The sequence below is a fragment of the Erinaceus europaeus genome, chromosome 11, assembly GCF_950295315.1.
Source record: "Erinaceus europaeus chromosome 11, mEriEur2.1, whole genome shotgun sequence".
Taxonomy (NCBI): domain Eukaryota; kingdom Metazoa; phylum Chordata; class Mammalia; order Eulipotyphla; family Erinaceidae; genus Erinaceus; species Erinaceus europaeus.
Genome location: NC_080172.1, coordinates 110,493,740 through 110,629,369, shown reverse-complemented (window position 1 = coordinate 110,629,369; position 135,630 = coordinate 110,493,740). Strand labels below are relative to the sequence as shown.

General features: G+C 40.3%; 2 protein-coding genes across 4 annotated transcripts; both read left to right on the top strand.

Moving 5' to 3' along the window:
- The first annotated feature begins 10,400 nt into the window (after positions 1–10,400).
- LOC103125868 (guanylate-binding protein 1-like) lies at positions 10,401–37,731 on the top strand. The gene is made up of 11 exons (XM_060202303.1): positions 10,401–10,567; positions 17,557–17,765; positions 19,324–19,451; positions 22,399–22,508; positions 24,383–24,579; positions 28,909–29,151; positions 30,220–30,500; positions 32,918–33,130; positions 34,558–34,660; positions 36,104–36,297; positions 37,237–37,731. The coding sequence occupies exons 2-11, from the start codon at positions 17,576–17,578 to the stop codon at positions 37,354–37,356; spliced, it is 1,779 nt and encodes a 592-aa protein (XP_060058286.1). The 5' UTR covers positions 10,401–10,567; positions 17,557–17,575; the 3' UTR covers positions 37,357–37,731.
- Positions 37,732–52,112: 14,381 nt separating this feature from the next.
- KYAT3 (kynurenine aminotransferase 3) lies at positions 52,113–118,783 on the top strand. 3 transcript variants are annotated; one of them, XM_060202295.1, is made up of 14 exons: positions 52,113–52,248; positions 66,645–66,744; positions 78,284–78,342; positions 79,396–79,540; positions 83,505–83,654; positions 94,076–94,162; positions 96,085–96,210; positions 96,308–96,428; positions 101,080–101,156; positions 103,582–103,671; positions 110,947–111,133; positions 115,354–115,427; positions 115,661–115,747; positions 118,549–118,783. In XM_060202295.1, the coding sequence occupies exons 2-14, from the start codon at positions 66,646–66,648 to the stop codon at positions 118,609–118,611; spliced, it is 1,365 nt and encodes a 454-aa protein (XP_060058278.1). In that variant the 5' UTR covers positions 52,113–52,248; position 66,645; the 3' UTR covers positions 118,612–118,783. The 3 variants fall into 3 exon arrangements, with proteins under 3 accessions (XP_060058278.1, XP_060058280.1, XP_060058279.1); XM_060202296.1 differs by having other exon boundaries at positions 52,177–52,252; XM_060202297.1 differs by lacking the exon at positions 83,505–83,654.
- The last annotated feature ends 16,847 nt before the right edge of the window (positions 118,784–135,630 follow it).

The window sequence follows — 135,630 nt, the reverse complement described above, 5'->3', positions numbered from 1 at the left end:
CAGCCGGTTAAGTGCACATGTCTGGAAGCACAAGGACCAGAGCAAGGATCTGGCTGGAGCCCCCAGCTCCCCACCTGCAAGGGAGGGTCACTTCGCAAGCTTTCTCTCCCCTTCTCTGTCTTCCCCTCCTATCAATTTCTCTCTGTCCTGTCCAACAACAACTACAGTAACAACAATCATACTAACAAGAATAACGATAATAAACAACAATAGCAACAAAAAAGGAAAAAAATAACCTCCAGGAGTAATGGATTTGCAGTGCAGGCACTGAGCTCCAGTGATAACCCTGGGGGGGGGGGGCGGTGGAAACAACTTAAAAGACAATGATTTATTCATGTGATTTTTTAATGTATTTTTTTATTATTTGAGAAGGGGGAGAGAGAGGGAGGGAGAGGGAGGGAGGAGAAGACAGAGGGAGGGAAGGAGGGGGAAAGGGAGGGGGAGAGGAGGGGGAGAGGGGACTACACTGATACATGCAGGGCCAAGTGCTGTGAACTAGAAACATTAGGCATGTTAGTGTGATGTTCTAAACACTTGCACTATCTTCTCAACCAGCAAAGAAAACATTCAAGCAAATGAAAAGAATTGATGAGATGAAGAGATATTTATAGTCTATATATTATGGGCAGGAAGATTGATTCTTTAAGCTATAAAGATCTTTTACAATCAGTTAGAAAAGAGCAACACAAAAAAGAAAAAAAAAATAAGAAAAGAGCAACACCACATATTCAGGTACAAAAATATAAAAAGAGAATACAAATATTCTACTTTACTTATTACAAACTATATGAATAATAATTTGTAATAAGACTTTAGAGTATACTATTAATTCATAGTCTGATAAATCACTAATCAATATGAGAGAGAAAAATAGATTGAATGTCTCAAACTTTTTAAACATAGAATTCAGTCCTGAATATATATTCTGTCAATCTAGGCACTTAAGTTTTCAAATTAGTGAACTGATTGAATTGTAACACTGGGATTAAATTATTAATGGCACAAAGGGCAAGGACCAGCAGAAGGATCCTGGTTCAAGCCCCCGGCTCCCCACCTGCAGGGGAGTTGCTCCACAGGCGGTGAAGCAGGTCTGCAGGTGTCTATCTTTCTCTCTCCCTCTCTGTCTTCACCTCCTTTCTCCATTTCTCTCTGTCCTATCTAACAACAACAACATCAATAGCAACAATAATAACTATAACAACAGTAAAAAGACAACAAAAGGGAAAATAAATAAATAAAACTTAAAAAAAAAAACCAATGTGCAAACCCCTGAGTTCACAGGGAAAGCTTCACAAGTGGTGAAGCAGGGCTGCAAGTGTATCTCTGTCTCTTTCCCTCTCTATCTCCCCCACCTCTCTCAATTTCTCTGTCTCTATCCAATAATAAATAAATAAATATAAATCAAACTTAAATATATATATATAGTTATTTGTAAATAGCATTAAGTGACACAAATCATGATAAGGTCTTGCATGGTACAGTAAATCCTAACCATGGGATTTTCAAAGTAAACCAAGTTCCCAAATATAGCAATAACTCTCTATTGCTTTCTTAAACTCTAATACAACAAAGAACCACCCTCATTCTTTATAAAACCCCTATTTTCCCAGTCCTGGAACTTTTAGGGCTTTGCTAGTCTTCCTTCACACTTCTCTCAATCCATACCATTAGATACAGCACCTGCTGATCTCAGCCAAATCAATACAACCAATGCCATCTTGATGTTTCCCTTCGGACTGTGTCCAGAGACTCCAGGCCTGGGATGTCAACCCTCCAGCTCCACTACACTGGTGAAACCTTTCCTAGCTCAAAGGACTCCTTAATCCCATTTCAGGTGGTGCACTTCCTAACAAAGCTACAGATAACAAAGATATAGACCAGGGCCCTTGAGATAGGGCATATGTACATGCATCCATAAGTTAGGGGAAAATACATACCTTCAAGTAAAAGTGCACAGTAGTTTGCAGTGACTCAATAAGTACAGCAAGAAGTAGAAAGAACTAAAAAGTGCCTTATTTACATGACAATCCCTCCTGACAGCACTGGGTACTAAGTGCCTGACACTGGTTGTTTCTGGGAATGTCAGAGCTGGCTCGCTCTCTCTCTTTCTCTCTCTCTCGCTCTCTTACAAAATTACTTGTCAACAGGGGTTTAAATTCACACCATTCCCGTCACCAGAGTTCTGAATCTTCAGTCTCCCCACTGCAATCCACTACAGTTACCCTAAGTTTGTAGGTATGGGCTAACCATCATCTCTACAACTATCTGTCTACATTTATACATAATTGCCCCCCTTTTTTTTCTCCTTATTTATTCTTCTCTTCCCCTCTAAGCCACTCATAGCATCATAACTACCTCCATATGTCCCTCTCCTTTTCCTTCTCTCTCTCTCTCTAGGTGCTGATGGAGCTGGAGTGCAGAGTCCTCTTATCTTCATCCTGTCACTTCTCCCCCTCAGGGAGTATGGATCATGGTTGTTTGGGGAGGAGCAGAAGGTAGGAGTTCTGGTTTCTGTAATTGCTTCTCTGCTGAGCATGGGCATTGACAGGTCAACCCATACCTCCAGCCTGATTTATTTTTATTTTTATTTATAAAATGGAAACACTGGAGAAGTAGGGCAGTAGCGCAGCAGGTTAAGTGCACATGGAATAAAGCGTAAGGATTCCGGTTCAGCCCCCATCTCCCCACCTATAGGGGAGTCGCTTCATGGGGAATGAAGCAGGTCTGCATGTGTCTTTCTTTCTCTCCCCCCCTCTGTCTTCCCCTCCTCTCTCCATTTCTCTCTGTCCTATCCAACAACGACGACATCAATAACTACAATAATAGAACAAGGACAACAAAAGGGAATAAATAAATAAAATAAATATTAAAAAAAAGAAAATAAAAAAAATGGAAACACTGACAAGACCATAGAATAAGAGGGGTACAATTCCACACAATTCTTGATATCAAAACTCTATATCCCACTCCCTTCTCTGATAGCTTCCCTATTCTTTATCGCTCTGGGAGTATGGACCCAGGGTCATTATGAGGTGCAGAAGGTGGAAGGTCTGGCTTCTGTAATTGCTTCCCCACTTAATATGGGTATTGACAGGTTGATCCATACTTCCAACATGTCTCTGTCTCTTTCCCTAGAACCCCCTAGCCTGCTTCTATCTTTCCCTAGTGGGCTAGAGCTCTGAAGGTTCGAGGATCCAGGACACACCAGTGAGGTCATCTACCCAGAGAAGTTGGGATGGGGTCTTGGTAGCATCTGTAACTTGGTGTCTGGAAGGTGGCATGATCTAAATTGAGACAAAATGATTAATGAATGGGATCCCAAAAAGTAGGATTAGAGTAGATGGCATTAAGGATTTTAGGGTAGAAGAAAGCTAGAAAACCCATTCTATGCATGTTCCTGAGCCAAACAACCATGGTAGTTTTGCTTGAGTTTGATAGCTAGCCTGAAGTTAGATAAGAATAATGTTTGAGGGAGTTGGGTGGTAGCACAGCTGGTTAAGCGCATGTGGCGCAGAGCACAAGGACCAGAGTAAGGATTCCGGTTCCAGTCCCCAGCTCCCCACCTGCAGGGGAGTCGCTTCACAGTCGGTGAAGCAGGTCTGCAGGTGTCTGTCTTTCTCTCCCCCTCTCTGTCTTCCCCTCCTCTCTCCATTTCTCTCTGTCCTATCCAACAATGACATCAATAACAACAATAATAACTACAACAATAAAGCAACAAGGGCAACAAAAAGTAATAAATAAATTTTTTTTTAAAAAAAGAATATTGTTTGAACCTGGGTCCACCTGCATATTAGACGTCAGGTTCAGACAAAAACTGGTAAAATCATGGGCCCTTGGAATATACTTAAAATATACCTACTAGCATTTTCCAAAATGGAGACCCCAAGTCTTCATCTGCAATATTCTGGCCTTTAGGTTCATGATTAGTCAACAATTTGTTCTGCTTTATGTCTTAACTCTTTTTCAGCCATCAGGTTCCAAATGCTACCGTGATGCCAACCTGACTTCCCTGGGCAGATGACCCTACCAATATGTCCTGGAACCCCACCTCCCCAGACCCCTGTCCCACTAGGGAGAAAGAGAGACAGACTAGGAGTATGGATCAACCTACCTATGACCATGTTCAGTGAGGAAGTAATTTACAGAAGCCAGACCTTCCACCTTCTGCACCTCATAATGATCCTGGGTCCATACTTGCAGAGGAATAAAGAATAGGAAAGCTTTCAGGGTGGGGGGGATGGGATAGGGAGTTCTGGTGGTGGAAACTGTGGAAATGTACCCCTCTTATCCTATGGTCTTGTCAATATTTCAATTTTATAAATAAAAATTATATAAATTAAAAAATAATATTCTCTGAGAGAACAGAGTCAGAGTAGAGATAAGGGCTAGAAAGTTGGATTTGGGCAGGGAGTAGCTCCTGTTCTTGAGGAAAAAAAAATCTGTGGCTAAAATTAACTATTTACCTTCATCAATCTGACCCAGGGCATATATATATATATATATATATATGTATATATATATATTTATAAATGTAAATATATATATATATATTTACATTTATATGTATACTTACACTTAGCACCAGAGCCTGTGTAACCTCTACATCCCTACTGATCTGAGCCTGCAGCTCAAGGTCACAGCTGGGAACATTGAAGGCTGCACTCATTTTCAGGAACAGTCTTTCTCAAGTGGCAGAGTAGGATACCCCAGCCACCCTTCAGAGACTGCAGCTATTCCTACCATCGCTGCTTTATGGTAAGGACAAGGTTATGGGAAGGGCCCACAAGATGCCATTCCTGATGGAAGTAACCAGTGGTGGTAGAGAGAGGGATCCCTTAGAGGTCTAGGCCCACTTGAATATGTATCACTTTGCTATCTAGCAGCAAATAGCTTATGACTCACATTATTTTAGTCTACTTGTTATTTACAAATAAATCCTTTTACTTTTCAGATCTGCCTTTTTTTTCTCAGTTTAAGAGGTCATTTTATTTTTTTTTAATTTCTTTATTGGGGATTTAATATTTTATATTTCAACAGTAAATACAATAGTTTGTACATGCATAACATTTCCCAGTTTTCCATATAACCAGATATGCCTTTTTAAAATTTCTTTATTGGGGGATTAATATTTTATAGTCGACAGTAAATATAATATTTTGTACATCCTCCACTGTCACCGTTACTCTTCAACATAGTATTGGAAGTTCTTGCCATAGCAATCAGGCAAGAGAAAGAAATCAAAGGAATACAGATTGGAAGGGAAGAAGTCAAGATATCATATTTGCAGATGATATGATATTATACACAGAAAAACCTAAAGAATCCAGCAGAAAACTACTGGAAGTTATAAGGCAATATAGCAAGGTATCAGGCTACAAAGTCAATGTACAAAAATCAGTGGCATTTCTTTATGTAAACACTAAATCTGAAGAAGAAGACATCCAGAAATCATTCCCATTTACTGTTTCAGCAAAATCAATCAAATACCTAGGAATCAAGTTGACCAAAGAAGTGAAAGACTTGTATACTTAAAACTATGAGTCACTACTCAAGGAAATAGAAACTTATACCAAGAAATGGAAAGATATCCCATGCTCATGGATTGAAAGAAAAAATATCATCAAAATGAATATTCTCCCCAGAGCAATATACAAATTTAATGCAATACCCATCAAAGTTCCACCAAGCTTCTTTAAGAGAATACAACAAACACTGCAATCATTTATCTGGAACCTGAAAACACCTAGAATTGCCAAAACCATCTTGAGGAAAAGAAACAGAAATGGAGGCATCACACTCCCAGACCTTAAACTATATTATAAAGTCATCATCATCAAAACAGTATGGTACTGGAACAAAAATAGGCACACAGACCAGTGGAACAGAATTGAAAGCCCAGAAATAAATCCCCACACCTATGGACATCTAATCTTTGATAAGGGGGCCCAAAGGATTAAATGGAAAAAGGAGGCTCTCTTCAATAAATGGTGCTGGGAAAACTGGGTTGTAACATGCTGAAGAATAAAATTGAACCACTTTATCTCACCAGAAACAAAAATCAACTCCAAATGGATCAAAGACCTAGATGTCAGACCAGAAACAATCAAATACTTAGAGGAAAACATTGGTAAAACAGTTTCCCACCTACACCTCAAGGACATCTTTGATGAATCAAACCCAATTGCAAGGAAGACTAAAGCAGAAACAAACCAATGGAACTATATCAAATTGGAAAGCTTCTGCACATCCAAAGAAACTATTAAACAAACAAAGAGACCCCTCACAGAATGGGAGAAGATCGTCACATGCCATACATCAGACAAGAAACTAATCACCAAAATATATAAAGAGCTCAGCAAACTTAGCACCAAAAAAGCAATGACCCCATCCAAAAACGGGCAGAGGATATGAACAAAACATTCACTACAGAGGAGATCCAAAAGGCTAACAAATATATGAAAAACTGCTCTAGGTCACTGATTGTCAGAGAAATGCAAATCAAGACAACACTAAGATACCACCTCACTCCTGTAAGAATGGCATACATCAAAAAGGACAGCTGTTGTATGCTTTACATTGGGTTGTTCTAGTTCTCCCCCACCAAGAGAATTGGATCAGTCCAGTTAGTTTCGCGGGCCCGCTTGGCCCCGCCCCTAGGAACCCCGCCAGAGTTCCAGAGTTTGGGGGTTGGAGAGGGTTCCTGAGTTCCAGAGTAAGAGACAGTGCTTGCGCCGCCACAAAGAGACAGCAGAGTTCTGTTTGATGATTAGTTTGGTTTAGTTTATGAATCGTTGTTCCTGAATTTTAACAACAAATGGCGCCCACGTGGACCTGACCTACGCATCTCTCAGATAAGTAAAGACAACTTGGCTACCTATGTACTATGGCCTTCTCTTCTGATTGTGAAGAGATCTCCAAAGACCTCTGCTCTTTCTTCACGAGACTGTTTTGCTGTTTCTGGAACATTTATCTCTGGACCACTCTGTGGTTTCCACTCGCTCGGGCGAACTCAGAACAGCCAGCGAGAATAGCCAGTGAGCGGGAGGCGAGGCACAGAGCTGCTGTTTCCACCTGGTTAAACAGCCAGCCACCCCACTGCGCCCAGACAACCCCGCGCACTGCGCCCGCAGCCCCACAGCCCGCAGGAGGCTGACGCCAGCACGCAAGAGCCCGATGCCACCACACAGGAGCCCAATGCCAGCACGCAGGAGCCCGATGCCAGCATGCAGGAGCCCGATGCCAGCACGCAGGAGCCCGATGCCACCACACAGGAGCCCGATGCCAACACGCAGGAGTCCAATGCCACCACGCAGGAGCCCAATGCCAGCACGTATGCCAGCCCACAGGAGCCGGCTCTCCACCGCGTGGTGCAGGGCACTGGACGCATGATCCCTCCATGCTGCTCGGCCACTGCGAGCCGGGCAGCAGACATGGCAGGGCCATGGAGCAGGGCCGAGGCAGCCTATCATGGCCGCCACCCCTGGGCACCTTGGCCCACGCCTTCTACAAAGCTGGCCCACCTGCCCTCTTGCTATAAATTCTGGAACCATCCCGGACCTCCCGGACCCCCGGGATCCCTACCGAAACTGGGGACACGAGATCTCCAGCTGCCGGTCCGGTCTGAAGGCAGACAAGCTGGAGTACGCAGAGATTCGTGCAGAGATCGCAACCTGCAATTCCTAGAAGTGAAGTTGCCCAAGAGACCACCACTGGACAACACACACCCCCCAACAACTAAGACAGTACAGATTTAAATTCGTGTTTAAAATGACATGTCTTCATAACAAAGGTTTCTCTCCTTGTGTATTAATGACCATGTTTATGTATATGTTTAAAGTTTGGTAAACAGTAACTTTAAGACTAAAATCTTACTAGTCAAAGTTAAATGAAAAAGGTTTTCAACGTAATTCTCATAAAGATAAAATTAACTTACATTTAAAGTCTGAGGTAAAAATTAGTTAACAATCAATATATTTTAACTAAGTTGGTCTAAACAAAAGGTTAAATAGACTTGTTGATATGTAAAACTCTCCATTACCTTCTCTATTAGAAATGGTAGATCGCACAATGGCTATGCTAATTATTCTCATGCCTGAACTTTCCTTTCCTGCGCACAACTCCATCTTGAATGGGTGTAACAAAGGTTAAAAGACGTTGTTGATATGTAAACAGACAGCAGCAACAAATGCTGGAGAGGTTGTGGGGACAGAGGAACCCTTTTACATTGCTGGTGGGAATGTAAATTGGTACAGCCTCTGTGGAGAGCAGTCTGGAAAACTCTCACAAGGCTAGACATGGACCTTCCATATGATCCTGTAATTCCTCTCCTGGGGTTATACCCCAAGGACTCCATAACACCCTACCAAAAAGAGGTGTGTACTCCTATGTACATAGCAGCACAATTCATAATAGCTAAAACCTGGAAGCAACCCAGGTGCCCAACAACAGATGAGTGGCTGAGAAAGCTGTGGTATATATCCACAATGGAATAATATGCAGCTATCAAGAACAATGAACCCACCTTCTCTGACCCATCTTGGACAGAGCTAGAAGGAATTATGTTAAGTGAGCTAAGTCAGAAAGATAAAGATGAGTATGGGATGATCCCACTCATCAACAGAAGTTGACTAAGAAGATCTGAAAGGGAAACTAAAAGCAGGACCTGACCAAATTGTAAGTAGGGCACCAAAGTAAAAGCCCTGTGGTGAGGGGTAGACATGCAGCTTCCTGGGACAGTGGGGGGTGGGAGTGGGTGGGAGGGATGGGTCACAGTCTTTTGGTGGTGGGAATGGTGTTTATGTACACTCCTAGTATAATGTAGTCATATAAATCACTAGTTAATAAGAGAGGGGGAAAATTAATTGTATGTCTCCAAGTCTTTCAAAACACAAACTGAATCTTTTTAATATTAGGCTGTGTAATTGATATGCAGACTCTCTCAAAAGCCTAGACCAAGTAGATCAGAAGCAACCAATAGCACAGCTACATACAAGATATTGGGTACTGTACAGCAAACCCTAACAAAAGGACTTTTCAAAGTTAACCCAATTACCAAATAATGTGATAATAACATTAACTATTGATTGTCTCTTTGAATCCTAAGACAGCAAGAACCTCACATCTCCACTATAAAACCTCTACTTCCCCTAGTCCTGGAACCCTTGGATATCGCCCACTTTCCCATATGCCTCTCCCAATCCATATCAAATAATATTGCATCTGCCGATCACAACCTAATCAACGCAACGATGGCCACCTCAACATGCTTCACTTCAGACTGTGTCCAGAGACTTCACGTGTGGAATGACAACCCTTCAGCTTCATTACTCAGGTGAGACCTTTCCTTTCCATCTCAGGTGGTTCACTTTCTAACAAAATCCCAAAACCTAGATATACACCAGTTTCTGTGAGAGAGAGCATATGTCCACACGTATCCATAAACTACTGCAAAATACATACCTGAAATCAGAAGTACACTAGAGTTTGCAGTGAGTATCCCCCTAACACTTCCCCTCCACTGTTCCAAGCTTTGGGTCCATGATTGCTCAACAATTTGTTTGGCTTTGTAAGCACTCTTTTCAGTCACCAGGTTCCAAATGTCATCAGGATGCTGGCCAGGCTTCCCTGGATTGAAGACCCCACCAATGTGTCCTGGAGCTCAGCTTCCCCAGAGACCCACCCTAATAGGGAAAGAGAGAGGCAGACTGGGAGTATGGACCAACCAGTCAATGCCCGTGTTCAGCGGGGAAGCAATTACAGAAACCAGACCTTCTACCTTCTACAACCCACAATGACCCTGGGTCCATGCTCCCAGAGGGATAGAGAGTGGAAAAGCTATCAGGGGAAGGGATGGGATATGGAGATTAGGTGGTGGGAATTGTGTGGAGTTGTACCCCTCCTACCCTATGGTTTTGTCAATTAATCCTTTCTTAAATAAAAAAAAATAGTTTGTACATGCATAACATTTCCCAGCTTTCCACATAACAATATAACCCTCACTAGGTCCTCTGTCATGGTGTTCCAGGACCTAGTGCTTTTTTGGTTTTTATTTTTACTTTACAATAGAATGCACAGTGATAAATGGTATACATATTTATTTTCTGTGCTTTGCTTTGAGACCTGGTATGTAGTCCAATTTTGCTCTTTAAAAAGTTATCATCTGTGCACTTAGTCACTCTTTTGAAAGATTTACAAAAAAAAGAAAGGAAAGTGGAAACAGTTCTGAAATAGAAAATAAATAAAGACAGAAAGTGATCCCTAAGACCTCCTTCAAAATGGCATGAAAAATCTCGATGAGAAATCATGTGAACTCCTTACACCTTCTTCTAGCACAGCTTCCAGAACTTCCTCTTATGGTTCTTGGTTTGTTGCTTTGTTCCCCGTGCTTTCAGTTTCAGTTTACTCTGGCTCAGTTAAAAAGTGGCTTGACTTCCAGTAATTTATTTAGTCTCTGTGGAAATCTCATAAGGGGAGGTGGAAGAGTTGGGAGAAATAAAAGCCCAGCCATCCAGTTAGAGGCAGAGGAGTAATAAAAGTCACTCAGCCTGAAGTGAGGAGAAAAACACAGGTAAGAACTTTCTCCTTTCTTGTCATAGAAACTTTCTCCTGAATTTAGAAGAATTAATCCTGCTCTGGGTAATGGAGCCCAAAGCAGTTAAGATTGGAGTATGGATGGGAAGAAATATTTAAATTAAATTAAATTACTAGCACCATGATGGACTGCTGCTTAGAGGAACAGAAGATCAAATAAATTATTGGTTTGATCCAGAGGTAACATCTTCCTAATTGCTGCCACTTTGTTTATGTGTAATTAGGTACCCAGAGATGTGTGGTCAACTGAGAGCTCTTTTCTCTTGCTGCATGGTCTGTGCTGATACATCGATTTTGGGGACTAGGTGGTGACTCACTCAGTAAAGTGTGCAGACCTGGGTTCAAATCCCCAGTCCCCACCTGGGAGTGTAGCAGAGAAGCTGCACAAGTGATGGAGGAGTACTACTGATGTCTTTCTCTCCCTTCCCCCTCTCTCTTTCACCTTCTATTAAAAAAAGGGGGAAAAATCTGGGAGTAGTGAAATTGTGATGTAGCCACCAAGCCTTATAGGTAATTCTGGTGGCTAAAAGATTTTTTTTAATGTGTGCATTTATTTTTATTTATTTATTTATTTATTTATTTTGCCTCCAAGGTTATTTGCTGGGGCTTGGTGCCTGCACTACGAATCCATTGTTCTTGAAGACCATTTTTCCCATCTTCTATGCCTTTGTCATTATTGTTATTGTTGTTGTTGTTGTTGGATAGGACAGAGAGAACTCGAGAGAGGAGGGCAAGACAGAGAGGGGGAGAGAAAGACAGTCGCCTGAAGGCTTGCTTCACTGCTTGTGAAGCAACTCCCCCCTGCAGATGGGAAGTGGGTCTTATGCTTTGTGCCATGTGTGCTTAACCCGCTGTGCTACCACCCAGCCCCCAAAATATTTTAAATAATAAGATAGGGGCTGAGAAGATAGCACTATGGTTATACAAAACAAAAAATCATGCCTGAGGCACCAAAGGTCCCAGGTTCAATCCCCAACACCATCATAAGCCAGAGCTAAGCACTGTCTGTTCAATAATAATCATAATAAATACCATTTCTTTGAAAGCACTTTTTTTTTTTTTACTATTTTATTGAAGAGTTGGTCATTTCTAATATGGTTGTTGACACTTATGGGTACAAGTTCGTATCTCTTCAAAAAGCTCTCACTCCCAACTTAGAGACTTTTTCACCCCAAGAACCCTTCCCCACCCTCCTTCCCCAGAGTCTTTTTTTTTGCTGCAGTACACCCTACCAAGTCCAAATTTTGCTTTGACTTCTCCTTTTCTGTCCTTTTTTTCATTTTTTTGTCCTTTTAAAATATTTTATTTATTTTATTTTAATGAGAGAGAAAGACACAAAGAGAAACACCAAAGCACTACTCAGTTCTGGCTTGTGGTGCTGGGGATTAAAACTGGAACCTTGGAGTCTCAGAAATGACAATTTTTTGCATAACCATTATGCTGTCTCCTGTCTCCCCAGTGCCATATCTGTGTTTGTGTGTGTGTGTGTTTAGTTAATAATAAGTCCCACCTATAAGTGAAATCATCTGGTATTTGTAAAAGAACCTATTAAATACCGATCTAACTACAGTAAAGAAAAAGAAAGATCTATGGATATAAAATAACAGTGAACAAGTTGCAGTGTATACAGACATCTGGGTACTTCAAATAAAAGAAGTGCCCCTTTTCCTTTCCTCCCCCTATGCCTCCCCTGATGCCTACACTCTTTCTCCTCTTCGTATTTTTTTTCTTCTCCTCTACTAAATATAAAACCAGAAAAAGCAAGAAAGGCAGGAAGGAAAGGAGGGAGGGGCTGGGAGGTATAGCATAATGGTTATCGAAAAGGCTTTGCTGGGGGTCGGGTGGTAGCGCAGCTGGTTAACACACGTGGCACAAAGCGCAAGGACCCCCATAGGAATCCCAGTTCCAGCCCCCGGCTCCCCACCTGCAGGAGAGTCGTTTCACAGGCGGTGAAGCAGGTCTGCAGGTGTCAGTGTTTCTCTCCCCCTCTCTGTCTTCCCCTCCTCTCTCCATTTCTCTCTGTCCTAACCAATAACAACAACAATAATAACTACAATAAGGGCAACAAAAGGGGATAAATAAATAAATATTTAATATATATATATATCTTTGTGTGTTAAAAAAAGAAGAAAAAAGCTTTGATCCCTAAAGTTCTGAGGTTTCAGGTCCAGTCCCTAGCATCATAAAAAACCAGTTAAGCAGTGCTCTAAAATAAATAAATAAATAAATAAATAAATAAATAAGAGGGCCAACAAAATAGTGTGCTGGATAATATACTGCTTTGAAATGTGTGCAGCGCAGGTCTGAGCCTAGCCCCACAACACTGAAAGGAAGCTTTGTGGCTGTGGTCTATCTCTCTCCATCTCTCTCTCTCTCTCTCTCTCTCTCTCCCCTCTCTTCTCTCTCTTTCTCTCTCACTCTCTCTTTCCCTTTACCTCCCTCCCTCCCTTCCTCTCTCCCTCTCTCCCTCTGAAAAAATCAGCTTCAGGGTGGTGGTGAGGAGAAAAGAGAGATGGGAAAGAAAGGGAAAAGGGAGGAGGGGGAAAGGAAGATGAAGAGACAAAGGAAGCCTAGAAGTGTGTGACTGGAAACAGAGATATTTCTTAGACTAATTCCCTCTCTCAAGCTCCTTTTTTTTCCCTCCCGCCAAGGATAACCTCACACAATTCCACTGTTCCCCCTGCTATTGCTTTTAATATTTGATAGAGGGTGAGAGATGTAGAAAGGGAGCGAGAAACAATGGGAGAGGCACTGCAGTACTGCTCAGCTACTCAGGAAGCCTTCCTTCTATGGGGATTCCAGTGTAGTTGTTTGAGCCCCGGTCCTCACACATGGTAATATATGCACTCTACCCAGTAAGCCACCATCCCCTCCATCAAGATCTTCTGATTTATTTTATTTATTTGTTTATTTATTTATTTGCCTCCAGGGTTTTTGCTGGGGCTCAGTGCCTACACTACAAATCTACTGCTCCTGGAGGCCATTTTTTGTCCTTGTTGTTTATCGTTGGTATTGTTGTCCTTGTTGCTGGATAGGACAGAAAGAATTCGAGAGAGGACAGGAAGACAGAGAGGGGGAGAGAAAGCCAGACACCCGCAGACCTGCTTCACCGCTTGTGAGACGATCTGCCCCCCTCCCCCGCATGTGGGTAGCCGGGTTCCAACCCAGATCCTTACACCTTGCGCATGTGTGCTTAACCCGCTACCACTGGGCCCCCCTGATTTTTTTTAATTATTATTTCATGATGTTTTTCTCCCTTTCTCACACACACACACACGCACATGCACACGCACGCGCTCGTATATATAAACATTATTTTTTAAACAATATTCAGTATGTTTGATTGTATGGACACGACCCCACTTATATAAGCAAATATATATATATTATATATTTGCTTATTATATATATAATTAGGTACCCGGAGATGTGTGGTCAACTGAGAGCTCTTTTCTCTTGCTGCATGGTCTGTGTTGATACACTGATTTTGGCATTTCTGGGGACTAGGTGGTGACTCACCTATATATATGCTAATATAATATGAAATTTGTGAAGCCTAAATTTCAGCCCATACCATGGCTTTGGAAAGGTGTCTAGTCATGTGTTTGGCATGGTCACATTTTTGTAAAATTTGCAAAATATCAGCCCTACTTCTGAAATGACTGAAAGGAATTAGGTGGATCCTTTCTCACTACAGGAAAATGAATATAACTTGTGAGGGGAAAACACATTTAAAATCTTTAGAAATTAGATGCTGGGGGTTGCAGAAGGTAGAAGGTCTGGCTTCCGTGATTGCTTCCCCGCTGAACATGGGCGTTGACTGGTCGGTCCATACTCCCAGTCTGCCTCTCTCTTTCCCTAGTAGGGTATGTCTCTGGGGAAGCTGAGCTCCAGGACACATTGGTGGGGTCTTCAATCCAGGGAAGCCTGGCCAGCATCCTGGTGGCATCTGGAACCTGGTGATTGAAAAGAGAGTTAACATACGAAGCCAAACAAATTGTTGAGCAATCATGGACCCAAAGCTTGGAACAGTGGAGAGGAAGTGTTAGGGAGGTACTCACTGCAAACTCTAGTGTACTTCTGATTTCAGGTATATATTTTGCAGTAGTTTATGGATACTGTGAACATAAGCTCTCTCTCACAGAAACTGGTGTATATCTAGGTTTTGGGACTTTGTTAGAAAGTGAACCACCTGAGATGAAATTAGAGTGTACTATAAAAGGAAAGGTCTCACCTGAGTAATGAAGCTGAAGGGTTGTCATTCCACACATGAAGTCTCTGGACACAGTCTGAGGTGAAGCATGTTGAGGTGGCAGTCTTGCGTTGGTTAGGTTGTGATCGGCGGATGCAATATTATTTGGTATGGATTGGGAGAGGCATACGGGAAAGTGGGCCCTATCCAAGGGTTCCAGGACTGGGGGAAGTAGGGGCTCTATAGTGGAGATGTGAGGTTCCTGCTGTCTTAGGGTTCAAAAAGACAATCGATAGTTAATGTTATCATCACATTATTTGGTAATTGGGTTAACTTTGAAAAGTCCTTTTGTTAGGGTTTGCTGTACAGTACCCAGTATCTTGTATATAGCTTTGCTATTGGATGCTTCAAATCTACTTGGTCTAGGCTTTTGAGAGAGTCCGCATATCAAATACACAGCCTATATATTTAAAAGATTCAGTTTGTGTTTTGAAAAACTTTGAGACATACAATTGATTTTCCCCCTCTCATATTAATTAACTACTGATTTATATAGAAAGCTATCAGGGGAGGGGGTGGGTTATGGAGATTGGGTGGTGGGAATTGTGTGGACTTGTACCCCTCCTACCCTATGGTTTTGTTAATTAATCCTTTCATAAATAAATAAAGAAAGAAAAGAAAAATAAGTAATTAGTAAAAAAAAAAAAGAAAGAAAGAAAGAAATTAGATGCTGGGCCGCAGCACACCTGGTAGGAAGCACTTGTCACCATGCACAAATACCCGGGTTCGAATCCCCAGTCCCAGGTGGGAAGCATCACAGATAGTGAGACAGCATTATAGGTGTCATTTCTCATTCTCTGTTCCCCCTTCCACTTTCTCTCTACATAAATAAAAATAAAAAGCCTCTGGAGCAATGTATTTCTAGTACAGGCACCAAGCCCCAGCAACAACCCTTGTGTCAATAAAAAAAATTAATAAAAAAAGTCTTGGAGGACAGGCAAGTTAAGCACACACATTACAGTGTGCAAGGACCTTGTTTCAAGCCCCTGGTCCCCCACCCAGGGGGAAAGCTTCACAAGTGCTGAAACAGGGTTGCCAGTGTCTCTCTGTCTCTCTCTCTCTCTCTCTACCTTCCCCCTCTCCCTTTCAATTTCTCTTTGTCTTTATCCAATAATAAATAAATAAATATTTTTAAAACTTGGAAAAAAAATAAAATCTCCAGAAATTGTACTAAGGATGCATTAACTGATGAAACATTTATTCATGAAAAGTTTTTACTTATAGTAAAAATTTAATAAATATTGACTTTCTCATATAAGTCTAGTCTATAGAATAAATCCTTAATCTATAGAATAAATTTTAATCCATTTTTTTTGCCTCCAGAGTTATTGCTGGGGCTCAGTGCTGACACTATGAATCAACTGCTTTTTGGCAGCCTTTTTTTCTCTCATTTTATTCAGTAGGACAGAGAAAAATTGAGAGGGGAGGAGAAGATAGAGAAGAAGAAAATAGACACCTGGGAGTCGGGCGGTAGCACAGCAGGTTAAGCGCATGTGACACAAAGCGCAAGGACTGGCAGAAGGATCCTGGTTCAAGCCTCCAGCTCCCCACTTGCAAGGGAGTAGCTTCACAGGCTGTGAAGCACGTCTACAGGTGTCTTTCTTTCCCTCTCTCTGTTTTCCTCTCCTCTCTCCATTTCTCTCTGTCCTATCCAACAAAGACATCAATAACAACAACAATAATAACTACAACAACAATAAAATGTCATGGGCATCAAAAGGGAAAATAAATTTTTTTTTAAAAGATAGACACCTACAAACCTGTTTCACCACTTGTGAAGCTTCCCGGCTGCAGGTAGGGAGCAGAGGCTTGAACCTGGATCTTTGTGCAGGTCCTTACATATAGTACTGCATGCATTTAACTGGCTATACCACCGCCGGGCCCCCAATTTTAATCCATTTAATATAAATGTTTTACCATTAATCCAAAAAGAGAGTTTTCCATGGTAAACTATGTGAAAGGTTTTGCTTTTGAGATTAGTTGAATCTGGTTGTCAATGTCATACCAATAATCTTTCTTTCTTTCTTCCTTCCTTCCTTTCTTTCTTTCTTCCTTTCTTTCTTTCTTTCTTTCATTACCATAGCACTGCTCATCTCTGGTTTATGGTGGTGCAGGGGATTGAACCTGGGACTTTGGAGCCTCAGGCATGAGAGTCTGTTTGCATAACCACTATGCTATCTACTTCTGCCCCCAATAATCTTTCTTTTTTTTTTAATTTTTTTTTTAATATTTTATTTTATTTATTTATTCCCTTTTGTTGTCCTTGTTGTTTTATTGTTATAGTTATTATTGTTGTTGTCGTTGTTGTTGGATAGGACAGAGAGAAATGGAGAGAGGAGGGGAAGATAGAGAGGGGGAGAGAAAGATAGACACCTGCAGACCTGCTTCACCGCCTGTGAAGCGACTCCCCTGCAGGTGGGGAGCCGGGGTTCGAACCGGGATCCTTATGCCGGTCCTTGTGCTTTGCGCCACCTGCGCTTAACCCGCTGCGCTACAGCCCGACTCCCCCCAATAATCTTTCTAACGTACTATTGTGATAATTCTGTAAATTTCTACAGTGATACAAATGTAACCCTCACCTACCTCACTAATGACAAAACCCTTTTTTGCTTTGTTGGGGAATTTTTATGTCTCCACCTTCTGGGTCCAAAATAACCTGACGAAAGTTCTCAATCTACACATACAGAAAAATTAATTCATTCTGTCTCTTATAGGCAAGAGAAAACACTGAACATGGACTCACAGATACACATGACAGGCCCTGTGTGTCTCATTGAGAACACTAATGGTGGCCTAGTGGTTAATCCAGAGGCTTTAAAGATCCTGTCCGCCAACACACAACCTCTTGTGGTAGTGGCCATTGTGGGTCTCTACCGCACAGGCAAATCCTACCTGATGAACAAGCTGGCTGGGAAGAACAAAGGTGAGTGAAACAAGTAAAGGTTTGTCCATTCCCTTCCTTGCACCACATGACTAGCATTGACCACGGAGATGTATGGAGACAAGTCGGCAGGAAGAGAAATGTTGAAAACTAAGTTTTCAACATAAATCTGGAGGCATAGACCAACTTGCCAATGCCTATGGCCAGTCGTGAAGCAATCCAGAAGCCAGACCTCCCACTTTTTGCACCGCAAAAAGAATGCTGAAGGGAGTCGGGTTGAGTGGGTTAAGCGAGCATGGTGCAAAGCGCAAGGACTGGCGTAAGGATCCCAGTTTGAGCCCTGGACTTTCCACCTGCAGGGGAGTCACTTCACAGGTGGTGAAGCAGGTCTGCAGGTGTCTGTCTTTCTCTCCCCCTCTCTGTCTTCCCCTCTTCTCTTCATTTCTCTCTGTCCTACCCAACAACAACGACAGCAATGACAACAACAGTAATAACTACAACAATAAAACAAGGGCAACAAAAAGGGAAAATAAATAAATAAATTTTTTAAAGAATTAAAAAGAAAGAAAGAGAAAGAAAAAGGAAGGAAGGGAGGGAGGGAGGAAGGAAGGAAGGAAGGAAGGAAGAAAGAAAGAAAGAAAGAAAGAAAGAAAGAAAGAAAGAAAGAAAGAAAGAAAGAAAGAAAGAAAGAAAGAGGCTGGGGGAAATGAATTGAACTGCCAATGCCCATGTCCAGAGGAGAAGCAACTAGAGAAGCCAGACTTCCCACTGTCTGCACCCCATAAAGATCTTTGGTCCATCATCTCAGAAAGATAAAGAATAGGGAAGCTTCCAATGGAGGGGATGGGTCACTGATGTCTGGTAGTGGGAAGTGTATGGAATTATACCTCTCTTATCCTACAATCTTGTTGATCATTGTTAAATCAGTAATAATTTAAAAAATTATAAATGTTCCAGAAGTGTAACTTCCTACCTCTTCAAATGTTACCACACCTTTCCCTCTCTAACCACTTCTCCCACCAAATACCACTCTACTCCACCAAAATCCACGGAAACCTAGCCAGTCCCTCCCACCACCATGCCCTCTAAACTTTCCCTCAATGTTTTATACCACTCTGTGGGTTACCATTCTCATTTTGTTGATAGTGTCCTCTGATAAAACTTCTCATTTTAATGAAATACAATGCATTCATTTTTTTGAAGTATATTTTTTGGGAGCCATGCCTATGAAATCATTGTCAATCCCAAAACAAGTAAGCCTTTCACCCATTGTGATAAATTTGGGAAACAGAAGAGCTTTTGTCTTTCACCACTGATTGTGATGTTGACTGTGGACTTTCCCTATATAACTTTAAGTCAATGCCCTTCTATTTCTAGTTTGTTGATGGGACTATAAAAAGGCATTAGCCTGATGTTGTTATTTGTTTGTTATTTCATACATTATTCTAATTTCAGTATTTCTCTGATTGCAAACAGTAAGGTTGATACTGTTTACATGGCAATTCTTTCTCCTAAGCCTCAATGTGAAAACTTTTATCTGAATTTGCAGATTCATCTCTAGTTAAATCCCACCCCATTTAATCACACTCCCCTTGTGCAGGTTTCTCTCTGGGATCCACAGTACAGTCTCACACCAAAGGAATCTGGATGTGGTGTGTGCCTCATCCGAAGAAGCCAAACCACAGCTTAGTGCTTCTTGACACTGAGGGCCTGGGAGATATAGAGAAGGTAAGTACTGAGGACTAGATTTTAGAATAAACCTCCCTCATGTCTGAATGTTCTCTACACCATTTAATTATTTTTTAAATAGCTGGTACTTAACCGTAATATTTTTCTATGTTTTTAAAAAATATTTTATTGGGAGTCGGGCGGTAGCACAGCAGGTTAAGTGCATGTGGCACAAAGCACAGGAACCGGCATAAGGATCCTGGTTCGAACCCCTGGCTTCCCACCTACAGGGGAGTCACTTCACAAGTGGTGAAGCAGGTCTTCAGGTGTCTGTATTTCTCTCCCCTTCTCTGTCTTCCCCTCCTCTCTCCATGTCTCTCTATCCTATTCAACAATAATGACATCTATAATAGCTACAACTATAAAACAACAAGGGCAACAAAAGGGAATTAATTATTTAATTAATTAATTAAAAACTATATTTATATTTTATTATTGCACCAAAGCATAAGACTCTGTGGTGAGAGGCCAGTGTTCAGGTCCTAGAACATGATGGTGGAAAAGGACCTGGTATCAGGGAGGTTAGATTGTTTTGTGGAAAACTGAGAAATGTTATACCGGTTCAGACTACTGTGTTTTACTGTTGACTATAAGCCATTAATCGCAATAAAACTTATTTATTTATTGAATAAATACATAGAAATCAATAGGGAGGGAGAGAGAGGGAAGGCCCAAAGATTCTCTTCAGCCTGTCCCTCTCTCTTCCTACCAGTCCTTCCCCAGAGTCCTTTGCTTTGATGCAACACATCTCCAGTTCATGTTTTACTTTGTGATCTCCCTCCGTCTCTATTTATTAAGTCACATCCATAAGTGAGATCATTCAGTGTTTGTCCTTCTCTGCTTATCTCAGTTAACATGATGTCTTCAAGTTCCATCCAGGATGAAAAAAAAAAAAAAACCATCATTTTTAATAGCAGAGTAATTTTTTCACACATTTTATTTCTAGCTACTAACCTGTCATTGGATATCTGTGTTGCTTCCAGGTTTTAGAACTTTTTTTTTTTTTTTTTTACTGGAACTCAGCTAAACTGGTACTGGGGCTTCATGAACCTGGAACTCTTGGTGCAAGAGATATGAAGGTCTTTCTGCATGTCCACTATGCTACCTCCTCAATCTCATTTGTTTGTTTGTTTGTTTGTTTGTTTGTTTTTGCCTCCAGGGTTATTGCTGGGCTTCAGTACCAGCACCACAAATCCGCTGCTCCTGTAGGCCATTTTTTTCCATGTTGTTGTTGTTATTTGCTGTTGTTGGATAGGACAGAGAGAAATTGAGAGAGGAGGAGGAGAAAAAGATAAGATACCTGCAGACCTGCTTCACCGCTTGTGAAGCGACCCCCCTGCAAGTGGGGAGCCAGGGGCTCAAACCAGGATCCTTGTGCTTCATACTGTGTGTGCTTAACCTGGTACACTACCGATGGCCCCCTCAGTTATCTTTTCTGATAGATGTCTCTGTTTCTGCTGGGTAAATTCCCAAGAGAGAAATTTCTGGGCTGTAGTGTAGGTCCATTTCTAAACTGTTTTCCACAAGGATTGGACCAATTTTACATTCCCACAGACGATGCAGAAATGTCCCTCCTCTCACCGCTCCCCTGCCCCCAGGCCCCACATCCTCTCCAACATCTGTTGTCATTGTCCTTCCTAATGTATCACATTCTCATTGGTGTAAAGTGGTATCTTATTGTTGTCTTTATTTGCATTTCTGATCATCAGTAACTTTGAGCACTTCCTCACATATCTTCACAGTGACTTCCTCACTGAATGTCTTCTTCAGTAAACTTTCATTTCCTTGTCCCATTTTAACATGAGGTTGTTTGGCTTATTGATGCTAAGTTGGCTGAGTTCTTTATGTATTTTGGTTATTAGTCCTTTTTCTGAAGTCTGTTGGATAAAGGTCTTCTTCCACTCTACAGTATGTCTTTCTGTTAGGGTGATGGTCCTCTTTGTGTATAGAGGATTTCCATTTGATGTAGTCCCAATAATTTTTTTATGCTGGATTTGAATCTTTGAAGATAGTTACAAAGCATAGATGTTTAAATGTTCTGCCAAAATTTTTTCTTCTATGTATTTGATATTTTCTTGTCTAAAGTCCATGTCTTTAATCCAGTTGGAGTTGATTTTTCTGTATGGTGCTATGTGATGGTCTAGTTTTATTCGTTTGTACATTTCAATCCAGTTTTCCCAATGCTGCTGTTGAAGAGATTCTCCTTTCTCCATTTAATGTTTTAAGCACCCTTGCCAAAAATAAGCTGTGGGAACTTATTTCTGGTCTGCATGTCCCTTTTGGTTCCAGTATCAATGCCCAACAGTCTTAACTATATAATTTGTAAATTATCTATCAACAGTCACAAAAGGACCTAGTAATAATCAGTGTAAACCAAAAATACCAATTGGAAAACTACTCAAAGTCCTAAGAGCAATAATTTTTGTTTGAATTTAGGTTTCTCTTATATTTCATTCAACTTTTTTAAAAATATATATTTTAATTAAAAGAGCTTACTTTTACTACAACTAATCTTGAAAATGCCATATAAATTAAATGTAATTTTTTTAAGATTTTATTTATTTATTAATGAGAAAGATAGGAAGAGAGAGAGAAAGAACCAGACATCACTCTGGTACATGTGCTGCTGGGGATTGAACTCAGCACCTCATGCTTGAGAGTCTGATGCTTTATCCACTGTGCCACCTCCTGGACCACAATGAAATGTAATCTTGCTTTTAAAATGTTCTGACTTTGAGCTGGGTAATGGTGCACCTGGTTGAGTGCACATATTATTGAGTGCACAAGGACCCAGGTTGAAGTTCCCAGTCCCCACCTGCAGGCAGAAAGCTTTGCAAGTGTCTCTAGTTCTCCCTCTCTATCTCCCCCTACTCTCTCGGTTTCTAGCTGTCTCTATCCAACAGATAAAGATAATTAATAAAAAAAAATGCTAATGTCTGACTTCTAGGGTGACAACCAGAATGACTCCTGGATCTTTGCCCTGGCAATTCTTCTGAGCAGCACCTTCGTGTACAACAGCATGGGGACTATCAATCAGCAGGCCATGGACCAACTGCAGTATCCTTTGGTGGGTCCAAAGGCAGAGGGATGGTTTATATATTTTTTTATTCTTTTTTTTTGTGTGTGAGTGAGGGAACTGTAACAGGAAGTAGGTGAGGAGGGTATCTAAGTCTAAGTAGACACTATTTCATTATGAATTTTATATTGACTCACTACAGACTACTGTATATTTTTGCTTTCAGGTATATATTTTGCCCATATTTATGGATACATGTAAACATATGCTCTATCTTACGGGACCTGGTCTATAACTAGGTTTTGGGACTTTGTTAGGAAGTGAGCCTCCTAGAATGGAATTAGCGAATACTATGAAAGGCAAGGTCTCACCTGAGTAATGAGGGTGAAGGGTTGACATTCCACGCCTGATGTCTCTGGACACAGTCTGAAGTGAAGCATGATGAGATGGTACTCGTTGCATTGATTAGGTTGGGATCAGCAGATGCAATATCATTTGGTATGAATTGAGAGAAGCATGCAGGAAAGTTAGCCCCATCTAAGAGGTTCCAGGACTGGGGGAAATATAGGCTCTATAGAGGAAGTGGGAGTTTCCTGCTGTCTTAGTGTTTAAGAAGACAATAGATAGTTATTGCTATAATCACATTATTTGGTAATTGGGTTAACTTTGAAATATCCCTTTGTTAGGATTTGCTGTGTCATACATAGCATCACCAGAATTTATGTCCTTTGACATTATTTGTCTATAGCTGTGCCACGAGTTGCTTCTGTTCTTCCTGATCTAAGCTTTTGAGTCAACATATCAAAGACTCAGCCTATGTATTAAAAAGACTCTGTGCTTTAAAAATTTTGAGACATTCAATCAATTTTTCCCCTCTCATATTAATTAAATAGTGATTTATATGACTACAAATTAATAGGAGTATATATAAACACCATTCCCACCACCAAAAGACTGTGTCCCATCCCATCCACCCTCACCCTCAACCCAGGGTTTTTACTTTGATGCCCTACTCAAAATTTAAGAAAGAATAACAGAAAGAAAAAAAACTAAAAGCAGAATTTGACTAAATTTGGAGTAGGGCACCAATTTTGGATGGTTTATATTTTATAAGTAGTTGCTTCAGACTATAGGGGAAGCTTAGCATGTAGTGTGCATGCCTTGCTTATGCGAGGGCATGGCTTCAGTCCCCAATTCCATACAAAATGACAGAGCTGTGTTCTGATTTCTCACTCTGAAAAAATAAATAAGTAAATAAATAAGTTGCCTAAATGTGAATCAAGCACAAAAAAGAAAAGAACATAAAAGATAATTCAAGGACAGAGAAAAGATCCTTTGGCCCTACTGAAGAATTGATAGTTGGGAGGCAGATGGTGGCACACATAGTTAAGCACACATATTACCAAGCACAAGGAACCTGGTTTGAGCCTCTGCTCCTCGCAAAGAGATGCTTCACACATGGTGAAATAGGTCTGCAGGTGTCTGTCTTTCTCTCTCTCTCTATCTTCCCTTCCCCTCTCGATTTCTCTCTGTCCTATCCAATCAAACAAAATGATAGGGGGCCAGGTGGTGGTGCACCTGGTTGGGTGCACATATTACAATATGCAAGGGTCCAGGTTCGAGCCCTCAGTCCCCACCTGCAGGGGGAAAGCTTTGCGAGTGGTGAAGCCGTGTTGCAGGTGTCTTTCTGTCTCTCTCCTTATTTATCATCCCCTTCCCTCTTGATTTCTGGCTGTTTCTATTCAATTAGTAAATAAAGATAATTTAAAAAATTAAAAATAACAATTATTTAAAAATTGATAGTTGGGTGAAGAAAGAAAGCAAAATGAAGGTTTGGGGATCTCTGGAGCTAACAAGCTAACGTGGGATGGAGGAACTAGTCTTGTCTACATGTTTTCCTTAGTTTGCAACTCAGTTATGTGACAGAACTAACAGATCGAATAAGAGCAAAATCTTCACCTGACAGCAGTGAGACTGATGATTCTGCTGACTTTGTGAGTTTTTTCCCAGACTTTGTGTGGACACTGAGAGATTTCTCCCTAGAATTGGAAGTAGATGGAGAACCTATCACAGCAGATATGTACCTGGAAAATTCACTCAAGCTTAAGAAAGGTAAAGTAGAATCAGTGAATGTCAAGGATAAACTCTTATCATTGTGTGTGTGTGTGTGTGTGTGTGTGTGTGTGTGTGTGTGTGTGTGTCTGGGGTTTCTTTCTTTCTTTTTAATTTATTATTAAATAGAGACAGTAAGAAATTGAGAAGGAAGGGAGAGATAGAATGGGAAAGAGTCAGAGAGACACCTGCAGCCCTATTTCACCTTCACTTGTGAAGGTTTCCCCCTGCAGCTGGGGACGAGGGGTTTAAACCTGGGTCCTTGAGCATTGTAATGTGTACAACCAACCAGGTGCACAACCACCGGGCCCCATCTCTGGGTTTCACCATTCTGAGTGATATTTTTTCTTTTAATGTTTTTTTATTTATTCAATGAAAGAGAGAGAGAGACCAGACCACTGCTCAGCTCTAGCTTATGGTGGTGCTATGAATTGAACCTGGGACCTCAAAACCTCAGGCATGAAAGTCCCTTGCACAATTGTTACGCTTTCTCTCCAACTCTATTTTCTTTTTCCATTTTCTTTTCTTTAAGATTTGTTTATTTTATTTATGAGAGAAAGAGGAGAAAGAGCATCACTCTGGCACATTCAGTGCCAGGGATTAAACTTAGCACCTCATGCCTGAAAGTTCAATGCCTTACCACCACCGTACAACTTCCCAGGTTGTATGAGTCGTATTTCCAGTGGGGTTGGTGAGTCAGGAGTGGAGAAGACACAACAATATCACTTCTTCCACCACCACCACCGTAGGACTGGGCTTAGACCTGCGTTATAAGCATAACAAGCAAGCACACTATCCAGTCCAAAACTCTGTCAATATTTTAGTGTATATTTTTCAGCTGGCAATTACTAAGAATCCGTGCTCAATTAAATCATGTTCCCTACATTATCATCATATTAATTTCATTGTCCTGCATAAGTCCTATGATGCTGGGATTAGCCAAATGAAGTAGAGTAAAATGGATATTCATGAAGCATTAGATAACAGCATGAAGAATACACTGAGTTGGCAAACTATGGCTAACAAATGATAGCCTAGAATTGCCAGCCAGGTGTCTCTGTTAGTGCAACTTTGTTGGAATCATGCTTTACCCATTTATAAATGTACAAGTCCCGCCCCCACCATTGTCTGAAAGTAGAGTTCTCCTGTGAAACCTTTCCCAATGACATAAAGAAGCAATTACCATTAATTTACATAGGGATAAATGAATATACACAGATTCTCCCAAACAACCTACCAAATTATACAAAATAGCACAGAAAATTTAACACTGGCAATAGTTAAAACAAGGATATGATTTTAAATAATAATAATAATAAATAACAATCTTTTAAATTTAACCTAACTGAAAAGACATTGAGCAACGTGGAAGCCAAAGATGTACTATGGAAGGAGAGTTAGACTCAAGTGGTTGCAGAAATGGTGCAGTGGATAAAGCATTGGACTCTCAACCTGAGGTCACAGGTTCAATCCCTGGCAGCACACATACCAGAGTAATGTTGGGTTCTTTCTCTCTTTCTCTCTCCTCCTATCTTTTACATTAGTAAATAAAGTCTTTAAATATATATATATATATATATACATATATATATTTTTTTTTTTTTTTAAATAGAGTCAGATTGTGCGATGGACCGCTCAGGCAGGGGAACAGCAGGAGTTGTCAGGGTCTGCTGAAGAGAGCACGGGGTGGATCAGGAGAACAGATAGACACAAGGGAGACGCAAGGGAGAACAAATAGACACCACACTCTATTGGAGGGTGAATCTGAACTCAGTGTTTATTAGACAGGCAAGTGTATATATACCATTTTTAGCATTTACATGATATTTTGAAAGCAGCAAACTGGAACAGAAAGTAAAGCATTTCTGATAATTGTGGTTATTTCAATGGAATGTCAAGCCCTGCAGGAGTAACCTGCAATGCATTCATGAGTAGGAGTGCTCTGTAAAAATTTAACTTTCTCTCTGCTGTGAAAATCTAACTCCCTCCTTAATCATGGGGGGGGGGGCAGCGTAAGCTAAGGCTTTGGCTTTTAAGGGGGGCAACATATGTCTGATTGAGGAATTTTCTTAAAAGTGTATATATGTCTTCTATTTTTGATATCTCTTCTGGCTCATTACTTTTTAATATATTTTCTAATTTTAATTTATCTACATTAGGGACTCTAGATCTACTGCAGTCTCTGTACCTGGTACGCCACAAATGCATCAATTGGGTATATAATTTATAAGGTGTTCTGAGAGGAAGCAAACACCGAGGAGGTCTGCTTCTTGCTAATCTTTCTAAAAACGGGCAAACTATATCAGGATACATGAGTGTCATTAATACTAACTTTTCTGTCACCCTGTATGTAGGCACCAGTGTAGTGCAAAGGGCAGTCAGTGGGCTTAGGTAAATATTTGTGGTAAAGATAGGGAGGAAACCACAGTCTACCACCCATGGGGTAAGCTGGTCCCCATTTGGTCATAACTGAAGGTGCTGGTCTGTGGTAGGACCCTCTGTCTGGTTTTCTAACTTGCTGAACTCTGGGTTTTTCTTCAGTTTCTATTTCTTGAAAATGTGAGTCATCAGAGACTGTATCCCGGGCTGGGCCTCCGGGAATCAGTGACTGAGTATCCTGATCATTTTTTATTAATCTATAGACTAGGGGAGCTTATCCTCACCTGTTCCCACCAAACATAAGACTCATTGTGATCATAAGAATAATGGATTGTAATCTAAATTTGATCGGCATGCCATGTCCTGTTCCCAGAATCACTCTTCCTTGAAGATGTGGTTCCCGGTTGCTGACTTTGTCAGACCCTTTGTTTCTGGTTTGATAGGGACATGGCAAGATTGAGCTTGGAGTGGTAGCAGGGACAGAAGAATGAAGGGAGAAGATAGAAGTCCATCCATTATCAACTCATTACAGTCTGAATCAGAGACACCAATGTCCGTATTTTCTTTTGTGTCTGCCCAGCTCACAGTCAGAAGTTTAGGTCTGTCTTCAGTTGTGGCTGAAATAGAATAGGATTGTTAGGAGTTGGGCGGTAACGCAGCGGGTTAAACGCTCCTGGTGTAAAGTGCAAGAATAGAATTGTCTGACTGCTTGGTTCATACATTATTCTGTCAGTCTTTACATCTTAGGGTCCATCTTGTTAATGGAAGTACAAAATAAATTGAAATAAAGCACAGATCCTCACTGGCACAGTTTACATTTTTGGTGGCTAAACTGCAGGATGTTGCACGTAGTTCCGGGGAAAGGAACTTGGTGGGAGGGGGAAGATAGCATAATGGTTATGCAAAGTGATTTTCATGCCTGAGACTCCAAAGTCCCAGGTTCAATCCCCTACCACCATTATCCAGAGCTGAGCAGTGTTCTGGTTTAAAAAAAAGGGAGTCAAGAGGTAGTATATCTGGTTAAGCACACGTGGCATGAAGCACAAGGACCCGCAGAAGGATCCCCACCTGCAGCCGAGTCGCTTCACAGGCAGGTCAAGCAGGTCTGTGGGTGTCTGTCTTTGTCTCCCCCTCTCTGTCTTCCCCTTCTCTCTCCATTTCTCTCTGTCCTATCCAACAACGACGACATCAATAATAACAACAATAAAAAGCAACAAGGGCAACAAAGGGAAAATAAATAAATAAATATTTTTAAAAATTTAAGAATACTTGTTTAAAAAAAAAGAAAAGAGGGAGTCGGGCTGTAGCGCAGTGCGTTAAGTGCAGGTGGCGCAAAGCACAAGGATGCATAAGGATCCTGGTTCGAGCCCCGGCTCCCCACCTGCAGGGGAGTTGCTTCACAGGCGGTGGAGCAGGTCTGCAGGTGTCTATCTTTCTCTCCTCCTCTCTGTCTTCCCCTCCTCTCTCCATTTCTTTCTGTCCTATACAACAACGACAACAAAAATAATAACTACAACAATAAAACAGCAAGGGCAACAAAAGGGAATAAATAAAATAAAATAAATAAATTTAAAAAAATTAAAAAAGAAAAGAAAAAAGAAACTCATTGCTTGGGCTGCTCCTACTGATAAACTGTTAAAAAATGCTAATTTTCTTTTTCACCAGTTGTAAAAGGAAACATTCTCTCCAGATCTTTTGACAAGTGAAAACATTATAAATTTTTTTTTAAAAAATCAACATAACTGTTTTATAAAAGCACAGTAGCTTAATTAGAACTTTTTAAAAAGTGGGGATGCCTATATAATCTATGGTTACTTTCACACTACGATAACCTTACTTGAAAAAGAAGCCTCCTACCCTGCATCACCAAAAAGGTTGCAGGTTTAGGCCTCTACTGTAAAAGTTTGCCAGCCACCGTTCCTAACAAACCCCTTTTTCATGTTCCTCCAGGTACCAGCACAAAAGAAAAAAATTTTAATCTGCCCCGGATATGTATTCGAAAGTACTTCCCAAAGAAGAAATGCTTTGTTTTTGACCGGCCCACTCAACGGAAAAAACTAGGCCAGTTGGAGACAATGTGTGATGAAGAGCTGGACTCTGAGTTTGTGCAACAAGCTACAGAGTTCTGTTCCTACATCTTTAGCAGTGCCAAAATTAAAACGCTTTCCGGAGGCATTGAGGTCAATGGACCACGTGAGTCCTCTGTCCAGTTTTTACTCTAATTATTAAGACAAAAGGAAGGAGCCATAACATTCCCCTGGCTACCTTTTTTTGAAAAAAAATGCAGTCACTGCCATTATTGTGTTAACTTCCAAATGACATAGACATTTCTAACAGATTTTATTAGTCAAAATTCATTGATGAGAAAAGATAGGGTAAGTGGAGTCACCAGTGGCACACCTGGTTGAGTGCACCTGTCACCATGTGCAAGGACCTGGGTTCAAACCTCTAGTCTTCATTTGCAGGGGGAGAGTTTCATAAACAGTGAAGCAGTGCCATGGATGTCTGTTTCTTTCTCTCTCCCTCTCTACATTGGCCTTCCCTCTCAATTTCTATTTGTCTCTGTCCAATAAATAAATACATACATAAAACATTTAAAAAGAAAGCATAAGAAAAAAATCAAAGAAAAAAGTATATTTATTAAAACTTTCCTAAGTGAAATAGTAGATTTGAACTGGCCAATAAGGTAGCCACCAGACAATTGTGGCTATCTGACTTTAACTGTAAGTTAAAGTTAAATAATATTTAAAATTCTGATCACAAGCTATATTTCCAAGACTCATATCCACATGTAGCTAGTAACTACCATAAGGACACAGGTAAGCCATTTTCATCATCACAGAACATTCTGCTAGACAAGGACGCCTTTTGCTTCACTTTATACATTCTGACCAAATGCTTTTCAGGTATAAGTTAGTGATACAGATAAATGGTACAGAGAGAGTCCTGGTTCCTTTCTTAATGGTGCCTAGGAATGGCAAAGGGCATGCTAACACTCTCAGTACAGACCTATCTTATTTAGCACAGAAATCCAAACTCTTTGGTGTGCATCCACATTCCCCAAGAATTTTATCCGAGGGGAGGATCTAATGCATTTGATCTGGAGAGAACTGGAAATCTGCGTTGGTAGTAAATTTCCAAATGGTTCTGAGGACAGTGAACCTGTGAAGCGAACGGGTGGCAACAGACATTAAGATGAATAGAGCAGACTATTGCCTCCCCTACCTCCAACAAACATCATGATACACTTCCTGTACGCAGGTCTGGAGAGCCTGGTGCTGACCTATATCAGTGCCATCAGCAGTGGGGATCTGCCCTGCATGGAGAATGCTATCCTAGCCTTGGCCCAGATTGAGAACTCAGCTGCAGTACGAAAGGCCCTTGACCACTATGAACAGCAGATGAGGCAGAACATGAACCTGCCTACAGAAACCTTCCAGGAGCTGCTAGACCTGCACAGAGTCAGTGAGAAAGAGGCCATCGAAATCTTCATCAAGAGTTCCTTCAAGGATGTTGACCAGTTATTTCAAAAGGAATTAGCGGTATTTATTTTTTCTCTTTTATATGAACCAAAGCCTCTAAAATCAGCATACTACTTATTGAAAGAGTGGGGGAAGCAGCTCAGTGGTCTCAACTTACCTTATATGAATGATTTCCTAGGTTCGATCCCCAACAGAATATGAGAAGAACAGACAAAATGAGTAGAGTCCCATGGTGCTTTGTAATACTTACCTATTTATCTCACTTTCATAAAAATTTAAAAATAAAACCAGTTGACCAGAGAGGTAACTTAGCACTGTAGGACATGTATGACACCCTGAGTGCAGCACTCTGTAGCAATGTATTAAAAAAAATACAATGGGGGGCAGGCAGTAGTGTAGCAGGTTAAACACACATGGCACAAAGAGTGAGAACCATCTTAAGGATCCAAGTTCAAGCCCCTGGATCCCCATGTGCAGGGGGGGGGGGTCACTTCACAAGCAGTGAAGCAGGTCTGCAGGTGTCTGTCCTTCTTTCCACCTTTCTATCTTCACCTTCTCTCTTGATTTCTCTCTGGCCTTTCCAAAAACAAAAATAAAATGGGGTGAAAAATGATCTCTAGGAACAGTGGATTCTTAGTGCAGGCACTGAACCCCAGCAATAACCATAGAGGCAAAAAAAACTTTGGGGGTCCTGGTATAGTATGGTAAAAAAAAAAAGACCTAAATTGGAAGTTCTGCTCACACACACACCCCTCACAGGGAGAAGAGAGATTATACCCATGCATCCACAGCTGTGCTGTAAACCATTAACCTTTCAATAAAATAATAAAAGAAAAAAATACTATTAGAAAGTGACTATAAAATGGTGACAACTAAACTGGGGAAATAATTCAACTTGTTAGAGCACAGTGTTATTATGTCTGAAGCCCCAAGGCTCAATCCCCAGCACTACCATAAAGCAGAGCTAAGCAGAGTTCTCTCCCCCCTCCCCCTCTCCTCTTCCTCCTCTCTGTAAACAAACTTTTAAAAGAATAATTTAAAAAAAAAAAAAAACTGGACAGCAGGGAGATAGTCTAACAAGGGAGCAGGATGGAACATGACAAGGGACACAGAGTGCCCAGTAAGCTCTCCTGATAGGGTTCTGGACTGACATCTACATGGAAGGCTCATAAGAGAGAAGGAAAATAGGGCCCGATATAGTTTCCTGGTCTTCTAACTTTTATAGTAGGTTCTAGAGATGTGTGGAGACCCTGTAGGGATTTACTTCAGCCTTTTTCTCCAGGTGTCACATCTCTATCCATCTGCTTTATGGCCTTGGCAGTCAGGTAGGAAGGGAGATGCCGGGACAGGATGCAGACATCTTGGCCCTTCTGGCCCCTCTTCCTGGCTACCTGCAGGATGGAGGGGGAAGGATTGCTAGTGTCCTTCCTTCAAAGGCATTTTATCCCTAGCAATAACATAATGGTTATACAAAGAGACTCTGCTTGAGGCTCCCAAGTCCCAGGTTCCATACAAAGAGACTCTGCTTGAGGCTCCCAAGTCCCAGGTTCCATACACTGCAGTCCTGCATCACCACAAGCCAGATCTGAGCAGTGTTCTGGTAAATTAATTAATTAATTAAAAATTAAATTAAATTAAAGGAACCAATTTCATTACAATGGTGTCAATTTTGCTTTTAACCAGAGCACTGCTTAGCTCTGGCTTATGGTGGTATGGGGAATTGAACCTGGGACTTTGGAAACTCAGGCATAAGAGTCTCTTTGCATACCCATTATGCTATCTACCCTCACCCATGTCAAAGTTTTAAAGATTTTTTTCTTTCATGAATAAATTAATAAACTTACTGTAATTTAATTTAACATACACAGTTAACAATAATAGCTCCTAACCAAATTATATGCCTCTGCTATCAAAGTTCTTGTCAAAAATCAAAGAAATTTGTAGACTCAGTTTTCACCAGCAGCCTAATGTTAAGACACATATAATCCTCCTGTAATCACTGGTCGAGTCAGAAGAGCTGAAGTTTGACTCTAAAGGTGTATGTATAGCTAACAATCTAACAATTTGGTTTTTTTTTCTTCCTTTTTTTTTTTGTTTGTTTTGTTTTGTTGTTGTTGAACCAGAGTACTGATCAGTTCTGGCTTAGGGTGGTGTAGAGGACTGAACCTGGAACTCAGAGCCTTAGCCATGAAAATCTTTTTGTATAATCATTATGCAATCAACTCCCACCCAAGCTAATTTCTGCTCTGAATTTCAACTCCAAGGATTATGGGGCTTCCAGAGAAAGTCAGGAAAAGCAGAAAGAACATAATCTTGTAGAATTGCATATAATTCTCTCTAGGGGTCAGAGACCCATATTTTAAAAGCCTTTGGAGGCCTGGGGAGAGATAACGTAGTGGTTTAGAAAGCCTGTTGAGAAGTTATGAGGTCAAAACAACCTTTCCAAGTTATTTTTATTTTCTATTTTTACATTGCAGATTGAGCTAGAAAAGAAGTTGGATGGCTTCTGTGAACAGAATATGAATGCTTCATCAGATCGTTGCTTAGCTTTACTTAAGGATATTTTCAATCCTCTAGAAGAAGAGGTAAAACAAGGAATTTATTCTAAGCCAGGAGGATATCAACTCCTCCTGCAGAAGATAAGAGAGTTGAAGAATAAGTATCTCCAGGAACCTGGAAAGGGGGTACAGGTAACAAAGATTTATCTATTTTCTCTGGGGGAACTACTGTCATGTACTCTTGAAACAACATATTGTGACCAAATGTACAGTCACACAGATGCACAATTAGAGAAATCAGACAGCACTGTCTCACTCATTAAACAAGGTCAAAGAGACTAATATATCAAATATGATCATCCAATTAAACTAAAAATTGATTTGTCAGGATAATCTTGAGGCTATCCGTTTATCAGGTACATCACCAGGCTATTATTGTATTCAACTTTTCATAATATTTGTTATTTTATATGATGAGACAGAAAGAAGTTGAGAGGGGAGGGGTGATAGGGATGAAGAGAGAGAACAGGAGAGATACCTGCAGCACTGCTTCACCACTCTTAAAGCTTCTCCCCTGCAAAAGCAAGTTGGGGGCGTGAACCCAGGTCTTTGGCACAGTAGTATGAGTCAGGGCATAGGCACTCTTTGATGCTTCTCTGAACAAAAAAAGTATTTAGGTTTCAAACTGCCTTCAGACTTAGTTGGCAACAAAAGTTCAAATAATGGCATCCTCTCTGTGTTGCTCTCCGTGTTAATGGAAAAATTTGTATTACTGCTGAGTGTTTCAGCTTTCTCGTGTTACAGCTCAAATGTAGCCAAGAACGAGACCAAGGCGGGGTTGCATTTATTTCACGCTGGTGGGATCTGGTTCACTCCTCCAAAACGTGGTCAGCTTTTCCACTGTGGCAACCAACTTTCATTCTTTTCAAACTGTGCACAGCGCAAGCTGATTGGTTACCTACAGGATCCAAAAGGACACCTGCTGATTGGTTACAAACCGAATCAAAGGGTGAGAGCTGATTGGTTACAAGCAAACTCCAGGTGTGCAGACCGAATGTGCCAAGGTGTGGGGTTTGGTTACGAACAAAATCCACCTCAATGAACAGATTTTTCATTTCACTCCAACCTTACATCTCCTTCCCTCCACTTCTTCAACCACCTCTTTCCTTTCACCTACTTTCTCCAGGATGGTGTTATTCTTTAGTAGGTTTAATTCATGTGATACCACAACACCAACAATTCCAAATTAGAGCCCCCAATTTACTAAGTATAGAATTTCACATTCAGGAGTCAGGCCATGACACACTTGGTAGAGCAGACATATAACAATGTACAGGGACCCAAGTTTAAGCCTCTGGCCCTCAGCTGGCTCTATCAAATATATAACTGGAAAGAATTTCATTTTCCCAATATCTGCATCACTCTCTCATAAAGCATCCCACTTATTGCACGCCATGCCTGACAAACATGAAATATGTGCCCGACTTTGTGACAGGGAACTTTGAACATCAGGTAAACAGGGCCAAATTAAACAACTCCTAGCAGAAAAGATGTAGATAAACAAGAATAAATGTTTACTGTCCTTTCCTGCTGTTAACTGCATGTTCCGTGGGCCTAAGGCTGAAGAAGTTCTTCAGACGTATCTGAAGTCCAAAGAGTCCGTGATTGATGCAATTTTACAAACAGACCAGACTCTCTCAGAAAAGGAAAAGGAAGTTGAAGGTGAGGAGCCAGCCAAGACTTTAAAACATTCTTAAAGTAAATGATTTGTCAGGATGAACCTAAGATTCATTCCCTTTCTTTCTTTCTTTCTTCCTTTCTTTCTCGTCATAAATTCATTGGGCCTAAATAATTAAAACAACAAAGTAGACATCAAAGTCAAATATGAATTATGACTTATTTTATTAGGTGGAGATCCAAGTCATATTATTTTCCCTGGTGTTGGAAAATAATATAAACTATATCAAAGAGTGGTCCAGGGGGTGGCACAGTGGATAAAGCATTGGACTCTCAAGCATGAGGTCCTGAGTTCAATGCCTGGTAACACATGTACCAAAGTGATGTCTGGTGTTTTCTCTCTCTCTCTCCTCTTCCTCCTCCTCCCCCTCCTCCTCTTCCTTTTCCTCTCATTAATAAGTAAGTAAAATATATTTTAAAAATAAAAAATAAACTATACCAAAGATATATCTAAAGAACTGAGCATGGATAAAATGAGTCTCCTTTCTTCAAAAATCTACAGTCTTCCTTATTTATCTGTATTTACCAAGTGGCTCACAAATTAAGGCAATGAATAAAAATACACCTAGCTTTAATGACTACATGTCTAATCTTCAATTTTGACTGTGTTCACTCTTAACTGTTTTCTTCTTCCTCTAATATTTTAGTTTTAAAAGAAGCTTCATGTAAGTTCATGAAGACTGACAGAGCTAACCATCGTAATATAACATGTTTACATTGTAATTATCACTGAAATTTATTGTTGCTATTCTGTACTTTAACCTGTTGTGATTTGGACTAATTTACTAGATTAAGGCAGGTGATAGATGATATATAATTGATAGGTTAGATTAGATTAGATTAGATAGACATTATTTAAATATGTTGTTGCAGATACTGGCAAAATAGCACACCTGTGAAGGCACCAGCATTACCATGCACACAGTCCCGATCTGAGCCCCTATTACAGTGCATGAAAGATGCTGTGGGAACAGGAGGAAGTTTGGCTGCTGTAGTGCCTTTCTTGCTCTTTTTTTTCCCCTCTCTCTTATTAACTTGGGCTTCCTATATTAGAGAAAGAAAGGCACAGATGTCACCTACTTGGTCAAGTCACATATGTGTAAAGAAAAATACAGTGAGAAAGAATTGTAAAGGAAAGTATGCAAGGAATAAGACACAAGATGCTTATATCTGTATATATTTTTAATTTTTATTTATTTACTTATTAAATAGAGATAGAAACTGAGAAGGAAGGGGGAGATAGAGAGGAAAAGAGATAGAGACACACCTGTAGCCCTGCTTCACCACTTGTGAAGCTTTCCTCCTGCAGGTGGGGGCCTGGGTCTTGAACCTGGGTCCTTGCACACTGCAATGTGTGTGCTTAACCAGGCGTGCCACTGACTGACCCCACATCTGTATATTTTTCTGCTTATGTTTTCCTCCTCACAGTGGAACGTGTGAAAGCTGAATCTGCACTGGCTGCAACAAAAATGTTGGAGGAAATGCAAAGAAAGAATCAGCAGATGATGGAAGAGAAAGATAGGAGTTATCAAGAACATATGAGACAACTGACTGAGAAGATGGAGAATGAGAGACAAATGATGAAAGAAGAGCAAAAGAATATTATTGAACTAAAACTTAAGGTATTTCTTTACATTACCTACTGTTCCTGTTTTGATCTGTCTACTCCCCATGATCACGTTATTGCCCACTTGTGCTTTTGAATATCTGCTTGCCTGCCTGACACGTCCTTTGCTTGTATCTGTATCTTATTAGCAGTTACCTTACAACCAGTCCTTGATCAGCATTTTCTTTTATCAGTGACAGCTATTATCTATTACCTACTAGGTACTATAAAAATGGTTTGTCTGTGGGGTGGGGGTGGGGGGAGTGGTGGTGCACTGGGTTAAGTGCACATAGTGCAAGGACTGGCTCAAGGATCCTGGTTCCAGCCCCGAGCTCCCCACCTGCAGGAGGGGCTGCTTTGCAAGAGGTGAAGCAGGTCTGCAAGTGTCTTATCTTTCTCTCCCTCTCCCTCTTTGTCTTCTTCTTTTCTCTCGATTTCTCTCTGTCATATCCAGCAACAACAATGGAAAAAAGATGGCCTCCAAGAGCAGTGGATTCTTAGTGCAGGCACCAAGCCCTGGCGATAACGCTGGAGGCAAAAAAAAAAAAAGTTTATATTTATCTCTTATTTAATACAGCATATAGCAAATAAAAATCTTTTATGTCTCTTATTTAAGAGAAGAAATAGAAGGTCAGACAAGATACACTAGCTTTTATGGAGCCACACAGTTTGGCAAGATAACTGAATTATTTCACCATTTAGTGGAATTCCACAATGATTTTATATTCTATCCAACCTGGGGTTACTTTAGCTCTGAGGGAACCTTGATGATGAGAAGAACTCCTTAACTCTCACACTTGGTAACAGCTTGCACTCTGACCTACTTTCTATGCATTAATCCCACTTTATGTTGAACTGAGAATTATAACCAAAATATACATATGGGGGAAAAGATAGGTAGAAGTTAAAGATCTTTTAATACTATACTTATATAATCTATATTTGTCCATTTTAGGAGCAGGCCCGACTACTAGACGAAGGATTCAAAAAGGAGAGCAGACAACTTCAAGAAGAGATAAAGAATCTTCAGAATAACATGCGTAGACAACCACCACCAATTTGTGTCATAAGCTAAAGATGTAAAAAAGAAAGAAATAGAGAAAAAAACAAAATAAATAGAGCATTCTTGGCCACTGACACTTAATAACTATAATTAGGTCTTCATTGTTTTTACTTTTTATTCTTGATTTCAAGATTGTTCTTCATAACATGATTAGAAGATTATAGGGATTCTCGGGCCAGGTGGTGATGCATCTGGTTAAGCACACACATTACAGTGTGTAAGGACCTGGGTTCAAACCTCTGATCCCCACCTGCAGGGAAAGCTTCACCAGTGGTGAAGTAAGGCTGCAAGTGTGTCTCTATCTCCCTCTCTCCTCTCAATTCTCTCTGTCTCTACCCAGTAAAATAATAATAATAATAAAACCACCTTACAAAAAACTAATTTATTTTTTAAAAAAAAGAGAGAGAGAAAGATTACAGGAATTCAACAAAGTTCTATGCCCCAGCCCTAGTGATAACCACCATAGCTTTCACAGAGACTTAAAGTTTCATATTTATAACACCAAAGATTTTCAAAGACATATACTACTATAATTGAAATCATAGCCATCTTCAAACAATATTGTAAATTGTGTAGCACAGGTATGTTTAACCTTGGTGCTAACACTGGAGCTAGCATATGCTGGTAACCTAATGGATACTAAGCAGAGTTTCAGATAAAAGGCTCAGGACACATTTAGGTATCATTTTTATTAAGTGTGCAAAGGGTTTGAACATCAGGATCACCTAGTTTGGCTTTATGGTGAGGAAAATGTACAAATTTTCATTGTTATCAAGATTGTAGACTCTGTGAGGAATGATCCCAGCACACTGAAAATGGCCAAAAACTCTGACAGATACAAACCTAAAGCAGAGATGCAGGGCCTCTACAAAATTACCATAGGGAAACAGAATAAAACAAGGGCATGCTTGAGTAAAAACTTAGAAATACCCTCTTCTTGGGTTGTATTGTTATGTGGAAAACTGGGAAATGTTATGCATGTACAAACTATTGTATTTACTGTTAAATGTAAGACATTAATTCCCGAATAAAGAAATTAAATAAAAGAAATATCCTTTTCTTGATCAGTTGACACATAGTTGCAATTGTATAGAAAGACTATAGAACTTTAGCAAGTTGATACTTGACTAAACATTACTAACATGAGGACAAGTATGTAGTGTGTACATATAGTAACGTATAATGCAGAAAGATGAACTTCAAATAATGAAATGTAGGATGTTAGAAAATTGAATTAATTCCTTTTTTATTTTTTTGCAATCTTCAAACATAGGCTATCTCTATCCATTTCATTTTTCTTTCTTTTTTTTCTGTTTGATATAAGAATGTCTATATACCAAAGGGGGTAATAAAAAAGAAATAGCAGAGAGGTTCCTGGAAGATGGTGGACTGAGAAGCTGCTAGTGGCTTGAGCTCTGACCACAACTCCTGGAAACGGTAGGATTTTCTGCCTTTAATAGGCCAGTCAATAAGGGGTCCTAGCGGTGACACCAAGGAGGTGACTATAACTTAATTTGGGTTAAGAAATAGAGTAGGAAAAAAGGGGAAATTTTTTTTTCCTTTTAATTATTAAGCATACTTCCTCCCCCTTCCCCCCCCATAACCAGTCCCTGGGGACCAGCTCCTAGCAGGCTCCCCTGCCGAGCTTCTTTCTTTACCAAATTCCTGTCCCGTCAGGGAGTATCATTCATTCTAAGTCTATACCCTTCAGACCTCTGGCCTTATTTCTTTCTAAGTAGCCAACCCCCATCACCTCACCCCACATAGCTAATTAAATAATTAAATAAATTTTTTAAAAAATCTTTCCTTTCACCGCTCTTTTATGACTGTTCTTTTTCTTATCTTTTTCTTTTTTCTCTCTCTCTCTTTTTTTTTTCTTTTTTTCATACTTGTCATCCTTTCTTAATCCTACAACTTCCAAAGCCACAGCCCCCAGCCCCCACACCACCAAACAGTGTGCTTTCTTGAATTCACTAATACACATTTGGGAATTATTTTGGGGAAGAATTCTGACTCAGTGTGGACTCTCACTGAGAGTGTCTCTGCTCAACTTCCCTTCCTCCTTTAGCCACCCCTAGAATATACAGTGGATAGTAGATTTGCATCACTGTCAATTTCAGCTATCCTTGTCTAGTCCTGATGTGTTTTTTTTCTCATTCTTAACAATCAGCTGCCTCTGATCACAAGGTTTGAGGTAATATGGGGCAGGGTTTTTTTTTTTTTTTTACCCTGCTCTATTTTACTATTAATATTATATAAAGACATATATCTTCCCCCCCTTTAGGTTGATCAGAATTAACTCTTAGGGAATCTTTCATTCCTAGCATAGTGGGCATCTTATGTATTGTGGGAGGAACTTGGCTCCTTAATCCTACCTCCTCTACAGATTCTCCCCTCCCTCCCCCTCCTAGCTAATCAAAAAAATTAAATTAAATTAAAAATAAAGTAATCAAAAAAAACTTTCCTTTCACTGCTCTTTAATGACAGCTCTTTTTCTTATCTTTTCCCTTTTCTCTCTCTTGTATCTTTTTTCTTTTTCTTTTTTTTTATCTTGTCATACACTTCTTCCTTCCTTCTTCTTTGCCTTTCTGAATTTGTGAATTATTTTGGGGAAGAAATCTGACTCAGAGTGGACTCTCTATGTGTGTATCACTGCTCTAGTTCCCTTTCCCCAATTGTTACCCCTAGAATATACAGTGGATAGTAGATTTGCATAACTGTCTATTCTTGCTATCCCTTCTTTCTTTTCTCTTTCTTCTTCTCTTTCTTCTTTGGTTACTATTTTTTCATGGACTAGAGAAATTGTTTGGCTAACTGGTAGTGATTAAACTGCTTCAATACTTGCTTCAGTTGCTACTGTAATTCCTGAGGTTGGTGAGTGCAATTGTCATAAAAGTATTTAGTACAGTGTTCCTTGTACTCAAGACACAACAACTGAGGAACAACAGAGCATAAAAAAAGAAACACATAAATCAAAAAAATGGGTAGCTCAAAAACAAATAAAACTGCTACTCCAATGAATGAAGACAAGAGCCCAGAAGAAACTACAAATCAGCCAGAAGTAACCACAGATAAGAAAAGTATGCAAGCAATAATGAACTTATTAATCACAGAAATGAAAAAACATTGGAGGAAAGAAATGACAGTATTAGGGAAACAACAGTTGAGACCCCCAAGGAAAATACTGATTATCTTGAGGCAATTAGAGAACTGAAAGCTGAAATAGCTGTAATGAAGAAAGAAGCGGAGGCAAGGGAAAGCAGACTAACAGAAGCAGAAAACAGAATTAGTCAGACAGAGGATGAGTTAGAGAAAATGAAGAAAGAGGTGAAAGAGCTTAAAAAGAGATTGAGAGACACTGAAAACAACAACAGAGACATATGGGATGAACTCAAAAGAAGTAACATTCGTATAATTGGTCAGCCAGAGGAAGAAAGAGAGGAAGGGGAAGCAAACATTCTAGAGAACATAATAGAAGAAAACTTCCCAGACCTGAATAACAGAAAGGACATCAAGATTCAAGAGGCCCAGAGAGTACCAAATAGAATCAACCCAGACCTGTAGACACCAAGACACATCATAGTCACAAGGAGAAGAAGCAAGGATAAAGGAAGGATCCTAAAGGCTGCAAGAGAGAAACAAAAAGTCACATACAAGGGAAAACCCATAAGATTATCTGCAGACTTCACTCAAACTCTAAAATCCAGGAGGAAATGGCAAGATATCTATCGAGCTCTGAATGAAAAAGGGTTTCAACCAAGGATAATATATCCTGCTAGACTTTCATTCAAACTAGATAGAGGGATCAAAACCTTCTACGACAAACAACAGTTAAAGGAGGCAACCATCACCAAACCGGCCCTGAAAGAGGTTCTAAAAGACCTCTTATAAACAAGAACATCACTATAATACTTGCAATATATCAGAGAAAACAAAAAAATTATTTTTTGAACAATGGCACTACAATACATTAAATCCATATTATCAATAAACGTCAATGGCTTAAACTCACCCATCAAAAGGAACAGGGTGTGGGGATGGATCAGAAAACATAACCCAACGATATGATGCTTGCAAGAATCCCATCTGTCACAACAAGATAAACACAGACTTAAAGTGAAAGGATGGAAAACTATCATACAGGCTAACGGACCAAAAAAAGGGCAGGAACAGCCATTCTCATCTCAGACACAATAGATTTTAAATTAAATAAAGTAATAAAAGATAGGAAAGAACATTACATAATGATAAGAGGATCAATCAGCCAAAAAGACTTAACAATTATTAACATCAATGCACACAATGAGGGACCATCTAAATACATTAAGCACCTACTGAAAGAATTTCAAAAATACATCAATAGTAATACAATAATAGTGGGAGACTTCAATACCCCACTCTCACACTTAGACAGATCAACAAAGCAGAGAACCAACAAAGATTCAAGAGAATAGAATGAAGAGATCGACAGACTAGACCTCTTGGACATTTTCAGAGTCCTTCACCCCAAAAAACTGGAATACACCTTCTTTTCAAATCCATATAACACATACTCAAGGATAGACCACATTTTAGGCCACAAAGACAGCATCAATAAATTTAAGAATATTGAAATCATCCCAAGTACCTTCTCAGACCACAGTGGAGTAAAACTAACACTTAACAACAAACAGAAAATTATTAAAATCACAGAATTTGGAAACTAAACAACATACTCCTTAAGAACCACTGGGTCAGAGACTCACTTAAGCAGGAAATTCAAATGTTCCTGGAAACAAATGAAAATGAAGACACAACCTATCAAAACATTTGGGACGCAGCTAAAGCAGTACTGAGAGGGAAACTTATAGCCATACAATCACATATTAAACACCAAGAAGAAGCTCAAATGAACGACCTTACTGCACACCTCAAGGACTTAGAGGAAGAGGAACAAAGGAACCCTAAAGCAACCAGAAGGACAGAAATCACTAAAGTTCGAGCAGAAATAAACAACATCAAAAATAAAACAAAAGATCAATGAGGCCAAATGTTGGTTCTTTGAAAGATTAAACAAAATAGACAAACCCCTAGCCAGACTCACCAAACAAAAAAGAGAGAAGACTCAAATTAATATAATTGTAAACGATGGAGGAGATATCACAACTGACACCACAGAAATCCAGAGAATCCTGCGAAACTTCTATAAAGAACTATATGCCACCAAGCTAGAGAATCTGGAAGAAATGGAACAATTCCTAGAAGCATATGCCCTTCCAAAACTGAACCAAGAAGAACTTCAAAATCTAAATGCACCACAGACAAAGAAATTGAAACCGTTACTAAGAATCTCCCCAACAACAAAAGTCCTGGACCAGATGGCTTCACAAACGAATTCTACAAAACTTTCAGGAAACAGTTGGTACCCATAATTCTTAAGCTTTTCCATAAGATTGAAGAAACAGGAATACTCCCTTCCACCTTCTATGAAGACAACATCACACTGATACCAAAAGCTGATAGGGACAGAACAAAAAAAGAAAACTACAGACCAATATCTCTCATGAACATAGATGCCAAAATATTAAACAAGATCTTGGCCAACCGGATACAGAACATATCAAAAAGATTGTTCATCACGACCAAGTGGGATTCATCCCAGGAATGCAAGGCTGGTTCAACATCCGTAAGTCAATCAATGTCATTCACCACATCAATAAAAGCAAAGCCAAAAACCACATGATTATCTCAATAGATACAGAGAAAGCCTTTGACAAAATCCAACACCCATTCATGCTCAAAACTCTACAAAAAATGGTAATAGATGGGAAATTCCTCAAGATAGTGGAGTCTATATATAGCAAACCTACAGCCAACATCATACTCAATGGACAGAAGCTGAAAGCATTCCCCTTCAGATCGGGGACTAGACAGGGCTGTCCATTGTCACCGTTACTCTTCAACATAGTATTAGAAGTTCTTGCCATAGCAATCAGGCAAGAGAAAGAAATCAAAGGAATACAGATTGGAAGGGAAGAAGTCAAGCTCTCACTATTTGCAGATGATATGATAGTATACATAGAAAAAACTAAAGAATCCAGTAGAAAACTACTGGAAGTTATTAGGCAATATAGCAAGGTATCAGGCTACAAAGTCAATGTACAAAAATTAGTGGCATTTCTTTATGCAAACACTAAATCTGAAGAAGAAGGCATCCAGAAATCACCCCCATTTACTGTTTCAGCAAAATCAATCAAATACCTAGGAATCAAGTTGACCAAAGAAGTGAAAGACTTGTATGCTGAAAACTATGAGTCGCTACTCAAGGAAATAGAAACTGATACCAAGAAATGGAAAGATATCCCATGCTCATGGATTGGAAGAATAAATATCATCAAAATGAATATTCTCCCCAAAGCCATATACAAATTTAATGCAATACCCATCCAAGTTCCACCAAGCTTCTTTAAGAGAATAGAACAAGCACTACAATCATTTATCTGGAACCTGAAAACACCTAGAATTGCCAAAAACATCTTGAGGAAAAGAAACAGAAATGGAAGCATCACACTCCCAGACCTTAAACTATATCATAAAGCCATCATCATCAAAACAGCATGGTACTGGAACAAAAATAGGCACATAGACCAGTGAAACAGAATTGAAAGCACAGAAATAAATCCCCACACCTATGGACATCTAATCTTTGATAAGGGGGCCCAAAGGATTAAATGGAAAAAGGAGGCTCTCTTTAATAAATGGTGCTGGGAAAACTGGGTTGTAACATGCAGAAGAATGAAATTGAACCACTTTATCTCACCAGAAACATTGGTAAAACACTTTCCCACATACACTTCAAGGACATCTTTGATGAATCAAACCCAATTGCAAGGAAGACTAAAGCAGAAACAAACCAATGGGACTACATCAAATTGAAAAGCTTCTGCACATCCAAAGAAACTATTAAACAAACAAAGAGACCCCTCACAGAATGGGAGAAGATCGTCACATGCCATACATCAGACAAGAAACTAATCACCAAAATATATAAAGAGCTCAGCAAACTTAGCACCAAAAAAGCAATGACCCCATCCAAAAATGGGCAGAAGATATGAACAAAACATTCACTACAGAGGAGATCCAAAGGGCTAACAAACATATGAAAAACTGCTCTAGGTCACTGATTGTCAGAGAAATGCAAAATAAGACAACAATAAGATACCACCTCACTCCTGTAAGAATGGCATACATCAAAAAGGACAGCAGCAACAAATGCTGGAGAGGTTGTGGGGACAGAGGAACCCTTTTACATTGCTGGTGGGAATGTAAATTGGTACAGCCTCTGTGGAGAGCAGTCTGGAAAACTCTCAGAAGGCTAGACATGGACCTTCCATATGATCCAGTAATTCCTCTCCTGGGGTTATACCCCAAGGACTCCATAACACCCAACAAAAAGTGGTGTGTACTCCTATGTTCATAGCAGCACAATTCATAATAGCTAAAACCTGGAAGCAACCCAGGTGCCCAACAACAGATGAGTGGCTGAGAAAGCTGTGGTATATATCCACAATGGAATACTATGCAGCTATCAAGAACAATGAACCCACCTTCTCTGACCCATCTTGGACAGAGCTAGAAGGAATTATGTTAAGTGAGCTAAGTCAGAAAGATAAAGATGAGTATGGGATGATCCCACTCATCAACAGAAGTTGAGTAAGAAGATCTGAAAGGGAAACTAAAAGCAGGACCTGACCAAATTGTAAGTAGGGCACCAAAGTAAAAGCCCTGTAGTGAGGGGTAGACATGCGACTTCCTGGGCCAGTGGGGGGAGGGAGTGGGTGGGAGGGATGGGTCACAGTCTTTTGGTGGTGGGAATGGTGTTTATGTACACTCCTAGTAAAATGTAGTCATATAAATCACTAGTTAATTAATATGAGAGGGGGAAAATTAATTGTATGTCTCAAAGTTTTTCAAAACACAAACTGAATCTTTTTAATATATAGGCTGTGTAATTGATAGGCAGACTCTCTCAAAAGCCTAGACCAAGTAGATCAGAAGCAACCAATAGCACAGCTATATACAAGATACTGGGTACTGTACAGTAAACCCTAACAAAAGGATTTTTCAAAGTTAACCCAATTACCAAATAATGTGATGATAACATTAACTATCGATTGTCTTTTTGAACCCTAAGACAGCAGGAACCCCACATCTCCACTTTAGAGCCCCTACTTCCCCCAGTCCTGGAACGCTTGGATAGGGCCCACTTTCCCGTATGACTCTCCCAATCCATATCAAATAATACTGCATCTGCCAATTACAACCTAACCAATGCAACGACTGCCACCTCAACATGCTTCACTTCAGACTGTGTCCAGAGACTTCACGTGTGAAATGACAACCCTTCAGCTTCATTATGTTGGGAACATGTGTAAGCCTGATAGAGCTTAGGGAGAACCACCCCCATCTTTGGATGGAGGTCTGAGAAGATAACCTCTTGGTAAGTCTCTCTCAACCGAGGTAAGCATAAGGGGGGAAACTCAGACTTGGTTCTTTCCTTCTTGACTCTCAGGCCCACAGATACCCCAGTACTTCCCTCCATTAACTGCAGGCCACATGGCCGCAGATTCACTCATTCAAAGTCACCTTCTGATCACAGAAGAACACATCTTATCACACACTTCATCACACACCTCAGACCCCAGACAAGAGAAATTCCAAACTATATGGCTTTTGATATTCATCTTCTTTCTGTCTCACCCTACGGGTTTAACCCCTATGCTTCTCTCAAATACCTTTGGATAATTAAGTTGCTTGTGTCATGGAGAATAACTGTCTTGTATCTCATCAATTCCTGTCATACCAGCCCCCTACCTTAGGGGCATGCTGACTGTTAAGAAACCTGTAATTTCTGTCATATTTCAACAATAATTACCTCCATTGCTTTTGTACTTAACTCATGTCCACTTTGCTAATAAACGGACTCTAGGATTTGGGACTCTAGGACTCAGATTCTAGGCACCCTAAGAGTCCCCTGGTGTCTTTTACTTCGTGTCACCCCTGTCGTGAGCGAGAAAGAACCAGCCCATTACCTTTCCCCTGGAGACCACCCCGCCGGAGAGGGAGAGAGTTACCCCGAAATCATTACTCGGGTGAGACCTTTCCTTTCATAGTATACTCTAATTCCATCTCAGGTGGTTCACTTTCTAACAAAGTCCCAAAACCTAGATATACACCAGTTTCTGTGAGAGAGAGCTTATGTTCACACGTATCCATAAACTACTACAAAATATATACCTGAAAGCAGAAGTACACTAGAGTTTGCAGTGAGTACCCCCCTAACACTTCTTCTTCACTATTCCAAGCTTTGGGTCCATGATTGCTCAACAATTTGTTTGGCTTCATATGTTAACTCTCTTTTCAGCCACCAGGTTCCAGATGCCATCAGGATGACGGCCAGGCTTCCCTGGACTGAAGACCCCACCAATGTGTCCTGGAGCTCAGCTTCCCCAGAGACACACCCTACTAGGGAAAGAGAGAGGCAGACTGGGAGTATGGACCGACCAGTCAATGCCCATGTTCAGTGGGGAAGCAGTTACAGAAGCCAGACCTTCTACCTTCTGTAACCCTCAATGACCCTGGGTCCATGCTCCCAGAGGGATAGAGAATGGGAAAGCTATCGGGGCAGGGGATGGGATATGGAGATTGGGTGGTGGGAATTGTGTGGAGTTGTACCCCTACTACCCTATGGTTTTGTTAATTAATCCTTTCTTAAATAAAAAGAAAAAAAAAAAAGAATAGGAAAGCTATTAGGGGAGGAGATGGCATCCGGAGTTCTGGTGGTGGGAATTGTATGGAATTATACCCCTTTTATCCTATATTTTTGTCAATATTTCCATTTTATAAATAAAAGTTTTAAAAAATAAATATATAGGGGCTGGGTGGTGGCACACCTGCTTGAGTGCACATGTTGCAATGCTCAAGGACCCGGGTTCGAGCCCCTGGTCCCCACCTTCATGGGGAAAGTTTTGGGAGTGGTGAAGCAGGGTTGCAGGTGTCTCTCTGTCTCTCGCCTTCTCTATTGCCCCCTTCCATCTCTATTTCTGGCTGTCTCTACCAAATAAATAAATAAAAATTAAGAAAAAAATATTTTAAAAGAAATGTATTTTGATCTTGATCTATATGTATAACATATCTATTTGTACAACACCTGTTATTCAAATCTGAGCATTTACTCCTGATGCATATTTTGCTTAAAAATCATCTTCAGTCATCCTCATTCCCTTTTGATGTAATGCATAATTTTTCTAAATAAATACTCCTGGAAGGTTGGGATGGATGGGCATACACTTGACACTGTCCCGGTTAGAGATGTGCTATGTGGGTGTTCCCACATGACCTCTTCTGATCAACTGGATGTGGTTATTCCCTCTCCACCTGGGGAACATCTAATCTCAGGGCCCTGGTAACAGGCTAAGAACCCATGAAATCCCCATAATGGTGGTTATCTTTGGGAGGAGTGAGGTTGAGGACACATAATTTTGTTAGTGGGTGTGGTGCAGAGATATACACTATAATCTTAAAATCCTGTAACCCACTATTAGTCACAAATAAAAGTGGAAAAGATAAAAATCAAAAATGAATTTCTCTCCAATAAAAAAAAGGAGAGATGGACTACCAGATAGTACACTGTGCTGCAAAAAATAATTCTGAGAGAAAAGTTCATAGCAATACAGAATAAAGAAGAAATATTTCAAGTAAACTAATGTTACAACTGAAGTAACTAGAAAGAGCAACAAGCAAACCCTAAAGTCAGTAGAAGGAGGTAAATAACAAAAATCAAAGAAGTGACTGAAAGAGTCAACATGCATGAAAAAATGTTCCAAGTCATTGATTCTCAGAGAAATGTAAATAAAAATGCTGAGATGCCACTTCACTCCTGAAAGAATGTAACACACCAGAAAGGATAGTAACAACAAATGTTGAAAAGGTTGCAAGGGCAGAGGAAGCCTGCACTGCTCGCAGGAATGTAAATTGGTCCAACTCCTATGAAAAGCAGTCTGGAGAACTCTCAGAAGGCTAGAAGTGGGATTGGTATGACTTGAAAATTCCTCTCCTGGAGATAGATCCTAAGAAAGCAAACTCACTCATCCAAAGAAATCTGTGTATACCCATGTTCATAGCAGCACAATTTTTAATAGTCCAATCTTGGAAGCTAGTAGGTGCTTAACAACAGATGAGTGGCTTAGAAAGTGGTGCTATCAATACACAATGGAATACTACTCAGCTACCAAGAATGATGAAGTCTGGTGGAGGTGCAGTCATGGCTGCTGTCAGACAAAGTCCAAGCAGACCAGGACCGAACTGATGCTATTCATCCTTTGTTTAATGGCGGAGGTAAAGTTAACATCTGTTTCCAGACAAAGTCTGAACAGGCTGGAACCAACTACACAGCGGGAAGTTCTTGACTAAACCAAAGCTACTTTTAATTACATTGATAATTTGAGGGCTTATTGGCTATATTGAAAATACACAAATATTACCTGAGGATAATAGAAAAAGACCCTGAAGGGAAGTACATAGTGACAACAATTATGGCAGTGAGTGTGACAAGACTAAAAATGGCCTAAGAGCAGAAGCTGCTGTACCCATTGAAAGGCCTTCAGAAAAAGAGATACTTATCACCACTACAGCTTCTCAGTTAGCTGGACTCAGGCCAAAAACCAGAATTACGGGTGGCTTATAATAAGAGTGACAGACTGTGGTCTTCATCTATTGTTTCTCCTCATCTACAGACCCCCTGCTTCCACTTACAGGCATCTATGATAAATACAGAAGTTGTGTAGTTAAATACCTAATGTAAGGGTTAATGGGTAGAAGGTAGTAAACTTTCATGTACACAGAAGTTAGTGAACTCTCGCATGTTCAAAGGAGAAGGATGAATATGGGATGATCTCACTCATGGACAGAATTTAAAGAACTAAAAGGGAAAACACAAAGTAAAACTTAGACTTGGTAGTGTATTACACCAAAGCAAAGAACTCTGGGAGGAGAGTAGAAAGGGCACTGAGGAGAGGGGGAACTTTCAGGTACAAGATGCTGGACCTAATTCAGGAGTGAGATCGTTTTGCATCCACCTATCTTGGTGAAATGAGAAATTGTATGTATATGCCAATAACTGTTCCAGGCTAGCTTCTCGGGCAGGAGAGAGACGACCAGGGACTCATGGCTGAGCTGGGAACGCAGTTCAATCTTTATTGATGAGGAATGCAGTGCAAGCTGTCTATCTCTAATCACAATCCTGTCCTATATATCTCCTGAGGCAAAAGTGTCAGGTCCGAAGAGGATGTACGTAGGATAGGGGGTGGGGAGAAGGAAAAAGCACTGGAACCAGTGGGGATTAAATGGTGGAAAACAGGATGTGACTAGGAGAGGGGGCGGAGTGGAAAAAGAGCCCGAACCAGTGGGGATTAAACCAGTGCAGGCAAAACAATGATTATGTAAATAGACCACAGCATCAAGCAATGCAACAGAAGGGTCTTAGAAGCAGAATTTAGAAGCCGACCAACATAACTGCATTGTAAATCATTAACCTCCCAGTAAAAAATAAAAAAACCAAAGCAGATATTTTAAAAAAGTAGAAATAAAAAAGGCAATACAAAAAAATCAGTTAATCCAATAGCTGGTTCTTTCAAAGGATACGCTGATAAACTATTGGCCAGATACATCAAGAAAAGAGGGGGGAGAGAGAGAGAGAGCAGGGATAGATAGCATAGTAGGTATACAAAGAGACTCTCATGCCTGAGGCTCTCAAGTCCTGTAAACAGGGAAGCTGAACAAAAGCCAGGACATTTGGGGTGCAGGAAAACAGAGTTTATTGGCACTGACCCCAAATTAGCTCATGCTACAAGTTCTGCCCCTTGAATCTCAGTAATTTCCTTTTTATAGCAAAACAGTCCACAAAGAAAGATTGACTGAAGATCCACAATTGGACAAACAAGGAGGAGGAGATGGGCAGAGGTAGTAACAGGTTTAAAGCTCTCAGGGCTATCCAAACACTGAAAGGTGGAGGGTGATTAAAGTCAGAAATTATAGATGTCCTGAAAACCTGGGACAAAGATTTGCAATTGTCGTTATACACTACTTCAGTCCCAGGTTCAATCTCCCATACCATCATAAGCCAGGGTTGAGCAGTGCTCTGGAAAACAAATGAAATAAACAAAAAAAGAAGAAATCTATAATAAAAACAGTCAGAAATGAAAAAAGGCAAAATTACAACTGGCAAATCTTAATTACCAAGTATCATAAAAGAATACTATGAGGAGTTGGGCAGTAGTGCAGCTGGTTAAGCGCACATGGCATGAGACCCCGACTCCCCACCTGCAGTGGAGTCGCTTCACAGACAGTGAAGCAGGTTTGCAGGTGTCTATCTTTCCTCCCCCTCTCTGTCTTCCCCTCCTCTCTCCATTTCTCTCTGTCCTATCCAACAACGATGACATCAATAACAACAACAATAATAAAAAAAACAACAAGGGCAACAAAAGGGAAAATAAATATACATATATTTTTTTAAAGAATACTATGAACACCTATATGCTAAGCAGCTGGACTACCCAGAAGAACGGGGCACATTCTTAGAGTCATGACACCTCCCAAAAGTGACCCAGGAAGAGGAAGTAGAAACCCTGAACAAGCCAATTGATGTGGTAATCAAATGTCTCCCCAAGAATGAAAGTCCAGGTCTAGGTAGCATCACTAATGAATTCTGCAGGGTTTTCAAAGAAGAACCAACACCATCTTACTCAAACTATCCCAAAACGTTCAGTAAGGAAATACTCCCAAATAGTACAATGGGTAAAGTGTTGTGCCCTCAAGACTGAAATTCTGAGTTCTATCTCTGATATGTGTGCCAAAGTGAACTCTGATTTTTCTCTTCCTTCTTTTTTGTTAATGAATAAATAAATATTTCAAAGATATTCCCTTAAAATTACAACACCAGGTGTATACTTGGCAGTCTTTCAGCTAGAGCACATTAAGAAATGAATGCTTCACACAATAGCTCATAATCTATGGGAAACGTATTTATCACACACAGTAATTTCTTCATTCCCCTACCCTTCTTCTGAACCTCCCTATATTTCTTTGTGTGTTCCTTCAACCAATTTTGAAGTCATGGTCCAAAGGAACAAATGACCCTGAGGCAAAGATACAGTCTGCTCGCATGAGCTGTTTTTGCAAATAATTATGTTAAAAACTGTATTGGAAAGCAAAGGAACAATAATTAAAACTCACTCTTTGTGCACTGTTGTGATGCAGTACATGGGCCAACCATAGGAAGTTGGCTTTTCTCTACACTTCTAAACATTATGTAAACTGCAATCTTCTGAGAACGATTTTATCTATACCCTTCTAGTTCCAAATTATGGCAGAGGGCTATCACAGGCACCAATATTAATTTGGAGGTTGCCAAGAACTTGCAATGAAGTGTCCTCAAGTCTGACCGAGAACTCTAACACTTAGAGAAAAAAGAAAGAAAAACAAAAGCTGCAATCCCCTACTTTATAGAATCTGAATTTTCTTCCAGACCATATCCTAGGAACCCAAACAGGTAGCAACCCACACCCAATCAGAGGCCAGAGTCTAAACGGCACCGCCAATCCCCGCGCGTATCCAAGCCCCCGCCCCGCCCCACCCACCTCGGCGCTTCCATCTGCTCTGCGGGGTCCAGTTCCCCGCCTCCCTCTCGTCCCGAGCCTCCTCCACCCGCCCCTTCCGCCCTTCCAGGACTCCGCGAGCCCCCTCTTTCAGCCAATCCGCGTTCTGTATACAGCCAGACTCCGCCCCCTCATCTGCATCCCCCGCCCCACTGGAATACTGAAAGCTCACTCGGGATTCCAGTCCCGGGAACAGAGGAGATCGCGCGAGGTAGGTGAGTGGGCGCGAGACGTGGCCGTGTCGGGAGAGTTGCTGGAGGTTCCCTGCGGGCGGGCGCGAGAAGCCGCGTTGGGCTGGACTGTTAGGAAGATGCCGGTGGAGGGGCTGCCCGGCGCGGCCGGCAGCCTGGCTCCAAGTGGGGCTGGGAGGAAGAGCCTGGATGGAATTCCTTCAGGTCCTGGACTCGCCCCCCAGAACCCCTGGCCCTGGGTGCGGGGGACCCTTGAGGTTCTTCTGGACCAGAACTTCCTCTGCTGGGGGAATGGCTGCGGGGTGACTGCCCTTCCAGGGTGGGACCTCTGCACACATGCCTCACCCCCGCAGTCTTTGTCTTGCAGGAAGGAAAGAAGGAAGGGAGGGAGGGAGGAAGGGAGAGAGGCGGGAAGGAAGAAAGGAAGGGATAGATTGCACAATGGTTATGCAAAGAGACTCTGATGCCTGAGGTTCCAAAGTCACTGGTTCAATCCCCCGTACCACCATAAGCCAGAGCTGAGTAGTGCAAAAAGAAGGAAGGAAGGAAGGAAGGAAGGAAGGAAGGAAGGAAGGAAGGAAGGAAGGAAGGAAAGAAAGTCATCCACATCCTGGCTTTAAGTAGGGCTGGGTGGTGGCACACTTAGTTGACCAGTTACATGGTGCAAGGACCCAGGTTCAAGCCTGCATGGGGGGAAATTTTGCAAGTGGTGAAGCAGGGCTGCAGGTATCTGTCTTTCTTTCTCTCTCTATCTCTCTCTCTTCACCCCTCCCTCCTTAGCTTCTCCCCCTTTCTATTTTTGTGTCAAATAAGGAAATACAGTTATGTTTAAAATAAAGTTGTTCACAGACCAGGGAATGACAGGTTGTTGGAGAGATTGTGGAACTCTGCTTGTTACACTGCTGGTGGGAATACACACTGGTACAACTCCTTTGGAAGACTGTCCTTAAACAAATAAAAATGGAATTACCTTATGATCCAGCGAGACCACTTTTGGGCATTTATCTAGTACACACTCAAACACTAGTTAGAAGAGACATATACATCCCTTTGTTCATAGCTGCATTATTGACAGTAGTCAACGGATGGAAGCAGCCTAAATACCCATCATCAGATGGCTAGCTAATATATTCCTTGGAATACTACTCTGCAATGAAAAAAGATGATATTGTGTCCTTTGAGACAAAATGGATGGAACTGGAGGTGATTAGGCTTAACAAAATAAGAAATGGAAGACAACTATCAGATGGTTTCACTCTACATGAACTTGAAAAAAAATTAGAGAACAGAAGCAAACAAACTGTAAGACTTAAGAAAACTGTGATGGTTCTTTTTGGGAGGTGAGAGGGTGGGGCTACAGAACCTTGAAGGTGAGTGTGGTGTGGAACTATACGTTATAATCTTACAGTCTTGTAACAAACTATTAATAAAAAATTTTTAAATAAAACTGAACTGGCCACAGACGTGAACCTTAGTGGAATCAGTATTTTTTATATAAAAGGGGAAAGCAATCCAAGGAGGGCCAGTTGAGTACAAGAATCACTAGAAGAACCATTAGTGTGTGAAATTTATTAGAAAAATAATTAAGGGTTGTTTAAAAAAAAGAGTTAAGTTTATTTAGGAAAGAGTACACACCACTCCCCCCCCCCCAAAGGAGGAGAGAAAGAAGAAAGATACTAGAAGTCAGAGAGATTTGGGTTTTCCAGTGTTTTTAGCTCCACCCGCTCATCTTTGGCAATTGTCTGATTGTATTCCTGTTATTTGACTGGACTTCACAGTTGCTTTCACTGGCACTAGTGGGTATGGGCCATCTCTGGAACCAGCATTTAGGCTGTTGTTAGTGTGGTCTTAACCAATCTGCATTGTCTCCTCTTAAGTAAATATGTGTACAGAAATCTAATTCCGGGAGTCGGGCTATAGCGCAGCGGGTTAAGCGTAAGTGGTGCAAAGCACAAGGACCGGCATAAGGATCCCGGTTCGAACCCCGGCTCCCCACCTGCAGGGGAGTCGTTTCACACGTGGTGAAGCAGGTCTGCAGGTGTCTATCTTTCTCTCCTCCTCTCTGTCTTCCCCACCTCTCTCCATTTCTCTCTGTCCTATCCAACAACGACAACAACAATAATAACTACAACAATAAAACAACAAGGGCAACAAAAGGGAATAAATAAATAAAATAAATATTTTAAAAAAAAATCTAATTCCTCCCAACTCAAGCCATCTACTATATATTTTTCTTTTTTTAATTAATTTATTTATTGAGGAATTAATGTTTTACATTCAACAGTAAATACAATAGTTTGTACATGCATAATATTTCCCAGTTTTCCATATAACAATACAACCCCCACTAGGTCCTCTGTCATTCTTCTTGGACCTGTATTCTCCCCACCAACCCACCCCAGAGTCTTTTACTTTGGTGCGATACGCCAATTCCAGTTCAGGTTCTACTTGATTTTCTTTTCTAATCTTGTTTTTCAACTTCTGCCTGACAGTGAAATCATCCCATATTCATCCTTCTATTTCTGACTTATTTCACTTAACATGAATTTTTCAAGGTCCATCCAAGATCGGCTGAAAACAGTAAAGTCACAGTTTTTTTTATAGCTGAGTAGTATTCCATTATGTATATATACCACAACTTGTTCAGCTACTCATCTGTTGTTGGACACCTGGGTTGCTTCCCGGTTTTGGCTATTACAAATTGTGCTGCCAAGAACATATGTGTCCACAGATCTTTTTGGATGGGTGTGTTGGGTTCCTTAGGACATATCCCCAGGAGAGGAATTGCAGAGTCATAGGGTAGGTCCATTTCTAGCCTTCTGAGAGTTCTCCAGACTGTTCTCCACAGAGGCTGGACCAATTAACATTACGACCAGCAATGCAGGAGGGTTCGTTTGACCCCACACCCTCTCCAGCATTTGCTGCTGTTACCTTTTCTGATGTATGACATTCTTATAGGAGTGAAGTGGTATCTATCTCATTGTTGTCTTTATTTGCATTTCTCTGACAGAGACTTGGAGCATTTTTTCATGTGTTTCTCGGCCTTTTGGATCTCTTCTGTGGTGAATATTCTGTCCATGTCCTTCCCCCATTTTTGGATGGGGTTATTTGTTGTCTTGTTGTTGAGTTTGGCAAGCTCTTTATATATGTTGGTTATTAAACTCTTGTCTGATGTATGGCATGTAAAGATCTTCTCCCATTCTGTCAGGGGTCTCTTGGTTTGGGTAGTGGTTTCTTGTGCTGCGAGGAAGCTTTTTAATTTGATGTAGTCCCATAGGTTTATACTTGCCTCAGTCTTCTTTGTAATTGGATTTGTTTCATTGAAGATGTCTTTAAAATTTATGTGGAAAAGAGTTCTGCCAATATTTTCCTCTAAGTATCTGATAGTTTGTGGTCTAACATCCAAGTCCTTGATCCACTTGGAATTTACTTTTGTATTTGGTGAAATACAGTGGTTCAGTTTCATTCTTCTGCATGTTTCAACCCATTGTTTCCAACACCATTTGTTAAAAAGACTCTGCTTTCCCCATTTAATATTCTGGGCCCCTCTGTCAAAGATTAGATGTCCATAGGTGTGGGGGCTCACTTCTGGGCTCTCAATTCTATTCCACTGGTCTGTATGTCTATTCATGTTCTGGTACCAAGCAGTTTTGATGACAGTGGCCCTATAATACAATTTGAGATCTTGGAGTGTGATGCCTCCGATTCTGTTCTTTTTTCTCAAGATTGTTTTGGCAATTCTAGGTCTTTTCTGGTTCCAGATAAACATTTGTAGCATTTGTTCTATTCTCCTAAAAAAACATGTTTGGAATCTTGATAGGGATAGCATTAAATTTGTATATAGCTATGGGTAGTATATCCATTTTGATGATGTTAATTCTTCCCACCCATGAACATGGAATATCTTTCCACTTCTTTCTGTCTTTTTCAATTTCTTTGAGTAGTGACTCATAATTTTCAGTATACAAGTCTTTCACTTCTTTGGTTAGGTTTACTCCTAGATATTTTATTGGTTTTGTTGCTATAGTAAAAGGAATTGATTTCTGGATTTCAATTTCTTCTAACTCAGTGTTTGCATAGAGGAATGCCACTGACTTTTGAATGCTAATTTTGTAGCCTGACACCTTACTGTATTTCCTGATGATTTCCAAAAGCTTCTTGCTTGATTCCTTAGGCTTTTCTGTGTATAATATCATGTCAATCTGCAAATAGGGGGAGTCTTGACTTCTTTTCTTCCAATCTGTATGCCTTTAATTCCTTGCTCCTGCCTGATTGCTATGGCAAGAACTTCCAACACTATGTTGAATAGTAATGTTGATAGTTGGCATCCCTGTCTAGTACCTGATCTGAGTGGAAATGCTTCCAGTTTTTCACCATTGAGTATGATGTTGGCTGTAGGTTTGCTATATATAGACTCCACTATCTTCATGAATTTTCCATCTGTTCCCATTTATTGTAGTGTTTTGATCATAAAGCGATGTTGTATTTTGTCAAAGGCTTTCTCTGCATCTATTGATATGACCGTGTGGTTTTTGGTCTTGCTTTTGTTGATGTGGTGGATCACATTGATTGATTTACGTATATTAAACCAACCTTGCATGCCTGGGATAAACCCCACTTGGTCATGATGAACAATCTTTTTAATATACTGCTGTATCTGGTTGGCTAGAATTTTGTTCAGTATTTTTGCATCTATGTTCATCAGAGATATTGGTCTGTAGTTTTCTTGTTTGGTTGTGTCCCTGTCTGCTTTTGGTTTCAGAGTGATGTTGGCTTCATAGAAGCTGAAAGGGCATATTCCAGTGTCTTCAGTCTTCTGGATGACTTTTAAAAGTAGACATATTAGTTCTCCTTTGAAGGTTTTGTAGAATTCATTTGTAAAGCCATCTGGTCCAGGACTTTTATTTTTGGGGAGATTTCTGATAACTGTTCAATTTCAGTAGCTGTGATGGGCCTGTTCATGTTATCTACTTCCTCTTGACTTAGTTTTGGAAGTTGATAGGTATCTAGGAAATCGTCCATTTCTTCCAGGTTCTCTAGCTTGGTGGCATATAGTTGTTCATAGAATCCTCGCATGATATGTTGAATTTCTGCGGTGTCTGTTGTGATAGCTCCTCTTTCATTTAGTATCCGATTTATTTGGGTCTTCTCCCTTTTTTGTTTTGTGAGTATAGTTAAAGGTTTGTCAATTTTGTTCACTCTTTGAAAGAACCAACATTTACTTTCGTTGATCTTTTGTATGGTTTTCTTATTCTCAATGTTATTTATTTCTGCCCTAAGTTTAGTGATTTCTGTCCTTCTGGTTGTTTTAGGGTTCATTTGTTCTTCTTCTTCTAGGTCTTTAAGATGTGCAATCAGGCTGTTTATTTGTGCTTTTTCTTGTTTCCTAATGTGTGCTTGTATAGCTATGAACTTCCCTCTCAGTACTGCCTTAATTGTGTCCCAAATATTTTGATAGCTTGTGTCTTCATTTTCATTGAACTCTCAAAACATTTTGATTTCTTCCTTTATTTTCTCTTTGACCCAGAGGTTGTTAAGAAGTATACTGTTGAGCTTCCACATTATGGGACTGTTATTAATCTTTTGTTTATTGTTAAGTGTTAGTTTAATTCCACTGTGGTCTGAGAAGATGCTTGGGATGATTTCAATGCTCTTGAATTTGCTGATGCTGTCTTTGTGGCCTAACATATTGTCTATCCTTGAGAATGACCCATATGGACTTGAGTAGAATGTGTATTCCAGTTTCTTGGGATGAATGAATCTGAAAATGTCCAATAGTTCTAGTTTATCTCTTCATTTAGCTCCCTTAATGTCTTCATTGATTTTCTGCCTGGATGATCTGTCAAGTTGAGAGAGTAGGATGTTGAAGTCCCCTACTATGACTGTGTTGCTGTTAATATATTGCTGTAGCTCTTTCAGTAGACGTTTGATATATTTAGATGGCTTCTCATTGGGTGCATAGATGTTAATAATTGTTAAGTCCTCTTGATTGACTGATCCTCTGAGCATTAAGCATTGTCCCTTCTTATCTTTTTTAATCTTATCTATTTTAAAGTCTATCATGTCAGATATGAGAATAGCTGTTCCTGCGCTTTTTTGTGGGCCATTGGCTTGTATGATAGTTTTCCATTCTTTCACTTTAAGTCTGTGTTTGTCTTGTTGAGTTAGATGTGTTTCCTGTAGACAGCATATTGTTGGGTTGTATAATCTGATCCATCTTCCTACTCTGTGTCTTTTAGTAGGTGAATTCATGCCATTGACATTTATTGATATCAAAGACTGAAGATATTTTAACGCCACTATTGTAGAGTTTTAGAGTGTTCTGATATATGTCCTATTTCTGGTGGTCTGACCGTTTATAGGAGACCTTTTAGAATTTCTTTCAGGGCAGGCTTGGTCATAGTTGATGCCTTCAACTGTTGCTTGTCTAAGAAGGTTTTGATGCCTCCATCTAGTCTGAATGACAGTCAAGCAGGATATAGTATTCTTGGTTGAAAGCCCTTCTCATTGAGCACTCTATAGATATCTTGTCATTCTCTTCTGGCCTGTAGTGTTTGTGTGGAGAAGTCTGCTGCTAATCTTAAGGGTTTTCCTCTATAGGTGACTCTTTGTTTTTCTCTTGCAGCCTTCAGGATTCTTTCTTTATCCTTATTCCTTTCCATTCTAAAGATGATGTTTCTTGGTGTCTTTAAGTCTGGGTTAATTCTGTTTGGGACCCTCTGGGCTTCTTGAATCTTTATGTCTTTGATGTTGTCTAGACTAGAGAAGTTTTCAGCTATTATGGCCTGAAGAATGCTTTCTTCCTCTCCCTCTCTTCCTCTGGTAAGCCAATAATGTGTATATTGTTTCTTTTGAAGTCATCCCATAGGACTCTGTTGTTGTTTTCAGCATCTCTTAATCTCTTTTTGAAATCTCTTCCTTTTTTTTTCATTTTTTTTTTTAGTTGTCTCTAATTCATCCTCAGTCTTGCTAATTCTGTCTTCAGCCTCATTGATTCTATTCTCTCTACCCTCTGCTGTTTTCTGGAATTCATCTGTTTTGTTACCCTGCTCTGATACTGTTTTAGCTTCTTCAGCTAGTTGTGTTCTAAGCTCAGCTATTTCAGCTTTCAGCTCTCTAATAACCTTGAGATAATTAGTGTTTTGTTCCACAGTCTCATTTGTTGTTCCTGTATTTCTGATGACAATTCTTTCAAACTCTTTACTCACTTCTGTGATTATTTCCTTAGCTAGTGTTTGGATGTTGCACTTGTTATTTTGTGCTTCACCCTTTGGGGGGCTTTTACCTGGACTCTTGTCCTGGTTCATTTCTCCTATATTTCTTGTTGGTTTAACCATTTTATATAGTATGTTATGAGTTCCCTGAGTACTTTTCAAATTACTGATCACTATTGCCTGGATTGACTTGTGTCTAAGTAAGGTAATTAAAGTGTTCACAGTTGTGGAAGTTAACAGTTGTTTCAATAGTATTTTAATCCCTGAGTTGGAGCTCAGTGGCTTAAAAGCCTCTATTTTTTCTTTTTCTTCCCTGTAGGCTATGGGAGCCTGAGGGCTTTTAAACTATAAGTAGGCTTCTTAGCTTAATCACTGACTCCTGACCAAGAGATAAAGCAGGGTATGGCAGAGATAATCCAATTGTTATGCAAAGAGATTTTCACAGCCCCACTGCTATGACACCGAGGTATAGGTCTTCTCCTGAATTTCCTGGTTAGATCTCTGTCCCCTGGTGTCCCTCCCTGCCACTGCTTCAGATTCTGAGGACAGAAGCAATCGAGACTCAGAGTTGCACTTGGTGAGTCCCCGGAGAGTCCTCTCCTCCCTTCAGCCATCCCCTTGTTGGTAGAACAGACTGGAGGTAGTGTCTCAACTACCTGACTATTAGCAGCCACTTCATCTCTCCCTAGGCTCCTCTCTGTCCACCAGCCAGCCACACATGTTTGCAGTCACCGGTGGTTTGGTTGGTTCCTGAAGTCGTTCTAGTCCTGTCTTGTTTCAGTCCCAGGTGGTCTCCTTTGGTATTCCTACTTGATCCGGGAGCGCAGAGGAGAGGATTTTGTTTTTCTCTAAAGAAATTTATAACCATTATATCCTAGAATCCCACTTTCATAGAATGGACTTTCAGAAATTTTAGAGTCATGTTTCCTTAGGTGTAGTGTGAACTAAATATAACCATTTTTTAAAATTTCTTATTTATGAAAGGAGACACTGACAAAACCATAGGACAAAAGGAGTATAACTCCATAAATTCCCAGACCCAGAACTCCGTATCCCATCCCCTACCCTGATAGCTTCCCTATTCTTTATCGCTCTGGGAGTATGAAGGTAGAAGGTCTGGCTTCTGTAATTACTTCCCCACTGAACATGGGTGTTGGAGGGCAATCCATACTCTCAGCCTGTCTCTCTTTCTCTAGTGGGGCAGAGCTCTTGGGAAGCAGGGTTCCAGGACATATTGGTGGGGTCATCTGCCCAGGGAAGTCCAGTTGGCATCACGGTACCATCTGGAACCTGGCGACTGAAAAGAGAGTTAACAACTAAAGCCAAAGAATTTGTTAACTAGTCATGAACCTAAAGGCTGGAATGGTGCAGATGAAGATTTGGGGTGTCCATTTTGAAAATAGCTAGTTGTTCTATTTTAGTTATATTCCAAATGTCCCATGACTATACTAGTTTTTTTCCTGAGCCTGACCTCTGATATGCAGGTGGACCCAGGTTGTTGTCTGGGGAGATGATGTTATGGCTGTGAAAAGGGGTAGAAAGCTGATCAGGGAAAAGAGTAGCTCCCAAATATGGAAAGATGTATAAATACTGTTGACTGTAAACCCCATTGATTAGATCAGGGACCCATATTCAGCACAGGAGCCTATGTAACCTCTGCATCCCTGTAGGTCTGAGCTCACAGTCTGTGGTCATGAGTAGGAATGTTCCAAGCTGCCCCAATTTCAGGACCCATCTTCCTCAGGTAGTAGAGAGTATATTATCCAGCCTCCCTTCAGAGGATAGAACATTCTCTACTGTTAATTCACATTGAGGGTAAGGTCCTATGGGGGCCCCCCATACTGTTGTTCCTGATGGAGATGACCAGTGACAATGGAGAGAGGGATCTATTTGAAGAAATATAACCAATTTTTTCCACTCTTGCACTGGTAATTGGCATGACTTTGAGCAGTATTATCCCTGCATTGCTTTCCCAATCAGTATTTTGTTCACTGTCTAGATGCCCTCTGTTGGTTCAGTGAATATTGTATTCTAGACGTGGGTGGATTAAGAAATAGGATCTTTCTTTTGGTCAGACACGTATAACACTTTGTATTATGCATTCATTGGCCACTGCCTCCTCCTCCTTTTTTCTTCTCCTCCTTCTCCTCCTCCTCCTTTTTCCTACCTCTCAGTTCACCTTGTTTGACCTTTCATTTAATCTGAGCTTCCTCCAATTAAGTCAGTTTCTTCCTACCTCTCCTTCATATGTAAAAAGCACTTATAAATTGTCATTTGAATGTATGACCAGAGGTTTAAAGTTAAATTTTTCACTTGCACTTGTCTGCCCACCTTTTAGCCCTGGATTCTCTTTTCCTACCATTCACTTGCCTGCTCAACTTCTGGTGATTCTCAAATTTGCAAAACTTACCTTCTGTGTCATCATTTTAAACAGTCTGCTTCATTGGTTATAAATTGACAGTGTTTTGTTATCACGCTTACTTGAGTATGGAGTTTACTTACTGTGTGATGTATTACCATCAGACCTAGAACACAGTGATTCACAGCTAGCCAATTTTCACAGATCATTGTATTTAAGGATAAACTGTAAAGAAGAAAAAAAATACAGTGAAAATGTGGTTTAGAATTGAAAATCTAGGGAGTCAGGTGGAATCACAGCAGTTTAAGTGCACATGACCTGAAGTGCAAGGACCAGCATAAGGATCCCAGTTGGAGCCCCCAGCTCCCCACCTGCAGGGGAGTCCCTTCACAGGCGGTGAAGCAGGTCTGCAGGTGTCTATCTTTCTCTTCCCCTCTCTGTCTTCCCCTCCTCTCTCCATTTCTATCTGTCCTGTCTAACAATGACATCAATAACAACCATAATAATAACTACAACAATAAAACAGGGCAACAAAAGGGGAAGTAAATTAAATATATTTTTTTAAAAAATTGAAAATCTTCCGATGTCCAGTGGAGAAGCAATTACAGAAGCCAGACCTCCCACCTTCTCCACCCCATAAAGATCTCCGGTCCATACTCCCAGAGGGATAAAGAGGCTTCCAAAGGAAAGGATGGGATGTAAAACTGGTGGTGGGAACTGTTTGGAACTGTACCCCTCTTACCTACAATCTTGTCAATCATTATTAAATCACTAATAAAATAAGTACATTTAAAAAAGGAAAGGAGCCACACACACCAAAAAAAAAAAAGCATTGAAAGTCTTAAGACTGTGGAGAAAGCATAATGGTTGTGCAAAAGATTTTCATACCTGAGGCTCTGAGGTTCCAGGTTCAATCCCCAGCACCACCTTCAGCCAGAGCAGAGCAGTCTCCCTGGCTGCTCTCTCTCTCTCATTAAAATAAAACAAAAGAAAAATATATTGAATTGAAAGTCTTGATTTTTCTCCAGCTTTTCACTGAAACCTTACTTAAGAAAAAGAACTTCAGAATCCCTCAAAGTATAGAGTTTCCTTCTTGGAGCCATTTTCCCACTAATACCCTCCGCAGTTCATCTCACTGGTGGTATTACCTAGTTAAAGAGTAGAGGATGAAGGGGGTGTGTTTAATGGCAGGCTGGGGGGAAAGGAGGAGGGACATGGGATGAAAGGTCGTAGTGTGCCCAAAACCAAGAGAACAAATTGACCTGAGGAGGAGACAGGACTTCTCTGGCAGGAGCTAACAGCTGCAGCTGCAAATAGCTCAAGAATTACAAAATGGGATCAGGCAGTGGCTCACCTGTGTAAGCACACACACTACAGTGCACAAGGACTCTGGTTCAAGCTCCTGGTAGCCACCTGCAGGGGGGAAGCTTCACAAGTGGTGAAATAGAGCTGCAGGTGTTTCTCTTGTCTCGCTCCCTCTCCCCGCCCATCCCCCTCTCAATTTCTATGTCTAGCCAATAATAAATAATTAATCTAAATTTTTAAAAAGAATTACAAAATGTATTTAACAATATGTAGCAATGGGTACAAAAGTCAGGTTCCATTAACTGTAGATTGAGAACAGTAATTACTGTTTTTGTTTTTTAAAGTTAACTTTCAGAAGAAAATGTCTAATGGGTAAGGTTTTCATTTGAACTGAAATGAACCAACAGGATGTTGGGGTTTTTTGTCATGGTTGTTTGTTTATTTACATTTATGCCTCTTTTCCTGCCAACTGGAAGAGATTTCTCAAGGAATATACTGAAGAAGGAATATATGCTGAAAACACAAATGAGTTAGGTTTTATTTATTTATTTATTTTCCCTTTTGCTGCCCTTGTTGCTTTTTTATTGTTGTTGTAGTTATTATTGTTGTTATTGATGTCGTCGTTGTTAGGACAGAGAGAAGTGGAAAGAGATGGGGAAGACAGAGGGGGGAGAGAAAGACACCTACAGACCTGCTTCACATGAAGCGACTCCTCTGCAGGTGGGGAGCCGAGGACTTGAACCTGGATCCTTAAGCTGGTCCTTGTGCTTCGTACCACCTGCGCTTAACCCTCTGGGCTACCACCCGACTCCTAGATGAAAGAGTTAATAACCAATACGTGGGGTTTCTGTCCATACAGAGGAAAGAACAAGGTGTAAGTAGTGGGAGGAGAATTTATCCTTTTTAGAAGAGTCACTTCCTTTATTGTAATAGGAAGGAAGAAAAACAACTTTTATTTTTACGTTTGGCATTTTAGATTTGGGTAATTTAGAAAGTTCCAAACTGATAGCTTCTATTTGTTTTAGTTTTAATTTATTTTATTATTTGATTGATTGGTTGATTTTTTCTTTATTATTATTCTTTAATTACAATTTATGTATAAAAAGGATTGATTGATTTTTTTTCATTTCATTTATTTTTTATTTTTTTTTAATTTTTTATTTAAGAAAGGATTAGTGAACAAAAGCATAAGGTAGGAGGGGTACAACTCCACACAATTCCCAACACCCAATCCCCATAACCCACCCCCTCCCATGGTAGCTTTCCCATTCTCTATCCCTCTGGGAGCATGGACCCAGGGTCGTTGAGGGTTGCAGAAGGTAGAAGGTCTGGCTTCTGTAATTGCTTCCCGGCTGAACATGGGCGTTGACTGGTCGGTCCATACCCCCAGTCTGCCTCTCTCTTTCCCTAGTAGGGTGTGACTCTGGGGAAGCTGAGCTCCAGGACACATTGGTGGGGTCTTCAATCCAGGGAAGCCTAGCCAGCATCCTGGTGGCATCTGGAACCTGGTGATTGAAAAGAGAGTTAACATATGAAGCCAAACAAATTGTTGAGCAATCATGGATCCCAAGCTTGGAATAGTGGAGAGGAAGTGTTAGGGAGGTACTCACTGCAAACTCTAGTGTACTTCTGCTTTCAGGTATATATTCTGCAGTAGTTTATGGATATGTGTGCACATAAGCTCTCTCTCACAGAAACTGGTGTATATCTAGGTTATGGGACTTTGTTAGAAAGTGAACTACCTGAGATGAAATTAGAGTGTACTATTAAAGGAAAGGTCTCACCTGAGTAATGAAGCTGAAGGGTTGTCATTCCACACGTGAAGTCTCTGGATACATTCTGAGGTGAAGCATGTTGAGGTAGCAATCGTTGCTTTGGTTAGGTTGTGATCGGCAGATGCAATGTTATTTGGTTTGGATTGGGAGATGCATACGGGAAAGTGGGCCCTATCCAAGGGTTCCAGGACTGGGGGAAGTAGGGGCTCTATAGTGAAGATGTGAGGTTCCTGCTGTCTTAGGGTTCAAAAAGACAATCAATAGTTAATATTATCATCACATTATTTGTTAATTGGGTTAACTTTGAAAAGTCCCTTTGTTATGGTTTGCTGGACAGTATCCAGTATCTTGTATATAGCTGTGCTATTGGAAGCTTCTAATCTACTTGGTCTAGGCTTTTGAGAGAGTCCGCATATCAAATACATAGCCTATATATTAAAAAGATTCAGTTTGTGTTTTGAAAAACTTTGAGACATACAATTGATTTTCCCCCTCTCATATTAATTAACTACTGATTCTTGTGAGGAACGGTACTGAGGGTGGAAGTGGCATCTAACCTGGAAAATAAAGCATGGTGAAGGCTGGCTGGAAAAAAGGAGAGACCGCCTCCTAAAGATACTGATATTAAAGAATAGCAATGGTGGGGTGGATGCTCCAGTTTTCAGGGGAGCCAGGTGGTGATGCACCTGGTAAAAGCACAAACATTACCATGCACATTTTAAGAAACATTCAGTATATTATTTTTCACTTCTAAAGCTTCCTGTTGCCTTAAGACTAGATTGTTGGAAACGTCCTGTTGTATTTTCCTCTGCAAAAATGAATTATGACTTTTCAGACAACACAACATGTCGCTAACTTCAAAAGGTTCACAGCTGGTTTCCATGATAGCTTTGAATCCTTATAAAGCATGTCTCTTGGGAGTCGGGCGTTAGTGCAGCAGGTTAAGCGCAGGTAGCACAAAGCTCAAAGGACCCGAGTAAGGATGCCGGTTCCAGCCCCCCCCCCCCCCCCCGGCTCCCCACCTGCAAGGGGAGTCACTTCACAAGCGGTGAAGCAGGTCTGCAGGTGTCTTTCTTTCTCTGCCCCTCTCTGTCTTCCTCTCCTTTCTTCATTTCACTCTGTCCTATCTAACAACAACATCAATAACAACAAGAATAAATACAACAATAATAAAAAACAACAAGGGCAGCAAAAGGGTAAATAAATGTAAAAAAAAAAATATTTTAAAAAAAAACATGTCTCTTTTTCTCAAGTTTGATGAACCATTAGAGACGGAGGAAATACTGTCCACCAACAAGACATTGTCAGAGTCAAATATCATGAGAAGTTTCTGTTTGGATGTTTTTTAAGAATCTGAAGAATTTCCATTTCTTTTTTAATACCTTTTTTAAAAAAATGTTTTTATTTATTTTATTTGAAGAAAGAGCATTTTAGAGAGAAGGGGAGAAAAGTAGAGAGACACCTGCAGCCCTGTTTTGCCACTTGTGAAGAGCTTTACCCCTGCAGGTGTGTGTGTGTGTGTGGGGGGGGGGGTGAACCCAGGTCCTTGAGCGAGTTTTCCATTGCTAACTAGTAATATATTAATAAAATTTTACATTGCTTTTGTCTCTATCATGACTGGTATGGGTTTCCTTTACAGGCAGAGAAGCAATTCAGAATGTGTGCCTATTATATAACTCAAATCTACTGAAATGCTTTGTTATCTGTCTATGGAGGCACTGAGGGAAGTAATCCCTTTAATTTTTTTTTCTTTTATCTTGTAGCATGTTATTGGCACAGAAGAGACTTGGATCACTTGTCAGTAGCACAAAATTCCTGAAGACAGTTAATTCTTCAAGACTCCTTGAATTCTCTACTTCTGCTGTAAGTATTGCTTATCATTTTCTGAGTAAAATATTATTCATATTTTATGATATCACCCCCCCAAAAAAAGGACACAGTTTTTCTTATCGGAATAAACATTTCTATTTTACAAGCTTGGGTCATCTCTCATCATGGACCAGAACTAACAGTCACTGAACAACTGCTTATCTGTCTATGTGCCAGGTGTATTTCTGGACCTTGTATATTCATTACCTCTTTTTGTCTTCACAAAACTCTTAAATTCAAGTTAGGAATTTCGCAGAGCTAGGTAGTGGAGCACATAGTACTAAGCACAAAGACCCGTGAAAAGATCTGGGTTCCAGCTTCCTGCTCCCCACATACAGGGGGAAAGCTTCACAAGCAGTGAAGCAGGTGTGCAGGTGTCTTTGTCTCTCCCTCTCTATTTCCCCCACCCCCTCACAATTTCTCTATGTCCTGTCCAATAAAATGGGAAGAATGGCTGCCAGGAGCAGTGATTCACAGTGCTGGGGCTCAGTAACCTGAAGGCAAAAAAAGTTGTGAGTTTCTATATACCTAGTTCACAGATGTACTAATTTGCCCCAGGTCACTCAGCATGTTAGCGGTGTAACTGAAATGCCACATACACCGCTTTTGTGGCTTTCACACTCTGAAGAAGACAAGATACTGTAGCGCTGGGGAAACAGCATGATAGCTAAGCAAAAGATTTTTATGCCTGAAGCTCTGAGGTCCCAGGTTCAATCCCCAGCACTACCATAATCAGGGCTGAGCAGTGCTCTGGTCTTTCCCTCTATGTCTTTTTCCTCAGTTTCTCTCATTAATATAAATTAAATATTTTTTAAAAAATATATTGTCATGACTGTAAGTTACAGGCCTCATAAATTCCTGACAAGTTAAAATTTAAGTTATTTGACATCACAAGAAAGAAACAAATCCAGATGTGTATCTTACCACAGGAATCAATAATCCTTGGTTTTTGTTTGTTTGTTTGTTTGTTTTGCCTCCATGATTATCGCTGGGGCTCAGTGACTGTACCATGAATCCACTGCTCCTGTGGCCATTTTTTTTCGATTTTTTTTTTTTTTTTGGACAGAGAAAAAGGAAGGTAAGATATAGAGGGAGAGAGAAAGACAGACACCTGCAGACCTGCTTCTTTGCTTATTCCTTTCAGGTGGGGAGCCAGGGGTTCTAAGCAGGATCCTGGCCCAGGTCCTTAAGTTTTGTACTATGTTCACTTAACCTGATATGCCACCATTGTTTCCCCGCCCTCCAAGTGAATCATCATTTCATTTTCTTCAGTAGGTCAAGGGAAAATGTAGGAAAGGGATCTTTTAGAGGCAGTGCTCTGGGGTGAAAAGAACAGTTAAAAACCACAATTGCCAAATAAAATGTATGGGTCAAGGTTGTTCTGGGGGAGCGGAAGGTAGGTATTCTGGCTTCTGTAATTGCTTCCCCAATGAACATGGGCATTGACAGATTGATCCATAGCCCTAGCCTGTTTCTATCTCTCCCTAGTGGACCAGAGCTCTGGAGATGCAAGGTTCCAGGACACATTGGTAAGGTTGTCTGCCCAGAGAAGTTGGGATGGAGGCATGGTAGGCTCTGTAACTTGCTGACTGGAAGGTGGCATGACCTAAGTTGAGACAAAATGGTTAATGAACAGGAACCAAAAAGTAGGATTAGAGCAGATGAGATTAGGAATTTTAGGGTAGAAGGAAACTAGAAAATACATTTTAGGCATCTTCCTGGGGGCACACAACTATGGTAATTTTGTTTGAGTTTGGTAGCTAGCCTGAGGTTGGATAAGAATATTGTCTGAAAGAATGGTGTCAAAGTAGAGAAAAAGGGCTAGAAACTTGGATTAGGATAGTGAGTAGCTCCTGTCCTTTAGAACCTTTTTAAAATTATCAAATAAGCATCATGTTGCTTCTTATTCCTTTGTAAGTTGGTGGTTATATTTAAATGTATCAAATATATTTAATTTATTAAAATGTATTTAGTACCTAATACCTATTTTATTTAATTAACATCAACATATAATTCTATAAAAGTAAAAATATATATAATTCCATAAAAAATATCAAAATCTACTGTTCATAAAAGAGAAAGCAGTAGTATATAATTAAACCCACATAAAATTGGAAAAGACTGGACATAGCAAATACACAAATAGGGGAACAAAGTAGCCTAAAATACCACCAACAAATTAAAATTGAAAATTTTATCATGAGTAAAGAACATTCATTAAGTTTTTTTTTTTTTTTAGATACTCTGTTAAGAGAAAAGGCAGAACATAAAAAGTATTACATGGTCTTGCAAATACCAAATCCATAATTTAATTTAAAAGATAAGCAGTGTTCTGGCTAGCCTAGCAGGAGACACCCCATTGGAGACATACAGTGTTCACAAGCTGATTCCGCCTAGTCTTGAAGTACCTAAGTCCTCTTGTTGTTGTGTTTATCTCTACCCATATGTTGTGCACCTTTTTCTGAGCAGCTCTTGCACAATTTGTCTTTTTGACACTGGTTTGTAATCATGGGTATTAAATTAACAGCCTTAACCCACTATTTGGGAAGACATTTCCTGGGCCTGCCCTAAGTCATCCTTCAAATCTTAGACGCAGACCTCTCAAAATACATACAGTTAAAACTTTATTTTTATGCACAACACCTTGGGGAGATGGGTTAATACTTTTCTTTTCTTGATAAGCTCCTTTTTTCAACATCATTGCAGCAAAAAAAAGTTTTTGAATTCAATATACTTGTTATTAGTGATTGAATACTGTTTACGAGATTATAAGATTACAAGAGTGTAATTCCACAGCACCAACATTTTGTGCCTCCAACCTCTCAAGTAATAACTGCCACAGTTCTCACAAAGTATTAGTGACAGTGTCATCCTCCCCAACTCCGAAGAGTGTTTAATTCTCTCTATTCCATATTTGAGTGAAATCATCTGGTAGTTCCTTTACTTCTTTTTCTCATCTTTACCACGAGTGCCACCTAGTGGTGATTCTTTAAAACTGCATTTTCAACTTCAACAATAACCCCAAAAGATGCCTCTTTTGCTATCAGTGCCAGTTTAATTTTAGAACATAGCAAGCAGTCTGTGTATGCAAGATATTAATCTACTTCAGAAGTCTCTCCATGCTTTTAGAAGTTACATGGGTTTTATAGATACTTTCTGATACATCTAGTGTTCATAGTTAATTTCCTGTAGGATTCCACGTTTTTTGGTTGTTGTTTTTTTTTTGACACCTGCAGACCTGCATCACCGCCTGTGAAGCGACTCCCCTGCAGGTGGGGAGCCGGGGGCTCAAACCAGGAGGATTCCACGTTTATTTTAATTTTCAAATACTGGATCTTATCGGAATTGTAATTTTTATTTATTTTTTAAAATATATTTTTAAGTATCTTATTTATGTATTAATGAGAAAGATAGGAGAGAGAGAAAGAACCAGGCATCACTCTGGTACACGTGCTGCCGGGGATGGAACTCAGGACCTCATGCTTGAGAGACTGATGCTTTATCCACCGTGCCACCTCCCGGATCACAGGAATTGTGACTTTTAGATAGTGGGCACTGATTGCTGAGTCTTTATGTCTTTGGAAATTGTAAAATGTCTTGCAAATTTCCACTTGTGGATTAGTATCTTCAGACTGCCTTAACAAAGTACCACACACTGAGTAACTTAAATAGACATCTATTGTAAGAGCACTTCTGATCCGGACCCACACAAACTGACACGAGTCCCGTATATAAGTGAAATAGAAGGAATTTATTTTTAAGTGTGAAAGAGTGATAATAAGGCCAGCACTCAGACTTGACACAGAGATGACACAGAACACAAGACAAGACAAGAAAAACCCCAGCTGGGTGATCTCAGGTCTGTACCAAGTCTGGTCCCGTCACTCTGAGATAACCAGGCTTGAAATCCACCCTCCTTTAAAGGAAAAGTGAAGGGGTGGGGCGTCTTCATGTCCTTGCTAATTTTATCTTTGGGACAAAGGTTTCAAAGTGAACAATCCATTCTTATCTAACAGGGAGGAAGCAAGCAGTGTTTACAGAAGCCGAGTGGACAAGTTAACATATAGCTGAGGAAGCAGGTGTTAAAGGATACACAGTTTCAGGAAAAACATTTGTATCTGCCAGGTGCAGAGTTGAAACAATTAGTGCATTAGTGTAATTTCATCTTATCTAGTCCCTCAAACATTTTCTCTATTTCAGTGGACTAGTCTAAATTTGGGGACTTCCATTTCCTCACACTATGACACCATAGTTTTGGAAATTAGAAAGCAGAGGTCAGAATTTTGGGGGAAGGTTGTTCCCTTCTGAAGAATGTGAGGAAGAGTCTGTACATACCTCTCCTCTAGCTTCTGACACTTTGCTGCCAATCTTTGCCATTACTGGACTCATAGAAGCATCTCCTTGATTTCTGCCTTCAGCTTCATGTAATTTCCTCTTCCGTTTTTTTTTTTTTCTGTCTCTCTCTCCTCTTCCTTCTCCTCTTCTGTCTCATCTATTTGTTTATTTTTATTACTAGAGTACTGCTCAGCCCTACTTATGGTAGTACTGGGGATGAAATCTAGAAGTTCAGAGCCTCAGACATGAAACTTATTTGCATAATCATTAGTGCTCTTACCAGCCCAGATTTTCTAAGTCTTTGCCTGTATCTAAATCCCTTCACACGCTGGTCGTTGCGCTTCACGCCACCTGTACTTAACCCACTACACCACCGCCTGACTCCCTCAAATCCCTTCTATTTTTTTTTTTTATTTCTTTACTGGGGAATTAATGTTTTACATTCAACAGTAAATACAATAGTTTGTACATCCATAACATTCCCCAGTTTTCCATAAAACAGTACAACCCCCACTAGGTCCTCTGTCATCCTTCTTGGACCTGTATTCTCTCCCCCCACCCACCCCAGAGTCTATTACTTTGGTGCAATACACCAATTCCAGTTCAGGTTCTACTTGTGTTTTCTTTCTGATCTTGTTTTTCAACTTCTGCCTGAGAGTGAGATCATCCCATATTCATCCTTCTGTTTCTGACTTATTTCACTTAACATGAATTTTTCAAGGTCCATCCAAGATCAGCTGAAAACAGTAAAGTCACCTTTTTTTTAAGTTATTTATTTAAGAAAGGAGATATTAACAAAACCGTAGGATAGGAGGGGTACAACTCCACACAATTCCTACTACCCGATCTCCATATCCCCTCCCCTCCCCTGATAGCTTTCCCATTCTCTATCCTGTCGCCATTTTTAATAGTTGAGTAGTATTCCATTGTGTATATATACCACAACTTGCTCAGCCACTCATCTGTTGTTGGACACCTGGGCTGCTTCCAGGTTTTGGCTATCACAAATTGTGCTGCCAAGAACATACATGTACACAGATCTTTTTGGATGGGTGTGTTGGGTTCCTTAGGATCTATCCCCAGGAGAGGAATTGCAGAGTTATAGGGTAGGTCCATTTCTAGCCTTCTGAGAGTTCTCCAGACTGTTCTCCACAGAAGCTGGGCCAATTTACATTCCCACCAGCAGTGCAGGAGGTTTTCTTTGACCCCAGAACCTCTCCAGCATTTGCTGTTGTTACCTTTTCTTTTTTTAAAAATTTATTTTTTATTTAAGAAAGGATAAATTAACAAAACCATAGGGTAGAAGGGGTACAACTCCACACAATTCCCACCACCCAATATCCCATCCCCTCCCCTGATAGCTTTCCCATTCTCTATCCCTCTGGGAGCATGGATCCAGGGTCATGGGTTGCAGAAGGTGGAAGGTCTGGCTTCTGTTATTGCTTCCCCGCTAAACATGGACGTTGACTGGTCGGTCCATACTCCCAGTCTGCCTCTCTCTTTCCCTATTAGGGTGGGTCTCTGGGGAAGCGGAGCTCCAGGACACATTGGTGGGGTCTTCAGTCCAGGGAAGCCTGGCCGGCATCCTGATGGCATCTGGAACCTGGTGGCTGAAAAGAGAGTTAACATACAAAGCCAAACAAATTGTTGAGCAATTATGGACCCAAATTTTGGAATAGTGGAGAGGAAGTGTTGGGGGGGGTATTCACTGCAAACTCTAGTGTACTTCTGCTTTCAGGTATATATTTTGTACTAGTTTATGGATACGTGTGAACATATGCTCTGGCAACCAGTGGCATAGCTATTTACAAGATACTGGGTACTATACAGCAAACCCTAACAAAAGGACTTTTCAAAGTTTACCCAATTACCAAATAATGTGATGATAACATTAACTATCCATTGTCTTTTGAACCCTAAAACAGCAGGAACCTCACATCTCCACTGACAATCAGAGACTTGGAGCATTTTTGCATGTGTTTTTCGGCCTTTTGGATCTCTTGTGTGGTGAATATTCTATGTCCTCCCCCCATTTTTGGATGGGGTTATTTGTTGTCTTGTTGTTGAGTTTGGCAAGCTCTTTATATATGTTGGTTATTAAACTCTTGTCTGATGTATGGCATGTAAAGATCTTCTCCCATTCTGTCAGGGGTCTCTTGGTTTGGGTAGTAGTTTCTTTAGCTGTGCAGAAGCTTTTAATTTGGTGTAGTCCCATAGGTTTATACTTGCCTTAGTCTTCTTTGTAATTGGATTTGTTTAATTGAAGATGTCTTTAAAATTTATGTGGAAAAGAGTTCTTCCAATATTTTCCTCTAAGTATCTGATTGTGGTCTAACATCCAAGTCCTTGATCCACTTGGAATTTACTTTTGTATTTGGTGAAATACAGTGGTTCAGTTTCACTCTTCTGCATGTTTCAACCCATTTTTTCCCAGCGCCATTTGTTGAAGAGACTCTGCTTTCCCCATTTAATATTCTGGGCCCCTTTGTCAAAGATTAGATGTCCATAGGTATGGGGGCTCACTTCTGGGCTCTCAATTCTATTCCACTGGTCAGTGTGTCTGTTCATGTTCCAGTACCAAACAGTCTTGATGACAATGGCCCTATAATACAATTTGAGATCTTGGAGTGTGATGCCTCCGGTTCTGCCAGGCTAGCCTGAGGGTATTTCACCCTGGGCACATGCTCTCTAGGTTGGAGAGAATTCGAACAGAGCCAACCTAGGATGCTGCTTACTCAGTGACGTGGGAGAGGAACCAGGAACTCTCAGCTGAGCGGGAACACAATGCAGTTCTGCCTTTATTGATCAGAAAAGAACTGCCTTTATACCTTCCAAAGCAGAAGTGCCAGGCCGGAAAAGGAAATGGGTAGGATAGGGTGTGGGAAGAAGGAAAGAGCATGAAAGTAGCAAGCTTCCATCTAACCAATGGGTCTTCAGCTGTTGAGAGAAGGTTCTAACCAGTGGGGATTAAACCAATGCCCTGCAGGCAGGGCAGGTCTCAGACAAAACAATGATTATGTAAATAGACCACAGCATCAAGCAATGGAGCAGGGGAGAGCTGGTGTAATGTCCAACATGGTTCTGTTCTTTCTTCTCAATTTTGGCAATTCTAGGTCTTTTCTGGTTCCAGATAAACATGTGTAGCATTTGTTCTATTCTCCTAAAAAAGGTGCTTGGGATCTTGATGGGTATAACATTAAATTTGTATATGGCTCTGGGTAATATATTCATTTTGATGATGTTAATTCTTCCAACCCATGGAAGAACATGGAATATCTTTCCACTTCATTGTGTCTTTTTCCATTTCCTTTTGTAGTGGCTCATAATTTTCAGTATACAAGTCTTTCACTTCTTTGGTTAGGTTTACTCCTAGATATTTTATTGGTTTTGTTGCTATAGTAAAAGGAATTGATTTCTGGATTTCAATTTCTTCTAACTTAGTGTTTGCATAGAGGAATGCCACTGACTTTTGAATGTTAATTTTGTAGCCTGACAACTTACTGTATTGCCTGATGATTTCCAAAAGCTTCTTGCTGGATTCTTTAGGCTTTTCTGTGTATAATATCATGTCATCTGCAAATAGGGAGAGTCTGACTTCTTTTCTTCCAATCTGTATGCCTTTAATTCCTTGCTCCTGCCTGATTGCTATGGCAAGAACTTCCAACACTATGTTGAATAGTAATGTTGATAGTGGGCATCCCTGTCTAGTACTTGATCTGAGGGGAAATGCTTCCAGTTTTTCACCATTGAGTATGATGTTGGCTGTAGATCTACTATATATAGACTCCACTATCTTCATGAATTTTCCATCTGTTCCCATTTATTGTAGTGTTTTGATCATAATGGGATGTTGTATTTTGACAAAGGCTTTTTCTGCATCTATTGATATGACCATGTGTTTTTTGGTCTTGCTTTTGTTGATGTGTTGGATCACGTTGATTGATTTGCATATATTAAACCAACCTTGCATGCCTGGGATAAACCCCACTTGGTCATGATGAACAATCTTTTCAATATACTGCTGTATCCAGTTGGCTAGAATTTTGTTCAATATTTTCACATCTATGTTCATCAGAGATATTGGTCTGTAATTTTCTTGTTTGGTTGTGTCCGTGTGTGTGTGTGTGTGTGTGTGTGTGTGTGTGTGTGTGTGTATGAAATATTTTTGAAAATAAAGTAAATCTGGGGGTCGGGCGGTAGTGCAATGGGTTAAGCATAGGTGGCATGAAGCACAAGGACCAGTGTAAGGATCCCGATTCAAGCCCCCAGCTGCCCACCTGCAGGGGGGTTGTTTCACAGGTGGTGAAGCAGGTCTGCAGGTGTCTGTCTTTCTCTCCCGATTTCTCTCAGTGCTATCCAAAAATGACATTGCTATCCAAAAATGACATTAATAACAATAGTAATAATATCCACAACAACAATAAAACAACAAGATCAACAAAAGGGAAAAAGGGAAATCTTATTTTGGTAGGGGAGAAGCATAATGGTAGGGAGATAGCATAATGTTTATGTAAACAGACTCTTATGCCTGAGGCTCTAAGGTACCATATTCAGTCCCCCACACCACCGCAAAGCTGAGAACAGTGCTCTGGTTAAAAAAAAAAAAAAAGTCAGTTGTACTCCATAACATTTCCTCTTATTTGGAACCCTTTGCTAGTAGTTTTAAACACCTTTTTTATTTTTTTATTTTTTTATTTTTTTTGAAAGGAGGAATGGAGACATTTAATCACTACCACTGAAAGTATCCTTTATAATCACAAAGCAATTTTTATTAAACAGTAAAAGTTCATGACAACTTACTGTTGTATGTATCGGATTAAGATTTATAGCATCCTTGATAAGCATTAAAGTTGTGTTAAGTGATATTTACCAAGAAAAGAAAATGTTGACATACTGTCATTGTTTAAATTGATGGAATTAAGGATAATAGTACAAATGAGGTAACCTAACCTATTTTTTTATCTTTCTAGCCATTATCAAAATGTACGCAAAACAGGCAGCATCTTGTGTTATGAAACATGTCAAACAAGAAAAAAAAATAACTTGAAAATAGGAGATATTTAGCTAAATGAATTGCCCATAAGTAAAATATTTGCAACACTTTATTTGGCTTTCTTACTATTATACAAATCAACTTTCTTGAGTTTAAAATATGCTGACTGTAGGTAATACATAATGAGAATACCATATTTTCAGCATGTCTCAAAATGTTAGTATCCAACAGAGTTTATAGTGCCAGTGATATACTATACTATGGCCTCTTCAGTATATATATACACACTTGTTTTTCATCCAGTGTGATAGAGAAATATTCTGATACTAAAGGGTATTTCTTTCAAACACTATCAAAATTATGTTTACCATAAATTAGGTTGTGTTTTAATACTAAGAAAGTCTATATCTTTCCCTCATTCTTTTGATCCTTGTTATAGCCTTATAAAAGCATCATAAAATCAAAGCTAGCATTGCCCAAGCACATATGCACACTATTTCTTATGAAAGAGGTAATAAAATAGATTTGCAGTGATAGAGAAAGCAGGGCATCCTCATTATTTTTCCCCTGAAAATTATTTATTTATTGTTAATTTTTAATTTTTTATTTATAAAAAGGAAATATTGACAAAATCATGGGATAAGAGGGGTACAGCTTTGCACATTTCCCATCACCAGACCTCTGTATACCATCCCCTCCACTGATAGTTTTCCTATTCTTTATCCCTCTGGGAGTATGGACCCAAGATCATTGTGGGATGCAGAAGGTGGGAGGTCTGGCTTCTGTAATTGCTTCCCTGCTGAACATGGGCTTGACAGATCGATCCATACTCCCAGTCTGTCTCTCTCTTTCCCTAGTGGGGAAGAGCTCTGGGGAAGCGGAGCCCCAAGGCACATTGGTGGGGTTGTATGTCCAGGGAAGTCTGATTGTATCCTGCTAGCATCTGGAACCTGGTGGCTGAAAAGAGAGTTAATGTACAGAGCAAAACAAATTGTTGGACAATCATGGACCTAAAGGCTGGAATAGTGCAGATGAAGTGTTGGGGGTCCTCCATTTTGTAGATAGCTAGTAGGCATATTTTAGTTATATTTCAAAGGGCCTGTAGCTATACTAGTGGTTTGTTTGTTTGTTTGTTTGTTTTACCTGAGCCTGAAATTTGATATGCAGGTGGATCCTAATTATTGTCTGGGGAGATGATGTCATGGCTGGGAAAAGGACCAGAAAGCTGGATCAGGGAAGAGAGTAGCTCCATAATACGGGAAAGGGGTATAAATATTTCTGTAAACCCCATTGATTTGATGTGATCTGGGGCCCATAATTAGCTTAGGAGCCTGTGTGACGTCTACATCCCTTCTAGATCTGAGCTCACATTCTGTGGTCATGAGTGGGAACATTCCAAGCTGCCCCAGTATCGACCCATCTTTCTCAGGTGTAGCATAGAGTATGTTGTCCGGATCCCTTCGGAGAATGGAACATTCTCTACCATTGTTGATCCAGGTTGAGGGCAAGGTCCTATGGGGGCCCACAAAGGGGTCTGTTTTTTTGTTCCTGATAGAAATGACCAGTAACAATGGAGAAAGGGATTTATTTGAGTTTTAGGTGCATCAAGTCTGGGAATCTCAGGACTCCCTGATTAGGGCCCCAGCTAGACCCCTTTTATAGTGCTTCCTGCATACCATGCCAAGAATTGTGAAGCTCAGTACATCTTACCTAAACTTCTTCAAAGCTTGACTCAAGATTTTTACTTGACTGTATGAGTGTGAGAGAGACCAGAGTGGGTCTCAGCCATGTGGTTTTCTGTCTTGTTTTAATGTAGTACAAGAGATCAAACCCAGGGCCTCACATATGCAAGACTGTTACCACTGAGCCACCTTGCTGGCTCTCAAGATAACTGATTTTTATTTGTTTGTTTCATTGTTCTTCCTACTGCAATTCAGACCTTTACGTTGATTTCTATAATAGGCTAGGATGATATTTCTGTTCTTCTGTGAGTAGATAACCACCTGTGGTTCATAAAAGGAATCATCTATGAATAATAGGAGCAAGGTGGATTTTTCTTCACAATTTTATATTGAATTTTGGGATGTCCCTTTATGTGACTGCTTTTTCCATGCCAACAATAGCAGTATTGTCCATGATTTTCTGACACTTTTAAGCAGTCAGTTAAAACAGTTTAAAAGTACTTTCAATACTTTTATCTTTCAGGCAATGTCATTGAAATTCAAAAATACAAAACGAATCGAAGGACTGGATAAAAACGTATGGTGGGTATTTTACAATAAGCAACAATATGCTGGTGGGGGGTTGGTTTTGCCTCCATCTTTTTACACCTATAGTTGGGAATCATTTGCATGATCTGTAATCTACAAATAAAACCACTTATTTTGATTCATCTGTTGAATAGAAATGGAATAGAAATGCACTAGAAGCAGAGGACAAAGAAGCTAGGTGCTTTGTGGAAAGGTCTTCTGATGTGGGAACTTTACCCTTTTTGTTGTGTGTTGGGACATTGCTAGGCCTCTCATACTAGTACTACTGCTCCCAGGCCAGCATTTTTCATTGTTTTTACTTGAGTGAGAGAAAAGATAAGTGCTTCTTGGTAGGAGTGTCACACCCATATAAGCCAGGCCATACTTTACCAGTTAGGCTATTTTCTTGGCCTGTTCTGTTTTTTTGTTTGTTTTATTTATACAAAGGAAACACTGACAAAAACCACAGGATAAGAGAGGTACAACTCCACACAATCCCCATCACCAGAACCCCGTATCCCTTGATAGCTTTCCTATTCTTTTTCCCTCTGGGAGTATGGACCCAAGGTCATTGTGGGGGCTTCTGTAATTGCTTCCCTGCTGAACATGGGCGTTGACAGGTGGATCCATACTCCCAGCCTGCCTCTCTCTTTCCGTAGTGGGGCGGGGTTCTGAGGAATTGGAGCTCCAGGACACATTGGTGGGGTCGTCTGTCCATCTCCTGGCCTGTTTTTAGTTTTATTGATTAATGGTTGGGATAGCCGAGAAAAATATATGTGATTAAAATATTGATATGCTAGAATAAGGAACATTAATCTCCTGCATTCAGTCATCACCGTATTAGGTAAAGTTATATTATCAGATGAGATCGGGCGTGTTCAGGGTGGTATGGCTGTAGATGGTAAAGTTTTAGTATTGCTGGGACATATTTGTTGTTGTTGAACATGTTTATTTTAATCTGCAAGGTCTTACTTTCAATGTTATCATTATGAACATATCAAGAATATGAGGTATAAGAGGCTACTTTTGTAACCAGAGTACTTATTCCTACTGGTATTTTTATTTCAGGATTGAGTTTACCAAGTTGGCGGCAGACCCCTCTGTTGTGAATCTTGGCCAAGGCCTCCCAGATATATCCCCTCCTGCATATGTAAAAGAGGAATTATCAAAGGTGGCAATGGTTGATAACCTGAATCAGTACACACGGGGCTTTGTAAGTATAAGGACTCTGTGTGGCAAGAGCTTGGAAATTATATTGTATTTGAGTGATCTCCTTCAGTCTTCTATATGTATTCGTCATTGGCTCACTGGGAATAAAAATCCCACTTTGATAGCCAGATAAACTCTAGCTTTGCCCTTACCTTCTAGAATGAGATACCCCTTTTCCACCCTTCTGCAGTCCTACCTTGGCCCTTCTTTCACTCTTGTTCCAAGATGGCATCCTATAATAACAGGGAGGGAGAAGATTCTTTTCAGACAGCTCTCTGTCATTAACACTCATGCCTCAGCATTGGTCTCTTAGTTAATATCTTCTCTTTCCAGCTATCTGTAGTTGTTCTCTTCCTGTTTCATTCCAGCCCTACCCTTGTGTGGTAAAATGCCAGACTAGCCATAGATTTTCTGGATTCTGCAAAACAAACAAAAAACCTACTATGACTTAGTGAGTTGAGCAAAGTCTTAGGACACAAGGTCAGTATACAAAAAAAAAAAAAAAATCCATTTCTAGATAGTAATAGTAGACAGAAAGTAGCATTCTCTAGAATAACACTTAGAATATTAGCACCAGACATAAAATATTTAAAATTGAACTTTTAGGGAGTCAGGTGGTAGCACTGTGGGTTAAGTGCACGTGGCACAAATCACAAGGACCGGTGTAAGGATCCTGGTTCGAACCTCCAGCTCCCCACCTGCGGTTTGAGCCCCCGACTCCCCACCTGCAGGAGAGTCACTTCACAAGCGATGAAGCAGGTCTGCCTGTGTCTATGTTTCTCTTCCTCTCTCTGTCTTCCCCTCCTCTCTCCATTTCTTTCTGTACTACCCAACAACAACATCAATAACTACAACAATTAAAAAAAAAGGGCAGCAAAAGGGAATAAATAAATAAACATTTAAAAAAAATTGAACCTTTAAAAATATGTTCAAGATCTATAAACTGAAAGGTATGAAATGCTGTTGAGAGAAATTAAGCAATATCTAAATGTCTGGTGTGATATATATTTACCTACTTTATGAAGCATGAATTATTTTTGTCATTAAACAATGGTTAAGCACAGACCCACATTTCTACAAAAAGAACTGCTGTGTTTGTAGTTACTTTCGGATCCTCTTTGCTAGAGTTTGTTAGACCTGGTGTTTAAAGGAAATTGTGGGTTTCTAGGACCAATGACCATCATTTCTTGCTCTTTCTACAACTCAAATGAATTTTTTGAGCTTGAATAGTTTTGTTTTTTAATTTTACCAGTTGTATTCTATCATCACCTGTACTATTAATGGTGCCAGTGGCTCATTATAATTTCTCAGTTTTCAAAACAGGAAATGTGCTATAAATATACTGACTTTAACTGGGTGGGTGGCTGTCAGGGACATGCCTGATAATGCCCTGGCAGGAATAAAAAGGTGACAAACGCAAATAAATGACTCACTTAGATAGTGTGCCACTTTGCCATGTGCATGACCCACATTTGAGCCCATGGCATTGAAAGAAACTTTAGTGTCTGTCTCTGCCTCTCTCTTTCTCCCTTCCCCTCTCTCTCTCTCTCCCTCTCTCCTTTTATTTTTTAAAGTTTCTTCCCTTCATATAAACAGAAATGGACAATTTGGAAAAATATCAAAGGGCCTTTTTCCTGTAAACCTAGAGAATAACAAATAGTCCCCCATTCCCCTACAGACTGACTAGTGTCTTTTTAGAGAACCCATATGCCTTCCAAACAAAGGGACATGACCTGTACTTAAACACTCATCCAAAAGTGTGAGAATATCAGGGTGTGGGACTAGGCAGTGGCACACAGTAGTTGAGTACACACCTTACCATGTACAAGGTTTTAAGTCCTCGATCTGCAAAGGAGAAGCTTCACAAGTGGTGAAACTATATTACAACTTTCTCTCTCTCTGCCTCCAGGGTTGCTGCAAATTCACGGCTCCTGCAGCCATTATTTCTATTATTATTATTATTATTAGACAGAGAAATTGAGAGAGGAGGGGAAGATAGAGAGGGAGAAAGATAAGACACCTGCAAACCTGCTTCACCACTTGTGAAGCAACCCTCCAGCAGGTAGGGAGCCGAGGCTCAATCTGGGATCCTTGCGCGGGTCCTTATACACGGGTACTAGGTGCACTTAATCCAGCGCAGCACCGCCTGCCCTCCCCCCCATCTCTCTTACTCTGTTTCTCTCAATCTCCCATTTCCGTCTCAGTTTTTCTCTGTCCTACCAAAGTAAACCAGTCAATCAATCAATATTTTTTAAAAGAACATCAGGGTGATTACCCAAAAGAAAAATATTATATATTTAAAATTTGACTTCTGGGGACCAGGTGGTGGCGCACATAGTTCAGCATTCACACTACACTAAGCAAGGACACAGGTTTAAGCCCCTGGTCCCCACCTGCAGGGGGAAAGCTTCACAAGTGGTGATGCAAGGTTGCAGGTGTCTCTCTGCCTCTCTATCTCCCCCTCCTCTCTCAATTTCTCTCTGTCACTATCCAATAATAAATAAATTTAAAAATTTGATTTCAGAACCAAATAAGACAAAGAGAAAAAGGTAAGGGAAAAGAGAAAGAGGGAAGAGAAGATAACACTGAAGAAGAGAAAATCAAGGAAAATCTAGTCACGACATCATGGGGCTCTCCATGTCTTAGATTTTGAGCATTTTACATGTCATTCCTCTTAAAAACATTGTTCTCCTGTGTGTATGCTGCCTACCCTTGACCAGTGAGAATGGTCTTCCTAACATGTACTGTAACATCAACGTCTCTTGGTTAAATTGGCCCACTCTCCATAGTTCCATTGATGGGCTGGACTTTTTCCCTACATACACAGGTGATAAATTGTTAGCTTAGGCTTTAAGAATTATTTTAACTGCAAAAAAGAAAATCTAATTCTCTTCAATATAATTTAGTTACTGCAATAAAATTAAATGTGATTTAATTACGACAAAATATCTGAGTGGCTTGGAAAGTACATATGCCATAACAATGCTCTGGTTCTCGCTCACTCTATTATTAATAAATAATTAATTTTTTAAGTTTTTTTCTTTTTATTTATTTATTTTCCCTTTTGTTACCCTTGTTTTTTTAGTATTGTTGTAGTTATTGATGCGCCACATGTGCTTAAACCGCTACACTACTGCCCGACTCCCAATAATCAATTTTTTAAACATGTATCTATATACATATGTAGTATATGTGTAATATTTGGTATGAAAGTCAATTTTTATTCAAAGCAAATCATTTGAAGATTTGTGTTCCAAAACCAAACATGTAAGAGAAAATTTTCAGTCAGTAGCAAATCTTTCACTGTTCATATAGGAATACTCTGATAGTATGGAATATTTTTTTAATTTCCATTAAAATATATATTGCATACCTAAGGCCCCAGAGGTGCTAGGTTCAATCCCTGACACTAGTCTAAGGCAAAGCTGAGTAGGACTCTGGTCTTTCTCTTTTCTTTTTCTCTCTCATTCTTTTTCTCTCTGTGTGTCTGTATATATCTCATAAAAAACATTTTTAAATTACATTCATTTTCAGGAGTCTGGCATTAGCGCAGCAGGTTAAGCACACCTGGCACAAAGTGCAAGGACTGGCATAAGGATCCCAGTTCGAGCCCCCGGCTCACCACCTGCAGGGGAGTTCCTTCACAGGCAGTGAAGCAGGTCTGCAGATGTCTATCTTTCTCTCCCCCTCTCTGTCTTCCCCTCCTCTCTCCATTTCTCTCTGTCCTGTCCAACAATGACAACATCAACAACAATAATAACTACAAAACAATAAAAACAACAAGGGCAACACAAAGGACATAAATAAATATTTTTTAAAACACATTCATTTTCTTTGGGCATACACAAGGCCAAATTATAAAAGCTCTTGTCATTTTACAACCAAATTACCTCAACAAAGTAAGTCCCACAATCGAACTCAAGGGTTTTTCTTTTGTTTTGTTTTGTTTTGTTGTTCATTTTCAACAGGGTCATCCGTCACTTGTGAAAGCTTTGTCTTGCCTGTATGAAAAGTTTTATCAAAAGCAAATCAATCCAAATAAAGAAATCCTTGTGACAGTAGGTGCATATGGATCCCTTTTTAATGCAATTCAAGGATTAATTGATGAGGGAGATGAGGTAAGTAGATTAATGTTATCATGACACATATATTGATCATGGCTCAGCTTGCCTTTGAATCGTTTACACTGTGTCCTTTTTAAAATCAGTCTCAAGTTGTAAAGCTTATGCAGTAAAGTTCACAAAGTGTCAATGTATAGCCTCACAAGATTTTGTCTCTCTGTGTTAACATGCATACACTTCTCTGCTATCACAAATGATAGGAAGGTAAAATGTTTAGCCAGCTTCTTGCTAGTCTGTCTTCTCTCAGGGCTAGTCGCTTCTGTCTTCTTCCATAGCAAGTGCATTTTGTCTACCTTTCCTGCTTATCTAAATGGAATCATACAATGTGTAGTCTTTTGTCTGACTTCTTCCATTCATTATGTTTGTGAGAGTCACTTTTTTTTGTAGTTCTTAACAATTGTTTTATATTTAGATAAGATCAGGTGGAAGGATGCAGTGATGGGATAAACTTTTAATTTTTGCTACTTAAATTAGCTTTTATGGGCTATAGGACAAGCTCACCAGGTAGGGTGCCTACCTTGCCATGGGAGCAGCCTGTGAGCATGTCAAATTTTGACACCACAGGGGAGTACCATAATACTAGGAGCATTTCTGCTTTTGTGTTTGTTTTGCATGTCTATCTGTCTGTCTGTCTGTCTATCTCTGTCTCTGAATAAAAAAGTAACCTGGAGGGCAGTGAAACCACACATGAGGCCCTGGCTCGTGAGAAAAATCAAGTTAACTAAATACATAAAATTCCAAAACCTTTCATCTCAACTCAAGGTCAGTATCTTTTTTTGTGTGTGTGTGCCCAGTGTTAGCAGCTCCTTTTGAGGGATCTATAATAAGTAAGAAGACTGAACAGCATGTTTTTCTTGCTGTGATGTAAAATCTACTTTGGCATTAAGCTTAATCATCCATATTCATCCTTCCTTATTTTGATTATAATATCTCTGCTTCAATATTACCTGGCTTCCTCTACCAGTTCTGAAGGATGGAGCGTGCTAGGCAGTACTGGATAATACGTAAGTGGGGTAGTAAGAAAACAAGGGGTCTACTGTTCTAGTATAAATCTGAAAAACTCCAGAGAGATGTTGTGTAAGTTGTGTCTGAAGAGTAAATATCAACCCTGAACTGTCGTTTTTGACGGGTTAGGTTGTTTTCTCCGGGCTGGCTTCACGGGCGGGTAACAGACGACCAGGGACTCATAGTTGAGCTGTAGGCAGTATCTCTTTATTCATGCAGGACTCAGCACAATCTAAGCCGAGCTAAGCTAAACTCAAGGTAAAGTACTCTAAAACTCACAATGCTGTCTTTATATATACTTGTCAAGTAGGGTGGAAACAGGATGTGACATAGAGAGGGTGGAGAGAAAAGTGACTGGTGAAAATCAGAGTGTGACAAAGAAGGGGCAGAGCAGGCGAGAATCCTATCACTGAACCACAGTGCCCTGGAGGGAGGGTGGAACTTGTTAACAGTGGTTATGTAAATAGAATAGTGTTAAGCAGGGGGGATTTAAACAAAATGAAACAGAAGGGGTCTCATGCATACCAACACTGAACTATGTTGTTAACTCCTTTCTTTGAAGTTTAATAGAACTTTATTTCTACCTGATATATATATGATACCAGTATTACTTGTGTAATTCTTTTTAAATTTTTTTTAATTTAATTTAATTTTTGTTAATACCAGAGTACTGCTCAGCTCTGGCTCATGGTGGTGCTGGGGATTTAAATTTGTATTTTATTATTAGAGACCGAGATAAATCAAGAGGGGAAGGAGAGAGAGGAGGGAGAGATACCTGCAGCCCTGCTTCACCACACATGAAGCTTTCCTCCTGCAGGTGGGGACACACTGTCATGTGTGCACTTAACCAGGTTCACCACCCACCTGACCCTATTCTGTATTTTTTTTTTTTACCAGAGCACTATTCAACTCTAGTTTATGGTGATATTGGGAATTGAACCTGGGACCTTTGGTACTTCAGGCAGAAAAGTCTTTTTGTATAAGCATTGTGCTCTCTGCCCTTATCTCTATCCCCTTCTCTCATGCCAGATAATTATGTAAGTAAACAAGTTAGTGAAATGCAGCCATACTTTCCTGTATATAACCTCCTACTAAATAATTGAAAATTCTACTAGATACAAGTTAAATAGTTTTATTATAGTACAACCCAGAACTTAGATACTAAGGGCTCACTAAATATTCTTCAAATAGAGAATGGGTAGTTCTCTTTAGAAAAATAGAGAAAGTGGGAGTCGGGCAGTGGCAAAGTGGGTCAAGCAAGTAGCGCAAAGCCTAAGGACTGACGTAAAGATCCCGGTTCGAGCCCCCGGCTCCCCACCTGCAGGGGAGTCAGCAGGTGTCTGTCTTTCTCTCCCCCTATCTATATTCCCCTCCTCTCTCCATTTCTCTCTCTCCTATCCATCTACAGATTCAGCAATAACAACAACAACAATAATAACTACTACAATAAAACAACGAGGGCAACAAAAGGGAATAAATAAATATTTTAAAAAAGAAAAGAAAAATAGAGAAATTGTAGCAAAGAGTGTCTGGTGTTTTGCTTCACTTTCCCTTCCTTGCCTTCCCAATTAATTTCTTTACTGATCTCTCACTGCCCAGCAGGCACAGTGCTTCCCTCCACCCCAGGGTTACAAAGGTAGGTTATGTTACACCTTAGAATTTTATAGACTCATTTAGAACTCAGTAAGGGAAAGATCAATTCCTGTCTCATTTCTTTGTCCTCCACAATGACTAGGATCCAACAAAATGTATTGTATTTAGTTGGTGCTCAATGTGAATTGAATACCTACTATAATTGAAGATTTTTGTAGAATGCAAGGGCCACTTATGGCTTCAGTAAGAAAAGTCTTGAACACTTTATAAGAGGGAACAAACAGGAAGATGTGCAAAGTTACGACTTAGTCTAGGATTGTGGAAGTATAATTATTATTAACAGAATTTTCAGAAACACACACGCTTATATCATGGCACAGGAGGGACGCAGTGGATAAAGTGCTAGACTTTCCAGCATGTGGTCCCAAATTTGATCCCTGGCATCACGTGTGCCAGATTGACTCTCTGGTTTTCTCTGCCTGCCCCTCCTTTTTATTAATAAATAAATATTTTAATGTTGCTATTGTTTTATCTAGCAGTAGTAATTGTATCCATTTATTCATTAAGTTGTTCAAAAAACTACATACTCATGGGTGAATATATCTTTACCATTTATGCAAGTAGACAACAAGAGACTTAACCTACAATTCAGTAGAATGCCAGCCATTAAAATAACATCTAATAGGGCCAGAAGATAGCTTACCTGGTAGAATTTGTGCCTTGCTATGCACACACGGCTCCAGGTTCAAGCCCTATGTGATAATGGCTTCAACATGCCATTCGGGGTACCCCTCTAAATGGTGCAGTAGTACTTTGGTATCTCTTACTACTTCTACTTCTCTTCCTCCTCCTTTCCCTCCTCCTCCTTCTCTATCAGAAATAAAAGGACAGATAAAATAAATCAGCCTGTCAACACAGGAAATCCACATGCATGAGACCCTGCACAGTAACCAAAAAAAAAATGTATTAAAAATATGTAAGTTTTAAATAATTTTTATTTGTTAATAGTTTGTCACAGGATCGTAAGATTACAATGTCGAGTTCCACACCACACCCACCACCAAAGTTCTGTATCTCCACCCTCCCATCTCCCAAACATAACCACCAGAGTTCTCATAAGTCTTTTTTTTTAATTTCTATTTATAAAAAGGAAACACTGACAAAAACCATAGGATAAGAGGGAAACAACTCCACACAGTTCCCACCACCAGAACTCCATATCCTATCCCCCTCCTGATAGCTTTCCTATTCTTTATCGCTCTGGGAGCATGGACCTAGGATCATTGTGGGGTGCAGAAGGTGGAAGGTCTGGCTTCTGTAATTGCTTCCCTAGTGAACATGAGTGTTGGCAGGTCGATCCATACTCCCAGCCTGTCTCTCTTTTTCCCTAGTGGGGCAGGGCTCTGGGGAAGCAGGGCTCTAGGACACATTGGTGGGGTCATCTGCCCAGGGAAGTCCAGTTGGCATCATGGTAGCATCTGGGACCTGGTAGCTGAAAAAAAAAGTGTTAACATAAAGCCATACAAATTGTTGACTAATCATGAACCTAAAGGCTGGAATATTGCAGATGAAGATTTTGGGTCTCCGTTTCAGAAATAGCTAGTAGGTCTATTTTAGGTATATTCCAAATAGCCCGTGACTTTACTAGTTTTTTTTCCTGAGCCTGACCTCTGATATGCAGGTGGACCCAAGTTACTGTCTGGGGAAATGATGTCATGGCTGGGAAAGGGGCTAGAAAGCTTGATCAGGGAAGACAATAGCTCCCAAATATGGGGACAATGTATAAATACTGTTGACTGTAAACCCCATCGATTTGATCTGGGACCCATGTTCAGCACAGGAGCCTATGTGACCTCTGCATCCCTGTAGATCTGAGCTCACATTCTGTGGTCATGAGTAGGAATGTTCCAAGCTGCCCCAATTTCAGGACCCATCTTCCTCAGGTGGAAGATAGAGTATGTTGTGCAGCCTACCTTCGGAGGATGGAACATTCTCTGCTGTTGTTGATCCACATTGAAGGCAAGGTCCTTTTAAACAGTTTGATTTCTTCTTCTTTGGATTTTTTTTTTTTTGGCAAGTTCATGTAAATCAGATCTCTAGATTCCACATATGAATGAAACCACCTGGTACTTATCTTTCATCTCTTTTTTCACTAAGCATAATCACCTCTAGTTCTATTCATTTTGTCCCAGAGGAGAAAATATCATCTTGTTTGTTTGCAGAGTAGTACTGCATGGGAATAGATAGATAGATAGATAGATAGATAGATAGATAGATGACATGTATAGTTGTTTTCATTAACATCAAGAATAACCTTATGGGTTATTCTTATATATACTTATATATGGGTTATATATCTTATGGGATATATATATCCCATAACTTCTGTAGCCAGTCATCTGTTAATGGGTATTTGGGCTGCTTCCACTCTCTGACTATTGTGAATAATGCAGCTATGAACACAGCTGTTGTTGTGTTCCTTGTTCTATCAATACTGATCATATTATTAAAAGTTGGAATTCCTTTGCTGCTTCTTTTCATGTGGGACTCCTTTCATTAATTCTTGCAAAACAGGTTTTGTAGTGGAAAATTCCTTCAGCTTCTGAATGTTGGAAAATATCTTTATTCTCCCCCATATTTGAAAGATAACCTAGTAGAGTACAGAATTTATGGCTGACAACTCTTTTAACTTTTTATACTTTGAATATGTCATTCCACTTCCTCTATGCCTCTAGGGTTTGTGACGAGAAATCTGATGAAGGCCTGATGGTTCTGTCTTTGAACGTGACATTCTTCCTTTCCCTGGCAGCCTGTAATATTTTTTCCTTATACCTGGTATTTGATAGTTTTACAAGAATGTGTCTTAATGTGTGCTGTTTTGAATTCAAAAATTATATGTGTTCACCTACTTGAATGTTTTGAACATTGAACATTTGAGCATCTATATTTTGAATATTGCTCAAGTATGGAAAATTTTCTGCTAAAATTTCTCTACTCCTCTCTTCTTCCTCAAGGGTCCCAATAACTTGAATACTCATTCATCTTTCTGATGGAGTCTGCTATTTCATTGAGAATTGTTGCACTCAAAGTGACCTTTGGGCTCTGCAGTTCTCTATGGAGTTTTTTGTTTGTTTCCTGTACTTCGTAAAATTCTTTTGTAAAATGATCACTGAGTTCTTGATTAACTTTAGTTTCTTAAAGTGATTTCATAATGAGTTTTCTTATCTTTTTAAATATTTATTTATTCCCTTTTTGTTGCCCTTGTTTTATTGTTGTAGTGATTATTGTTGTTGTTATTGATGTCATCGTTGGATAGGACAGAAAGAAATGGAGAGAGGAAGGGAAGACAGGGAGGGGAGAGAAAGATAGACACTTGCAGCCCTGTTTCACCACCTGTGAAGCAACTCCACTGCAGGTGGGGAGCCAGGGTCTCAAACTGGATCCTTACGTCTGTCCTTGTGCTTTGCACCATGTGGCACTTAACCTGCTGCGCGACTCCCTCATAATGAGTTTTCTGAGCTCTTGCTTTGTCATTTTTTTTTCTACATCTGAACCTGTCTGGTCATTGGGTTTTCTGTCATTGTCAATGTCTGCATGTAGTGTAGTTTTGTTGTTGTGCCAGCAGGAGGCACTGTAGCTAAGGTGTTTGATTTCCCTGTTTATATATCTTGATGGGGGAGGGGAGATCTTATTCTGAGTCAGGAGGCCAAGTCAGTGTCGCTGATGTTTATATGGGGTCTCCTTGCAACAGCATTGAAAACTCAAGAAGTCACAGTTATAAATTAGTGAGATTTTTAAGCAATTTTTAACAGTTCTTTTTTGCTTAAACTCAAGCATAGAAATGGAGCGTCTCAGCCACCAATCTCCCAATTTTATGCAAACTATCCCCAGCACCCATTTTTAGTCCTCAGAACCACTCCCTCACACCCTTTCCATCCACAACCACACACGTCTGTACTCACCTGTAGCTAAGATTATTTCCTTTTTTTCTTCCTTCTTTTTTTGTAATTTTTTAATTTTATTTTCCCTTTTGTTGCCCTTGTTTTTTTTATTCTTGTTGTAGTTATTGTTGTTGTTATTGATGTTGTCGTTGTTAGATAGGACAGAGAGAAATGGAGAGAGAGGGGGAAGACAGAGAGGCGGAGAGAAAGAGAGGCACCTGCAGACTTGCCTCACCGCCTGTAAAGTGACTCCCCTGCAGGTGGGGAGCCGGGGGCTCGAACCAGGATCCTTATGCTGGTCCTTGCAGCTTTGCGCCACCTGCACCTAACCTGCTGTGCTACGCCTGACCCCCTCTTCCACTCTTTTCTCTCTCTCTCTCTTTCTCTCTCTCTTCTTTTTTTTTTTTTTGTTTAACTCAGATCCAGAAGTGTGGTTTGCCTCAGCTGTCACTGTCCCAGTTTGGTGCCAGCTGTTTCTGAGGACAGTGGCCTTTTAGACCCAGAAATCTCTCCCTCACCCCTCTTCATCCACGAGCCACACGTGTCTGTACTCACCGGTGGCTTGGTGATTTTCTGAAGAAATCCTGCTTGTGGGGGTCCAGCAGTAGCTCAGTGGGTAAAGCGCACATGGTGCAAAGCACAGGGACCAGCATAAGGATCCCAGTTCAAGCCCTGGGCTCTCCACCTGGGGGGGGAGGGTTGGTCGCTTCACAAGCAGTGAAGCAGGTCTGCAGGTGTCTGTCTTTCTCTCCCCCTCTCTGTCTTCCCCTCCTCTCTCCATTTCTTTCTGTCCTATCCAACAACAACAATAATAACAACTACAAATGATAAACAACAAGGGCAACAAAAAGGGAAAAAAATAGCCTCCAGGAGCAGTGAACTTGTAGTGCAGGCACTGAGCCCCAGCAATAACCCTGGAGGTAAAAAAAAAAAAAAAAAAGGAAAAAGGAAAAGGAAAAAAATCCTGCTTGTATCTTCTTGAGTTTTTCAAGTGCTTTTCGTTGCTTTTCCAAGTTAACAGGGTAGAGCAAGAGTGAGTCTTCTGCTACTGCATGTCAGGTCGATTGCTACCAGGCCTGAGCCAAAAATACGAATTTTTTTAAGTTTGATAATTTACCATTGTATAAATTCATCTCTACTTACCAATAATCCTAAAAATAGTAACTATCATAAATTTGTTAGTGGTCAGTAAATTATATGTTCAAGCACTCTTTACATAAGAGCAAAAAGGCAAATGCTAGATCTAATTAGCACATTAACTAAATTAAATTGATTGGCCCACTGATGTGAAACTGGACATGACTGATTGAGAGAGGGGATGCAGGGGCTAGGGTCAAGGACTACAGTTCAAGGGACTAGGGACAAAGGTAGTATCCAGATCTAACTCACACAGAGGAAAATTGGGGTACCAAACACTAGCAGTAGCATCCTAACGGGTCTCCCTGCTTCCAGTCTTTGTATCAGGGTGCAGGGTGCTTTTGGAGGAAAGGAGGAAATAAATTTACTCTTAAGATGATACTTAAAATTATAACAGCGGGGCCGGGTGGTGGTGCACCTGGTTAAGTGCAGGTCTTACCATGCATAAGAACTCAGGTTCAAGCCCCCTTTCCCCACCTGCAGGGGGATAGCTTTACTAGTGGTGAAACAGTGCTGCAGGTGTCTCTCTGTCTCTCTCCCTTTCCACCTTCCCTCCCTTTCAATTTCTCTCTGTTCTATCAAATACAAAAAATAAAGCTTAAAAAATTAACAGAGAGTCTGGCTGGTGGCACATCTGATTGAGCACACATGTTACAATGCACAAAGACCCAGGTTCGAGCCCCCAGCCGCCACATGCAGGGGGAATGCTTTGCGAGTGGTGAAGCAGTGCTGCAGGTGCCTCTTGTCTCTCTCCCTATCACCCCATTCCCTCTCAATTTCTGGCTATGTCCAATAAATAAATAAATAAAGATAATAAAAAAATAACAGCAAGCACTGCAATGCTCTCTTTTCATTAAAATATTAATTCTGCCACATCCTGAGATTTTCAAGTTTGATATTTCAAGAAATATCTAATGTTTTGGCCTAGACATCCCTTTGAGAGCCATTACCCTTCCTTGAGAGATATCCGCTATGCACATATAAAAGTTTGCATATGATTTCATGCCTCTCCACTGCAAGACTATACATTCGTCTCCATAGGACACCCAGGACTCCCCGTGAAGTCTCCCTGGACAAATTTATCTCCAAATCCTCTTCCACTGGGATGCTAACACTGTGAAGACAAGGTCTGCTTTGTTTTTGTTTTTCATTGCTGCATCTCACATGTTGTATGGAGTCTCACATACTGCAAGTACACAATATTTAGGCTTGTTTTTTTTAAATATTTATATATTCCCTTTTTGTTGCCCTTTTTGTTTTATTGTTGTAGTCATTAACATCTTTCTTGTTGGCTAAGACAGAGATAAATGGAGAGAGGAGGGGAAGACAGAGAGTGGGAGAGAAAGATAGACACCTGCAGACCGGCTTCACCACCTGTGAAGCGACTCCTACAGGTGGGGAGCTGGGGGGCTCAAACTGGAATCCTTATGCTGGTCCTGTGCTTTGCGCCACCTGCGTTAACCCACAGTACTACCGCCCAACTCCCAGGTTTTGTTTTTTTTTCCAAGTGAGACATCCAAGTCTCTGGTTCAATCTCCAGATTGTTTTTTTTTTTTTAATTATCTTTATTTATTTGTTATACAGAGACAGTCAGAAATCAAGAGGGGTGGGGAGATAGGGAGAGACAGAGAGAGGTCAGCAGCACTGCTTCATCAGTCACAAATTTTTCCGCCTGCAGGTGGGGACCAGGGGCTCAAACCTGAATCCTTGAGCATTGTAATGTGTATTCAACCAGGTGTGCCACCACCTGGCCCCATGGTATTTTTTTTTTTAGTTTGTTTTGATTTTTTTTAAAGACTTTTATAAAGGAAATGCTGCTTTATAAGATTAATGTTGTCTCGAGGTATAATTTTACAACTGTGTGTTAACACACCTTTCCCACCACCACCTTGCCCTTTCCCTCCAGTGAAGGGAATTAGACCTCTACCTGCTACCCCTTTAGTGACCTTAAAGCCCTAGGCATAGGCTAGAGGGATGTTAATGCCTCACCCTCTTTGTCCCCTTGCTTTGTTTCCTAAATTCCACATATAAGTGAGACCATCTAATATTGTTAGTTTTTTCCCTTGAGTCACACTTTTCACACAGTGTTTGAATGAAATAAAGACTGATTTTTAAAAAATAGGGCAGGGGAGAGAGCGTAAAGGGTATGCAAAGACACTCTCATGCCTGAGGCTCCAAGGGCTCAGGTTCATTCCCCTCTACCACCATAAATCAGAGCTGAGCAGAGTTCTGGTAAATTAAAAGTAAGTGAAATTTAAAAATAAGACAGATCGTGGTCTAGGAGGTGGCACAGTGGATAAAACATTAGACTCTCAAACATGAGGTCCTGAGTTCACTCCGCAGCAGAGCAATCCGTACCAGAGCAATGTCTGGTTCTTTCTCCCCTATCTTCATGAATAAATAAAATCTTTTGAAAAAATAAATAAATAAAAATAAGACAGATCTAGTATATACATTTGGAAGTATAATGAAGAATTTTTCTAGGGGGCAGGTGGTTGTACACCTGGTTGAGTGCACATATGGTAGTGCTCAAGGACCCTAGTTCAAGCCCCCAGTTCCCACCTGCAGGGGAAAGCTTCACAAGAGGTGAAGCAATGCTACAGGTGTCTGTCTCCCCTACCTTCCCCCTTCTCTCTCCATTTCTCTCAGTCTCTATCAAATAAGTAAATACTAAAAATATTACAAAAAAAAAAAAAAAAACCCAAGACTGATATGTTCTGGTCTTATTTGGCTTTATTTCAGGTGATAATAATAGTGCCCTTCTATGACTGCTATGAGCCCATGGTGAGAATGGCTGGAGCAACACCTGTCTTCATCCCCTTAAGATCTGTAAGTTCACCAATGCAATTCACCCACTTTTAAAAAGTTTTGAAAGGAGGGTGAGAGTAGATGTTCAGCTTCACTGGGGGTTGGGGGGAAGGGGGACCCAAACAGTCCTTTGGTGGTGGGAATGGTGTTGATGTACACTCCTATTAACTTGTAGTTTTATATATATATATATATATATGAAAAAAAAGTTTTGAAAGTACCAATTATTATGTCAGTAATAAATTTCTATTTTGCATTATGGGATCTACTCTATATATCTACCTCTCCTGTGACTGAAGGTAATCAAAGATTCTGAGGGGGGATTGGTGTTACTTTATCATGTGTTTGTATGTTTCTGTGGTATCAGCATCTCCACTGTGTGTAAGATTCTCTTGTGATAGTGTATCTCCCTCATAGCACAGGCCTAAGACCATCTCTGACTCCATTTAGAGCACTGCTCCCTAGGGCCTTATAGTATGAGATATAAGCTAGGGACAAATAAATGCTTTTGGAGACCTATATAAAGTGAGTTTTTGTGGGGAAGGCAGCAGCACACCTGGTTAAGCACACACATTAAGATGCACAAGGCGGGAGTCGGGCTGTAGTGCAGTGGGTTAAGCGCAGGTGGCGCAAAGCACAAGGACCGGCATAAGGATCCCAGTTCGAACCCCGGCTCCCCACCTGCAGGGGAGTCGCTTCACAGGCAGTGAAGCAGGTCTGCAGGTGTCTATCTTTCTCTCCTCCTCTCTGTCTTCCCCTCCTCTCTCCATTTCTCTCTGTCCTATCCAACAACGACGACAACAACAATAATAACTACAACAATAAAACAACAAGGGCAATAAAAGGGAATAAATAAATTAAATAAACAATAAATTAAAAAATAATAATAATTAAAAAAAAGATGCACAAGGACCCAGGTTCAAGGGAAAGCTTCACAAGTGGTGAAGCAGGGCTTCAGGTGTCTTTATTGTCTCTTTCCCTCTCTGTCTTTCCCCTCTCAATTTCTCTCTCAAATGATAAATGTCGGGCATTAAGCCAGCTCCCCCTCTTCCACCCTGCATTGCTGATGCTATAGCCTATTTACATAATCATTGTTTTGCCTGAAAGATTCCCACCCATTCCATTCCATTGATCTATCTTCTTTGAGACCTGCCCTGCCTGCAGGGTAATATTAATCCTACCAGTTAAAACCATCGCAACAGTTGCTAAGGAAGTTTATACCTTTCCAGCCCGCTTTTGCCTTTCTCCACCCCCTTTCCTAGACATTTCCATTTCCAACTTGCCACTTACGGTTCTATCCTATAAAAGTGTTGTCTCTGATCAATAAAGGTTGCATTACCTCACTCCATGTGTTTGGTTCCTGAGTCATCTCCCTCACATCACTGAGTGAGTAGCAGCCCAGACGACTTCTCCAACCCAGAGAGTACGCGCCCAGGAAGGGGCACCCCAGCGCTAGCCCAGCAGATAAATAAAATAAAGATAAATTAACTAATTAAAAAACTTTACAAAAAATTAAAAATTAAAGTGAGTTTCTGTTCTGTTTATCTTTAGGAATAGGATATAGTACCATTGTCTTTTTTAAATCTTATCATAGTAAGTGTTTATTATATTTATTACATAGTAAATATCACTAAGGTAAATTACAGAATTTTCATCTAACCTTACAAAAATTAGCCATAGTTATAGGTGATTTATTTGAAAAAATATATTCCTTTAGCAGCTGTGGATGTTGACAAAAGTTCATTTTGCCATTTAGCTTGTATGAACAAGAGTTTAGTTCCTCTTAGGTTCTCAAAGCAGAACTAAAGTCTAATTATCTCCATTATTGTCTTTGTTAGTCATTCATTCAGTTACCTTTGCCATGTCTTCCTCTAATTTTTCTTGATAAGGTTATTGATTATAAGACAAAAAACATGGACTAATCAAATTACATTCTTCCTTAGAAACCTGTTAATGGGAAGAGATGGTCTAGTTCTGACTGGACCTTAGATCCTCAAGAATTGGAAAGTAAATTTAATCCCAAAACCAAAGCCATTATACTAAATACTCCACATAACCCTTTTGGAAAGGTGAGTCTTTGGTTGCATTATAGTCTTTTGACCCCTTGGTTTCTCATATGTTGAATAGTCATCAACTTTGCTCTTTTGTTTCCTTTACTATATATAGGTGTACACCAAAGAGGAACTCCAAGTCATTGCTGACCTCTGCATCAAATATGACACACTCTGCATCAGTGATGAGGTCTATGAGTGGCTTGTGTATACTGGAAATAAGCATTTAAGAATAGGTACTGATTACTACTTAGAGTCACCTGTCTAGATGTGTTTGGGCACATATGGAATGACTGATTGAAAAAGGCCCCAGAAATGTATTATATCTGTAAGAGAACATAAAAATAATAGTTGATAGCTCACTTGGGAGAGTCCCCCTGCTTTGTGATTTGTATGACCCATACTCTAGTCCTGGTCCCTTGGTACTAATGAAAGCTTCAGTGCTGTTGGAGCAGTGTGGGTGGAAGGGAGAGAGGCTGTCTGTCTCTTTCTCTCTCTGGAAAAAAAAAAGTTGGCCTGAGTTGTAAAGTCTGGGAAATGAACACAGAGACACACAAATTGTAGTACTTAAAGGAATAACACTTGCATGGATTACTACATAGATTAGAATGACAAATCATGGGAGTCTGGTGTTAGCACAGCGGGTTAAGCACACGTGGCACAAAGCTCTAGGACTGTCATAAGTATCCCGGTTCGAGCCCCCGCTCCCCACCTGCAGAGGGTCACCTCACAAGCGGTGAAGCAGGTCTGCAGGTGTCTTTCTCTCCCCCTCTCTGTCTTCCCCTCCTCTCTCCATTTCTCTCTGTCCTAGCCAACAAGAATGACATCAATAACAACAACAACAATAATAACCACAACAACAATAAAACAACAAGGGTAACAAAAGGAAGAAAAAAAAAAAGCCTCCAGGAGCAGTGGGTTGAGCCCCAGCAATAGCCCTGAAGGCAAAAATAAACAATTAACATTAAATTTTAAAAAATGTTTTAAATATTTATTTACTAATGTGTATATGCATGTGTGTGTGTATCAAAGAAAGAAAGATAGAGAAATAGAGAGAGTGAGCAAATAAGAGAAAAGCAGAGGATTGCTGTCATTTGAGGTGTCAGGGATAAAACCTGAGACCTCACCTCCTGCTACCATCCTCCCTCTTGGGCCTCCTTACACTTGTCCTTGCGCTTCACGCCATGTACACTTAACCCGCTGCGCTACCACCCAACCCCCATAAATAAATCTTTTTTAAGGGAAAATAATTTTTTTCAGAAAGGAAAATATTTGTGAAAGTAAATTGCATTAACTTTTTTAAATTTTCTGTCTGTGCACTGATCCCCACAGCAGTAGTTACCATAGTGTTTAACTAGTTAAAGGTGTGACCAGGCAGGAGAATATGTCATTGAATTTGCTTTATAAAATTAAGAGACAGCTCTGCGCTCCCATATTGTGTCAGGAATCAAATTGATGATGGGTGCTTCACTAAATGAGCCATCTCCAGTTTATCAGTAACCAAGCCAAAAGATTTCTTTAAATGACACTGAAATGTATTGGTTTTGTTTTTGTTTTTGTTTTTGTTTCTTTGCCTCCAAGGTTATTTCTGGGGTTCAGTGCCAGCACTACAAATCCACTGCTCCTGGAGGCTATTTTTTCCATTTTGTTGCCCTGGGTGGTGCCCTTGTTGTGGTTGTTATTGTTATAGCTGTTGTTGTTATTGTTGTTGGATAGGAAATCGAGAGAGGAGGGGAAGACAGAGAGGGGGAGAGAAAGACACCTGCAGACCTGTTTCATCGATCGTGAAACGACCCCCCTGCAGGTGGGGAGCTGGGGCTCAAACCGGAATCTTTGCACCCATCCTTGCGTTTTTCACTATGTGTGGTTAACCCCACTGTGTTACCGTCCAGCCCCCAAAATTTATTGTTTAAGTCTTTATACGTTTCTTAAATTTCATAGCATGAGCTATTCATTACAAATGTATAAATATATCAAATTTTTAATGTAGTGGGGGTTTTTTGTTTGTTTTTTGTTTTTTGTTTTAGTTAAAACAGCCCTTAAGGTTAATCCAAGAAAAGTTCATTATTTCATTATAGAAAGTAATTCAGTTGCTTTAAGATTTTAATATTGTGGGCTTTGTCATATGGGCAATATAAAATTATTATTCCATTAATTTGAAAAGTGCAGTAGTAGTTATTTAATATAATGCTGTAAGATTTTATAGTCATACATCATGAAATTGGCCTCATTTTCACATTGTCAAAAGCAGTTTTCTCTCCTGTAGCGCACTGACTAATACTTACCTGATGTCTATTGAAGACTAAGCTGTCAATAAATACCTGTGTCTGATTTAAGAACCCATCCGACATATGAGAATGCAAAGACTAGCATCTTTCCAGATATAAGTGTAAGATAAACTTAAACAATACTAGATATATTGGGTTGGAAAAAAAAACTCACAATGGTTTTGTTTTGCCTTATAGATGACTACACTCACATAGAGTTATGTGGTCATTGTTCTGTCTATCCGTTTATGTTAACTTGAATTTCCAGATCTCTGTGACTGAGAGAGCAAGAACATCTGGATTATAAAGTGACTTAAGTCTTTTTGTTAAATTGACATAGTAGGGACCAGGCCATGGTGCACCTAGTTAAGCACACACATTGCGGTGCACAAGGACACAGGTTCAAGCCCCTGGTCCCCACCTGCAGGGGAAAAGCTTCACAAGTAGAGAAGCAGGAATGCAGATATCTCTCTTTCTCTCTCCCATTTTTTCATCTCCTCTCAATTTTTCTCTGTCTCTTTCCAATAATGAATAAATAAGTAAATAAGGTTTTTAAAAATGAGATAGTAGAATTTCTTCTCCTTGGATCAGATTCTTGATTCAGTTATATTTCCTGGTATCAGAAAATGGCATTTCCTCTAGTGCTGTCAAATCTGGGGTTGAATGGCTCAAATATGAGATGTGGTTGGACTTTGGCCTAAACTTGCTGCCATGTTCAGTCCTACTCTAAATCCTTCCTTATAACTGGCAGTCATCTGTATTTGGGAGGGTTTTTTTTTTCTTTATGACTTTTAAAAATTCCAATTTTTAGTAGGTTAATGTCTTTTGTTTCTGCAGGAAATTTTACTCATTGCTTGTATTTATTTATTATTGCATAGAGACAGAAATTGAGAGGGGGAAGATAGAAGGAAAGAAACAGAGAGAGGGAGTCAGGCTGTAGCGCAGTGGGTTAAGCGCAGGTGGCACAAAGCGCAAGGACCAGAGTAAGGATCCCGGTTCGAGCCCTGGCTCCCCACCTGCAGGGGACTTGCTTCACAGGCAGTGAAGCAGGTCTGCAGGTGTCTATCTTTCTCTCCCCCTCTCCGTCTTCCCCTCCTCTCTCCATTTCTCTCTGTCCTATCCAATAACGATGACAACAATGATAACAACTATAACAATAAAACAACAAGGGCAACAAAAGGGAATAAATAAATAAATATTTAAAAAATTAAAAAAAAACTTTTTTTTTTTAAATTTTTTATTTAAGAAAGGATTAGTGAACAAAAGCATAAGGTAGGAGGGGTACAACTCCACACAATTCCCAACACCCAATCCCTATAACCCACCCCCTCCCCTGATAGCTTTCCCATTCTCTATCCCTCTGGGAGCATGGACCCAGGGTCGTTGAGGGATGCAGAAGGTAGAAGGTCTGGCTTCTGTAATTGCTTCCCCGCTGAACATGGGCGTTGACTGGTCGGTCCATACCCCCAGTCTGCCTCTCTCTTTCCCTAGTAGGGTGTGACTCTGGGGAAAAAGAAAAAAAAAAAGAAACAGAGATACCTGAAGCCCTTTTTTTAAAAAAAAAAGAAACAGAGATACCTGAAGCCCTGCTACTTCACCACTCTTAAAGCTTTCCCCAAAAAGGTGTGGACCAGGGGTTTGAATCCAGGTCCTTGGACACTGTAATGTGTGCACTTAACCAGTTGTGCCACTGCCTGACCCCCTAAAAAAATCCACTTTGTTGGCACAGAACATGATAGGGATAGTTTCACATACTTTTCACCAGCTCTCTATGATTAGACACATTCTTTATTTATTTAATTTTTTTATATAAAGACAGAAAAGAGAGATAGGGAGAGGAGAGAGAGAGAGAGAGGAGCATCTGCAGCACTATTTCACCACCTGTGAAGCTTTCTCCCTACAGGTGAGGGCTGGGGACTTGAACCCAGGTCCTTGTGCATTGTACCATGTACACTCAACAAGGTATGTCACTGCCCAGCCCTCACCCCCCCCAGTTTTACTCATTTCAACCTCTACAAATTTGAATCTTGTAACTCTTTTACATTATTTTCTTTTATTCAAGGTTTCAGTTCATTAGCTTATCCATATGTAACTTTCACATTTTAATTTTAAATTGTTCTCAACATTTCATGAGTCATTATCATGATTTGTTTATGCAGTCATCTTTTTGCAAGGTAGAGTAGCAAGGAAACAGCTTCATTAACCTATGTCTAGCAGAGGAGCAATTACAGAAGCCAGACCTTCCACCTTCCACACCCCATAAAGAATTTTGGTCCATACTCCCAGAGAGGGATAAAGAATAGGGACGCTTCCAATGGGAGGGAGTGGGACACAGAACTGGTGGTGGGAGTTACATAGAATTATGCCCCTCTTATTCTACAATCTTGTTAACCATTATTAAATCACTAATAAAAAAAATAGTAATCATAAAAGAAAATGACATTTCAGTCTTCAAAAGAATATACTAATACGTTGTTATTTAAATACTAACCCATGGATCTTTGGAAACTGCATTAAAGTGTGTTATTATCCATCTATTTCCATTGAATTCTCATAGTTTTTATGTTTCTAGGTTATGCTAAATGGAGACTGATTTAGTCTTTTGTCTTCCCCTATCCAGCCACTTTTCCAGGTATGTGGGAGAGAACAGTCACGATTGGAAGTGCCGGAAAGACTTTCAGTGTAACTGGCTGGAAGGTTAGATGAATAAAATTTAATTGCTTAAAAGTAGGCATGTCTCTTATCCCATTATGAGGAGTGTGTAATTTATTCCCATTTTACAGCAGTAAGGAAATTGTAAGCTAAAGCACAGCAATATTTTTTGTTATAGATTTGTTTTTTTTGTTTTTTGGTTTTTTTTTTTTTATAAATGGAAACACTGACAAGACCATAGGATAAGAGGGGTACAGTTCCCACCACCAGAATTCTGTATCCCTTCCCGTCCCCTGATAGCTTTCCTGTTCTTTATCACTTTGGGAGTATGGACCCAGGGTCATTATGGAGTGCAGGAGGTGGAAGATCTGGCTTCTGTAATTGTTTCCCCGCTGAATGTAGGCATTGACAGGTCGATCCATACTCCCAGCCTGTCTCTCTCTTTCCCTAGTGGGGCAGGGCTCTGGGGAAGTGGGGCTCCAGGACACATTAGTGGGGTCGTCTACCCAGGGAAGTCCAGTTGGCATTATGGTAGCATCTGGGACCTGGTGGCTGAAAAAAAAAAAGAGTTAACATATAAAACCATACAAATTGTTGACTAATCATGAACCTAAAGGCTAGAATATTGCAGATGAAGATTTGAGAGTCTCCATTTCAGAAATAGCTAGTAGGTCTATTTTAGGTATATTCCAAATGGCCCATGACTCTACTAGTTTTTTTCCTGAGCCTGACCTCTGATGTGCAGATGGACCCAAATTATTGTCTGGGGAGATGATGTTATGGCTAGGAAAAGGGCTAGAAAGCAGGATCAGGGAAGAAAGTAGCTCCCAAATATGGAAAAAGTGTATAAATATTGTTGACTGTAAACCCCATCGATTTGATCTGGGGCCCATATTCAGCACGGAGCCTAGGGAAACCTCTACATCCCTGTAGGTCTGAACTCGCATTCAAGCACAGCAATATTAAATACCTTTCCTGAGATTACACTGCTAATACATCCACCACTTCTAGCAGCTAGTTTTGTCCCCCCCCCTTTTTTTTAACTGTTTTTTATTTGATAGGATAGAAAGAAATTGAGAGGGGAGGGGAACATAGAGGAGTAAAGAAAATGAGAAACACCTGCAGCTCTGTTTCATTGTTCATGAAGCTTCCCCCCTACCCCACCCCCTGAAGGTGGGGACCAGGACTTGAAAGTGGGTCCTTACACTTGGCAACATTCAACTAGTTACATTGCTGCCTCTATCTTGGCGTTACTCTCGATCGCACTCCGTCATTTCACGAACATCTCATAAAAACTGCAGCAAAGGTGGGCGCGAGGAACAACATCATTGCAAGACTGGCCAGCTCCTCATGGGGCGCGAGCGCTTCCACACTACGATCATCATCTCTGGCATTATGCTATTCAGGCAGTATGGTTCCGTAGCCCCCATGTCCACTTGGTCGATTCCAAATTGTATTCCTCCATGAGGATAATTTCTGGAACCATCCGTTCCACCCCGGTTCCATCGCTGCCAGTACTTAGCAACATCGCCCCGCCAGATATTCGTCGGGATGTGGCATCATCTAAATTCATTTTCCATGTCTACCCTCGACCGGACCTGCCAATATACGCAGATATCTTCGCCTACCCTGTCCAACGCTTGACGTCTCGTAATCCAATCTGGTCCCCTACGCCTACACTGAACTTCTCTGTTCCAGACTCTTGGAAACAGAGTTGGCAGTCAGCTGAGGTAAAGAACAAACACCTCATCACAGACCCCTACAAGCGTCAACCCGGCTTTGACCTAGCACGTTATGATTGGGCCCTCCACAATCGCTATCGAACAGGCCATGGCCGGTGCGCCGCTATGTTCCATCACTGGGGAGCCAGAGGCGACCCGAACTGCCCCTGCAGCTACAGACAGACTATGACCCACATAGTCAACGACTGCCACCTCTCCAGATTCAAAGGAGGTCTCAAAACTTTACATCAGGCTCAACCTGACGCTGTTAACTGGCTACGGAAGAAGGGCAAACGCTATAAGAAGAAGAAGATTGCTGCCTGGCCCCACAGTATTAATTTCTAGATACAGTTTAGCAACTCTAATTGGAAGTCTTTCTACATTAAAATGACTAAACTAATAGCTAATATTTTTTAAGTATAGTACGTCTTCATTTTTTATTTTCTTTTTAAATTTTTTGAAATATTTATTTATTTTAATGAAAGATATACAGATAGGTACAGAGAGAGAGAGACCAAAGCACAGCTCAGCTCTGGCTTATGGCAGTGCTGGGGATTGAACCTGGGACCTCAGGACCTCAGGCATGAAAGTCTTTTTTGCATTATCATTATGCATCTCCCCAGCCCACAATTTATGCTTTTCATGATATGAACATTTTAGAATTGCACTAAGATATTCTTTCAGATTTGATAACCTACAGTGAAGTTCATTTTTCGAAGTCTGTTTTTATCTTTTTTTTTCTCTTTCAGCTTGGATGGTCCATTGGTCCTGAGCACTTGATAAAACACTTGCAAACAGTTCAACAAAACACCATTTATACTTGTGCAACTCCTTTACAGGTAGGTATTATAGTGACCTGTTGCTGAGGCCTGGTCTTTTGGAGTAGTTATTATTTTTATGTCATGTATTTGATTGCACTTAGCTCTTCTCTTCTTGGTTTAGAGCCAGACCTTCTACCATAATTTTGCAGTTTTAGGGGCGTTCTTGACAGCTTACTGTCAAGAATAACTACTCACTTTCAGGACATCGAATTTTACCTTTGAGCATTCAGACACCACTTATGGAAGTACAGCTTGCAAACACTGTAGAAAAACACAGCACCACACAAAATTAAGGGTGTGCTTGCTTTTGAAGTAGCAGTCCATTTCTGGGGCTTTATCCTACAACTATTATCTGCATATTTAAGAAACTCATAGATACATAATCATTCATTGCAGAAAATAGTGGATAGTCATTATCCACTTAAAAATAACTGAATCTATAAATCAGGAATGTGGTGTCTTATCTTTTCTGTTTCCTAGAAGTTGCACACATTCCTTAGCTTGTAGTCATATCACTTCAACTGATGCCTAATTGTTGACCCATATTCTTATTTCTCCAACTCTCCTTCCACTTCTTTATTTTCTAAGACTCCTTGAGATTGTACCAGGACCAAAGATAATCCAAAATAATCTCTTCTCTCAAGATTCTTAACTTAATCTATATTTTCAAAGTTCCTGTTACCATACAAGGTAATGTGTTTATAGGTTTTTGACTTAAAAACATGAATATCTGGGAGGGGGGGTGCAATTACCCTATCTCACAGTGACTCTTTTTTTTAATTAATTATGTATTTTGTATAGAAACAGAGAAATTGAGAAGGAAGGGGAGAAATAAAGATGAAGAGGAAAAGAGACACCTGCAGCACTGCCTCAACAGTTGTGAAGCTTCCCCCCTGCAGGAGAGGGGAGGATCAGAGGCTTGAACACAGGTCCCTCCCATCATAACATATACACTTTATGGGGTGAACCACCTCCCAGCCCCCCAGAGACCCACCCTACTAGGGAAAGAGAGAGGCAGACTGGGAGTATGGACCGACCAGTCAACATCCATGTTCAGCAGGGAAGCAATTACAGAAGCCAGATCTTCCACCTTCTGCAACCCACAATGACCCTGGGTCCATACTCCCAGAGGGATAGAGAATGGAAAAGCTATTGGGGAGGGGATGGGATACGGAGATCGGGTGGCGGGAATTGTGTGGAGTTGTACCCCTCCTATCCTATGGTTTTGTTAATGTCTCCTTTCTTAAATAAAATTTCTTAAAAAAAAATTAAATGAAGGGAGTCAGGCAGTAGCACAGTGGGTTAAGGCGCAGGTGGCACAAAGCGCAAGGACCAGCATAAGGATCCCAGTTCGAGCCCCCAGCTCCCCACCTGCAGGGGGAGTTGCTTCACAGGCAGTGAAACAGGTCTGTAGGTGTCTGTCTTTCTCTCCCCCTCTCTGTCTTCCCCTCCTCTCTCCATTTTTCTCTGTCCTATCTAACAACGATGACATCAATAACAACAACAATAATAACTACAATAATAAAACAACAAGGGCGACAAAAGGAAATAAATATTTTTTTAAATGATATGAAACAAGATCAGAATGAGGAAGTTCTGTGATTACTAATGTGGTAAGAGTTACTAAATATAGTGTTTATTTACATTATTATTATCATTATTATTTCACTGGAGTACTGCTCAGCTTTGGTTTATGATGGTGTGGGGGATTGAGTCTGGGACTTTGGAGCCTGAAGCATGAGAGTCCCTTTGCATAACCATTATGCTGTCTACCTCTGCTCTAAGTATAATTTTAAAAAGGCAAGATACAGAGGAGTATATCCTATTTTTCTAAAAGATAGTAAAGAGGCTGAAAGGGGCCACCAAAAAGCTCAACTAGATGGCCCTATGAAAACTATGACTGAAATATACTAGCTATACTACGTGTTTTTGTTTGTTTTTTACTTCCTGTCAGAAATGCCTGCTGAATGAGAAAATATGTATACATTTAAAATTCTTGTTAGGGACCCAGAGATAAGTCAGTGGGTAGAAGCCTGTAGTTCAATCCCTCTTCTCTCTCATGTCTCTTTCTCTCCCCTTCCTCCCCCCCCCCACCCCACTTATTTAAAAATTGGACCAAGAGCTGGTGATGATGGTATGTGAATTTTCAAGCCTGTGGTTTTAGGGTCCCAGATTCAGTTCCTGACACCACCATAAGCCAAAGCTAAGCAGTACTGTGGTCAAATGAATAAATTAGGGGGTCAGGTGGTAGTGCAGCAGGTTAAGTCCACATGGAGGGAAGCGCAAGGACAGGTGAAAGGATCCTGGTTCGAGCTCCAAGCTCCCTGCCTTCAGGGGGGTCACTTCACACGTGGTGAAGCAGATCTGAAGGTGTCTATTCTCTCCCCCTCTCTGTCTTCTCCTCCTCTCTCCATTTCTCTCTGTCCTTTCCAACAACATCAATGATAATAATAACAACAACAAGGGCAACAAAATGGGGGGGGGGGAATGGCCTCCAGTAGCAGTGGATTCGTAGTGCAGGCACTGAGCCCCAGCAATAACCCTGTAGGAAAAAATGAAATGAAATGAATAAATTAGATAGGGGAGATCACTTGACAGTATTAAACATGCACTTGACCTTCAGTTAATTCCCAAGTGCTATGTAAAAATAAATAAAATTACTTTTTCTGTGAGTCTTGGAATATTAAGAACTAAAAAAAAAAAAAAAATCCACTTCTCACCCTCATGGAGCTTATAGTCTAGTAGGAAGGATACAGATAATAAATATTTTAATACAGTGTGTCAACACCTAACTCCAAGTTCCAGGGAGAGAAACAAAGTTAAAAAAATAATGAATAAATAAATAAAAGAAAAACAAAGTAGAGAAAAAGTGCCAAGAAAGGGAACAAAGTTAAATAGGATAATTGGAAGCCTCACTGAGTGGGTCACATCAAAGCTACAAACTAAAAGAGGTTAAGCAGTTACAGTGTCCTCGAGAAGAACACTCCAGACCCCAGCGAGAACAGGTGCACATGTTCAGGGGTGAGCAGCCCAGGCAGCCTGTTTGTACGGGGGACAGCATAGGGCCTGGCATGTAATGGTGAAGGGAGAAGAGCCAGAGTAGATAGAGAAGTAACTGGGGACCAGTGTGAGTGAGGCTGGTATGATTTGGTCACCAGAAAGACAGAGGGTTTTTGTTTTTTTTCTGCATTTATTTTACTCAACATGTTTTTGACATTTCTCCATGGAGTTACACATAGTGGTAATTTGTTCATTCCTATAACTATATAACATTCAGTTTTATGCAATGATAAGTTATTTTTTTATTTCTTTATTGGGGAATTAGTGTTTTACAGTTGGCAGTAAACACAATAGTTTGTATATGCATAACATTTCCCAGTTTCCCACATAATAATACAGCCCCTACTAGGTCCTCCTCTGCCATCCTGTTCCAGGACCTGAACACTCCTCGCCATCCACCCGAGAGTCTTTTACTTTGGTGCAATACACCAAGATTGTTATTTATTTGTATACCTGCTCCTGGCTGACATTTTAATAGTTTCCAATTTGGGACTATTATAAACATGAACTTTGTAGTATGTGTCTTTAAATAAACATCTGTATATGTACATTTCTATTAAGTAATTAAGTATTGCATCATAGAATATGTATTAATAGAGATTGTCCTATAAATTTCAAGAATGACTGTATACTTCTACAATCATGGATAAGTGTTCTTATAGTTTGTGTGTGAAAATAGAGAGTGACAGATGATAGGTGATTAATAGTTGTGGTTAGCAAAGAGACTCTCATGCCTGAGGCTCCAAGGTCCCAGGTTCAATCCCCTGCACCACCATAAGCCAGAGCTGAGCAGTACTCTGGTAAAAAAAAAAAAAAAAAAATAGTTGTGGTTAGGTTAAAATTTAGGAGGGCGGAGTCCTCAAATTGTTAGGGTATCCTGGACAAAATGAAAGACATTTTTAAGAGAATTCTTAAAACTCTGTCTTTAAGAGAGTCACTGAATACTTTCAGGCATAGCAATGGCTTGCTCTAGCTGTGTTATCAAATGTAGTCTGTCAGCTTTGTTAAATTAAGGCTATTAAAAGGAGGAGGAAAAGTTGGGGGAGAAAGAAAGAAGAGGAGGGAAGAAGCAAAGAAGATTATTACAATGACTGTGGAAATGATCCAGGAGAGAAACAGCAGTGGACCGAATGAATATATGAATATTAGGAGTGATGAAAATTGAATTGAGGGTGTGAGATAGCTTAATGGTTACACAGAGACTCTCAAGCCCAAGGCTCTAAAGTCCCAGGTGCAATTCCCCGCACCACCATAAGCCAGAGCTGAGCAGTGCTCTGGTAAAACAACAACAAAAAGTGAATTGGCACTGAATAAACTTTGAAGGGAAAGATAAGATTTTGCCAGTACAGAGAGCACATATGGGGAATGAAAAAAAAGATTTGAGTGTGAGCTAACTACAGTTAGGATAGATGTTTTTGTCTCCTGAATTTTGAATCTCTTAGAGCAATCCATTCCATATAAAATCTGTTTCCGAGAATTCATCTGGAATTCTAGATCTTCCTCTGAATGATCTTATCTTCCATTTCAGATTACTGTGCTATTTATTTTATGCCCTCTGGCCACTATTTGGAAGCTGATCTTTGCTTCCAGGGGACCACAGATTCCTGAACTAATGCAGCCAACCCTTATGTATCCAAGATTTTGTTTTAATGTACTGGGGGATTATTTTTAATTCTGTGTTAGTGCTGACATATCTTGATGAACAGTCTTCTCTTGCATATCTCTGTCTCTTGGTTTTGTCTCTTACCATGCTGCCTCTACTGCTGCTATTAACTGCCTACAGTAGACTTCTTTTTTAAAAAAAAAAGATGTCCTTGTTGTTTTTTATTGTTATTGTAGTCATTATTGTTGTTGTTATTGATGTCGTTGTTGTTGGATAGGACAGAGAGAAATGGAGAGAGGAGGGAAAGACAGAAACCTGCAGACCTGCTTCACCGCTTGTGAAGCGACTTCCCCTGCAGGTGGGGAGTCAGGGGCTTGAACCAGGATCCTTATGCCGGTCCTTGCGCTTGACTTATCTTACTTCTACCAACAGAGCAGATTATACCCATCCTTTTCCATGTATTTACGTTCTCTTTTTCCCTCCTTTCTACTCCTGCCGATGTATGTTCATTGTAATATGCATGAAGACATGGATTAGGTTTATTATATTTTGACCTTAACCCAGAATTTATGTCACAATGGCAGGTTTAACATAGCTACTCAACACCTGTATGCTGAATGAATTACTCTTCTTGGCATTTCTTGGTTCTGATTAATTTCCTTAAATTGTCTCCATTTTGAACAGGGTTATCCCTGGGACTCGGTGATAGTACTACAAATCCTCTGCTCCTGGTGGCCATTTTTTCCATTTTATTGGATAGGACAGAGAGATATTGAGAGAGGAGGAGGAGATAGACAGAGGAAGAGACACGTAGAGACCTGCTTCACCACTTGTGAGGCATCCCCCATGCAGGTGGAAAGCTGGGGCTCAAACCCAGATCCTTGTGCAGGTCATTGTGCTTAGTACTATGTACACTTAACTGTGTGTGCCACCGCCCAGCCCCCTCTGTCTCTTAGTTCTTGCAAGTAGTTGAGTATTTGCTTGAGTCTCCTGGGCTGCTGTGACAGCCAGAATTGCTAAATCAATTACCCTTGCCTTCACCAAGCTCCTGCTGTCCTACTTGTACAGACCCACACCTCATTTTATTATACTTCACTTGATACATTTCTCAGGTAATGAATTTGTGTAGTAAAAGCATAACTTTTTTTCCAGTAATTTTATACTTTATTCAGGAAGATTGAGAACATTCACATGTTAGGCAGAGAGAGAGGGAGAGAAGAGAGAGAGTAAGTCAGAGAGAAAGGGAGAAGCTCCCAGAGCTCTCTTATTCCCATGTTAATGGGGAGTTGACCTAGAGCCAAGACCAAGAGAGAGAGAAAGAGAGAGTGAGGGATGGAGGGAGGGAGAGAGAGAGAGAGAGAAAGAGAGAGAAAGAGAAAGCCTAAAAAGCAGCTCACTCACATGGTGACCTAAGGAAAGAGGGAGAGGGAAAGAAGTCTTCTACTTACATCTTTTTTTAAATATTTATTTATTCCCTTTTTTGTTGCCCTTGTTTTATTGTTGTAGTCATTATTATTATTGATGTTATCATTGTTGTTGGATAAGACAGAGAGAAATGGAGAGAGCAGAAGACAGAGAGGGGGAGAGAAAGACAGACACCTGCACACCTGCTTCACCAATTGTGAATTTACTCCCCTGCAGGTAGGGAGCCAGGGGCTCAAACTGGGATCCTTACATCGATCCTTGCACTTTGCACCATGTGTGCTTAACCCGCTGTGCTACCACCCGACTCTCCTACTTAGATCTTGATGGGAAGCCCATGTAGGTAGAGAAAGAGAGAAGCCACTGAGAGCTACTACTCACATGTTGACCTAGCTAGGCAGAGCAAAAGCATAACTCTCATAATCACTGGGAAACAAAACAAAAAAAAAAAGTGTAACTAACATTACTGCAGTGTTCACTTAACTGCAGTGGCCTAGAGCAAAGCCTGCTTTATCTCTGAGTTGTTGTATTGACACACCTCTGAGGAAGAACACCTGAGTCAGCTTTCATTTCCACGATGTTCTCTAAGGTAATGCAAAGAAGCTGATAGTTTTTTCTCTAGTCATCTCTCAGACTTAGACTGAGCACGTCCTTCTATAATTCACTTCATTGGAAAATAGCTTAATATCTTTTTGTTTCTGAGTAAGCCAACTCAATCTAATACGTCTTTTCAATTTGGACGTTCATGGTTCATTCTCAGCTTTTCACATTACAGCTTATCATTTACATGAAACTGATTCCTTTGTTCATCTAAGGAGATTAACATGGGTTAGCTTTAATTCCTTGAATTCATTTTTTTTTACTCTTGATTAGACAATTTTTACTTATTAGAGCTGGGTGGTGGCACACTCAGTGGAGTGTATATGTTACCATGCACTCCACAAGGACCCAAGTTCAGGCCCTCATTCTCTGCCCCCCCTGCAAAGGAGAAGCGTCACTGATGGTGACGCAGAACTGCAGCTGTCTTTCTTTCTCTCTCTCCTCTCTCCCTGTCTCCCCCTTCCATCTCAGTTTCTCTCTGTTTCTGTCCAATAAATGAATAAGTATATATATATAATAGTTTTCAGTTTTTATTAATTATACCCATAAACTCAGCAATAAATAACTTTATGACATTTCTTTTCCACATCCTTAACCTTAACATACAGGAAGCCTTGGCTCAAGCTTTTTGGATTGACATCAAACGCATGGATGACCCAGAGTGTTACTTTAATTCTTTGCCAAGAGAGTTAGAAGTAAAAAGAGATCGCATGGTACATTTACTTGAAAGTGTCGGCCTAAACCCCATAGTGCCTGATGGGGGATACTTTATCATTGCTGATGTGTCTTCATTAGGTTTGTGAATATTCTTATTATTTAAAATACATGGAAATGTATGTGTCAAGTTATAGCAGAATTGAGAAACATTTAGTGCTAGAATATTTATAAAAATGTTGTTTTTTTTTTCAAACTCTGTTTTAGTATAATTGTCTTGATTTAAGGTGCTTGACTATAAATGACTATTTTTTTTTCTCTTTTTTGTTAGTGATTTAGTAACAATTAACAAGGTTGTAGAATAAGAGGGGTACAATCCCTATAATTCCCACTACCAGAGTTCCATATACCATCCCCTCCATTGAAAGTTTCCCTATTCTTTATCCCATTGGAAGTATGGACCAAAATTCCTTACGGGGTTCAGAAGAGGGGAGTTCTGGCTTCTGTAATTGCTTTTCCATTGGACATGGACATTGGCAGGTCAATCCATACCCCCAGTCTGTTTCTGTATTTCCCTAGTGGGGTAGGGTTCTGGAGCGGTGGGGTTCCAGGACACAATGGTGAAGTGGTCTGCCCAGGGAAGTCAGGATGGAATCAAAGTAGCATCTGCAACTTAGTGGCTGAAAGGCAATAAGATATAAAGCAAGACAAATTGTTTAATAATCTGGCAAGAATAGAACATAGGGAACTAATGGTCTTTATGTGTGAAGAAACTAGGAAGTTTATTTTAGGTATATTCCGAGGGGCCCATGACTTTACTAGTTGTTGCCTGAGCCCAATAGCTAACATGCAGGTGTACTAAAAGTATTGTCTTAGAAGAGGGTGTCAGAGTTGAGAATAGGACTAGAAAGCTGGGTCAGGGCAGAGAATACCACCCAAATAAGAGTAAAGTATATAAATACTGTGGTAAAGCTCCCACAATGACAATAAATAAATAAATAAATAATCATAAAACTAACTAAAATGTAGGTTGCAGAAACTGAATGACAGAATATCATGCACAAACCACAAAAAAAAAAAAAATGTAACAAGCACTAAGAATAGGAATACTTGGACTGGCAGAGTAGCCCATGTGGACTGTATGTTGCTTCTGCTTCATGGTGCGCACAGCCCAGGTTCGAGCCCAGCTCCCAGCACACTGGGGGAAGCCTTGATACTGTGGACTCTTTCTCTGTATTGCCTCCCTTCCCCCACCACCCCAAAACCCCTGCCCCCCAAAAAGTCTTTCTTCCTGGAGCAGTGAAATCCAGGAGATAATTGGGGGGTGGGAGGGAGGAATATTTACGAAGCTTTTCTACAAATTAAAAAAATAAACAAATGTAATCTATGAAGATAAGCACTAAGAATAGCACTTGCATAGTAAAATGGCCAAGAGAAGGCGCCATAAACTTTTCCATCCACTATTTACTACTTAGACCTAGACACCCTCCTCTCCTCCCCCTTACTTCACCCACCTCAACCACTCTATCTACTCAACTAACCACACAAAAGAGAGTAAGTATCATATATCTCCTAATCTCTTCTTTTTTTAACATTTATTTATTCCCTTTTGTTGCCCTTGTTGTTATTATTGTTTTCATTGTTGTTGGATAGGACAGAGAGAAATGGACAGAGGAGGGGAAGACAGAGAGGGGGAGAGAAAGGCAGACACCTGCAGACCTGCTTCACTGCCTGTGAAGCGACTCCCCTGCAGGTGGGGAGCCGGGGGCTCGAACCGGGATCCTTACGCGGGTCCTTGCACTTTGAGCCAAGTGCGCTTAATCCGCTGCGCTACTGCCCAACTCCCATCCTAATCTCTTCTGACAGTATCAGCATGATTGTCACCCCTTGATAATCTTTAGAAGAAACACTGTGGGAGTCGGGTGGTAGCGCAGCGGGTTAAGTGCACTTGGCGCAAAGTGCAAGGACCTATGTAAGGATCCAGTACAAACCCCAGCTCCCCACCTGCAGTGGAGTCCCTTCACAAGCGGTGAAGCAGGCCTGCAGGTGTCTTTTTCTCCCCATCTCTGTCTTCCCCATCTCTCTCCATTTTCTCTCTGTCCTATCCAATAATGATGATATCAGTAACTACAACAATAAAACAACAAGGGCAACAAAAGGGAATAAAAAAATAAATATTTTTTTAAAAAAGAAGAAACACTGTATCTATTTGGCCAAGAAATATACTGGCAAAAATTGTATATCAACTAAAAGATAATTATTGACCCTAAGACAGCCTTTATTAGAGTCATCAAACAAGTAAGTGCAATAAAAGACACCATTAAAATCCAAGGTGTATTTTCTTCCCAACTTGAGGCCAGACCTTATAGGCCTGAAGCTGGCTTGAGTACAGCAAATGACAGCCAACACTTTAATGGCTGGAAGAAAGTCCAGGCTCATCAGCTAAAGAAAAGACTAGAAAAGCTGGAAAAAGGAAAGAGACTGGCTCACTTAATGATGGCTTTTTTTGGTCATTACCAGGCCACCCTACTACATGGAGCCCTAGTCAAAGAATCCTTGAGTTCCCTCATAGATACAAAGGTATTAAACCTCTAATAGATCCCTCTCTCCACCATCAGTGGTCACTTCCAACAGGAATATCATCATAAGACCTTTTGAGGGCCTCTTCAGGACCACATCTCCACTATAAAGTAGCAATGGTGAGGACTATTACACTTTCCAAAGGAAGGCTGGGAAGACTAGTCCTGAAATGAGTGCAACTTAGAATGTTCCCAGCTGTGACCATGGGCTGCGAACTCAGACTGACAGGGACTGGCAGTTTATATAGGCTCCTGTGCTAAGTATAATATACATGGGCCCTGGGTTAGATTATTGGGGTAAATAGTTAATTGTATTTATATACTTTCCTCAAGTTTGGAAGCTACTCTCTAATCTAGCTTTCTAGTTCTATTCTCAACTCTGACTGCATCTTCCCAAACAATTTTCTTCTTCCACCTCCATGTTAACTATTAAGCTTAAGCAAAAATTACTAAAGTCATGGACCCCTGTGAACATATATAAAACAGGCTTCCTAGCTTCTTAACCACCTTAAAATCCCTATTCTCACTTGCTCTATTCCAACTTTCTGGTTCCTATTGATTAAACATTTTGTGCTACCTCATATCTTACTGCCTTTCAGACACTAAGTTTCAGGTGCTACTGTGATTCTATCCTGACTTCCCAGGGTAGGTGACCTCAACAACGTGTCCAAAAGTCTCACCTCTGCAAAGCCCTACCCTACTAGGGAAAGATAAAAATGATGGGGGTATGGATCGACCTGCCAGTGTCCATATACAGTGAAGAAGCGATTACATAAGGCAAAACTTCCACCTTCTGCACCCCTCAAAAAAAAATATGGCCCATACTCTCAGAGGGGAAGAAATGTTAGGGTAAGATGACCAGAGAACTCTGAACTCCAATTCCATCAGGACTTAGAGAAAAGAGGGAAAAAAGGAAAGACATTCGGAAGTAGCAATTGGTATAGTTGCGACTTGGAAAAGAAGAGAAAGCAGGACTATAAAAAAAACTGGGCAAAAAGATATAGTTAGATAGATAGACAGACAGACAGACAGACATATAGTTACAGAAGCAATAGTCAATCCATATCTGTGACCTTGGGAGACCCACTGCAGTTTCTAGTGGAGAGAATGGGGGACACAGAACTGTGATGGTGGGAACAGAGTGGAATTGTACCCTGTTGTCTTATAATTTTTTAAACCAATATTAAGTCACTAATAAAAGAAAAATATATCTATATATATGCTGTTAAAAATGAAAAAAAGAATATAATTTGGGATAGTCACACAATCTTCTTTTGTAAAAAAAAAAAAAAAAAGAAAGAAAATATTTATTCATGCAGTAACTATGCCCTTCACTGTTTATATACTCAACACTAATCTAAGAAAGGAGGGGGGGAATGATAGGTAGCAATACCAAAAAACTCAACCCCTATGGGATTTACAATCTAATAATAAATGGCTATTTGGAGATATACTCAGTATTCATAACTGCTCTACAAATCGAAGTGTCATTTCTTGGAGCACTGTACTTCTAGATGGAAAGGCAGCCTTCCTCTTTCCCACTCTCTTCTAGTTCTGAAAGACTTAAGCCCAAGCTTCCTCAATCAAATGTATGTGTAAGTATTGCCTCAGAGTATCAGCACAGCTTTGATGTGAAGTCCTTTTCCCCATCTCAATATGCAATGTGAGGCTCTAGCAGATGCTGTAAATATTTTCTGAGATATTTTTTAATCTTTATATAAAGATTTGAAGTGCATGTTATCTCAGATGTGATATACAGGGCACCTGATTCTGCTTGTTTAGATGCAGACCTCTCTGATCTGAAGAATGAGGAACCCTATGACTATAAATTTGTGAAATGGATGACTAAAAATAAGGTAATATTTACTGGCTTTTGCTATACTGTGTTGTATCTCATACTGAATTTATGAGGGATACCTGCTGACATGCTTTGAACAATGTTAACTAGAGTTTTTGTTATGATAAAAAAAGCAACTAGGCTTTTTTATTGTAAATATTTAGAAGTATGTATACTTTAATGCTTGTTGTCCTAAAATTAATATTTGAATATGAATAGTTTTTCTATTTTATCTCCTCGTTTATCTCTTAGAAACTGTCGGCCATCCCAGTTTCTGCATTCTGTGACTCAGAAACCAAGTTACAGTTTGAGAAGTTGGTACGGTTTTGCTTCATTAAAGTAAGTTCCCTGTTCTAGACACACATTCTCTCCCTCTCTCATAGTGTTCTTTCTTCCGGTTTATGAAACGCCATCCTTTCCTGTTTCCAGTTATAATATATTCATCTTCAGGTTTTTTTAACTAACTAATTTATTTATTATTTATTAGAGTTAGAAACTGAGAAGTGGGAGAAAGGGAAAGAGACAGAGCAAGCCCTACAGCCCTGCTTCACCACTTGTGGGGCTTTCATCCTGCAGGTGGGGACCACGAGCTTGAACCCGGATCCTTGTGCTCTGTCATATGTGCATTTAACCAGATGCACCATTGCCTGGCCCTACCCAAAAACTTTTTGCATTTTCCATAAACAGTAACATTCTGAACAAATAAATAATTGCATGACAGAATCTTATCAATCATCTAGTCATCCATGCACCAGTCCGCCCAAGCCAGAATCATGCATTGCATTGAGTTGTCATGTCTTCATCAAGCTGGAGTGGTCCTTTTGTTTCCTTTTAACTCTCATGACCTTGCTGTTTTTGAAAATTATGAGCCAATTATTCTGAAGAAAGTCATTCAGTGTTTGCTTGACATTTACTCTTGGTTAGATTTGGATTTGTGTCCCTGACAGGAATTCTCAGAAGGGATGCATTTTGTTGTAACTTACAGAAGGTCCATGATTTCAATTTTTCCTACTACTAGTGATATTAACTTTAATCACTTGATTAAGGTTATATCTGCCAGACTTATTTGCTGTTAAGTAACACTTGATAAGTAATGAATGTTTTATGCTGATGTACTTTGAAACCATGAAAATAGTCCATATCTCATCAATTTACTCATCTGTGTGTGTGTATAAATGGACCTCTGTTTTATTTGATGGGTTATAAGCTACTATTAATAATCAGTTTAATGCTCAGATTTTTCCAGATTTGGTGCCTAGAGCACCAATTCATCAGACCCCTTTAAACTTTGCCTCTATTTGCTTTGGCATATTCTTACCTTTTTTTTTTAAGCATTTTCTTGCATTTTCCTTAGCCTTTTCTGGCATGTCAACAAACAGATTTATCTTCTTCTTACCTACCCTAGCCTAGAATCATGTTTTAGTGGAACAAGGCATACAGAAACCAAGATATGGACATAGGAGTGGTCATGACTTTTAGCTAATTATTTTTCTTTTCTTGTTTAAAAAGTGTTTATTTTTTTTTAATTTTTTATTTAATAAAGGATTAATGAACAAAAACATAAGGTAGGAGGGGTACAACTCCACACAATTCCCACCACCCAATCTCCATAACCCACCCCCTCCCCTGATAGCTTTCCCATTCTCTATCTCTCTGGGAGCATGCAAAATGTAGACATATAAATCAGTAGTTAAAATAGAAACAAACTGGGGGTATGGATCGACCTGCCAATGCCCATGCCCAGCAGAGAAGCAATTACAGATGCCAGACCTCCCACCTTCTGCACCCATAAAGAATTTCTGGACCATACTCCCAGAGGGATAAAGAATAGTTTCCGATGGAGGGGATGGGAATTCTGGTGGTGGAAACTGTATGGAATTGTACACCTCTTATCTTACAATCTTGTTCATCATCATTAAATCACTAATAAAAACAAATAAAAAATAGTTCAGCCAAGAAAAAAAAAGAAAGGCAAGTGTCACAAATCTTTGTTAGATTAATGATTTTTATCTTACCACTCTGGTTGTAATTTTATAATCACACAATTGTCAAATACTTTACATTAAAAACTTATTCTGGGGGTGGGGTGTAGTGGCACATTCAGTTGAGGGCAGATGTTACCATGTGCAGGGCATTCAGGTTCAAGCTCCTGCTCCTTACCTGCAGGGGGAAGCCTCAAAAGTAGTAAAGCAGGGCTGCAGGTGTCTCCTTTCCTTCCTTCCTTCCTCCCTTCCTTTGATGGCATTTTTTTAAAACAAAAAAATACATATATGAAAATACAGGGGGGAGTCGGGCTGTAGTGCAGTGGGTTAAGCGCAGGTGGCGCAAAGCACAAGGACCGGCATAAGGATCCCGGTTCGAACCCCGGCTCCCCACCTGCTGGGGAGTCGCTTCACAGGCGGTGAAGCAGGTCTGCAGGTGTCTATCTTTCTCTCCTCCTCTCTGTCTTCCCCTCCTCTCTCCATTTCTCTCTGTCCTATCCAACAATGACAACAACAATAATAACTACAACAATAAAACAACAAGGGCAACAAAAGGGAATAAATAAATAAAATAAAAAATAAATATATATATATATATTTATTTTACTATCTTTAGTTATTTATTGGATAGAGACAGCCAGAAATCAAATAGGGAAGGGGAAAATAGAGTTGTAAAGAGACAGAGAGATACCTGCAACACTGCTTCACCATTCTCAGAGCTTTCTTCCTGCAGATGGGGACCTGGGGTTCAGAACCCGAGTCCTGGCGCGTCATGACGTGCACTCAACCACATGTAACATGTAACACGTAACGTGCACTCAACCCCACCCTTCAGCAATTATTTTTCAGTGCAAGCTCTTTTGTATACTTTGACTTAGCTATCTACTTACATATTTAATTTAATTTCACTGTTTTTTTTTTCCTTTGGGAGGTCATCCACCTTTGACCTTTTTTTTTTTTTACTTTGAAAGTTTTCTTCGCTTGAGGGCAGATATTCACTTAAATAAAGATGCATTTATTTTTATTATGTTTTACTTTACATTTAATGCAAGATGACTGAAAGTACCTTACATTCACATAAAGAATTCAATTGAAAAGGCAGTTTTTACTTCGTCTTGACTCTTCCTTGATCTGTCCTAATGCCTGCTTCATTTACAGAAAGACAGTACACTAGATGCTGCGGAAGAAATCATCAAGGCGTGGAGCAGACAGAAGTCTTGATACGTGCTGACTTCAATGTCTTAATACTGTCTGTCAGGTCACACAGTATAGAGTTATTGGGTAGTGCTGCCACCTGCTGGGTATTAAAGTACAGATATTTCAATACAAAGAAAATTTCCGTTATTTTTCCAAAGAAGTTAACCTCGCTCCAAGTAAAATTCAGGGGAAATCACTTTTGTGTGTGTGTGTGTCAGGATGATGAATAAGAACTATGAGGTGCCAGTTTGATGCTTACCCTCCCTGTTTCGGCTTCCTCATCAAAAAAAGGGGGTGGGGATAAAAATAGCACTAGCTGGTATGGCATGTGTGCATTGGTATCTGTGGGAATGGAATAGACTGACATATGTAACATCCATAAATACTCAAATGATATTAACTTCTCTTGCCACTGTGTAAAACTTTTTTTTTCTTTTGCCTCCTTTGTTATCACTGGGGCTTAATGCCAGCACTAAGAATCCACTGCTCCTGGCGGCCATTTTTCCCCCTTTGATTGGATAGGACAGAGAGAAATTGAGAGGGGAAGGAGAGAGAAAGATTGACACCGGCAGTCATGCTTCACCACTTATGAAGCATCCCCGCTGCAGGTGGGGATCTAGGGGCTGGAACCTAGATCTTTGCCCGTGTATCCTGGAACCTCACCACCACCCAGAGCCCTGCCCCCTAGGGAAAAATAGAAACGAACTGGGGGTATGGATCGACCTGCCAATGCCCATGCCCAGCAGAGAAGCAATTACAGATGCCAGACCTCCCACCTTCTGCACCCATAAAGAATTTCTGGACCATACTCCCAGAGGGATAAAGAATAGTTTCCGATGGAGGGGATGGGAATTCTGGTGGTGGAAACTGTATGGAATTGTACACCTCTTATCTTACAATCTTGTTCATCATCATTAAATCACTAATAAAAACAAATAAAAAATAGTTCAGCCAAGAAAAAAAAAGAAAGGCAAGTGTCACAAATCTTTGTTAGATTAATGATTTTTATCTTACCACTCTGGTTGTAATTTTATAATCACACAATTGTCAAATACTTTACATTAAAAACTTATTCTGGGGGTGGGGTGGGGTGGCACATTCAGTTGAGGGCAGATGTTACCATGTGCAGGGCATTCAGGTTCAAGCTCCTGCTCCTTACCTGCAGGGGGAAGCCTCAAAAGTAGTAAAGCAGGGTTGCAGGTGTCTCCTTTCCTTCCTTCCTTCCTCCCTTCCTTCCTTTCTTCTTCTTTCTTTAAATATTTTATTTGGGAGTCAGGCAGTAGAGCAGCGGGTTAAGCGCAGGTGATGCAAAGAGCATGGACTAGGGTAAGGATACCGTTCGAGCCCCTGGCTCCCCATCTACAGGGGAGTCGCTTCACAAGTCTTTCTCTCCCCCTCTGTCTTCCCCTCCTCTCTATATTTCTCTCTGTCCTATCCAACAACAACAACAACATCAATAACAACAGCAATAATAACTACAACAATAAAATAATAAGGGCAACAAAAGGGGATGAATAAATCAATAAAAATGTACAAAATATAAATATTTTATTTTTAAGAGAGATGCAGAAAGAGACAGAAACACCAGAGACACTCAGCTCTGGCTTAAGATGGTGCAGGGGGAGGGGGGCGGGGGTAGATAGTGGAATGGTTATGCAAAGAGACTCTCATGTCTGAAGCTCCAAAGTTCCAAGTTCAATCCCCCGCACTACCATAGGCCAGAACTAAGCAGTGCTCTGGTCTCTCTCTCTCTCTCTCTCTCTCTCTCTCTGCATCTCTCTCAGAAATAAAATTAAATAAACATAAAAGAAAAGAACAGGATGGTGCAGGGGATTGAACCTGGGACTTTGGACCCTCATAAGACACCCTTCTCGTTCTCCCTTTCTATCTCCCTTTTCCCCCTCAATTTCTCTCTGCCCTATAAGAATAAAAGGAAAAGGGAGGGTCGGGGCAAATCCCAAATAAACCAAAGAGTTTGCTTGGTCTCCGCTGGATAAGTCCAAGAGTAAAACAAAACAAAAAAACTCAACCACGTTCCTGAGGCACAAGAGTTTATTTTATTGTTGCTCTGAGCGTGCATTTAATTAACCATGCCAACTAAGTGGGAAGCTCCCCTGCTGACAAATAGCTATCTCGGGATATATCAGAATAAACTATAGAAACAATTGGATTTTCTAATCAATATTAACTTCATCATATTGTACAGCTGCTGCTTTCTGTAACATTCAGTTATAGGACTTGGATAAAACTTCATTTGTAGTGAAATTCGTAGTTAAAAGATGACTAGTAATTTTGGCTTTTTGTCATTGAGAGAAGTCCTGTCTAAAGTTTTTCTTGAACTCATCACTTTCACTAAATTTTTTATTATCTTATTTATTAATTAGATACAGCCAGAAATCAAGAGGAAAGGGGGAGAGAAAGATACCTGCAGCCCTGTTTCATCACTTGCAAAGCTTTCCCTCTGCAGGTGGGGACCAGGGCTTGAACCCGGGTCCTCCCACATTGTAACATGTGTACTTAACCAGGTGTACCACAACCCAGCCCCACTTTCATTAATTCTTTATGCAAAATGTGAAGATCATGTTTTAACTGAAATTTCACAGCTATAGGGGTGTGGTATTCTAGCACCACAACATGCTAATCCCTAATTTATACTATTTTCTATAAAAAAATTAATCTATTATTAATGAAAGAAGAGGGGAGAGAGAGAACCAGAGCATCACTTTGGCACATGCAAGACTGAGCATCAGTGGTCTGGGAGGTGGCTCAGTGATAAGACTTTGGACTCTCAAACATGAGGTCCTGAGTTCGATTCCCAGCAGCACATGTGCCAGAGTGATGTCTGGATCTTCCTCTCTCCTCCTATCTTTCTCATTAATAACTAACTAAATAAATAAATAAATTCTTTAAAAAATACTGGGGATCAAACTGGGAACCTATGCTGACAGTCCAGTGCCTTATCCACTGCGTCACCTTCTAGCAGCTCTATATAAATTCTTGAGATCACTTATGTGTAACAATTCTTTATTCTTGACACAGAAATGCAGACCAGTTTATTCACAAGAAAGTAAAAACTAGTGTAAACTAATCAGTCATCTAAAATATTTTCTATGTATTTTTGAACACTATAATATCCACTGTTCCCTAAGGAGTGACCATTTTGAGGGAAAGTTGAATTATGGCAATATTCTGATGAAAATCCTTACATATCTCTCCATCTCATTCAGAGCAGAAGACAACATAATCATTAAGACTTTTAGGGAGTGAGGCGGTAGCGCAGCGGGTTAAGCGCACTTGACGTGAAGAGCAAGGACTGGCTTAAGGATCCGGGTTGAAGCCTCCGGCTCCCCACGTGCAAGGGAGTCGCTTCACAATCGTTGAAGCAGGTCTGCAGGTCTTTCTCTCCCTCCCCCTCTCTGTCTTCCCCTCCTCTCTCCATTTCTTTCTGTTCTATCCAACAATGACGACATCAATAACAATAACTACTACAACAATAATAAAACAAGGGCAGCAAAAGGGAAAATAAAATTAAATAAATAAGACTTTAAGTGGGGTGGTGTATTTATATGTGGAAAACTGGGAGATGTTATGCATGTACAAACCTTTGTATTTACGTCGAGTATAAAGCATTAATCCTACAATAAAAATTTAAAAAAAAAAAAAAAGACTTTTGAACACCAGAGGCCGGGTGGTGGTGCACCTGGTTGAGCGCACGTTACAATGCACAAGGACCCATGGTTGAGTCCCCAGTCCCCACCTGTTGGGGGAAAAGCTTTGTGAGTGGTGAAGTAGTGCTGAAGGTGTCTTTCTTCCTTTTTTTTTTTCTAGTTGAATGATTTCTTATTTATTTATTTATTTATTCCCTTTTGTTGCCCTTGTTTTTTCTTATTGTTGTAGTTGTTGATGTCGTCACTGTTGGATAGGACAGAGAGAAATGGAGGAGGGGAAAATAGAGAGGGGGAGATAAAGACAAACACCTGCAGACCTGCATCACCGCTTGTGAAACAACTCCCCTGCAGGTGGGGAGCAGGGGCTCGAACTGGTATCCTTACACTGGTCTTTGAGCTTTGTGCCACCTGCGCTTAACCAGATGCGCCATCGCCCGGCTCCCAACAAAAATTGTTTAAAAATACTTTTTTTTTTTTTTTGCTGGGGCTCGGTGCCTGTACTACAAATCTACTGCTCATGGAAGACATTTTTCCCATTTTGTTGCCCCCCCCCCTTGTTGGTGTCATTATTCTTGTCATTGCAGTTGTTGAATAGGACAGAGAGAAATCGAGAAATGAGAGGAGACAGAGAGGAGGATAGAGAGACACACACACACCTGAAGACCTACTTCACTGCTTGAGAAGCGACGCCCCTGCAGGTGGGGAGCTGGGGTTCTGAAGCCAGTCCTTGCACTTCGTGCCATGTGTGCTTAACCCACTGCCCCACCCCCTAAAAAAAGATCTTTAAATCCCTACATGACCTGACCCTCCTCTTCCCTAACTTCACCTACTATTCTCCCCTGCTTTCTGTACACTCACTCAGACTATCGCTTGATTGCCAAGTGTGTCCCAGGTTTGATTCTTATTTATTTATTTCAGCTAGAGAAAGAAATTGAAAGGGAAGAGGAAGATAGAGAGGGAGAGAAACACCAGCAGCACTGCTTCTCACCAGTTGTGCAGTTTCCCTCCTCTGCAAGTGGGGACTGGGGGCTTGAGCATTCGACCAGGTGCTGTCTACCAGAAATACCACTGCTCTGCTGCTCACATTAGATTCTTTGCAGGTGAGGTGTCCTCTGCCTGCAATATTTCTTTTACCTGATTTCTGCCTGGCTACTTCAGATCTTTACACAGATGTTCTCACCAGAGAACTTACCTGACCATGCACTTGAAATTGCGAATCCTACCTCTCCCTGTCCTCCCCTCCATCCCTGCTTTAATTTTGTCATTGAATTTGTCCTGTATATTTAATTTATTATCTGTTCCAAAATATAATTTAAGTTTCATGAGGCCAGGGACGTTTTTTTTTATTTTTTTAAATGTTTATTGATTTATTTATTGTGAAAGAGGGAAGTGGGAGGGGGAGAGGAAGAGGGAGAGAAACTAACGAAAACAATATTCATTTGGCATCTTCTGGTACTGGGTTGAACCTCTGGTCTCTAGGGCCTTTGAATTTTGTGCTCTTACAAGGCTGGATGCTCTCGCCAAGCCTGTGGTTAATTATTAAATCACACAGTCTACTCATATCTCAGCCAAATCTAAAATACCCTGCTGTTATAAAAACAGTGATTGTTACTTTTTTAAAAAAGTGATTTGTTATTGGTTTACAAAATTGCAAGGTAACAGGTATAATTCCACACCACTCCCTCCACCAGAGTTCTGTGTTCCCATTCCGGACATTGGAAACTGTGGTGGTTCTCCCAAAGTCACAGATAGGGGTTGACTATTATTTCTATAAAGATCTATTTATCATCTATCCATCTATCTGTCTGTCTATCTATCTATATATCTATCTACCTATCTATCTATCTGTGTTTACCCAGTTTTTCTATGGTCCTGCCTTCTCTTCCTTTCTAAGTCACACTTACAACTATTACCACTTCCAAATGTCCTTCCTTTTCCCCTCTTCTCTCTACAGGTCCTGATGGAACTGAAGTTCAGGGCCCTGTAGTTGTCTTCCCCTAACATTTCTCCCACTCTGGCAATACAGACCAAAAATTTCTGAGGTGTGCAGAAGGTGGAAGTTCTGGCTTCTGTAACGGCTTCTCCACTGGACATGGGCATTGGTAAACACCAGAAATTTTTGTTGTTGTTGTTGTTGGGGCTTCCTCATCCTGAGCCTGCTTTTATTAAGACAGAGACAAAGGATGCAAGATACCACAGGACCAAAGCCTCCTTGGCTTAGAATAGTGAGGCCATGACAACAACAACAACAAAGTAAATAAATATATCGGGGCCAGAAAGTGACACAACTGGCAAAGCACACAAGTTACATGCATGATGGCCCAAGTTCAAGCTGCCGGTCACTGCCAATACGGGGAAAGCTTCATGAGTGGTAAAGCACTGCTGCTCTCTCTGCCCCCTTTCGTCCTCTGTCTCTGTCATAATAAAAATAGTTGTTTTTTTTATTTCTATTTATAAAAAGGGAACACTGACAAAAACCATAGGATAAGAGGGGTTACAACAAAAAATAAAATGGAGCCAAGAAGTGGTGCACCTGGTTAAGCACACACATTACAGTACACAAGCACCGGCTTTAAGTCCCTGGTCCCCACCTGCAGGGGGAAAGCTTCACAAGTGGTGAAGCAGGGCCACAGGGGTCTCCCTGTCACTTTCCCTCTCTCTCTCCCCCTCTCTTCTCGATTTTTCTCTTGTCTCCATCCAATATTAAATTAATAAAAATATTTAAATATATATCTTTTTAAAGGACAAAAAATAAATACATTAATCACAGAGAAAATGTCTTGGAACACATCCACATTGATCTGAAGATCCACGGTGTTCTCTCTGTATGTGGATGGCATGTTGTCAGTCCTCCGAGGGGGTTAGGACCAGATATACTGAACATGAGGTTAGATGGGAGGAGAACCTTTTTTATTTTTAAATATTTATTTATTCCCTTTTGTTGCCCTTGTTGCTTTATTGTTGTAGTTATTATTGTTGATGTTATTGATGTCATCATTGTTGGATAGGACAGAGAGAAATTGAGAGAGGAGGGGAAGACATAGAGGGGGAGAGAAAGACAACTGCATACCTGCTTTACCGCTTGTGAAGCAACTTCTCTGCAGGTGGGGTGCCAGGAGCTGGAACCGGGATCCTTGAGCCGGTCCTTGTGCTTTGTGCCACCTGCACTTAACCCACTGCGCTACCGCCTGACTCCCGAGGAGAACCTTTTTATTTTATTTTATTTTAATATTTATTTTATTTTATTTATTCCCTTTTGTTGCCCTTGTTGTTTTATTGTTGTAGTTAAGCTTTTTATTTTCAAGGGTCATTTGGATTTTTATAACATCATTAGCGTACCATTCAGAATTATTGACTTTGAATTAACACTTCATACTGCTATGGAAAAATCTTGTAGATTTAGGTCTAGATTTATATAACTAGACCAAACGATTTCCACCTGGAGGCTGGACGTTCCTCACCCCCTGTAGGGTGTGATGCAGACACATTACCGTTGTCTCTACTTCATGGCTTGGGCACAGGAGAAAAACTGTTCTCTTTTAAGTTCTGACCTCAGGGGACTTGTCAAAAGAAACTATATAACCAGGTAGTGGTGTACCTGCCTGGTGTTCACATTACTGCTCAAGGACCCATTTCAAGGTCCTGGTCCCCACCTGCAGGGAAAAAACTTCACAAGCAGTGAAGCAGGGCTGCAGGTGTTTCTCTGTGTCTCTCCTCTATTTCCCCCTCCCCTCTCAATTTCTCTCATTTTATGTCCAATAGTAGATAAATAAATAAATAATATTTTAAGAATATGTATATTTAGAAGATCAGAAGACTGTGAGATCTAAAGAGCTTTAGAGAGAGGAGATCGTTAAAATAATTACAGGCTCCAAAATTGGGGTCCCTGCTTGGTGGTGGGTGTGGTGTGAAATTATACCCTGTCATATTAAAATCTTATAAACCACTATTAATCACAAATTTAAATAATGGCATAATAATAATAAACCTGGGTCCCCTGTAAATAGGGAATCAGTGAACAAAAGCTGTGGCCCCCAGGGTGCAGGAAAAGTTTTGTTGAGACATCAGACCCAGATTGCTCATGTCACAACCTTCTGGGCCCTGAATTCTGATGAATTTCTCTTTTTTTTTTCAATTTTTTAAATTTATTTATAAAATGGAAAGATTGATAAGACCATAGGATAAGAGTGGTACAATTCCATAGTATAAGAGTGGTATAGTTCCCATTACCAGAGCTCCATATCCCATTCCCTCCCTTGAAAGCTTTCCTATTCTTTATTCCTCTTTTATACCATAACAACAGTACACAAGCAAGGTTGGGTAATGATTTGCAATTTTAGGGTTGAGTACGTGCATACACTGAGAGAGGGGACATGGAAGCTCTGTGTGTGTGTGTGTGTGTGTGTGTGTGTGTGTGTATGTGTTGAGGGGGGGTTGGAAAAGTTAACTTATTTGAAAGCAGTCTAGCCCCTGCAAACACTAGAAAATGGTGAGGAGGGATTAAACCTGGTATTTATAGATGTCCTTTAGACCTGGTACAAATATTTGTAATTATTATTTTTTTTTTGCCACCAATTATCACTGGGTCTCAGTGCCAGCACTACAAATCCATCACTTCTTGCAGTCACTTTTCCTTTTCTTTCTTTTTTCTTTTAATTTCTTTATTGGGGGATTAATGTTTTACAGTCGACAATAAGTACAGTAGTTTGTACATGCATAACATTTCTCATTTTTCCATAAAACAATACAATCCCCGTTAGGTCCTTTGCCATTCTCTCCCAGGATCTGAACTACCCACCCATCCACCCACCCATATTCTTTTACTTTGGTGCAATACACCAACTCCAGTCCAAGTTCTGCTTAGTGTTTTCTCTTCTGATCTTGTTTTTCAACTTCTGCCTGTGAATGAGGTCATCCCGTATTCATCCTTATCTGATTTATTTCACTTAACATGATTTCGCCAAGTTCCATCCAAGATGGGCTGAAAACAGTGAAATCCCCATTTTTTCTCTGAAAATGTCCAGTAGTTCCAGTTTATCTATCTCTTCATTTAGCTTCTTCGTTTCTTTATTGATTTTCTGCCTGGATGATCTGTCAGGTTGAGAGATGGGGTGTTGAAGTCCCCTCCTATTACTGGTTTGTTGTTAATATATTGCTGTAGCTCTTTCAGCAGATGTTTGATGTATTTCGATGGCCTCTCCATGGGTACATAGATGTTGATAATCATTATGTCCTCTTGATAGATTGATCCTCTGAGCACTAAATAATGTCCATCCTTATCTTTTAAAATTTTATTTATTTTAAGGTCTATTTTATCAGATATGAGCATAGTTATTCATGCCTGTTTTATTTGTTTGTTTGTTTGTTTGTTTTTGTGGTCCATTGGCTTGTATGGTAGTCTTCCATCCTTTCACTTTGAGTCTGTGTTTGTCTTGTTGAGTTAGGTGGGATTCCTACTGACAACCTATGTTTGGGTCGTGTTTTCTGATCCACCTTCCTACTCTGTGCCTTTTAATAGGTGAATTTAGGCCATTGACATTCATTGATAGTCTAGACTGAAGATATTTTAATGCCACTATTGTAGATTTTTAGAGTATTCTGATATATGGCATGTTTATGGTTTTTATGGTTTGAGATCTGAGAGTGTGATGCCTCCATTTCTGTTTCTTTTCCTCAAGACTGTTTTGGTAATTCTAGGTGTTTTCTGGTTCCAGATAAATGATCTGATTGTTTATAGGAGAACTTTCAGAACTTCTTTCAGGGCAGGCTTGGTGATAGTTGATTCCATCAACTGTTGCTTGTCTGAGAAGGTTTTTATGCCTCCATCTAGTCTGAATGACAGTCTAGCAGGATACAGTAGTCTTGGTTGAAAGCCTTTCTCATTGACCACTCGATAGATATCTTGCCGTTCTCTTCTGGCCTGTAGTCTTTGTGTAGAGAAATCTGCTGCTAATCAGATTACAGGTTTTCCTCTATAAGTGACTCTTAGTTTTTTTCTTGCAGCCTTAAGGATCCTTTCTTTATCCTTATTCCTTTTCATTCTAAATATGATGTGTCTCAGTGTCTTTAAGTCTGGGTTAATTCTGTTTGGGACCTTCAGAGATTCTTGAACCTTTATATCTTTTATGTTGTCTAGACTAGGGAAGTTCTCATCTATTATGCCCTATAGAATGGTTTCTTTCCCTCCATTTCTTCCTCTGGTAGACCTATAATGTGTATATTATTTCTTTTGAAGTCTCCCCATATGTCTCTGTTGTTGTTCTCAGTATCTCTTAATTTCTTTTTGAGATCTTTTACTTCTTTCTTAGTTTTCTCTAATTCATCCTCAATCTTGCTAATTCTGTTTTCTGACTCTTTTATTCTATTCTCTCTCCCCTCTGTTGTTTTCTGTATCTTAGCTGTTTTGTTACCCTGTTCTGATACTGTATTAGCTTGTTCAACTAGTTGTGCTCTTAGCTCAGCTATTTCAGCTTTCAGCTCTCTAATAACCTTGAGATAATCAGTGTTTTTTTCCAGAGTCTCATTTGTTGTTTCTGCATTTTTTATGACAATTCTTTCAAACTCTTTCCTTATTCCTGTGACTGATCCCTGAGCTAGCCTTTGGATGTTGATCTCATTTTCCTGTTTCTAACTTTGGGGGGCTTTTAGCTGGACTTTTTTCCTGGTTCATTTCTCCAGTGTTTCTCCTTGGTTTATCCATTTTATTATTATTATTATTTTCTTTATTATATTTATTTATTTGCTAGAGACCATCATAAATCAAGAGGGAAGGGAGGGATAAAGAGGGTGAGAGACAAAGAGACACCAGCAGCACTGCTTCACCACTTGTGAAGCTTTCCCCCTGTAGGTGGGGACTGGGGGCTCAAACCTGGGTCCTTGCACATTGTAACATGTGTGCTCAACCAGGTGTGCCACCACCCAGCGCCCTTGGTTTAACCATTATTATACTGTGTTATGAGGTCCTTCTCTCAGTACTTTTCAGACCACTGATCACTCTTGCCTTGATTGACTTGTGTCTAAGTAAGGTACTTAAAGAGTTCACAGTTGTCCCTGAGTTTCAGGACAGTGGCTGTTAAAACCTCTTTTGTTCTTTTCTTCCATGTATGCTATGAGAGCCTGAGGGTTTTTTTAGCACTAAGTAGGTTTTTTAGCTTAATCAATCACTCCTGACCAAGAGATAAAGCAGGGTGGGGGAGAGATAGCACAGTGGCTATGCAAAGAGACTCCCACACCCCAAGGATCCAAAGCTCCAGGCTCAATTCAGCTTTTCTGCCAAACCAGGCAGCACTGTTAGGCCCTATGAGTTTCTAAACAAGTTTATAGTCTGTAGGTTCTGAGGCAATTATTCACCATGTTCTCATCAGGAGAATAATGTGGAAAGGCTCCCACCATACAGCCCCACCGCTCAACCACTGGGGTGTAGATCTTCTCCTGAGTTTCCTGGACAATTCTCTGTCCCCCATGTCAGCACAGGGCCTCCCCCCTGATGCTCCAGCCTCTGAGGGAAGTAGCAATGGAGACTCACAGTTGCATTTGATGAGTCTTAGGGAAGTCCTCTCCTCCCTTCAGCAGTCTTTTTGTTGGTAAGCAGACTTGAGGTGGCTCCTCAACTGGCAAACTGCCAGATTGTTGTTACCAGCCACTCCGGAGTAGATATGGGCTTTAGCCCCAGGAATGCCTCCTTAGGCTCCTCTCCATCCATGAACCAAACATGTTATCACTCACTGGTGACTTGGTGGGTTCCCAAAGTAGTCCCAGTCTTATCCTGTTGCAGTTTTAGGTGATGTTTGATATTCTTTGTTCTTTAGAGTAATTTCTCAACTGGGTAGAGCTGGATGTCTAGGCAGAGTTGTGGTCTCTGGATGCTCTCGTGACTTGATAGGTTCCCAAAGTAGTTCTAGTCCTGTCTTGTTGTGGTCCCAGGTAGTCTCCTTTGATATTCCTAGTTGACCAAGCACTTTTCTTTCTATTTTATTTGATAGCACAGAGAGAAATTGAGAGGGGAAGGGGAGGTAGTGAGGGAGAGACAAAGACACCTGCAGCTCTGCTTCACTGCTTGTGAAGCTTACCCCCCTGCAGGTGAGGAATGGGGGCTCGAACCCAGATCCTTGCATGTGATAACTTGTACACTTAACCACATGTGCCACCACGCGGCCACCTGTAAGTATTTTCATATTCTATGTCACCTGACCCAAAATCAGGTCTACAGCCCTCCTGGGAGAAGCTCAACAGAGAACTTTAAAATATATATATTTAGGGGGCCATGCGGTAGCGCACCAGGGTAAGTTCACATAGTGCAAAACACAAGGACAAGAGAAGGATCCCAGTTTGAACCCTCCTGTAGGGGTATCGCTTCACAAGCAGTGAAGTAGGTCTGCAAGTGTCTATCTCTCTATCTCCCTCTCTATCTCACCCTCCCCTCTCAGTTCTCTCTGTCCTATCCAACAACAGTAACAGCAAGAACTACAACAGTGGGAAAAAAAATAGCTGCCAGGAGCAGTGGATTGATAGTGCAAGTACCAAGCCCCAGCAATAAACCTAGAGGAAAAAAATATATATATAATATATATTATATCATATATTATATATATTTTATATAATATATAATATGTTATATATATATGACAGAGTGAGAACCAGAGTGTTATTCTGGGATATCCAATGCCAGCAACTGAACTCGGGACTTCATACTTGAGAGTCAAACACTGTAGTTATTGTGCTACCTCTCAAGCAGAGGTCTCTTAAAAATATATTTATAATGGAGACACCTCCCCCCCAACTCTTCATCTGCACTATTCCAGCCTTTAGGTTCATGATTAGTCAGCAACTTGTTTGGCTTTATATGTTAACTTCCTTTTCAGCCACCAGGTTCCAGATGCTACCATGATGCCAAACAGACTTCCCCTGACAGACAACCCACCAATGTGTCTTGGAGCCCCGCTTCCCCACAGCCCTGCCCCACTAGGGAAAGAGAGATAGGCTGAGAGTATGGATCGGCCTGTCAATGCCCATATTCAGCAGGGAAGCAATTAGAAAATCCAGACCTTCCACCTTCTGCATCCCATAATGACCCTGGATCCATATTCCCAGAGGGATAAAGAATAGGGAAGCTATCAGGGAAGGGGATGAGATGCGGAGTTCAGATGGTGGGAATTGTGTGGAGTTTATCCTATGGTTTTGTCAATGTTTCCTTCTTATAAATAAATAAAATATATATATTTTATTTACTGATATGAGAGATAAGAAGAGAGAGAAAGAGAATCAGAGCAACACTGGCACATGTGTTGCTGGGGATCAAATTCAAGACCTTATGCTTAAGAGTCCAACACTTTATCCATTGTGCCTTATCCTAGACCACAGCAAAGAACATTTAATCTGTTAGGCCTAGCAAGGTTTTTGTTGTTGTTGTTTGTATGATTTTTTATTTATTTATTTTAATATTTATTCCCTTTTGTTGCCCTTGTTGTTTTTTTATTGTTGTAGTTATTATTGTTATTGATGTCATCATTGTTGGCTAGGACAGAGAGAAATAGAGAGAGGAAGGGAAGACAGAGAGGGGGAGAGAAAGACAGACACCTGCAGACCTGCTTCACCACCTGTGAAGTGACTCCCCTGCACAAGGACAGGTGTAAGGATCCCAATTCAAGCCCCCGGCTGCCCACCTTCAGGGGTCGTCACTTCACAAGCGGTGAAGTAAGTCTGCAGATGTCTGTCTTTCTCTCCCCCTCTGTTCTTACCCTCCTTTCTCGATTTCTCTCTGTTCTGTCCAACAGCCATAACAACCATAACAACAACAAGGGCAACAAAAATGGGAAAAATGTCTTCCAGGAGCAATGGATTCATAGGGTTATTCGCAGGATAACCCTGGAGGCAAAAAATAAATAAAATAAAATAAGTTATATTAAGATATAGGAATCTTTCATATATCACACTTCTGTTTCAAAAGTAAAAGCTGCTTCCTGTTTTATAGTATTGCAACCAACGTTATGATTTTCCTATTTTTAGTCTTTGTCATGTCTCCAGTTTTATATTATAAATAACATTATGGTGGACATCTTCATGAGCATAGTACTCTCAGTTCTCAGAAGTGGTATGTCTGGATCAAGAGTCTTTAACATCTGAATCATTCATGGAGTCTTGCCAAATAGTTTTCTACAAGGGCTGTGTCAATTTATCATGCTGTGAGCACTGCATGACAGTAATCAGAGAAGCTCATCTTTATTTTCATCACATGGTCACACCTTATAATGAACACTCTCAAGAGTTTTAATTTATAACAATATTGTGAGAGCATTTTCAATTAGATGCTTATCTTATATCATAAGGCTTTTTCGTGTGTGGTTTCATGGAATTTTTCTAATATCCAAAATTCAGCCTTTAAGAAAGTGTCAAGTAACAAACTAGTCCCATGAATAGGAACATGTTTCATGCTCTTATCTTTCCTGATAGTTTGTCAGGGCACTTAAGACCACTACTTGGAATTTAAAGGCAAATCTAAAGTCAAAATTTTGGCTTGGAAGACAAAATAAATAAATCTGAAATTATTTTTAGGAAAAAAATTAGAAAACTGTAATCTTATTTATTATTTAACTTTCCCATGTTTTTAAATTATAAAATAAAGAGAGCTCTATTTGTGAAAAATCAAGATACACAGTAAAACAAAACTTAATGCAAAATACATAAAAACAAATTTTTAAAAAAATCTTCATTTCAAAATTTGCACAGTGTTTGTTTGCTTGCTTGTTGATTTGACAGAGACAAATCTTCCTCTGCAGGAAGAGTGAAAGACCACAACACAGAAACCTCCTTCAATGTAGGAAGAGCCAGACTTCAACCTGGATTTGCACATGGCAAAGCAACACACTACCCAAGTGAACTGTTTCATTGGCCCATGTTCCTTTTTTTTTATCTAATAAGAATAATTTAGAATTCTAGACTACTATTCACTGAACATTTCAAAGGTCAACTAAGGGTCAGCAAGATAGCTCAGCCGAAAGGGTGTCTGTTCTGCCATGCCTGTGACCAAAGTTCAAGCACATCCCCCAGCAGACTGGGGAAAACTGTGGTGTCTCTTCTCTCTCACTGTCTCTCCCTTTATAACTAAAAAAGTCAGCCAGAAGTGATAAAGCCCCAGTGATGACAAAAAAGAAACAATAACAAATCAAAGTGTTAATTTCTAGCAAATTTCCTCCCTGATTCTGTAAGGAGAAAACTGACAATATTTTCTGTTGTATATATCATGAGAGTTTAAGGTCATATTCTACTTCCTAGGACCTAGAAAAGGTCCTGGATTTATTTTTAAATGGAAGACAAATAACCAGTGCTGCAGAGTCAACAATTTCAAATATATCAGCAAACAAGTGGAAAAGATTAATTCAGAGTCACTTTTACAAATACACTTAGCAACAAGCCAATGAGCCAAGCACATGTCACTGTAGGTAACACATGGTCTAAAACATAAAAGTGTGCTTATGTGGACAGCTGGCAGTATATTTGAGAGCACAGATGCCCCATAAAACCAGGCTCACATGGTTGCAGGCAGGTATGCTTCTTGGTAAATCCATGCCTTGACCTTAATGTCTGTAAATAAGAACTTCTGGATGATGAGTTTCTATAACAGAGATACAGCATGGATTCTAAAATGAAAGTGTGATGCTTCAAATCCCACTTACAGATAGAAGTTAAAAACTAAGAACAGAGGGGAAAACACAAAGCAGATCTTGGACTGGAGTTGCTGTATTGCACCAAAGTAAAAGACTCTGGTTTGGAGCGGGGGGGGGGGGGGGGGGGGGGGGGGGGGGGGTGGTTCAGGTCCTGGAACATGATGGCAGAGGAGGACCTAGTGGGGGTTGAATTGTTATGTGGAAAACTTGGAAATGTTATGCATATACAAACTATTGTATTTTACTGTTAACTGTAAACCATTAACCTAATAAAGAAATTTTTTTTAAAAATTTTTTTGCTATTTATTCCCTTTTGTTCCCTTGTTTTATTGTTGTAGTTATTATTGTTGTTGTTGTTGGATAGGACAGAGAGAAATGGAGAGAGGAGGGGAAGACAGAGAAGGGGAGAGAAAGATAGATACCTGCAGACCTACTTCACTGCCTGTGAAGCGACTCCACTGCAGGTGGGGAGCCGGGGCTTGAACCAGGATCCTTCCAATGGTTCCTGCGATTTGTGCCACATGCGCTTAACCCGCTGCGCTACCGCCGGACTCCCAATAAAGAAATATTTTTTTTAAATCCCAGGTTTGGGAGTCGGGCGGTAGCTCAGTGGGTTAAGTGCACATGACGCAAAGCACAAGGACTTTCTCAAGGATCCCGGTTCGAGCCCCCGGCTCCCCACCTGCAGGGGCGTCACTTCACAGGCGGTGAAGCAGATCTGCAGGTGTCTATCTTTCTCTCTCCCTCTGTCTTCCCCTCCTCTCTCCATTTCTCTCTGTTCTAACAATGACTACATCAATAACAATAACAATTACAACAGCAATAAAAAAAAAAAAAGGCAACAAAAGGGAAAATCAATAAATATTAAAAAAAAATCCCAGGTTTGCCACTTGCTAGTTGTGTGACGTCAGCCTAGTTACTTTTCCATTTTGTGCCTCAATTTTTCTATCTATAAAATGAGGATAATATACAGTTGAAGAACTGCTTAGCAGATAAGCATAGGCTTTGTAATATATAAGGTCCAGGGCTCGATGCCCTGCAGTGTTCGAAGACACTGCATATATCCAGTATGGTGCTCTGGTCTCTGAGTCTGTTGCTCTCTTTCTCAGTAAATACAACTTAAAAACAGGGGGAGTGGAGCAGTGGCAGCGTTAAGCGCACGTGGCACCAAGCTCAAGGACTGGGGTAAAGATCAGGGTTCGAGCTCCGGCTCCCCACCTCCAGGGGAGTCGCTTTACAAGCGATGAAGTAGGTCTGCAGGTGTCTGTCTTTCCCCGTCTCTGTCTTCCCCTCCTCTCTCCATTTCTTTCTGTCCTATCCAACAACGACGTCAATAACCACAACAATGTTAAACAACAAGGGCAACAAAAGGGAAAATAAATAAATATAAAAAAACAATTTTAAAAAATTAAAAATACGGACAGAAGGAACCAAAAGATAACTCCCGCATTAGGACCTATGTTTTGCCATGCATGGGAAGCTCCAGTCCTATGATGTCTCTTTTGTTCAGCCCCACCCCCCACCCCACCCCCATTTATCTCTATATGAAATTTTTAAAAATTGAAAAGTTTTCATGGAAGCAACAAAATTGCATATGTGTGAAACCCCAGTGTTGGTGGGGGGAACGTGTGTGTGAGTGTGCGTGTGTTTGAGGGAAACAATATTAGTGTCCAAATGAAAGAGTTGCTGGACAGATAGTACTTGGTACAGAG

What these genes read in the sequence shown, in the direction of transcription:
- LOC103125868 (XM_060202303.1), top strand. Translation starts at nt 17,576, where the DNA reads ATGGACTCACAGATACACATGACAGGCCCTGTGTGTCTCATTGAGAAC. An exon ending in GCCTGGGAGATATAGAGAAG is followed by an intron (nt 19,452 to 22,398) that starts GTAAGTACTGAG and finishes TCTGACTTCTAG; the next exon opens with GGTGACAACCAGAATGACTC. An exon ending in TATTTCAAAAGGAATTAGCG is followed by an intron (nt 30,501 to 32,917) that starts GTATTTATTTTT and finishes TTTACATTGCAG; the next exon opens with ATTGAGCTAGAAAAGAAGTT.
- KYAT3 (XM_060202295.1), top strand. Translation starts at nt 66,646, where the DNA reads ATGTTATTGGCACAGAAGAGACTTGGATCACTTGTCAGTAGCACAAAA. An exon ending in GGACTGGATAAAAACGTATG is followed by an intron (nt 78,343 to 79,395) that starts GTGGGTATTTTA and finishes TTTTTATTTCAG; the next exon opens with GATTGAGTTTACCAAGTTGG. An exon ending in ATCAGTACACACGGGGCTTT is followed by an intron (nt 79,541 to 83,504) that starts GTAAGTATAAGG and finishes CATTTTCAACAG; the next exon opens with GGTCATCCGTCACTTGTGAA.